Below are 144,179 nucleotides of genomic sequence, written 5' to 3'. Positions count from 1 at the left end.
GCTTATAAATGAAACTAGATAAATGAGGCAATTAGATAAGGGCCTCCAGAAGGGATTTTATGTATGTGCTCAAGTTGTCTCTGTCTCTGTGTCTCTCTCTCTCCTAATCTTTTATTCCATTCATTTCTTCCTTTATTCGGAGATACTGCCTCTCTGTTCCCAACACATTGTACATTTCAAGCATTCTTTGAGGCTTTCCATTGTTAACAGAGAACAAACATACCTGTTGCAAGAAACATAACTCTTTTTCTGGTGTCTGCTAGTTTTAAACCTCTGTTTTATTATTTTGGAACAGAAAACTTTCATTTTTCTCTTTTTAAATGCCACTGATCAGAAAGAAGGCATATTACTGGAATATAAGGAGACAGAAAGATGTTATGTAAAATCAGCTCCAAATTGTTTCACTCCATTTCAGAAAAACAGTAAATTCATTTTTCTAATGCATCCAATAAGAAATATTAACTCAAACCCTTCCCCTGGGAATAAATTCTTCCTGTTAACAGTCAGGGACACAGATGCAAACCTTTTGTACCTTTAAATCCTCAGAGGTTATTTATTATATTTCATGCAATATGTGTATGCTAGTTATAAATAAGAGGACAAATTCTGTATCACCAACATGACACCTCTGTTTATCTCCTTCTTTCATTCACTTCTCCACATTTGGCTTTGCAGCTCCTTCCTTTCTAGAACCACAGCAAACATCAATAATCCCTGGTTGCTGCAGGTGATGCTTATTATTTTTGAAACTGCCTGACAGACACGTGCAACAAAAAGGCTTCCCAGCAGGCTGAGGCTTTTAGCTTTTGATCATTCCACAGAACTTTGTTATTTTATAGTGACTTCTAATACTGTGTCTTAGCTGGATATTTACAGTTCAGGAGTACCAGTCTCACACAGCTCAGGCTCAGGCTGAGAAGTCCAGGCACAGATAGACTGAAATCACTTTGTCCCTTTACAGTCACTGTGCTTGTCAGAAAGTCACCAATTTCAATTCAATGATCAGATGCCTTAACTGAAAAGCATAATGATACTCCTGGGATTCTGAAATATTGCTTTTCAGTATACACTTCCTATAATTTGGGATCAGAAATTAGGACCTATTCATGTAAAATGATGCAAAATTGAGATTCTGAAAAAATGAACAAGTAATTTCACAGGTGTAAAGTCCCACTGTGATAAAAATGTAATGTAATTCTACTTGTATCCATGCAATAGGCATTTATAAGATTAGGTGTACATGGAAAACACAAGTTAGAGGACATCCTGTTCTGCTTATTTTTCCTTAATTAAGTAAATTCTTTAAAAGACATTAACGTGTTTTAATTTATTATCCTTTAATTTATCTGTGTATCAGTTTATTTAGGAATTATACCATTTTGATCTTCTTTCCAACTTAAAACGTGATCCTCGTCTCAGGAAAAAAAACCAAAAGGAAGCCAGGAAGTGAATGAAAACTCACTGATATTTTGCAATTAAAAAAAAAAATAATGTTCTCACTGAAAAGGCAACCAACACTTTAAATTTATTCCAATTCAAATTTGAAGAAAATTTATACCAATTAATCTAGGTTCTGGCTAAAAAAACCTGATAAATATTTCTGTAAATAGTTTCAGGACAAAATGTTTTAGAAACATTGAGAAAATACTGTTTTGCTGAAAAGTTTGTTGTTTTCAACAACAGAGTAATTCAGTGAAATAAGACACGTATTTTTTGGGCTATAGGTGTGAAACAGCAGAAACCACCTGAAAGCTTAGTACAGGATTACTTTAATCTTTGAGGGCCTGACTCCAAGTCCACTGATGTCAACTGAAAATCTCCTATTGACTTCATTAGTTATAGGATTAAGTCTTTAAAAGACACCCACTTAGCTGGCAGAAGATCTTAACTTCAGACATCAGTGCACACATGACCTCTCTGTATCTGCATCTCCAGTCATTAGACCAATGTTTTCCAGAATAAGCCTGCAGATTCAGCCCTGCACAAAGCCATATGAAGCACATCCAATCCTCTCGGGTTTCCTTATAGGTATTGCCAACATTTACACAAAATCTGCCAGGCTTCTTGATACTTCTTGAAAAATGTTGAACAGTTAGCTTACACGTGTTCTTTTTCACACGTGTGTATGCTTGTTTCAAACAGCACATGCCAGTAAGCAGGAAAGTAATTGAAATATCAAGTCATTGTCCCCATTTTATGAAATGGCCATAGTAAAATGGAGCCCAAGGCAGCCCCCATAGATGCTCATGAACATCCATGCAACAGTTCTCTCGGCTGTTTTGAGTCCAGTATTACAAGGGATGATTTTGGCAGTTATTAGGTGTGTTTTCAGACCTCTTTTTTTCCTGTATATGTAGCAGGGATGGTGTAACTTCAATCAAGACTATATCCTAATCCAAAAATGTTGTTGTCACCCTTACTAGTAAGACTAAGGAGACTGAAAATGGCGAGAGTCCTCAGTACTGACCTGCCAGGCTTAAGCAATAACAGGGTGGGACATGAGCAGACACTCCTCAGACGTGTCCTACACGTGGGTTTGCTGCTTGCCTTTGTTCTCATTGATTTCAGTTACAACTCTGCACACAGAATTTATTGTGCTCTAAAATGTTTTCGACATCCAAAAAATCTTAGCACAGCGATTAATTCTGCGTGGATTTACACTGGGTAGACTGACTAATCAGACAGTATTTCTAATGCCATTGCTGGGAAAAGAGAAATGTTACTGTTTTATAGCACAAGTGGGTCAACTGACACATCCGCCTTTTTCCTTCAGTTCACTCCTGAGTTATTAGTAATTGCTATTTGGTTTATATATTAGCAAAGGATTATCCTGTTGTTCCATAACCCAAAGAAAACTCCCATAGGCTTCTGTAGGAAATTTTTCTTCGCATTACACAGTACAGATTGGTTTGAAAGCCAAGTGACACACCTGCTTCCAGAGCTCTCAGTACTGAAAAGGTATCATCTGGCAATCATTTCATGCCACAGAAATTCACAAACACTTAATATTTTGTGTTATATACATATAATGTGTGTCTTTGCCTATTGTCTACACATACAGGCTTCCACAACCAAAAATGTCAGAAATTATTGCACAGACAGTAAGCTGCATTATTGGAGAAGAGTTCTACTTCTACTGATAAAAAACAACTTTCCATCTGCTACAAGTTATCAATAGGGTCCAATGTATCATATAGTAAAGTTCCTCTTATGGTCTATGAGATTTTACTATTTATTTTCATTTTGCAATGAAAAGAGAAGTAAAAAAGTAAAAAATATTTTACATGAAAAATGGCTTTAATTCCAAGGAAATTTCAGAAAGGAGGCACCAGCAAAAGATTGTGAATATATACAGTGGCTGTGTTCACAATATTCTTGGAAAGAAGGTAGAGAGAGGTGGCTGTTTTGGAGATTTTTTTTTTCTGTAGGATACATTTTACTGTAGGACAAAAGGGTGTTTCGCATCACAAGGCAGTAACAATCAATCCCATTATCTGAATGTTCCTAGGAGGAGCTGCTAAAAAGAAAATGTTCTAGGCAGTAAAAACTGGTGTGCAGAATTAGCTTAATTCATATCAAGATATAGCAAGACCAGAAACCATCTGGTATTAAGCCACCAGATGTATCTTGTAGTGATCTCCATTAGTACCAGAAGCAGTAACCCTACCCTGTGAATTACCCAGAAATACTATTAGCTGTCCCTCACAAAATATACTGCAGAATTAAAATTTCAAGTCCCAATTGAGAACAATTAGACTGTAATGGGAGCCAAGCAGAAAAGGAAATAACAAACTTCAGTCACTTGAGAACATTACTGTTGTGACATTCCCCTGTTCAATTAGTTTTATTTTATAGTAGCTGTCAGGTACTGTATGTACATTTGAAATGTGGGGAAATAGCTTAGAAAATATCATTCAAACTAGGTTTAAGTATCTTCTATAAACTGTATTATACTACTAAGCATATACAGGCACCAATCTAGCAGACCACCGGGAGCACACAAATAATTTTAAGCATATGAGTCTCACTGAAGTCATGTGCTTAACATTATTAATATAATTATTAAGTGCTTTCTTGGTTTGAGACCTTACAAGTCTTTGCAAGTCTACCTACATAGACTACATAAGCTATATGTGCATTTCTTCTTGGGGAGACAGGATGACTGAAGTTCACAACAAGAGAATTCAGTTACTGTCTGTCACAAATTCTATATATCCTGAAATAATTGCATCTTTGTGCCTCCACTTTCCATCTGAAAATTAGTCAAATCAATCCTTGTAAAGCGCTTTGAGCTCTTCAAATGAAAAGTGCTATAAAAACTACAAATTATTATTATATTATTGAACACCATGTATGTATACACACTATTATGTAATATATAATATATGTATAATGCATATAAATTCTAACAAATGTATTTGTGTAATATCTGAGAAATGGAACAGTTGTATCTGGAAGTGATAAATACATAGAGTTGGATTTATTGTTAATCTGTGGATTTAATGATTTTTTTAGACAAAAGGATGTTTAAGTGTATAATTGCTTTTCTTAATTTAATATATTTATGTAAATGCATGCCTGAAGTTCTGGATAGATAGTTATTCTGTGTCCTTTAAGCTAATAAAATATATTAAACTTTATCTTACTATATAAGGTACACCTGCTGCTTTAAATTTTTTTGTTTTAATATTTTTTTATGACTAAATGCATAATTTAAAGTTCATGAAATTTTAATTTTAATCAGCTCTTTGATCCCTGCAGTAAAAGCAAAACGCCAGCATTTTATATATTCTTTGAAATGTACACTAGTCTTGTTTATATAAATTCTAAGATGCTTTCATGAAATGTGACTGAACACTGCTATTATTTTTGGAATGGGAAGTTTGGAGTGGGGTTTCCTGGATAGAAAATTAAGACATCCATATTGAAAAGATACCTGTGTCATTGCAAGCAACACCTGAGTGGACATGCAGCTGGAACAAGGGGATTTCACGTACAGGTATCTTGGAGAATTAGTTCGGTAACGATGGGAGAAACATCGGGGTCCTTTCTTTGTTTTGTCTATTTAATATCTTCAGAGAAGCACGTCATCAAATCAACATACATTAAATTCAGAGGTACCATTTCCAGTGATTTAGACAAGGGCCATAAAAAATGGATGCAGTGTGGAATTCTTCCCTTTTCTCCCCACCTTAAGTAACAGGTTCTGTACCATTGAGCTCAACACCTGAGCCTACATGTGGGAGCAGGGCCAACTCAGTATATCAACCCACTGTATTTTTTTGATACAAAAGAACAATTAATCACAACACTTAAATGCCAACTGCACTTTGCAGCTTATAACTGGGAGAGCAAAAACCAGTTTGGACAGGGAGCACTAAACAGCCAAGGGCTTCTTCACACACTAAGTTTACTTTAGTGGTTTTGAAATGCTGTTGAATTAGTCTTACACGTTTAACTTACCTAAAGTCTTTAGCCTGTCCTGTGTTTATTTTTTAGGCTAAAGAATGAAGCATTACCAACTACGATATTGATGCTATCTTTACATTTCAGGACTAAGCCAAAATAATCTTGAAATTTTCATGAAATTGTTTTTCCATTTTTCAGCTAGTTATACCATTAGTGATATGGGCTGGTGGCCAGCCAGAAAACTAGGATCCAAGGAAAATTTGAACTTCACCCAAATTTGAGGATATTTGGAAACTGTATTTTACTTCAGCTTTTCAATGAATAAATATAGCAGTTGCAGCAATGTTCTTTCAAGCACATTTTCTTTAAAATTTTCTTCATTTCAAGAAGTGCTCAGAACAAGAAAACAGCTGGAATATGGCAAATAAATAAAAAAATTAAAAAATCCATGAGGATTGTTTTGATTTTTTAGTGGGACCTATTATATTCATGTAGAAAGTAAAAGAATTCTGTGAGGTATAGTACATAATTACAATAAATACAGTGCAGCATGTAGTTCTGGTGACATCATGAGTCACTGAGTTTGCTCTTGTAATTTATTAAGACATTATGAAAACCCACTGACATATTTATAAGCCTTGGAATTAACAGCTACCTTTCATTCCTTTTACAACACATCAGACATGAATTTTACTTAAAGAATTATATACACTCAGCTGTGTACAGCAAGACTGTAATTCTACCTAGAGCTTCTGATAGTATCCTGAAGCTGAAGGGCCAAATTCTGCTCTGCATTTGGATGAGCCAAAGGAGGTATCCTTGGCCTCTTGAAAGAGGCTTGTGTGGTCTGTCAAAAGTCATCAGAACTTTCAAAAGGAATTCAAAGCCTAAATGCACAATTCAGCAGCATTTCATATTAGTAATACAGTTACTACTGATATATTTGATTCAGTATTTAATCACTATTCCCAAAACATACACTTTGAATAAGCTTCTGCCCTTTTATTGCCTTCTCTTTATTTCCACATACAGCTCTGTTCTTTAAGTCCTTTGCTCTTTATTTGTTTTCTTATAGATGTGCTGCTTCTCCATTCCATTGCACTAAACTCACTACGTGTTTACAAGTTTTTAACAAGATCGATTATGGTACAAGTTCTTTTTTTCTATTTTATTTTAACAAAAACACTAAGTAAGGGATCAGCCCCTGGTTTAACTCTAAATTAAAAATGCACCACAAGTAAGTAGGGTAGAATCTTTAAAATGCCAAAGAATCATTTCGGTCTATGTGGTTGCATTTATTTATTTTGGGGGGAGGGTTGGTTTGAGTCATATTCGATGACATGTCTACGGATGACATACATCTCTGGGCAAAGTGGGACATAGCTTTGGTTTTGGAAAACCTCACTGAACAGTGGCTTTCTTGTTTGCTTGGTTTGGGGTGGTTTCTGGGGGTTTTTAAGTTCTTTTTTTTGTTTATTTTTTTGTCTTTCAAAGCTAGGACTACTCCTGGATTTTGTCCGATTTCCAGAATTTTGGGCTGAAACAGTTGAATGAAGGGCTCTTATACTGGTTCAACGTTCAATATTGAAAATTTCAGATATTGTCAATATTTCAGTCGTCTTCCAACTGTCGCTTACCTTACATTAGTACAAATCGCTGATGTTGGTGTTGTCAGGACGTGAATCAGGTTAAGTAGTCGCTTTGCCTTCTCACTCATTTTGTATCACTTTAAATACATCTCACTCAGAAGTGTCTGTCACATCGCTCCACAATGAAACCAGTGTCATCATACTAGCGGAGCTGTCTCCAGTTGGACACACTGGAGCAACTTCCACATGTTTCATCTTTCACTATGGACATTCCATTACTCAGAGAAGGACTGAATGAGGGATGGAATGTAGGAGTTGTATGCCCATCCTCCACTAGATCAAGTGGTACGTTCTCCTTTCAGTATTAGAAAATTGAAATTCTGCAATACATATGCAAGCTACTTCCACTTCAGGGAAGGAGGACATACATGTGAATCAAATGGCTGCATTTAGTTCAGGAGATTTATAAGAAGAGATCCAAACTCTACAAGCTCCCATGCAGTGGAATTTGTGCTTTCCTGGTCGGATGAATAGAACAGGTGCAGATACAGCTTTCAGGTCTTTAAACTACACCAGCCCAAATAAATTACAGCTACGGAGCACGTTTAGCAATTTCAAGCAAACATTAGAAATGCAATGCCCATGGTGCAGATAAAGTGCTTATGAAAAAGGTGGACGTAACATCTGTACTGGCACAGAACGCCTGTTCTACAGTAATAGCTGCAAAATGCCTCCTATAAAGCATAAGACTGTTAGTACAGCTGCAGCTTTTAATAGCTATTGAATTTCTTGATCAGGGAGGCAGTTCCAGAGCAAGGGAAATGGACAAGTGAAACTATAAACTGCTATTTTACACCTATGAATGTAATATCAAATAAATGTGGTCAAACCCACTTCTATTTTTTTAAGAAATTCATCCCTAGAGAGCCTCGTGCTAGATCTTACCTAGCAAGCCATCAGAAGGCACTTATGTCAGCCTAACCCTGAGGTTTCCAAGATGTATAACTGTGCTCTCTGCATATACCTCTTGCTTATTATATCTGTAACAGAAACCTGCAGCCACACACACATGCATAATACCTCATGCATCATTTCTGCACTTGCTCAAAGCTGTTTGTTCTAGATCCATGCAAACAAGCAGTGAAAAGGTAAGCAAGAGCTTAGGTAGTTTTAAAGATGGTTCTGCAAGAAAAAAATTATAGTGAAGTCACTGAGTTGCACAGACTTCAGTATAGGGAACAGGATGCAACTATTAAAGGACACAACAGGATGCAACATGGTAAATCACTGTGGCAGCTTATTAAAATTATTCCAAAGAATACAGTAGTCTGGCATTTTCTGGGTTTTCTTATTTAAATACCTTAGTAGTAAAATGAATTTGGGTCTAAGGGGCCCCTCTGAATTACTAGAATCGTATTTACTTTGCATTTATAATTACGGCTTTTTGTTTCTGGTGGAACGTCTACAGAATTATCAGATTTTCAGTATGCAGATAAACTGCATTTTAATATTTTCTAAGCTTACTGTCTCGAAAATTCTTCACATCTTCTATTAGCCTGGAGATGAAACCCATCACATAACACTTAGGCAGCAGTGACTGCTGAGACTGCACATTCACCCGAAATTACCCCAGGTGGAACACTCTTAATATCTTCAAGTCTGTCATACACAGATTAGACAGGATTGTTTTCTTTTGTTGTGTTTGTGTTTAGGACCACTTTTCCCCCCAGGATGATAGCAGGTTTTAAGCTACATGTTGTTGATATCTACTCAAAGTGTTTTCCAGGCCTGTAAATCCTTCCGAGTCTCAAACAACAATTCCGTCTACCCAGTTTCCAGTAGTACTTAAATTTCCTGGCACCTGAACTCACTGTGTTTCTTTTAATATGGCTAAAAGTTCTTCTGGCTGGCATACATCCTCAGACGTACCTGAACAATATGGAGATAGATAATTATCTCCTTCTAAAAGCAACGCAGGATAAGACATCCAACTGCCAAAGCTTGCTTGAGACCTTAGAGAATCCTGAAAAGTTAGTCATAGTCAGCACCTCAATTAACTTCATGGGTGGTGGTGCCAGTTTAGTGATAAGAACACCACTACAATTCAGAAAGAGGTGGATCTAACTTCTGGTTACTTCCCAAGAAATTGCTTTGACTGTCGTCTTTCTGGTTGAATCCAAGCTACAGTGAAGCCAGAAATGATAAAAAACAGTAGATCAAAAGAAGAGAGAGAAGAATGGAGTCAGAATCTTCTGGCCTAGAAAGTTCATTTGAAAGTGTAAATCAGCCCACTAAATTAGTCCTGCTTAACAATTTATATTGAGGAAGCAGGACCGAGTGCCCTCATTCTTCGTCCTTCCAGGTGAGTCAAACTCCCTTTTCTGCCTCTAAGTGGTCTGTCTGCAACAGGCAGCACTGGGAATGCTGCCTTTTCCACATTTCTTCACTTAAAATTCACTGTGACAGAGCCATATATATATATCTGAAATATCAAGATGTTTTGTAAGAATTTAAAGACAAAACCCAAAGTGTTTGTTCATAGGGAATAGTCAGGGATTTTTTTGATTATTACTGTTTCACAAATAGTTATACTGCATCCAGCTCTGGGGTCCCCAGCAGAGGAAAGACATGGATCTGTTTGAGCAAGTCTAGAGGAGAGTCACAAACACTATTAGAGGGCTGGAGCACTTCTACAGGGAAAGGCTGAGAGAGGTGGAGCTGCTGGAGAAAAGAAGGCTCCAGGGAGACCTTACTGCAGCCTTTGAGAACTTGAAGGGGACATATAAGAAAGATGGGAACAAACTGTTTAGCAGGGTCTGTTGCTATAGGACAAGGGGTAGTGGTAGGACAAGGGGTAATGGTTTTAAACTGAAGGAGAGTCAATTTAAAAGAGATGTAAGGAAGAAGTTTTTTTTACAAAGACGGTGGTGAAACACTGGCACAGGCTGCCTGGAGAAGTTGTGGATGCCCAACTCTGGAAACATTTAAGGTCAGACTGGACTGGGCAACCTGATCTAGTTGAAGATTTCTCTGCTCATTGCATGGGGGTTGGACTAGATGATCTTTACAGGTCTCTTCCAATCAAAGCTATTCTGTGATTTACAAAGAAGAGAAGACTGAACAGAAAAAGCAAAAGCTACCACATGAACCACTAAGAAAACAGTCGCAACATAAAAATTACCACCTGAGAGCTAAAAGTTTTTAGCTTTCAAAATCCACCTGTGAAAAGAAAGAAAAAAAAAAAATCACAGCGTAGAGCCAGATTTGTTGATGTCCATAGGAGCTATGGCTGTGCTTTCAGTGGTGCCAGAATACCAATCCACAGAGCAATTAAAATCTGATGCAGTTTAACAGAGTCTCCCAGGAAGGCAAGTTCAGACGGCAATGGGCTTCAGTGCAGTGTGTGTATATTATTGTGAGTTTTGAGCTTCAGATCCCTCAAAACAAAAGGTTTGTCAGATTATGGCACTGAGACACTAAAAACCCACAAGATTAAATGAATCCTTTCATGCTTCTTTTGAACAGGTAAAATAAAATGTTGAAGTGTTCTCTATCTTATAAAAGGAAACAAAAGCGAAGACCTCCTTGCTGAAGATTTTAGCGACCACTGAGTTGTACAGAGATCTGGGAGACAGCTTTGAGCCAGCTCGAGTATGAGCAATAGTCTAGTGGTGGCATCAGGAAGCAGAGAAACCTCTCAGGTAAGCCTGTGAAGCTCTGCATGACTATTTGAACTGCAACCAGTACCCTAAAGTGCTTACTGACACCTCATTCAGAAATTTATGCTGTGTGCTGCAGTCACTATCAACTGCAGCACAGACACAGCAGGAGACTCATCTTTAGTATCGTTACTCAGTTAAGTAGAACCTTCAACAGGGCAGAAAATGATCACTCAAATTAACAGGGAGTAATTAAAAATTAATCCCTAGCCCTTTTATAAGGAATAAAAACAAGAAAATCAGATTCCTTCCTCTGCCTATTTTGAAAGCTACCTGCTCAGAAAGAGCTTTCTATCAATTATCTGCAATGGAATTATTAGCACAATTTCCTCAGTAAGTTTCTCCTCAGATATAGGCAATGCTGGCAAACTTTCCACAATAACTGTAAGAGACAAAAGATTTTAAACAAACTAATATTCTCTGGGTTGCAAATGTTGAGATTAACATAATCAGGGTAGTGATTAGCACTCCTATAAAATGACAGTGCAATAGAGGATAATGTTTGGAGTAAATAAACTGGATTTTGCCTATGCAAAATATTTTCACCGATTTTAATTAAACATAAAACTCTCCTGCATTTTCTGCCTTAACAATTATCCTATATTTCCTGCTATTATAAAACAGCTGCTACCTTGCATTTCAACCACACAGATAGGTTAGCTAATATTACTTACCCCCTGCTTTTTATGTGGCCGTAAAAGCATGAAGTTTGGCCTTCTTTCTGCTGCTTCTCAGCGACCAAATTATTTCAAGCATTATTTTAGCCACAGCACAGTTTTGCACACACAGCATGTAAACTGCTTAGCACAAAAGAGAGAAGTGGTCTGCAGGCCCATTTCCTGCCACCAGGTGAAAAGAAACAAAGTTTAATCCAAAAAATCAAAGAATTGACTGAGCTGTATGAGACGTGCAGACTTACGTGCAGAAGTGTAATTAACTCTTAAAATTTTGCATGCCTAAAAATTGTACTGATCTGAAAACTAGAAAATCCTTAAGCATCAGCTATATATGTACAAAATATACATTTATTAAAATATACCATGGTGATGCCTCACTTGAATATAGATGGATCAACATAGTAAATCTAAGAATATATCTGCAGGGGTAGTCCCACCTATAAAAAATGCTTCAAATCAATAGGGATGAAAACATCTGGAAGCTGCTATTCAGACTAAAAAATGACATAACACATGGCAGAAGATGCTACCTACAATGTCCCATTCTTAAGATTAACTTGCCATCTGATTATGACAGACAGGAAATGAAAGAACACGTACCAGGGGGAGTTTGCATCCTAAAAAAACTAAGGCTTAAAGTAATTATTTCTGTTTGCTCCTATCAAGGAATGGCCATAAGAATTTCCAAGCAATATGCAGGGGAATATTTTAATAACAGGAATGGAATAAAACTCTGAGAGAAGGAATTAGAACCTGATTTTTAAAATTCTTTGCACAGAAAATTGGTGTCTGAACAACCTTGAAAGTCTGGCTTTTATTTCCTGATCCTGTAAAGTGCTCTACTTGCCAGCTTTAAAAGCATAAGCCATTGGAATGAACACAGAGCATCTGCCTATGGATTTTAAAGCTTCACATGTATAATATGTTCCTAATCATATCTTGAGAATAAAAAGCTTCTTTTTACTCATGATTTCCTATGATATGATATTATATGATAATCTCTCCAGTGTTTAAGACACAAGATAGAATTTAAAAGTTATACAGCACAAATGTGTTTACATTTTTTTTAGACATATCAGTCGCTTACAGTAATTTTTTCTTTCTCTCTCTTGATTAGTCCATATCTGAATGCCTCAGCAGCCCAAACATGAATGTGAATAGATAAGCTAAAACCTGAGAATTTCAAGAGCACTGAAGTGCATGCTTTCACCTCTCCCCCTTTTTAAAGTGTCAAATGCTTCCTGACACGCTTGGGTCCATGGAAATGGAACATATTTTCTCATTACGTTAATTAATGGGTCTGCTTGGGTGGCATAATTCAGTATAAATTTCCTTTAGTATTCTGTCATACCGAAAAAGGATCTTATTTTTGTGATGTCTTTAAATTTTTATGACTTCTACTCTGTTTAGTCTGTGTGTAATCCTTCTTTTGAAACCTAATGTCCTAGAAAATCTGCAGGTTTTTCTCAAAACTGGCACACTCTGTAGTTTACAGTCATTTCTTTTTCTTGCCTTCTTAGAACTCCATGCGAGTCCTTAAGGTGTAGTTCACAGCTCAGGGAATTTATGATTACATCGTCAATGTAAACTAAAGCACTGCGATATATTAAACCTGACAAGATGCTGCTCATTAATCTCTGAAATATGGCCAGGTGTGATGTAATGAAGAGAGGCTTCCAGCTCAGAGAAGCTTAATACAGCTCCCAGCTCAGCTTGATGGTGGCTTCCTTTACCTCATCTGGGAGCAGGACTGCCTGGGTGGGGACTCTCACTGGAAGCGTAATTCCAGAAAAATGTGGTTTGGGGAAAAGGGGACAGGGTAATCCCTCGCCGTGCCAATGTTTCTCGAACGGCTCAGCTTCTGCTTTCCTTTCATTTCCAGGTTAGAACACTAACTTGGTCATGCTGTCATGAACCACAACTTCCCAAGGAAATGGTTTGATGGGCTGGAGGTACATTTTTATGCATGAAAAAAAAGGAGCATTTGAAATACTCAACCAGTGAAGAAAGCCACGTCAGGCTCGGAACACAGGACAGCAAGTGCTACAATTTACACACACATTATATCTTAATCAAAACAAAGTTGGTTGTGACCATTTAGTCTTTTTTTTTTTTAATGAATAATTGTATCATTTCAACACAAAAAAGGGCAAAATCAGAAGAGAGTAAATATAAGGAAAAGCTCGACATTTGCACATCATTAAATCAAATCTCAAAGTAAATTGATAAATGTTATTTACCCAATTTTACTGCATTAACAGTGCACGTGGAATACGTATTGAGTAAAATTAAGACTTTGAAACTCATCCCCGCCACAGTAACAGAAGAGACTTTGAGAATGAAACTCATATTCCTAAGATGAAAACCAAACAGACATTTTTCAAATATGGAAATAAAATGTGAAAATAAGTTTTTATAAACTCCGGGATTTAGCATTTTTTATCCACAAAACACTGAAGTTCACATCCTAAAACAAGTTATGGCCATTAAGTAGCTTTGCTCTCTGGTTATGATTTTCACAGATTACTTGCTCTATCAATTTTATCCAGCTATAAAAGATAAATTTTGAGTACAAAGATAGCTCCTACTACATATACCCTGGGAAAAAAAGACAGATATTCTCAGAAAAAAAAGAACTTAGGCAACATTTGGGCTACTTTCTGAAATTTCTAGGAGAGAATGCAGAGCAAGACTAGCCCTTGGATTTTCTTCTGACCATGGAAAAGTTATAAGGAGAATGCTCCACTTTCTAAATTGTCATTCTATTTTTTGTGATTGTTGTTATTATTATTATTATATTACATTCTCTCCTGTTTATTTCAGAGGAGATTCCTGTTAGCTATTCCTGAGCTCCTCATCCATGGACAAAGTGAAAAAAAAAACCCCAGGATAAAATAGTAAAAAGATTGTGGTATTGGAAACAGACAGATCAGAAAAGATTGAGGGTCTGAAAAATGGCAAAGAAAAGTGAAATGGAATGAAAGATTACAAAGAAAGAAGAGCTGATAGGATAATGAACACTGAAGAAAAAGTTACAAATATGAACAATAACAGTTTTCCTTACATTTCATTGCTGTGAATTCTTTGAGAATATGATAAGTTTAATTACTTTTTAGTACCTATCTCTACCCAGACATTTTTGCTGATGTCACTACTGGATGTGGCACTGGATAGCCCCAGGAACAGAACAGCAGTCAGGGACACTGGCTGTGGCATTTCCACCTCTGTGTTGAACTACTTGATTCTCGAAGCCACTTTGTGCACAACTGTGTTGCAGTAGCAGTTGTGGGTCCAGTTTGCACAGAGCTGTCCAGGTCTCTGGATAAGAGTATTTATTCCTTCATATCTTAGTAAAAGATGACACTTCTATGTCAATTATTAGCATGTATGCCTTCCTGTCTCAACTGTTTCTATCCTACCATGCATGGCCCCAGTCACTGAATGCCGTCTTTAGAAGAGAAATTACATCAGTAAATAGATATGAATACACTGGAATTAATCTGCAGAAGAATGTTATACCTAAGAACTTAAATTTGTAATGGATTTACTGTATTTATGCTCAGGAATTTCAATTCTTTTTGCAGCCATTCTGGCATTTTACTTGCAGAAATGATAAAGCAGATCCTGATGAACATACCTAGAAAGGGAATCATGTATTTAACAAGAAACCAGAATTTTAGAATTGTATTCATGCATTAGATTAAAAATTTCTCTTTTGGCTATGTTATCTATCAAGTTAAATTTGAATAGGATATCAAATAAGTACTGGAGTTATTTGTTGGCTGATTATCACAGAATCATAGAATGATTATGGTTTGGGTTGGAAGAAAACAACCCCAAGCCAAACAAAACCCAGCTAAACCCACAAACCCCATATACTGTGGATTATGTTTCAGATATGGAATCATAGACTGTTAAGTGGTTGGAATGGACCTTAGAGATCTTCTAGCTACAATCCCCTGCTCATGGGCAGGGACCCCTTCCACTAGACCAGGTTGCTCAGATCTCCGTCCAACCTGGCCTTGAACGCTTTCAGGGATGGGGCGCCCACAGATTCCCTGGGTAGCCTGTTCCAGTGCCTCAGCCCCTTACAGCAAATTATTTCTTCCTGTTATCTAATCTAAAGCTGTCCTCTTTCAGTTTGAAGCCATTTCCCCCTCGTCCCATCACTACATGCCCTTGTGAAAAGTCCTTCTTCAGCACTCTCGTAGCCCCTTTAGGATACCACCCTTTAGAGAAGGTGCTCCAAGGTCTCCCTGGAGCCTTCTCTTCTCCAGATTGAATAGCCTCAACTCTTATATTTAATTTAACTACATATCTCTTATTTAACTACATTAGCTGAATTAAACACATAAAAAAATTAAATTACTCACTCCAACCACTAAGTTTGAGCATATCTTAAATCTTCAGAATTATTTTGAACTCATTCACAAATAGACAAAAAGGTGATGTACATCAAATTAAATATCCCACAAGAAGAATTAATTTAGCAATGGTCAAGGTATGTTGCAATTTCCTCAGTTAACATTCCATTCTTGCCCTAAGTTAACATTACATCAATTCTGGATCAATTCCTGCCTTGTAAGAAAATTTAAGAACAAAGGTTCTTGCTGTTGCTAGAGGTGTACCACTCAGATGCCAACACTTTATACAGAGCTATCTCAGCCTTTCACCAGAGTGTTTTCTATTACAGAAAAGGCATTTGGCCAAGAAAGAAATATTTCTTGTTAGATAAATATTTAAGAAAGCAATAATTGTGAAACAAAAGTACTCCAACACTGACACAATATCCACCATACTTAGACCTTTTTTCTTTTTTTTTTTTTTTTAGCAATAGCCAGATTTATCATATTTTAAGACTAAGAATGAAATTTAAATTCTCTTGATGCCTAGCCAACAATCTTCATTAAACTATTGAACCCTGTAGGCCTCTTTCTGTACTAATGCTACATTTATTAAAGACCAAAACATGATGTGATCAATCATTTCAAGTTAAAGGTGGACCCAAAACCGTTTGAAAACTAGTTACTTAATCCCAGGTTCTGTAAAAACTTACTTCCAGCATGAAAATAATGAATAAATCTTTAGATTCAAGGATACATACTCATATTTTCCATCAGAAAAATATTAAACTGAAATTTTTTTTCACAAGAATGAAACTTGCTGTAGCCTTAGTTGCAATGATCAGGAACCAGTTATGGTTTCAAACTGAAAGAAAGTAGGTTTAGGTTAGATAATAGGAAAAAATTCTTAACTGTGAGGGTGGTGAGGCAATAGAACAGGTTGCCCAGAGAAGTTGTGGATGTCTCATCCCTGGAAGAGTTCCAGGCCAGGTTGGGTGGGGTTCTGAGCAACCTGGTCTAGTGAAAGGTGATGATACTTTAAGTTTCCTTCCAACTTAAGACATTTTATGATTGATTCTAAGATTCCATTCCATTCCATTTCTATTTTATTTGATAGACTGTGGATTTTCTAAGCTGATATAGGTCGGTTACACTTCAAATATTAACTTGATTTCCAATACAATGATAACAGAAGCCCATAAAGTTCATGTTAATTGCACACAAGGTTTTTTTAATTGATCATAGACCTTCTTATCTATTAGAAGGGATTTAGTATAACCTCATTTACCAATAACCACTATCAAATAATACTGCAGGAATTTGAAAGCTTAGAATCTTTTAAATATTTTTCAAACTGTAAGATTTATGGGTTTTGAGACACTTATCAAATTATGCACATAAAAGTAATGCAAGAGCTATTCTGAGCCAGGTTTTACTCTCATAAGTTCACTGACATATGGAGAACAAAATCTACCACCTGTATTATGTATTTCCCCATCCTTATGCCTCCCCTGCAGTAAAGTGATGTCCTAATGATTGTGTATTTAACATCAATTATCTAAAAATAAATAATTAGGCAATAACTCAGAATACAGCAGATTATTGTAACAATTTAGGCTAGTAGTAGGGAAAAGGATTCACTCTTAATGGTCTTGGAGACTGCCAGAAAAACCCTTCATCACTTAAAAAAGTGACTGCTGTCCCAGATTCCAGAAGCAAAAAGACAAAATCCCTATGAATTCCATGTCTCTTGCAAGAGCATGTGACAAGTTCTGTTAAAATCTTTTCAATGCTAGGGTGTTTTCAGTATCATTGACCAAGAAACCTAAAGCTCAGCTACAGATAGAAATTAAGATTTAACTAATTACCTCTCAATAGCTACTAGAACTATTGTACAGATGCTTTATTCAGATAAACTAATAGCAAGTAAATACTGCCTCCTGCACATAAAATCTGCTGTTAATACCAGAAATTAATATTCCCTAAGAGCATTGCCTTTAAAACTAGCCTGTCTCTCTTCTCTTTCTTCTTGGTTCTTGGCTAAAAGTTCACGGCCAAATTTTGTGTTCTAAAATTAAATATTGACACTCAAAATTTGTACCTTTATAACACCTTCTACCCAAAGTTTCAGAAAACTTTGAAAGGGCCAGTTAATTCTCTAAATATATATTAAATATTAGTTACATCTTACAGAAAAGGAACCAAAAAGAAAGCTGGTACAACAAATCTGAACCTAATTTTCAACGCTGACTAGTCTGAGCCCTGAAACCACACCATTTCTGTTACTGGAAGACTATGAATATAGATATGGAAAAGCAACCTCTAAGTTTGAAAAACATACATTAAAATGGTGCTCAACAGATCTGGACAAAAACATGATTGGCATTATCCAATAGCTACTTCCTTCTCTGCATTATTGTAATCATACTCAGTGTATGAACATCCACCACTGACAGGCGTATTTTGTGGCACAACTCCCCTTTAACCCGAAAATAAACCTTCTCCTTTGCAGAAGCCTCTCTGCAGGTTCCCCAGAGCACAGCTGCACGACTTACAGAAAAAAGTCGGAGATATTTATTCAGTTGTGCTGGCACACCTCACTACACTTCTCAGTAAATTTAATACAAAACCTCAGGTGAACCAGAAGGCTTTTCTAAACATCTGTGGAAGTCTGTCATACCTATCTATGCCCACAAACTATTTGCCTGTTGAGATATCCAAAGGCTGTCACGGTCTTTTAAAAAGTCAGCGTCTAGTGAAACAGAATCCTTCTCTAAACAGAGTGGGAGGTTAACTGATTTCATTCTATCTGCTTCTATTCTTTGATTTTATCTTTTAATATTAATATTCTTAAGACCACCCATCAGCTAACCTGCTTAACAAAACTTACTGCCCAGTTATCTGATCAACAATTGCAGTGAGGTATAACTTCCTAAAAAGAGGCAGAAGGTAATTATTTAATTACATTCTTGTATCATGGATCATTCTGTTTGATTTTTTTTTAATATAAATACTTAAAACAATACAGAGGATATAAGTTCATGTTTAAGGTAGTGGGACACTTTGAGATTTGGTTCAATAAGATATTTAATACCAAGTGGTTCTACTCCAATTAGTTTGAAAATACTAATCCTCAAATTTTTTACCTTTAGAACTTATTGAAAAAAATTATCCTCTCTAAAATTTGAAAACTTAACTCGATGTGATTTAAAAAATTATTTGTATGCAATATACAAGATTTACTGAATTACCTAAAGCTAAAGGAGTGTGTCAGGACTATTTGTGGTGGATTTGGGAGTGTTAGTTTAATGCTCGATGATCTTAAGGGTCTTTTCCAATCTAAATGGTTCTATGATTTTATTTGTAAAAGTTCTGAGGGAAAAAAACCCCAAGAACAAGTGTTGTATCTCTTTATCCTACATTGCATATGCTATTTGCCTCAAACAAATTCGAAGTGAAGGAAAGCTAAAACGGAGCATTGCTAAAGTTCTATGGAGCCTCAGAAGATTGTTCAGGAAAAGGAGGTTTGCAGGAAAGATCAGATGTTAAAATAGCTGCCATTTCAATCTGGATAACGTTCTACAGTCCAAAGCATACGAGCACATTCTGAATGCATGACTGCTCTGAAAGTGCAGCCTCCACTGCAGGGAAGGAAATATGGGATTAATAACGTTCGCTCCCAGAGCAAAATTTACAACTTGTAAAAGCATGCAACACGTGCTGTATATTGATCAAAGAAAAAAATTTCCATCCAGTTTTATTGATGTATTGTCAACACCATGTCACCAAGTCTCCTAAAACGTGCCACCTAGTGGAGCCTGTGCCCAAGTTCTACAACCTAGAAGCAGCCAGCTCTGTTCTGCAGCCCTTGGCTACCTTCCAGTTCTTGCCTGCGACAACGGTTTGGCATTTACCATTTCTCACACTGCACATCACCCATTCTCCTTAACCCGCCCTGAAAACTTCGCTCTGCTAAAAATTGAGCCAAAAGATTTCTAGAATATCTAGTACTCATGACCAAAAACACCTAAACCCTAAACCAGTACCAAAATTAGTTGATTACAGAAAAACGTGCCAATAGACAAAACCAAATGCAGCAATTTCTTGGTTGTCTGCCTAAGAAAGGATTTGCATGAGACATTATGGCAATATAAGATATTTATGACTATTTTTCCCTAACCACTAGAAGTATACGATTGAGACAATGAGAAAAGAGCTGCCTGCTGCTGAACAGCAAAAAAGGCACATGCATAACTCACATGCCTTTGGAAAAGCTTGGGAAATTAATCTGGACAGCAAAGAAGAGAGATGAGACCATACAACATCCAACTTCAGACATTTAGAAAATAGTAACTTCTGAGTCTAAAGACTACTTTAATATGCAATTTTCCACAGGATAACTTTCTTTTCCAAAGACCCCCAGCATTTCTGATAGCAATACTACCTAATTGCTCCAATAAATTTATATCACCTTCACCTTTCATCAAAAACTAATTGATTTTTTCTTGAATTTGAACACCAAAATACAGAGATTATTTCAATCTTACATTATAATTACACAGAATGGAATTACATTTTTTTTAATAAATCTAATTGTATTAGATATAGGAATATACTTCCAGTACAGAAGGCACTAGAGGAACAAACAAAAATTACATGAGTTCAAAAAAATTTAAGTTACAAGTTGTATACAATATTCAGCTAAAACTAAGAAGTTCTCATTGGTGAATTTCTCTTAGAAGAATACATATAAGTCATGTTCACAGGTCCTAAAATACTCTGCGCCTTATCTATTTTCTAATTGCAAGAAAACTTGAGGATGCCAGAAATAACTGATGGTGAGGTGAAATTTCACTGTACACCTTCATTTAGCATAAAATTTTCTGAGTTTAAGTATCCTTTTTTCATGTACACTATACAATAAACATGATAAAACACAGATCCAAGACAGGCTCCATCAGTGCTCTGTAAAGTTCTTGTTTGTGCTTTGAGGAGCAGTCAGAAAACAGACTTGGTTTGCTGGTAACAGGGAAATACAGGCATTTGAGAAAGCATCCATGTGTTAGGATCACAGGGATGGATGTTAAATATCTGCTGAGGACAGTGAACACGAGCTAGATTTTTATCATGTTGCCCTCTGTACTGCGGTAGAGCCCAAACACTCCATTTGCAGCTACTTTATTCGAACAAACAAAAAAAAGATAAAATCTTGCCATGCAGTCAGACAAAACACTCAGCTGGGTGAAAAGCTGGGGAATGCTTTCACACTGTGAAGTGAAAAAAAAAACAAAAACAAAACAAAACAAAAACAACTACAAAAGAAGGTTGGTTTTATTAGAGACATATAGACACACTTTCCCACCCCAAGATACAGCTTGGGAACAAAATTAGGCTATATTTGTCATTTCTGGTAAAACTAAATTCAGATGGTTAATTTTTTTTCCTCATATCTCCAAAAGCCTATACACTGCTGGGACCCTAATTTGTAGATTGAAAAGCTGAAATGTTTTCACCCTAGGCAGGTGCAAAGATGAATAAGGTATTCTGGAGTATCATGACAGCCGTAAAATTACCTAACTAGTCTCATAAAGATTGATTTCCTTTGCTTTCAGATTGTCATATGGTTATTTCCCCTTCTTGTAAGAATATTCAATATTTTGATAAGTATAAGCAGATCCACAGTATTTCAGAACTTTGTGCACTGCAGTAAGTGTGGACCAGAGCATCCATTAGTAATTAAAGAGGGATGAGAAAAGCAACTGGTAACAGTTAAAGCAAGTGTTCACGGGCTGCTTTCAATGGCTCTGCATTCTTTTGCAATGAACAGGGAAAACTGTGATTGGCTCCATATGACTGGCAAAGGTGATGATAACATGACTTATGAGCAACCTGCCACAAAAAGTATTTATCTTGCGATATACGAGGTGTACACAAGCAAAGATGCTCCTCTAGAGGCACATCACACGGTAGTTAAACACACCATTTAGGAAGGTGATTATAAAATCACCTCAATACTCACGGATGGAAAGAACTTTAGCAGCCACAAGGCAATGGCAGATAGCAGAACTGTGAAGAAAAGAGAGGAGTTTACTCTCTTCCCACTTTTGAAAACAGTTCTCTATTAATCTCAGACCTTGCAACCAGCACAACATGCCAAACTAATTAGGCAGGTATCAGACTTAGAGAAAGTGAACAAACTTTCCAAGTGAAAAGGAACAATTGTGTTTGTGTCCTGCTGCGTGACACGTTACCACAAAGCTCTCCTCTTGGCTACCTCTGCTCTTTTCCAATCTATTGTAGTCTGGATTCTCTCTTACTAGTTGCAATTTGGGTTGTTTCCCCTTTCAAGTTAGTTTCCAGATGTTGCTTACCCATTTTTTCCCTGCCACACCGCATCCTTTGCCTGAACTTCTACACCATCCCCTTCTGCGTTTCCCCCCACTATTCAACTCACAATCTAAGTCAAGATTTTGAAACCTGTTGTAAATTACATTAATTGGCAGTTCTTTCCTGCAGCTGTGTGCATTTCTTAAGACCACATACTTACAGGGCTTGGGGGGGTGTGTGTCTTTTTTACCTTCTTTGGACAAATTTTATACTAAACCAAATTGCACCTGGTTCCAACACCAGCTGAATAGTCATGCTGGTACCTTTCAGGGGTCCTGGCAGGGACATGTTTATAATTATTTTGTACAGTATTCAAATGGAAGAGAGTTCTACTGGAAACTTATACCGAAAACTGGTTTATGCATAACATGTTTGAATGCTTCGTGCTATCATGGGTAGCTCATCAATTATTTCCTGCTTGCTAAATGCAAAAATACATTAATGAAAAAAGAGCTTTAAAAAATGTGAGTCATGAGGTTGTCTGGTAAAAAAGTAAGGCTGCATGGGCATGGGCAAAGAGGTCTTTTTAGCCCTGCTAATAAGGAAAGTTTCTATTTTTATTTAGAATCGATTCAACCTACACAGTTTAGAAAATAATTATTTAAAAAATAATTTAAGTTCCCTTAAAATTACAGTAATAATTTCCACAGTTCACTTTATAATATGGTCTTAAATTAAAAAAAAAATCTTGAAATTATTCAAAGAAAATATGAGTAAGGCCTAGAAGTAGCATATAGTATGCCAAAATAAAACCTTGAAACTGTTTAATATCTTTGAGTCCTAATAAAATCAATCAAGAAAAGACACTCTGTTTCTTTGTATTTGCCCTGCAAAATCAGTAAGAAGAATGTAACAGGGAAGAGAAAATTAGAAGGTAACACTTTTTAGTTTAGATATTCTAGTGACTTTTCCACTTAAAACTAGGAAAAAACCCCTAGCTTTCTTGAAAAATGATAAAATGCCATCAGCATATTTTCATTTATACATATAGCTGAACCAGAAAGCTCAAAACCACTGTGGCACAATGTCTGTAAGTAGTAAGGCTGTCTTTGGAAGGCACATTTACTCTGACCTCTAATTCCTTCTCCCCAGTAAAACTGACCAGCCTAAAATCTTGATTGCAAATCCAAGAGACATCTATGGTCATGCATGGAAACTAAAATTGCCTCCATCAGAAATATCTGAGGTCCCAGTCACTGTGCAGCCACTCTATTCAGTGATCAGTGAAGCAAAGGAAGCCTTGCTCATTGCAAGGTCTGTGTCCTCTGTCCCCGCTGCCCTTTCCCTCTGCTCCGTAGCACTCTGGGTCTCCCACGGAATCACAGAATCAATCAGGTTGGAGAAGACCTCTGAGATCATCGAGTCCAACCTTTGACCAAACACCACCCTGTTAACTAGACCATGGCACTAAGTGCCACATCCAGTCTTTCCTTAAATAGCTCTGGGGACAGTGACTCCACCAGCTCCATGGGCAGCCCATTCCAATGTCCAATTACCCTTTCTGTGAAGCACTAATGTTGGTCTACATCCAGTTACCAATTATCCACAAAGATTGTAGGAACAAGTTATCCCTCAAGTCTCTATCTTTCTGCCAAAGAGAATTTAAATTAGTTAGTGTTTTTTAAAAAATGTCACACCTGTTAGATTGTGAAAATAGTGAAAAATGTGGTATGTACAAAGGACTGTCTCCATGCCTAGAAAAATTAATTTCCTATACATTCTGGCTACATTTCACATTCTGATGGCTTTACTAGACATTGGAAAGTAACAGGCTGACAAGTAGCTTTCTTTACATGTCTAGTAGAAGAGTAATGCCACTTACTCCAAATCTTACACTCTTTGAGCTGTGAGACTCTACTGGCAGCCTTTTCACAACTTTTAAATGACAGCATACTAACCAATTTATAGTTGAATACTAAAACTCATGCAAAATAAAAATAGGTTAATCTCACTTGTTTTAACAACAGATTTTATTTACATTTCCTCCAAGAATATATATTATGAAATTAGGCCAACAAATGCACTATCAAAACAAGTACACATGTCACTGATTTAAATTTTCCTACACACTTTTTCTTTCTCCTGCTGTGTTGCCAGGTTTCTAATACAAAGTTCCTGAAAACAAGGAACTTGGACAGGGTTTAAATTGATGAATGTTTGAAGGCAGGGAAGGTCCACCAACAGACCTGGTGAGGCTGTGCACACAATATCGTGCTTTAAAAAGTAAAGCTGTTACAATTAAATTAACATGTAGTAAAACAGAAATTATATGCATTTTTTAGAATTACATACAAAACCATGAGAAGCATCACTTATCTGAAGTTTGTAAGTGCCCCAAATGGCTTTACAGTGATTCACCAGCCTGCTGGCCAATCTATAATGAATTAGAGACCTTCGGTTGCATCCAGTGTTCAAAAACACTTGGGTTCAATTATCATCAAATCAACTAATAAAAAATATAATCTTTTATTAAAAAAAAAAAAAACAACTCATACTATCAATCAGACTGCGTGGTTTAAATCAGCTATGGAATTTGGACAAACAAATAAGAACCATTTTACATAGCCAGCTGCACATCAAAAGTAATTTTGCAACACAAAAATTTTTGGCCAGACCTACCTTTTAGACAGTTATAGATCCCAGTGGAGGCATGGGAAGACCAGAGTTCAAATTCAGTTTACTATGGCAGTTCTCCCAGCTCTGAATCTTAGCCATGTGACTGGCAATGCTTACTGTCACCACAGGGGAGTCTTAAAAGGGAAAAGTGGTAGCTCTGACATTCAAAGAAAAAGCAAATACTACCATACATAACTCATATAAGAGTAGCATGTTTCTCAGCAGAATTTCAAGCTGTTTCTTAGCATTGTGCTGGTATCTCATTGTTGCTTGAGAATGATAGCAGTCATAGAATAAATACTATTACCCAGCAAAGTGCATTTGTCAGCATATCTGCCTCACTGAGCATACTCAGAATAAACTGGATACACCACGATGACAAGGTAAGAGAGACAACAACTACACCTACGTTAGCAAGCAGTGTAGTGCAACAGAAGGGGTCTACTAAAATAACTAACATTGAAGTATCTACTGACACTGACAGCATTGAGAACCTGACCTTCCTGCATATATATGTGCCTTTTGAGACTTTCTGTTTCAGAATTGCTCTGGTTTGGGGCTGTGGATAGAACACCAGTAGAGTCTGGAGTGTGCACTCTTGGAGTACAAGTTTCTCTTGAAAGGAATCCAGTTTTTGTCCTCTGGGACTTTACTGTGATACAAACCAAAAATGCAGCAAGTGGAGACTACGGTGAGGTTTGTTTCAAAAGCATACGCATGACCTGAGCTGTAATATAGATGTAGCTGAGGTTTAAAAGCATGAAAAAGTGTTCCAGGGCAAACAAACAAGCACCTATTATGATCATCCTCAAGTCATGAATATTTATCTTCACAGTAGATGATAAACTGGACACGGTATTCTAGATGTGGCCTCATTAGGGCCAAATAGAAGGGCAGTATCACCTCCCTCAACCTGCTGGCCAACCCTTCCCAGTGCACCCCAGGACACCTCCTGGCTGCAAGGGCACACTGCCAGCTCCTAGTCAGCTTGTCATCCACCCAAACTCCCAGGTCCTTCTCTGAAGAACTGCCCTCTTCTTCTTCTGTTAGCTTCTTTCAGTGAATTACTTATACTGCATTCAGCATCATGAACTTAAACATACAGACTAAATGTTTATATGAATATAACTTGGGTATTGTAATAAATCTGGAGTCAAATAAGAAAAGGGAGCCCAGGCATTGCAATGTACTATTGGTCAGATTTACCCCTACAAAACATTTCTAACATACCTATATACTAAGAAGCTGTAACAGAGGGGTCAGCTATAAAGAATTTCAATGGACCAGGTAAAGACAGAGCACTTCTTCATAACTGGGAAGTATCATAGATGAGGAGTGAAAGGCAATCTAAATTCAGGATACAGACACTATACATACAGTGCTGGCTTTTTGTGGCCTCAGTTAGTTTATACTAAATGAAGCAAGAGCATCTAAATCTGGCCAGTGCACAATAATAGCCAAGATGAGTATAAATGCTATTATCATAGAAGCTTGTTGAGAAATCAAAATACAGCATATTGGTGCAAACAGGTAATGTGATTTGTGAGGAAAACCTGTGCAAATCCCTAGTTGATTTCTATTTAAATTCTTGAGGGAGCTAAGTATACGTCTTTCTATGCCAAAACCACATCAAATACGAGCAGATTGACAAGATACTTGTTCTGGGGAGCAGTCGCCAGTACTGACCCAGTACTGACACAAACAACCTCGGTTTAGATTCCTCAGTTTTATTCGTTCGTACAACTGGAAGTAATGATCTCTTCTCAGCTTTTGCTTAATGGTTATTAAGCATTTAATCCAAGCCTCTGGCAAGCTAGTAAGGATAGCTAATCACAGACTGGAGGAACTGATGTATTCACAGGCTGACCCTGCAATAAGAAACTTCATACACTACTTTTTCTGTCAATTTTGAAAATCTATAAACTCATAAAAGCAAAGTCATAAACTATAATAGATTACTGTTAATGAACAAGACAGGTCCTTTCCATCTCAGAAATTACTGAAATTTTGTACAAGTGTTTTCATAGTTGAATTTATCTAGATACTTTAAAAACAAATGGAATTAATGTTGTCAGATGGCAGCCAATTTGTAAAGCATACACACAGATTTGGAAAACTCTCCCTGCAACAGTCTTTAGCTTTGCAAATTTTTAATAACTCAACATCATTCTCAACAATACAAATGCCATCGAGATGTCTTCTTGTAAAAAAGTGTCTCCAGCTCTGTATTATAGAGTCAGTGACAGATATGACAATATGGCTTTGGCATTTAAAGGTGTTTTCACTATCAAAGTGTTCAGCTGAGCAAAATGTTTCAGGAGTTCCAGACAATACAAGAAGTTTTCATCTTTAGGTCACTCTTCACCTCCAGTCAGGTCACACCTCCAGCCAGGCCACCCCTAGTTGGTGTGACAGTGACTCTCATAGAACACATTGGTGTTCTAACAGTAACTCTCAGATAATCAACCACATCAATAAAATCGTTGCTGTACTTATCAGCATTTGTGAAAAAGACAGTCAAGAGTTCAAAAACTATATGGGTATAAAAAAACCCACCACACATTGTATTTCTTCAGATGACTTTTATAATATATTTTAAATCTTCACTGCTGACGGCACTCCAGCTTTAGTATAAGAACATTTAAACTTGTTTCAACAAGCTAACTCCAGGATGAGAAACAATTCTGTTGAGCTATCTGCAAGCATGGTATTTGGTTAATTATCCTGCCAAAAAGCAGAGTGATTAAATTAGCTAAGTGCCAAACCTAGGGAACATTGTACAAACACTGCTACATGTATTGAACCTGTTCTGTATAATCACCAGATTACAGGGCTGTCAGTCTGCTACAGGCAGAGCTGTGTCGCGTTTGTGTGGCAAGGTTTTGGTAACAGTGGGGCTACAGGAGTGGCTTCTGTCAGAAGCTGCCAGAAGCTTCCCTCGTGTCTGATGGACCCAGTGCCAGCCAGCTCCAGATGCTGGCCAAGCCCAAGCCCAAGCCCATCAGTGACAGTGGTAATGCCTGTGGGATAAAGTATCTAAGAAGGGGAAAGAGTTACTGCGCAGAAGCAAATCGTGGCCAGAGAAGAGAGAAGTGAGAATACGTGAGAGAAAGAGCTCTGCAGACACCCAGGCCAGTGGAGGAGAGGGTGCTCCAGGCACCAGAGCTGAGATTGCCCTGCAGCCTATGATGAAGACCACAGTGAAGCAGCTGTGCCTCTGCAGCCCACAAAGGTCCATAGTGGAGCAGAGATCCACCTGCAGCCTGTATAGGACCCCACACTGGAGCAGGTGGGTGCCCAAAGGAGACTGTGATCCCATAGGAAGCCTGCACTGGATCAGGCTCCTGGCAGGACCCATGGAGAGAGGAGCCCACACTGAAGCAGGTTTGCTGGCAGGGCTTGTGACCCCTGGAGTGGACCCATGCTGGTGTAGCCTGTGCCTAAAGGACTGCACCCCATGGAAAGGGACCCATGCTGGAGCAGTTTGTGAAGAACTGCAGTCTGTGAGAAGGACACACATGGGAGAAGTTTGTGGAGAACTGTCCCCTGTGGGAGGAACCCCACCCTGGGGCAGAGGAAGTGTGTGAGGAGTCCTCCCCCTGAATAGGAGGTTGCTGCAGACGCAACATGTGATGAACTGACCACAAGTCCCTGCTCCCTGTCCCCCTGCACTGCTGGGTGGGGAGGAAGTAGGGAATTGGGAATAATGCTGAGCCTGGGAAGGAGGGAAGGTTGGGTGGAAGGTGTTTCTAAGATTTGATTTTACTTATTCTACTCTGATTTCATTGGCAATAAAGTGAATTAATTACCCCAAGTCTGGTTTGCCTATGATGGTAACGGATGAGTTCTCTCCCCCTGTCCTGATCTCAACCCGTGAGCCTTTTGTTATATTTTCTGTCCCCTGTCCTGCTGAGGAGGGGTGTGATGGAGTGGCTTGGGTGGGCTCCTGGCATCCAGTCAGGGTCAACGCACCACAAGAGTCTAAATTCCTGCGCAAAATGATGGAAAAGCTGGTCTACATAAGACATGTGCACAGAACAAAATAATGAATTTTGGCAGGACATAATTATAATTGCTGAGTTAAACCTGTAGTCATACTTCTTAAAGCCATTTAAGAGACATATTTCTGACATACAATTTATATAAAAAAATCATAATTATGCTCTTGCTTTCTCTACCTTACTGTCACTTATTTTTAAAACAGCTGCAAAATTTCAAAGAGAAAAGCAGTGTGCCATTTTTACCCCTCAGACTGAGAAAGTTCTGAAAAATATTACAAACATTTCAAATGGTTTCTTTGGATGTTTTTCATCTAAATGAAATTTTCAGCATTCCCAAACTGTAAAAGTTAGAAGGCAGTAAGTTCACTTGAAGGCTTCTTCAAGTGCTTCATAGCTCTAGTTCCATGCAGTGCAAATTTTTATCTGTGATGAGATTATATTTCAATGATACAGCTTGGCTACTACACTAGAAAGAAGTTATAAAGATAAGAAGGTATGTCACAGGATTGCAGTCCTCAGAAAGAACAGGACTATTACTCTACCACAACTAATCACCTACCAATTTGATGGCAAAATAAATTATTGCTATTATTTTGAACAAATCAAAAATGCCCTGTTAAGGAAAAATCAACGGATCTTTGTTTAAATTTTATTTTCTTGTTAAGGTATTTTCTATAAAGAAAATGTTATGGATAGAGAAAATCAATTTTTCCTTCAGAAGATATAAAAATAGTATGTCATTCTCCATATTATTTTAAATTCTGTTTTTAGTGGGGCAAAATACAGCTTACATAGAGTGTATTTAATATTCTTTTAGATTAGGAAAATCCCTTCTTGGAATCAGGTCTTCCTAGTTCAATGGCAACAGTCAAACTGAGACCCCATGTGAAGTAAACAGGCTCACGGAGTTATTCATAAAGGCAGGAAAGACAAACTTGTTAAAAAGTTAACAAAATTAAAAGGAAGAGAGCATATTTTGATTCATTCCCCTGGTTGCACCACAGCCAAAGGGACTGCTGTCCTCATGGGGAGAGTGAAAAGACACTAGCCTTTTAAAAGCCCAGAGGGCTAAAAGTGGATAACAACCAAAAGTAATGGCTTGAAGCCATCAGTACATTTCCTTCATTTACAAAAAGAACTTCAATATGTGCTTGAAATGCTTTGTTTTAATTTGTTAGCTGTTCTGGAAAGATCTCTTGATAATACAGAATGTTTCCACAATAAATGTTGGCCAGAACAAGTTTACTCTAGAGTTTTACTCTATCATTGAGCATTTACAAAATAAAATAAATTTAAATAAGTCAGGTTGGCCAAATTCAAAACCACAAATCAAAAAACCACCAAGTAGGACCATCCTCCCTGCCAAAGCTTAATGTGACCTAATGGGAGAGCTGTAAGAGGTTAGAGTTGGTTTTTTATGTAGCTTCATGTAATACTTGGCAAACCGAAGGGGCTGGGTCAGGACTCCTGATCCTTAAACAAACATTTGATGTAATTTTTTTCACTTTTTCACTATAATAATACTCTGCATTCTGCCCTCCTATGACCTCAGCCCCTTTTCCCCAGGGTGGGTCAGATTTAGAACCTCCTTCTTCACTTACGAGTGCCATTTGAATCAGCCCCTTCCAGATGTGTTTCACCTCCACCCACAACAGGCCCTGCAGGTCCAGCAAAGTGCAGAGAGGGAAAGGACCACAGGGAGAAGGAGCCGTGCCCTGGCAGCACATCAGTTGGCTTGCAACTTCTCCCTGAGTTTATTATTCATAGCACTGGTGGGAGGGCAGGGGGCAGGGTGACTCACACAACATCTTGTCTAAATTGAAAACCAACACCAATCCACACCCCTGCAACTGAGAAGCAGAGCTGTGGTGGGTCACTGTGGTCAGGTTTGCTTCCAGTGGATATCTGGGCTCCAGGGAATTGCTGCTCCAAGCTAAGCAGGTCACTCACTATCATCTCAACGAGACAGAACATCGAGTTTATCTTTCCCTCCAGCCTCTTCAAAGAAGTGATCTCCACTGCCTGTTCTCTCTGAGAGAAGTTACATTAATGCTTGTGACAAAAGTGAGAGTCAATGTGAAGTCTCTCAAAATATTTTCTAATTCGTAGCAAATGTATGGAGAACTGTATAAAACCCCCCAGCACCCCAATTTAGTGCTACTCTAGTAATACAGAAAATTAAATAACCACCCTACCAGCATCCATCCAGGTAGAAAAAGGAATGTTATTTAGCATGAACTCCACATTGTTTCAAATGCACATGAACAAGAACACTGTGGTCCTAACCTCAGATTGAAAGAGTAATGTAGTAAGGCAGAAATAAAGTGCCATTTTATTTCAGGTACTGCTATAGAAAAAACCAATGGTTTATTGGATTTAATAGCAAAGCATTTGCCTAACAAATTAACTGTTCAACCATGTTTTAAACTAAAAATTCCAGTGGTGTTGCCATCATCAGAGAACTTACTACCTCAGGATATGTGTGTATCTTCAACAGTGATGATATGACTTTTTTCACTTGTACCACTGTTCTGGCTTTCACTGCTTAACAATTCTGTAGAATCCTGCCTTCTGCTTGCCCCCAGTGTTATTTTTGATGACCAAATACCTAACCTTGTTGTCAATACCCTGAAGAGGGTAAGAACAAAGTAAAGAACTCTAAAACCCTGGCACCTGCAACAAGTGCTCTAAGATGGACAGGGAACTGGGATGAGCATCCACCAATGCTAATCCAGGGCTGCCAGAGAACCTCCACAGTTGAGTGATAGGAAGCTCCCAGGATGCTCGAGGTTGTTTCAGTCACCTGGAGTCAAGCAAAGGCAATGAGGACAACAGGAAATTGTCCTGCCTATGCACTGCTGCAACTTCTACCTCCTAAGAGTTCCTTCCTACCTGGGATCCAACAGGGAGGAGATGCTCCACGTTTCCTGCTCAAGAGTGCCACAGTGGCCCCAAGTGGTAAATAAGGAAAACTTCAAGCAGAAACCTGCAAGTCTTCCCGCGGCAGAGCCAAATCCAAAATTAAAGGAATGTGTGACAAAGCTGCCAAAAGTGTGACACTTGGCAGCTCTCCCAGCTGCCTTCTACTACTTCCTTTCTAGCCCCCAAAGTATCTGTGATGTGAGTAAGGGGCACTCTTAAGTAGCTGTTGGCCCTTTCCCACTGCAACTGCTTGGAAGGACTCTTGGCTTCTTCAGGCGTCACTGGGTTAAGGTAGAGAATGTGGCTCCTGGGCCCTCTGCCCGATTCCTATTCAGATGGTGGAAGGCAGCATAGGAGATGGCTGGCTCCTTCTGAATTGAAGAAAGCTTCTAACAAAATTCGGCTCCTTCCTTCACAAAGCTACACTGAAGAAAATAAAGCAACAGCCAAAAATCTCTGCCCTTGCTTTCTCCGAACCCTGATGTCAACTGGAGTTAACTCCCACCAAACTATATAGCAGCTAAGGGCAGGAATATCTCACTCTCTTCACATCTGTTCCACAAACCAGCATCTGCCCCAAGGTACTTGACTGTGCCTTCACAACCATCTTTCAGTACCTTCAGTCCTGACACCTTGGAAGTGAGGTATGTTGGCTTCAGCTCTTTTCCTTGTTGGTAGCACATGCACTCTTCACCCAAGTCACAAAAGCCATAATTAGAGAAAAATCTCTCCCACCTCGCCCTTGCTGATAAACTCTTTCCATCTGGCTAAAATTAAGTTAAAATTCTTTCTTCTCAGCTTAGATTGATATTTCTAATATTTCATCTCCAGAGGGGAGGAAAAAACAGCAAAATACCAAAGTGTTTCATATTAAGTTACGCTCTGCATTGAACTGAACATCTCACTCCCTTCTATCCATGTAAGGATAACTGTGTTTTATCTGCTAGCATCAAAAAAGTGTAATTATATGTCATCTTTTAACCCCAAAAGTAGAACACTGAACAAATATGCAGGTATTCAACCAACACGGCTAGCTACAAACCCATGGAAAATTACTATTTGCACACACAAAATAATACCTCACAGAGGAGCAGAACAAAAATGAATATATTATGCCTAAGTTATCACAAGGATAATTTAATTATTCAAATTATTATAATTTCAGTTGGCACAGATATACACACACAATATTTATAAAATGTTTGGAACGTATGAGCAATTCCTTCATATCTTACTGATACCATGAGGGGCATGGGCATGAGGTTATTGATCCAGAGGAAAAAGCAGCACTGCATTATTTCAAGTAAACTCTTGCAGTTCTTTGAAATTCCACCCTGCTACTGCTCTGACACTACTCTCTTGAATTTGAGATACCTGACATACAAAGTAGCACACCATAACAAATGATAGCTCGCTATTTTGTCATTTTTTACAGTCCAGAAGATACAGCTTGGTCTAGGGATTTAGGTTCTTAGCCCTGCTGAGTCATTGGCTAATTGTGTTAAATCAGCAAAGTCTATTAATCCCTGTAGTAATCCCTGTTAGTAAAAAACCACCTTTCATGATCTCTGAATGAAATGTAAGATATTGTCATTGCTGAGGCGACCTAAGGATTTAAAAACACATTTAAAATTGACAGAGCCATGTCAGGGAAACGACTTTTATATTTCCAAACAACAGATAGATATTTATAGAGAAGATACAGATTAGACATACTGAGGTCCAAATCCCTCCTATCATTACAAAGACCCTTCAGAAAGCTGTAGGAAAAAGTAAGACCATTTGTTTTACATGACAAATGTCTTCAACAATTGAACAATTCACAGACAGAATTTAAATGTGTTTCAATATGGAACTTTTAATGGCAGTATATTTTTAATAGAAGTTGTCTTAACAAGGAACCATACAGAATCTACTTTAGTATGAAAGACAGTCATTTCTGCTGTAAAGTCCATTGAAGAGTAATGACAAAAAACCACAGGTCTTTCCTTTTCTACAATTTTGGGGTTCCATTTGGGCCTGAATGCCAGAAACCAAAAGTTTCTATTCCTACTGTCATCCCTAAAGAAGCAGTCATACAAAAAAAAAAATAAAATTGTACAGAATTTTTGCATTCTTTGTATTTCTGTAAATGCAGTCACTTCCCATCTTCCTAAATTGAGAGACTTCACCCAAAAGTTAAGGCTGCTCTTTTCCACAGTCGATCTCCCTCTCAGCAGCACAGGTTCCTTAGGAGCACAACTCTGCTCAAACACTCAAGCTCTATTCGCTCATTTGCCTCTGCATCTCAGAAGCCATTCCTTTTTGAGAGGGATTTCAAAATGGAAAACTGGCTTTCTCAGTCAAGATCTGGGCCCTCCATACAGTGTTCAGAGCCTGGCAGGAAGTTGCCTCATTTGAACTAGAAATGGGAAACTTTCCTTATGCATATCCTTCTTCCCTTAGTACTATTTGAATTACTTAGTTTAAAATTGCCATCTGTTTATACATTAAGAATATTTTTAAGCATGGGGCTGAGTTTTTTCTTTCAGAAATTTAATTTCCTCCCTTTAAAAGAAGAAGATATAAATTTTTTTGAGGGAGTGGGCTACTGAGGAGCAGTGCTCTAATCTAAAGTGAAGACTCCGCTGGCCTGTGCTCAGGGTCTCTCATGAATTGGTGTTTAATGTTCAATGGTCTCCAATGTAAACTGTATTGTATAAGTGAAAAGTAGCCTATCAGCACACAGTAGAGATGCTTCCCATGAATACAGTTTGTTTCAGAACCTGGAAAAACACCATAGCTGTAGTTGCTACTTACACCACAAATCACCCAGGCCTGGTAACCCCAAAAAGAGTATGAAGGCCCTGGTTATCATTACACAGCCTGCTGTTGTATCACAGCACGGGACAGATAGGGGCAGAGAACAGTAATATTTAACAAGAGGACAGAACATTCAAATCTGCTTAAACACAGGGATTTTGTACGACAGGATTAGAGAAGTAAATCTACTATTCTACACATCCCAAACAAAAGTAGTTCAGCGACACAGTGGTACCAGAAGTGCGTCAGGGGGCCTGTCAGAAAATTATTGAATAGCTAAAGCATTAGGTATTTTAAAATTTATTATATTTTGTGACCAAACTGGCAACTGCAGAGGGGTTGGGACTATATTACAGTGTAATAAAAACCTCATAAAACATTTAAACAAACTCACACATCTGCAGAGAGATGGGAGGTATTATGTAATGCAAGTCACTGCTAAAGTCACCTCTCACCCTACTAGCTGCTGCAGGAGCAACGGGCAGCATAAAGTACCTCTGTGGTTTCTCACTCCCTGTCTCACTCACTCCCACCCCCAATACACACACACTCTCTCATGCATGGATGTTTTTCACAAATGGGACACCCTGGGTTTGAGCGTAGGTTGGTGGGTTTTTTCAAAAATAAAACCAAAAAAAAGGTCGAAAAGAAAAAATTAACAAATCTGGAATTATTTTAGTTTCAAACAAACAAGTGTAGAGGCAAAGGAGATCCAAATCTCATTTCATCTTACTCCCCATAGTAAGGAAGTCTTGGGTACAGGTCTTTCCTTTAACTCATATCTAACAACCTCCAGAGGATTTCACTGGATTTAACAAAGAATATTCTGCGGACAAATTCTTGACCTACATCCTAGGCTGGCATTCCTATTGTGTTTGTTCTTAGAAAATGTAACAACAGCTCTACAGCATTCCTTTCGCGGATTGCCAGAAAGCTTATGTCTCAATTATATGCAAATGCAGATGATAATGTGTGAGGTAGGATCCACAATTTCACTCAAGGGACTACCTCAAAACCAGTCCAACAATCAACAATATTCCTTCCAAACCACAAAAGACAATGAGAGATGAGTGCTTGGAATGTTTTAAAAAATTATGTCCGCCAAATTGTTTGAAGGCAGTCAGGAATGTATACTGAGGACTCATTAGAGTTCCTCCCTGGCTGCTCTCTTCACTGCAACATATTCAGATCAGCTCCCAGAAGGCCCTTGATGAAATATTAAGTTACTGAGCTGGAAAAAACAAATATCTTCAAAGTTTCATTTCTTTCATTCTTGATTTTGTACTGACCTACTCTGAGACATGACACAACATGGGATATGGAACACTCTGCAATGCAAAACAGCTTAACCACCACCTTTCCTACTGTTGAAAATATTGTTATTTTTGCCAGCTGGAAGCTGAGCAGAAGCTTTGTAAAACTCTGAAATCCTTTGTAGGCTGGTGGTTTATGTGAACAGATATTATCTTAGAATACTGAAAACTTCCATGTACTTCGTTTTTAATTCATTTCTTTTCCCTTCAGCTCTTATTTTTCTAACTTAAAAACCACATTTTCACTTATAAAGGTGCAGACCAACAGCATGCACAGCCCAAACTCTGCTAGCAGGAAAGCCACTTGAAGCAGCATTACGTGTTTAATCTTCCCCTCCCTGCAACGTGCCAGGAGAGTAATCTAGCACAGCATAAAAGGGATGAAAGCCTGAAAAAAAAATCTACCTGTAATGGTGATTTCTAGGCTGCTAACTTGTTCCTGAAGAACAATTCAAACACACTGATTCCTTCCTCACTTGGAAAACATTTTTCAAAGCCATCATGAGATAAAACAAGCCATGTATTAAAAGAGCTACTGAAGACATCTAAACTCTAAATAACTCACCTATGTCTCTCCCAGCTACCAGATCAATTTGAATAATATATGAAAGGATAGAATTACACAATATCTCTTGTTTACCAATCTACCATAAAATAATTTTGTGATCATGGATTGAAGGAGTTCTGCCCTTTTTAATGATATTTTGAAAGAGACCTTGAAAGAAGTTGCAGCTTTATCAGCTTATCTAATGAAACCAGCTTAGCTCTTTGAGACTCTTAAATCCCCTATAGTGTAATCCCATATACTGTAATGTAGAGCTGTTCAGCAAAGCACAGAGCCCACCTGACTTTGGGAAGAACAATCTGTTTGGGATACTGGGAATATAATGTCTCCATGACACCACATACTGGTAGGTGCAATAGTTTAGAAGTATGAAGGGCAGTCCCCAAATCTACTTTTAGAGTACTTACTGAAGACTTTTCAATGTCTGTGATTGGTAAAGCTCAATTTCTCCTTCACTGGTTTTGAAAGATCAACGTGCACTTCAAAATTACGGTGTAAGACCTCATAAAATAAGCTTCTGGTGTTACAGTTTTGGGAGCTAGCCTAGCTGGGCTCTGTAGGGAATGTGTTATCTCTGCTTAATTCTTTAGGTAAATCACTGCCAGCGTGGTTCCCACAAGAGTTTAAAAGTTCAGGACTAGTCATAGCTTCACTTGCTTATAAGGGCATTCAAGGAACCCGTATGCTGGCTTGGGAGTACAAAAGCTTAGCAGCACTGTTGCCATCTTTCCTAATCACCTCTTGATATGGCTGCTACAAGAGTGCTTTATGTCAGTATTTTATGACCATCTCTCAGCAGTCCAGCAGTTCTAAATTAAGCTTCTGTCCAAAATTAAGGCTATATATATAAAACAATAGCTTTAAATTATCTTTGTTGACATTAAAAGATCTGAAATTATAGTGATGAATTAGAAACTTTCTAGGGTCCATGTAATTTTTCTGCACTGAAATTTTTAAATATATCACTTTTATTCTTCTAATGTACAGAATAAACCAAGTCATATACACATAGATACATGCACATACATGTACCTCAGTACTCTATCTGAAAGCAGCCACGGTGAATGTTTATGGGAAAAAATTAAAGAAACAGGCAAGCATAAGTGATACTTCTCAGACATATTCTCCCACATCTGAAGTCACATCATATGTGACTTAAGAGAGCTTCTGGGTTATTCATGTTGCCCTCCATCCTCTGAATTCAGTGGAGATCATGAATGTATGATGGCCCCGTAAAGGAAAGAGGTTTGAATTAAATAAAAAAATATATCAGAAGTATACTTCAAAACTTTTAACTCATAGAACTTAATTTAAAACCTGATGTCAGCTGAGAAGTGTTGTGTTGGCTTCAGTGTAAGACAGATCACAGAATCACAGAATATGCTGAGCTGGAAGGGACAAACGAGGATCACTGAGTCCAACTCCTGGCCCTGCACAGGACCATCCCCAAGAGTCACCCCGTGTGCCTGAGAGTATAATCCAAACACTTCTTGAACTCTGTCAGCCTTGGAGCTGTGACCACTTCCCCGGGGGAGCCTGTTTCAGTGCCCAACCACCCTCTGGGGGAAGAACCTTTTCCTGATATCCAACTAAACCTCCCCTGACACAACTTCAGTCCATTCCTTCAGGTCCTGTCCCTGGTCACCACAGAGCAGAGATCAGTGCCTGCCCCTCCTCTTCCCCTCATGAGGAAGTTGTAGCTGCAGTGAGGTCTCCCCTCAGTTTCCTCTTCTCCAGGCTGAACAGATTAAGTGGTCTCAGCAGCTCCTCACACGGCTCCCCCTCAAGGCCCTTCACCATCCTCACAGCCCTTTCATTTAATCTCCCTTAAGTGAGAGATTTTCCACCTTATTAAGACTGCAGAACTCCCAATGTCAGAGCACAGACTACCCATACATTCCTTTCAAACTAACTTGAAACTAAACTTAAACTACATATAGAAATTGGTCAGTCATGGTTTTTATTGTCCATTCAAGACCAAACAGATATTATGCAAAATTACTGGTGTCTCAGTATTAAAGTAAATGCAGTTTACAAGACTGTATTTTACTAATTGTAGAAATCACAGAATGTAGTTTAAAGGATGTTTTACAGTATTCTTGGAGGAAACAAATCACTGTTCTCAGTAAATAGTTTTATTCCACTGATGTGCAACAGCACATAAATGAATGGACGCTGTAACTGATCCCCTTGGCTGCTGCAAATGACAGTAATTCTGCTGCAGTCAGTGAAGCCTCTTTGATTGATACATTACACCAGTGTGGAAGGAAAGTAAGTATCCCATAGAATAATACACTAGTCTATTAAATTTTACAGCTTGAAAAAAGGCTGTAAAATATTAGATGTTTCTATTAAAGCTGTTTGTTGGTTTGGTTTTTTTAACCTCTTTCTGCCTTCTTATTTCTAAACAGTAGAAACACTAGAAATTCTAGACTTAATGACAGTGTGACAGTTTATATTTGTTGAGGACTTGCCCTCCTGGGAGAAGATGAGCTCTGGAAGCATCACCAGCTAAATCTTACAGTTTCAACAACTGTTCATTACTCCAGTTAATCCAGATCCCGAATTCTGAACTGCTAGGGAACAGCACTTCACGCAACTGAAGGAAAGAAGAAAATTCAGTTTTAAATAAAAAGTATTCAATCTCACTCCAGCTATCAGCAGTAATTGGAGCTGTTTCGGCAGCTGGTGACTGCTGTGCCTGTGTGCCACACCATCTCAGTTTTCACCAATCTTACCGGAATTCGAGAAGAGGTGAGGCAGGGGCCACTCTGGTACACACACAGGAGGATATCTATCTAGCTTTTATGCCTGCATAAAGTATGCCACAGGAGTATCTGGCAGGCCTAATGTCTGCTGAGTGTGTAAGGAAATGAACATTTGAAAATTCTCCAGCTATTAGGAATATTATTCCTCTATAAGATGAGGCCTGACTAGAGGTGCAGAATAATTGTTTTGAAAGTGGGATTGAAAAAAGACTACAACTACAGAAGCATGTCCAAATACCAATTATGCTTAAAACTTCATTGCTATTAGATAAACCTGTGAATGAAGAAGTCCATATTCTGACTTCTTCATCCATACCAATTAGATTAAGTAGTATTGGTGCACTAAATTCTGTATGAGTGTTGCAGCTAAATCCCCACTCAAGCCTATAATCTGTCAGCTCGGTCTTCATCAGCAAAAAAGTGAGATTTTTTTAATTATCAAGAGACTCATTCTACCTGTACTTAAAAGAGACAGGATTGATGATAAGGTGGTAAGTACAGACATATTTAGCTTTTATAGTCCAAGAAAAACCTATCTGCATAAAAAACTCATCTAGCAACAGACTTAGAAACCTCTTGGTGATTTAATGATTAACTGCATTCCCACTGCCTTTTAGAAGCATGAGAAATCCAGGAAAAGAGGGTGGAGTAAGCTGAAAAGAAGTCATTAGTTGCTCAAGAACAGCTTACGCCAATTCAAAAGAAAAATTAGAATTATTTCCAAAACCAGGGAGTTTAAGTGAAAGTCACAATGTGTTTAGTCCATTTGTGTGGGATTTCATGTTAAGGAATGTATTTGTTTACCTTTCAGGAGAAGCAGCCATAGTTACCGTAATCTCAGAAATATATGAACTCCACTGAAACACATTTCAGTAGCAAAGCCCACAGATTACTATTCCACAGCACAATTTGATACAGAAATACATTGTGGTGGGGCTTTCCTTCTTCCCTTTTAACATATTTTTCTCCTACAAATAGGCTGTGGGGACTATCCCCAAGACTCATCCTTGAAAATGATCTTCTATGCTTAGCCTTCTGCTCATTTATAGATGAGGTCTCACCTGTCACTGTAGTAACATGACCTTTCCTCAGGGCTCTAAACCAAAAAAGGGTCAAAAAATTCAAATTGTCCTCCCTTTCTCAGCTTATCAGAACTTGCAAGGCAACAACACTGAGCCCGAGTTACAATAAACATAAACACACTGTTGCAGAGAAATATCACAGAAGGTACTCACTGAAACAGCTCCCAAAACTTTGCTGCTTTGCCAGCCAGTGGAAACTGCAGTCCCAAGCTGGCTGTCTCAGTTCCCTTGGCAATGTTCAGGGAGAGACAGGCACTTCAGGAAAGAGTCCTCAAAGAGAGCAAGGTCAGCTTGGAGCTGTGTAAGACTTGTCTACAGCAAACGCCTTGGAGATGGATTTGCTTTTCTCCTGAAACTAGAGTATGTTTACACAACGCTCATAGAATTCCAGACAGTAAACCTACAACGCCAGTATGTGTGCTGTGGTTTCCAGCACTGATAGCTCCAAGACTGGTGTGCAGACACAGCCAGCCCAGAGACCCAGACCGTGGTGCAGATGTGCTCTTAAACACCTGACTCTGGGCTACAGGAAGGAGCACTCCTTGAGAAGGATCCTGCCCTGGGGTTTGACTGGACAGTGGAATTCCCTCTTCCTCACCCACCACCAGTGTGCAGGGCCAGAGTTCAGCAACCTTTCTGATCCAGAGCTATTTCAATTCACATCTATCACTTGTGTGGCAGGTCAGAAAGGTTGCAAGAATGAGGAAAGCAAAGGGAGGAAAACAGTTTAATGATTTTTAATGTTGAACCGACCCACTTGAAGGAAACATTCATCAGGCCAGCAGAGGAAAAAGAAGACAATTTTTCCCAATTCCTACAGATGTGTCCAAACAACCAGACTAGAGTATTTTCCTCTGCTCTTTCATAAACACACACACCAGTGACTCATCATTGCTAATTAAAATCAGATGTGGGTGATTCCAGAGATATCCAGAGGAAACGAACCAGTGAAAATACAGGTCCTATGGTTTTCTGACATAGTCAGATAACACAGTGGGTATTCAGGTGATTAAAAGAGTGTATTAGGAAACAGAGGTTTGCTCTTATATGGTATTTAAGCCTTTAAATTGACTTTGTGATGTAGGCCAGAGCTTTCACACAGACATGGGAATAAATGAAGTTCCTGGGGCTTCTCAGGGCTCAGATGAGCCCAGCAAAAAAGTATTGCAGGTTTTCTGGTACAGGTATCTCTTGGAATTTTGCTCACCAAAACCACATTCCAAAAGATGGAGAAATTATCCACTGCTGTTACACCTACTCTACATAGCATTTCTGCCAAGTTCTAAATTGCCACAGAGGAAGAGAGAGCCTTAACTAAAGTACCTGAAGGGCCATCAAAAATCTAGCAAAACAGAGCATTTTTCTGGCATTCTTAGTTCACCTGCTTTGCATAAGTACACCTAGAAAAGATCCTCCAATCAACTGAACAAAATTGATATGACATTAATAGAAACTCTGGTTTTTTCCTATCTTCTGAAGACAAAAGAGCATTGTCTCCTCTCCTCAAGAAAGACTGTCATAAACTAGACTGGTAACAACCTGACCTTATCAGAGCATCTTACATTAAATATGTTAATATTGCTTTTTCTGTTACTTAAACAATCATTTATATTTTTATATTGCAGAAATTTTATTTTTCTCTTGGCCTCTTACCTCCCATAAGCAACTTTCTATCAGTGATCTATGGCTTCCTATTGCCATGAGCATTCAACTGATGGAACAGCAGGTGACTAACATTTTCTGCCATTAGATTAAAACCAATTCTGCTTTTCATGTCAGGAAAGGAGTTGATAGGGTGCAATTTACCAACACCAGTCTCTTGTTTTCCTTTTAGTTTGCCATCATCATCCCTTCCTTGCCTTGTATCAGGATCAGGGAGATAGCAGGTATAAGACAAGGCATTGCAAACTTTCTGCCAGGCAGGGAGTATTTTTCCCATGAAAACTCCTGTTCCTAAATGTTCTTGGTACTGAAAGCCTCCTCAGCAGAATGGAAAATATAGTCTTTGGTTTTGATAGAGATTTGTTTCTGCAAGTTTTGACAAGATTGTCCATAAATGTCAAAGCTGAGCACCTGTAACAATCTGCACATTTTATACTCTCTGAATGTTTTGACTTCAGAAAATCTGACACCATTCTATGCAATGTAATACTTATTCCCAGAGCAATAAAAATAATTTTCTACTCAATAGCCATCTCTGACACATGGAGTAAGTCTTGAGCAAAGGCTAGAAATTAGGTCTCTGATATGTCAATATTAAATACAGATTAACGAGCTTGATCTTAGCCTTTAAGTTAAATAATTGACGCACTTGCAACAGTCCTTTAAGACAGTTCTGACAAATATTGTGTGCATTATTTAATATAAATTTTAGTTGCCCTAATGACTTTTGTGAGATTGATTCTGCTAAACATGCATGAGTAATAAAAAATGCAAACTGTCATTATTTAGATTAGTATGCCAAGATTTAGCAGTTTTAAGCATAAGCTGAAGCCTTCAGTAACACAATGCTTTCTGCATGGTCCTACAAAGTTCTTTGGAAGAATTAGACACAAAATAATCACACAAATCCTGAGGCTGTAATTTATAAGCAGAAGTGAAATTCTACAAAAAAAAGGAGCCTGTTTGATTTTGCCTCCCTATAATAACAAGAGGAAATGGCAAGTGTATGTTTAGGGAAGATTAAAAAACCAAAAGTCTGCTGTGTTTCTCTAACAGTCACAAAGATATTTCAATAACTATTTCACTTTCTATTATTTTATATTACATTATAAATTACAAAAAAAAAATGCCATGTTTGGAGATTTAATGAATAAACCATTGTAGAAAGCACAGTTCAGCATCAAACATAATTTCTGCTACAAACATCTCTTGTATCTTCTTGTATCAGCCAGCAAATCCCTTTACTATTACTTACATAGAATCCTTTGAGGAGGATACAGCACCATGCTATCTAGTTGTCTCATCCACTCATAGAGTTAATAATAACATCTGCATGACAGCACTTTTAAAAAACACAAAGTTTTGTTCCTAAGCCTTTGAGTGGAAGTGTCCTCAAGCACACTGTCATTGACAAAACCCCCAGATTCTGAAAGCCATTTTTTTCTCATTAGCAAAGTGTAGCCCAACAGTGCCTTTACTGTAGTCCTGCATGAAAGTCATAATTTTTCTGTACTTTTCCTATGACAAATTTATTTTTCCTATATGCTTTTACTGGCTGGTGCAGTTGGCATGGCTTGACTGACAATGAGCCAGAAAGATGTTGAGAGCAGGGAAAACTCACAGCTCTCTCAGCTGCTGGCACAGCGGAGGGTAAGAGCATAGCAGAAGTGATGCATTCAAGCCCAGCCCTGTGAGTTAGTATTACCTGCCTGCCAGCTTGTGAACACTACTGGCAGTGCACCTAAATGCAGATTATTCACACCCTCATATACTAAGGGAAGGTGTTGGTAATTAACTGCATAGAAAAACGTAACAAAATATTGTAAGTATTCATCAATTGTATGAGCGAGTGAGTGCTGTTATTTGATCGCATGATTTTAGGAGGTGAAGTCGATTTGCAAACTCAAATGCACCTTGTATCATGCTTAAAACAAAAACTGTTAAGGATGTTAACAGCACCTGTAATGTTTTACTGGGTATTGTTACCAGAACAGAATTAAAGTCCGATCAGGACACCAAACTGATGTATTTTTATTGTTTGGGAGACCATCTTTGAATCACAATGTTGTAGTTCTGTCCTAGGGAGAGCATCTTAAAAATTCTATCTGGTGATATAAATCTGTTAGGTGATATAATGCCAAAGGAAATACTAAGGTCAGAGGAATAATAAATTTGTATGACAGCAACTCACTTTAAATCTCCAGAGTTCCAGTTCAGTACTTGCTGAGTATTAGTGATTTGAAGGTATCACTACCTACAATTGGATTTTTAAGGTGACATTCAAAGAAATTTTGCGTATTTTCATTTGAACATGCAAAGCAGAAATAGTAAAATATCTATTTGGTAAACTGGATTCTCTGCTTTCTATACACAATTTATTTCTATAAACAAATACTGGTAATGCACTTGCCTTTGGAAAAGTAATTTTGAAAAACTTCAGCAGTGAAAATATATATTAAAGAATTATCCTCATGCTTTGTGAAATATGGGAATATCCCATTTTCAGATGAAATAAAAAATAGTTTTGAACCAAGGAAGTTGAATAAGAATAAACACACGGGTTCTATGATTTAAGAAAGCCCAGCAGACCTGATAATGACACAGGATGACATTATAGGCAACAGCACAAACATACAAGCAAGATAAGCTAATTATCCAGTCCAACAAATCCCTATAAAGTCTTTCTATTTCAGTGGAGCTCAGCAAGCTATAAAATCCAGGAGAAAAAGAAAAAGCATACTGTAACCAGAAGCAGATACAATGCAAGAATTTATCTCAATAAATGCTAAAGTTGATGAGGACAGAAGAATACATACATTAGGATCTAAAGCACTTTCTATTTGGAATCTGTGATGACAGAAATCAAGATGAATATGACACTATCTGACTAGCCTAGGTTTAGCTGTAAGCAGTACTAGCCAAAAAGTGCATTTAATAGAGTATTTTAAAGATCCAGTATTGTATGGGGTGGAAAAGGAATGGCAGGAAGGAATATAAAGGGATCTGCTGCAAATACAGTCAAGTAGATACCAAAGCTAGAAGTGGAAAAGCTTTAGAAACTACACTATTTGTGATATTTTTGAGAAGCGGGAAATGACAAGTAAGTTCTGTGGCAAGGAGTTTATTTTAATGGAACAGCCGTAAAAGGAATGACACAGTGGAAGCATTTTGTGTGGTCCTGTTCATATTTTCACTGGATGGACAGAGTGCTGATTCCACCATAAGCTTTTATTAACAGCCAAATCCGACAAAATGTGATTTTAAAGCTAAAATATATACATACATAAATTGTTTATTATTTAAATTTCAAAACAAGCATAGCATTCAGACTAAGAACTAAGCTCTTGCCAATTTTATAGAACATAACACTATGAAGGTTATATATCAGTCTAAATATTTTCTCAGTGTACTGTGATGAGAAAACAGACAGTGTCTTTTCCCCTCCTTCTTTCTTTAACATAGTCCTCCCTGCTTTTCGGGGTTAGAGAAATGCAGTGCTTAATTATCAAATCACAATGTTGGCTTCACATTCTACACAAATTTTGCCAACAGCTAAATGTTCAAGAACTTAACCACTGATGAATGTACAAATGGCAGCAACAAGTAAAACCACGAGGTCCATTTAGTTCAACAACCTGTTCCTGACAGGAGCCCAGGGAAGTATCCACCAGGTCCTTCCATATTTCAAACTCTTTCTAGTGCTTTGGAGAGTGCTCTGAACAGCAGAGGAAAAACCTGGTTTTTCATCTTTGACACTTTGAATTTAACAGACCTTCCTTTTACCACATTTGTTGTCCCCTGTAGTCACTTTGTTGCTCCAAACTTTTGTTTCCCTTATCCCTTTCCAAGCAAAAGTTGTTTGGTCTTGTTAGGGCTTGACACGATCCTGTTCCTGAAAAGGAACTGGTATAGACCAACACCAGCAAGCAACTACCTAGGGAAGAATGTAGTTGTATTTCACCCAGTACTACAGAAATCTCCAACAATTTATGGCCTGTCTTTTGGATTTCATAACCTTCAAATGATTTTTCTTCCATTAATTTGTTCAGTCCTGTTCATAAACTATGCAAAAGTTTTAAATGCCTATGACCTGTCTCAGCAGCTACACAGCTTAAATACAGCTTTGAGAACAATATTCTTTTAGTTATTTTGTACTTCTCATCAGCTGACATAACTTGATATCCTCTCTTTCTTGTTATGAAAAGACATGAGGAGGGGGAATAAAATTAATCCCTACTCACTCCATGGTATTCTTGATTTTAATCAGTTAATTTGACAGTGCTCAGTTTTTAGTGCTTCTTAGTAGGTGTGTGAAACAAGAAATTACACTCAATGAAGAGATTTGTCTTGAGGTAGCACTCCTCTCTATCCCAACTCACCCATCCACATGGTAATAGGAGCTAATGTGAATTAGGTGGTGGAGGAAAAACTTTCTATGCCTTAATTATCTTCCAGGATGAACAGACTGGGGTTTTTTTTCCTTTTTTTTTTTTTTGGCTGCTTTCATTTTGGTTTGAGTGCCTCAAGACCACCAGAGCACAAAAAGGCTCCTTATGATCAGAATTGTCTCTGTCAAGTACTTTTTTGCCTTCAGCAGAGCTTTTGGATTTAGGAGATTGAGTTTAGGAACTCCTGATAGCCCTGATATGCAGTATTAAGTCTTGTATTTGAAGGCCAGGCAGATATATGAGCTTTGAGACAGTAAAGATGGTTGGAACATCTATCTAGCACAGAGAATCTTGCATGACAGAAGAAACTGGCTTTTTAAGAGTTTTGAATAGATTGAGCAGGTCTCAGCCATACACCAGGAATCAAGAACCATCAATTAGCCCAAAAAAGGCCTCCAGTAATGAAGGTAAGCCTGGGTTGAAACCCAGTGCAAAGCTGGGGGAGGGGGGAAAAAAAGAAGAAAGAAAAGTTTAATAATGACAGAGCTTGAAAAACAAGAGTGTGAATAAGTCTGGCTCACACAAGCAGTTAAGGAGAACTAGGCAGGAGGAGTGTACTTTGCTTTTTTTATTACCACACAGACTGCACGCTAGGGAAGCAGATTCACAGCGTGGTGCTACAGACAGTGGTAGGTTAAAACCCTCTAAGAGAGCTAACTCTGGGACAGTGCTACTCTAGCACAAATCTCTGGTGGAACTTATAAACAAGTATAAAAGAACAGATACTCTCAGTACAAATGCCCCTGGCAGGCTGTACCTATATAGAAAGCTACTTCAACTAGTCTGAGGATGCAAATAAATTATTTTTAAAAGTCTTTGACTCTATAAACTCCAAATAAAAATAGCTCTTCTAAAGTGCTGAAGCTTAGCTACTTTCTGTTGAGAGTCAATTTTAAAGCAAATGGGAAGGTCCACATGAAGTGACAAAGCATATTGCCCAGAGGATGCTATTTGGTGAAATGTGAAACATTACCCAGGGTTAACTCCCTCACAAATCTCTTCCGAGTTTCTCAAAACTTAGCCAAATTGCAACTCTGTTAGCTGAAATTTCCCATACCAGCTGCCTGCCTCAGGCTGAATTTATTTTTGAAAACTCCAGCCAAAACTATTCAGCCATTTCAGAGAAACACTCTCACAATCTTTTATTTGGAAACTTTTAGCACTCGAATGCTTTACAGTAGAGTTTCTGAAATGAGATGGGAAGAGAGAGAGAATAGGAGATATACACAGAACCATTTAGGAAAGTCTGCCCAATTTTGGCCAACCCTAAAAATGCTCACCCCACGGAACAACCCCAAACATGATCTGGTGTGAAGCTATGGGGCAAAGTCATTTTGTTGTAATTGCTGCTTCCAGGTATTGTATCCTTGGGCTGGGTTGACTGTTATAACCAAAAGCAGAAAAATCTCTCCCCTGTGCTCTCAATAATCTCATCATGTTGCTACTTCAGCAGGATGGTAGGAGAGGTGACAGGTAGAACATGTATTATGCAATGTGAGGAAGAAGCATGTGGTATTAGTTGGGACTAGCTGGGAAAGAAAGGAAAATCATCAGGATTTGGGGGAGGAGGAAATGGAAAGATTAGGGGAATTGGGAGGGAAACTGAGGAAACAGGCATTGGGTGAGAAAATTTATTACTAAGCAGGACACAAAATGCTGCTACAGTGACTATAGCAAAGGGTCAGAGACAGATGAGAGCTCTGGGGAAGGAGAACGGGAGTGAGGGGAAAACTAAAGGCTGGGGTGGGAAAGCACTCAGACATGGAGATGACACTGGGACCAGTTTGAAAACTGGGCAGGAAACAAGCATTTCAAACAAGTAAAGCTGGGTACAGAGATAACGACTTGTACAGCAAAAAATTTAGGGCTGCCATCAGAACCCAGAGAAACCAACTAATAGAATGCAAGCTTTTGTCCTCAATTAGTGAATTATGTTGTTTTTAATTCAAAGGTTTAGGGTTTTTTTTCAACAGGCCACCTTGTCAATGGAATAGAATGAACGATGCAAGCAAAGCTCTGCCGCCAGCAACATCTGAGAATGCTAAGTACTTTCACTAATACTTTAGAAAATCTGAAGCAGGGCTTTCAGAATAAAACCTCCAAGAAACAGACAATTAGTGATCACCTCAGAAAATATTCAAGTGACTTTGCTAGAGTCATTGTGTGAGAAAATAAAGATGGGAGTCCAACTTTCCAGAACAGCAATTTGACTTAATCAAAAAGCCATGTCCTCCCTTTCTGCAAGACTTCACCCTGTTCACTCTATATTTTTCAAATTTCCAGATGAGCCAGAAGTAACAGACTCCTTTCACCATGCTATTTTGACCCATTCCTAAAATAAGGCGGGGAAAAAAGAATACATAACTATACAAAAAAGGCATTATCATTTATGGGAACAGGAGGATTGCGCAAACATTTTAGATAATCCTGATTTTTTTACAACACAGATAAACCTAATTGTCATTGCAAACTTTGCAAGATACATATATCAATCTTTTTTTTCATTTAATATGCAAGACCTGATTCTCTCCTCACTTCCACTGTTCCACTGGTTTAATGAGGTTGCCCCTGCTTTAAGCTAAAATGAAAACACAATTAATTCTTCCATCTGGGAGATATGAAAACTACAATATCTGGAGGAAAGCAGTCTAAACAGACATTTGAAGGAAAGTGTATACTCAGAAAATAATGCTTCTGAGAGATCTAGGGACGACTGTTGATAAATACCACAGCCAAATCATGTACTGTTTTTTCAGGTGTAGCCCCATAAACTCCTTCTAGAAGTACAACTACTTGATAACAAGCCTGAAAATAAAGGAAACAAACAAACAAAAAAAATCACAAACGGGGAAGAATTAAAAGCAAATTGCTACTGGAGGTAAAAACCTGAGGTTAAGAAAGAAAACAAAAATTAAAAGAAAAATTATTTTTGGATTACCTACATCACTGCTTTATTGTGTGGCTTCAAAAAAATGAATAAAAGTATGAAAATACACTACGATTGGGTATGTAGGATATGGCAACATCTGAATACATGTGGTACATGTGCTTACACTGAGATTTGCATATCTACACACTAGGAAGATTTAGAATAACTTGAGACTTAGTTGAGAAGCAACAGAATATAAAGACTCTTTCCTGGTTTTTCAATAAATTAAAGGATAGAAATTCAAACATAATGAAGATATACATAACTTGTAATGAAAGATTAGCTAGCTCTGCTAGAAAATTAACAATAGCCTGTAAGCTTTTCCACACACTAAGGGTTTGGTTTAAATCTTTGTCCCTTTAAACTAACAATCACATTGGTGGTTTTCCAATGGAAAAATGTACCTTTAAAAAGTGCTGTAAATTCTACACTGTCAGCTGCCAAATTACAGGAAGTAGTATCTGCAACAGATAAAGTCTAACATTTGAAATATTAAAGATTAGTCTTAACCAAAAGCAGAATAAGCTTTAATACTGAATACAAGCTGTCACAAGATCCTGGCCTAGCAGTAGGTCTCAGATAAAAAATTACATTGGGTTTAAAGATAAAACATTTTCAAAAAAAATCAAAAACCACACCAAACAAAACATAAGCATGAATTTAAAGACAATGGAAGAATTAGATTGTGAGGGCTTATTTGTTCCCAAGAGTGGAAATCTCTTCAGAGACGTGTGTCCCAGACCAAAGATTCTACTCTGAAGCACCAGAATGAACACCTATCTAGTTCACACAGATTTTCAATGGCAGTAGGAGAGCAACCTGAAGCAGCTGTGTAGAAAAACAGATAAATAAAACCTTTGTGAAGGAGTGGTAAGAGTTTATAGCTCACCTTTTACTTGAAACTTCTAAGCAGTTTAAACGAAGTGATAAATGCATTTTTAAAGGAAGTGCACAAATGCAGAAAACAAGACAATTCCTTTCATGAGGTGTTTTCTAATTACAATGCCTAGACATTACTTTCTCATAAATTCATTGCTTGTCATGATAGTGTTTTTTCTAGGGTGAGTGAGAGTCAAATTTATAGACTCTTTCTCCTCTGCTGCTTCAGATTACAGATTGTATGAAACTCCAGTACAAAAATAAGGTAAATCTTGAAATGAAATAGCCATTAGGTATTTTGTTTGGTCCATTCTGTAAGCTAGATATTTTCACCCTGGCAATATCAGCCTCATACTCAAGAATAATATTCAACATTCAAGAATGTTAAATAATCCTTTTAATTCAGTAGCACCTTCAGATAGAAGAGTGTTTTTTTAACAAATCTCATTTTGTTTGAATTTATTAATCAACTAAATTTATATTAGGTTTAAATGTTTTTACTCGTAGCATAAACACAATTTCTTTTGAGGTTATTTCCCTGAATTATGAAAGAATAAATTGATGAAAACTAGCAAATCAAATTGTTTTTACTAGCTTGGTTTCAGTAACCAAAATCAATTCAAGGAATTGCATGAAATTCCATATAGATTTCTCAGTGAGCTTTTTGCTGATATGTAATATAAAGCTCTCTGTAGAGCCCAAACCCAGTGCTTTTCCTTATCAAGTTGCATTAGTTGAGCTGCCAAACTTTAAATAAGTAGCAGTGAAAAGTTTAAGCACTGCTGATGTGAAAAACACCCCTCTGAGCTCTATACACAGCGAGAGCAAGACAACTGCACCGAAGCCCACCCTCACCTGGAAGCCAAGTCACTCAGCACAACCCAGCCCACCAGCAGGTACTACCCTGCAGATATGCCATTTACACATGAATCATCCCACACATTGGAGATCCAGCCCCAACTCAACCAAAAGCAAGGGATAGCTTATACAAACTGTGTTTGCAAATCAGCCTGTCGTGCTGGGGGGGGGGGTGTAGAAATCACAGTGTTGGCTCAGCTGCCAAATCTAAGTCATCACTGGGCCTTCCTCAAGATGGGCAAGATAACCAGTCAACAGTGTGATGATTGATGGTAGGCCTCTTCACTCAACACTAGAACTGATTCTCCAGCCATAAACTGTCCCAAAACCTAAGTGTTGCAGAGCTCTGATGCTTTCATCTTATACAAGGGATTTTTACCTTCCAATTTTAAAATGACATGTTCAAGGCTACATTGCATGAGTCTGGAATTTACTCCTACAGGAGTTTTGTATATTGAAAGAAGCATTTGAGAGAGAAATTTTCAAAACTGCTCCAGGTTGGTCTTTTTTTTATCTCTATAACTGGGAAGTCACTGATCCCATTTAATTTACTTGAATTAAAGTATTAAATATTGGCTAAACTGTTCCCTACTATAATTAATAGTGGTAATTCACTTCAGTGGGATCAGAGTTCAGGTATTTAATGTTTTCAGTGATCCCAAACTTACTTTCTCATTTCATATGTAATTATGTCTGGATTATATCCTCTAGCAGCATCAAGTATTAGCATAATTTTCATTACTTGGGTTTTGGTTTTTCTTTTTAACTCTTCCATTAAACTAAACCAACCTAATACTGTTGACTGGCTGCAAGAGATGTTTATTCTTTGGTGCAAATGGAGAAACTGTCACAGGTAATTGTTAGGCTGACGTAAAACAGCTCGTTGAAATGTCAGCCTGAACTACAGCGAGTATGTCACGTGAAGGATTACTTAAAATTTACTTCCATGAACAATGTTTAATGATGGTTTGTGCAGCTTTATAAAAGCACCTTAACACCTTTCCGATCTAAAACAGAACACTTAAGTATTCCAAACCAACAGCAGACCACCCAATACCTTTGCCTGGAAGCCTCAGCAATCCCATCTTTGGAGGGACATACTCTTAATACTGTGAACATTTTAATTGCATTTAGATTATTATCTCATGCTCCAGCAAAAACCCATTGCCTTTAATTAAAGGAGTAAAATATTGTGGTAGTTAAATATTAAACAAACAGCTATTTTGTGTATACATGCAAAGGAATGCAAAGCATTCTTGTAATCAATGCATCAGTGTTAATTAACCATTAACACATAATGACAAAATTCAGGAATAAGTGCTGAAAGGTTACCACTAATTAAACAAGCCAGGCTCTTGAAGCACAGCACTCCACTGCACGTTATAACAACCAGGTACTCTTCAGAGCCTCAAAACTGCATTTCCCTCGTGTAGGCAAGCGCATGCTGATGTCAGTCTGGGTCCCTCCAACGATCCCAAAGAATTCAGATGCATTCTACTAAGGCTGCAGAGCTAGTTGGTAAATTCAAGAAAAATATCCACTAAAAATTACCTCCATAATTCATTCTCATACCACAACACAGTAACAGTACGATGCCCATTTATTCTTTCATTTAGATCTGCCAGAGCAATGAACTCTTGCTTTGTATATTACTAATCCAGATCCATCCTGAAAATATGGGTTCTAGAAAAACCCACTGGTCATTTTGAAACAAAGAATCACAGAATGTGCTGAGTTGGAAGGGACCCATCAGGATCACTGAGTCCAACTCCTGGCCCTGCATAGGACCATCCCCAAGAGTCACAACATGTACCTGAGAGCCTTGTACAAATGCTTCTTGAACTGTCAGGCTTGGAGCTGTGACCACTTCCCTGGGGAGCCTGTTCCAGTGCCCAACCACCCCGAGGGTGAAAAACCTTTTCCTGATACCCAAGCTGAACCTCCCCCAACTCAGCTTCAGCCCATTCCCTCAGGTCCTGCTACTGGTCACCACAGAGAAGAGATCAGTGCCTGCCCCTACTCTTCCCTTCATGAGGAAGTTGTAACTGCAACGAGGTCTCCCCTCAGTCTCCTCTTCTCCAGGCTGAACAGACCAAGAGACCTCAGCTGCTCCTCCTACGGCTTCCCCTCAAGGCCCTTCACCATCCTCACAGCCCTCCTTTGGACACTCTCTATGAGCTTAATGTCTTCTCTATATTGTGGTGCCCAAACCAGCAGACAGTACTCAACATGGGGCTGCACCGGCGCAGAGCAAAGTGGGACAAAGACATATTTATGGTTGACAAATGTCCAAAGTCTTTGTGATTTCCTGAGAAGTTTACTACATTAGCTTCTGACACTCCTTCCTTCTTTATAGGATGTAATGCAATTCAGCTCTGATTACTAGATCCAGTCTTGTCACTCTGACTTTCTTCAAGTGGTACTTGTAGTTGTAGCATCCAACTTACTTCACCAAGTGGAGGCATAAATTGCCTGAGCACCTATTTCACTTGCAGTTCTTGAGTCCAAACATCTACAATTATGGCTGGCTACTGCTTTGAGAAAGGTGGGGGTTGTTCTAGCAATGGCCTGCTGCCTAGAGATGTGGATTGCTCTATTATGTGAAGTGATGGCTTGCCTTCCCACTAACTGGTAGCTCTCCATGGTCCTTCAGTCTCTTCCGTCACTTCATTTATTACACACAAGTTCATGTGTTTTTGCTAATCAGAGCTGGTGATCTGAACAGCTGGCTCTCTCTCTAGTATATAAACAGATTTCAAGCCTAAATAATGTTTCGATTACTTCCCTTAAACTGTTTTAACACAGATGAAGAAAAACAAGTACCAACAGTAAGACTCACTTCAGTTCATCTCTCGTACTGTGTTCATGGCAGACTAAGCCTTTGATTCTCAGAAAGGTACCTACACGCCAACTGTTCAGTAAACATCTAGTCTGATAGTCTTCATGTTGGGTTATCACTAACTTAAGCTTGAATTACAGCTCCAAGCACCCCCCAGCCTAGCAGCACACCTATTTGTGAAGACCAGAGTAACTACAGAATTGGGCAACAAGTGATGATTTACTCAGATCACTCATGTCCAAGTAACTGAATATCTGCATGAGAGACATATGAAGTCTAATATACAGGGCAGCTACTAAAAAAAGAAACACAACAACAACAGAAGTCCAGTATTCTACATTTACACCAAACAAAGCATGGAAAAATGGCATGCATGCAGCTCTTCAAACCAGACTGCAAGCTACTATGAATCTCGTGTCCAGTGTCCCATATAAAATCCAAGGCAGCTTATCCCTCTTTCACTAAAAAGTATGCTGTGCCTTTTTGGTAAGGCAAGAGCAAGCACAAAGGCAGCAACTGAAGAGCTGTGCATCTATAGTCAGTGTGTTGGCAAAGGTATCTCCCCTACGGACTAAGCTAGAGCAGCAAAAGCCAAAGCATAGTTTAAATTTCAAAACAGAATTACATACAGAAATTGCATTACTGAAAAATTTGTCTTTAAAACAGTATCATTATCTGAACATCAGCTTCACAGTGAAAGAGAAGATGGACAACGGCGATATGGCTTCAACTTCCAGCTCTGCGAGAGATTCCTCATGTGAGCTTAAACAAAACATAAATGTTTTGCTGTTCTCCATTTTAGAAACCAGAAGCAGTAAATATCTCTTTGCTTCCTCTCCTGCCATCTGCCTTTTTTGTTTACACTGTGGTGCTAAGAAGACACACAGACATGACTTAGTCAAAACACAGTTACTCCTGTTCATTTCAACAGTTCCTCACCATCCTGGGCACTCAGTTATCTCTCTCTTCTTAGTGTCTACAAAAGAATTAAGGTAAGTTTAATTAAAACAAAGGGTTTTTTTCACTCATAGTAGGAATCAAATTTCTGTTCTGCGAGGCAGAAAGGCCTAGTATGGTATCTTCAAAAAAAAAAAAGTTTTAAAATCCCTAAATTACTCCTATTTGAAGTGATGATTCAGATCACTGCCGAGTCATGATTTCTTAGAACAAATACATTTTCCATTTTGTCTGTCATTTATTTCAACATTACTTACAGTAATCAATATTTATCAGATGTTTCTTATACAAGAGAGAGTGGTAAGATACCAGACACCTGTGTGTCTGAAAATAATGAGCAAGGAAAAAAAGTAGCAGCTAAACACAACAAGTGCGTAGGAACTTCCTGCAATGATCTGGCAGACCAGTTTGTTTAAATACTAAGTACTGTATTAATACACAAAGGCAGTAATTTGCTTTATTTTCAAACACAGTCATCCAGGATCTCATTGCTGAAAAATCAGCAGCCCTATGTGACCAAGCACCAAAAATGTTAAAATCGAACGTAATTGCACAGGTGTTAAATACCAACGCAGTGTTTACACAACTGTTACAAAACAACACAGACAATACTTAATATGGGTCTAGAATGGCCACTGCACTCATTTTCGAGTGACACTGAATATCAAAGAGCAAGACCCAAACTGTAGTAATGAGTCTGCATTTTTATACTGTCTTTCAGCCACGGTCATATGTAATTTTGCCAGCAGCAGTTGAAGGAGTCAGTAGTTGCACTCTCCCTTTTAATCTGCTCCCACTCTCTTCATCATGACTCTGTTCACTCCCAGGGTCTTACCACAGATTATTCGCTTTCACCCAGTACTAAGAATATACTTATTTTAAAGGGCCAAGGAAAGACCTGTTTACTGAACAACAATGGAAGCATCCAAAGAGGTTCAACCACGGAAATGGTAATTTCTGGCAATAAAGCAGAAACAAAATATGGGAATGTGTAGCTTCAGACTGGATCTGCTGCTGATAGAAGAAAAAAGTGTAACTGTAGGCTTAACCTTTACAGAGCCTTGTACACTTTAACATCTACTAAAAACCCCTATAATAATTTAATTTTTAGGTACAGATTCTCTCCTCAACAGTAAAGTTTAACATGGGTATCCACAGGTTCTTAAAACCACTAGAACAGCATCTGTGATTGCAGAATAGCAGGATAAGTACTCAAGCTAGGTTTCAGCTTATTCAACTAGACTGTGAGATGTAACAATTTAGAAACCATCTAAATGTATGAACATCAGAACCCTGAAAAAAAATCAGTAAAAGCAAGAATAGCTCTCTAAAGATCCAAAAATGATGCCTACAAAAATGAAAGCGGGGCAGAAATAAGCAGAACAAGACTGTGGTGACGTGCTTGTTCCTAGTTTACTGGATGATGTTTGTCACAGAGCAATGTTAATTTAGATATTACTTGTAGGGTGAATTGTAAGAGAAAAGAATACTTTAAAGTTTCTTTCAATTAAAAGATAAATGCTACTGATCAAAGATCAGAATCACCACAGAATTGCCTGAGGTAGAATCACTGAGTAGGAAACAGTGGCTTGACGATAGAAAGGTAGGATAGGTAACTGCCATCTTAACTTTGGGGGAAAAACCAGAAAATTCCACACCTAATAATTTCCTTTCTTACAAGTCTATCCATAACTTATCAAAAACAACTCGATAAATCCAGAGGGGGGTTGTTGTTATTTTTTTAACAGAAAAATATGCAATGGTACATATTTTGCTTCAATTGCTTAAGTGAATAGCAATGTACCAGTCCTTTATACAAAAATAAAATACAATGGACTGACAGACTTGGTGAAAGGTACGAGTTCAAGCAGATTCTGATGACCAGGAATTCTGCAGCTGATACATGGAAAGGTAAGGTACCATTAAGGTCCTTGTGAAATGACTGAATCCACATTTAAACAGAAAACTCAAACTAGTCATGCACTTCTCTACAAGGTTCATCATCATGAAATGCCCTGTTCAATGACCCTCTTAAAGACTCTGGAATTCAGCCAGACAAAACTTTTCAGTAAACAACAGCTTCATGAAGCATATAAAGGATTTCAAAGCTAAATCTTTATCCTTCTTTGACAACCTTATCACTGTTTGAGGAGCCTTCTATATTGGTAGCCTTTCCTTGCTCACAATTAAGAAGTGTCAAAAGTTTTCCTTGGCTGAGATTAGTCTGGATTGACCACCAGCTTTTACGGTGCTAGGAGGAACAGGTTTGATCAGTGTTGAACATTTTAGAAGAAACCCTTGTACTTCAACAACCCTTCTAAAATCTCCTTACTTTTTTAAAAGATTAAGTAACTAGTAACTAGATTATGAGATGTTAGCAGAGGTGTTAAATATTCCTACTCACAGCAAGTAGACAAAGCCTACATTTTCCTTGTAATGCTCTTTAGTTTAAAACACATTAAAAAAATTCTGTGCTACGAGTCTGAGACTACCTGGTGTTATACACTTGAGTTCTCAGTATTTTAGAGGTTCATTGGGCCTTCAAATTCATTCCTACATTATTGGAGAATGTCAGAACATTCTTAACTCTCCTCCTCTTTTGAACAGGTATCATGTTTAGATGACCTATTCTCATATCTATATTAATGTATAGTGAATAATTTGGAAAGGTTTGGTTTTCTTCATGTCATTGTCATCTTCACTGTGTTATCAGTCACTGGAACAGGTTCCCCAGGGAAGTGGTCATGGCACTGAGCCTGTCACAGTTCAAGGAGCATCTGGACAATGCTCTTTAGTCATACAGTTTAGTTTTAGAAGGGAAGAAGGAAGGAGTTGGACTCGATGATCCTTATAAGTCCCTTCCAACTTGAGATATTCCATGATTCTATGATCTATTTTGCACTTACAAAGAAAGTTAAGTCCATCCAGACAGTCATTAAGCAGAAGCAATCCTATACAGAAAAAGGTGCAACACATTAGCATAAACAATGATGGGAAAACACTACTGGCAATGTCTTTAAACCATGTCTGTTCAAGAAGAATGCTCTTTAAAATGAGCAGTTTTTAGGTAAAGGAACAAACAGGAACACTAGAGAGCAAACTATTTCCAGGCATGATCATTAGGGGAAAAAATCACCCTCCAAAAATACCTGTATTAAATCAGTTACTGATTCCCAGTCAAATATGTTCTTTTTAAAGTGTCTGGGATTTTTTTCCTCTCAGACAGTACAAGAGCACTCAGACTGCAGGGACAAGTTATGCAAAATCAGAGACTACAATATATTGCAACACAGTATTATCTTTATTTCAAAACTGTACAAAGTATAAACATAAAAGATATAATTACACTGAAGTAAACCCTGCTCTTTAAGTATCTGAATACTTTAGCAACGATACCGTCGTCAAAAAAATGCCTTTATTATTTCTCAGTAGGAAAAACTTTATCTTATGGAGCGATACATCATGAAATCAATCGTTGTACATCGAGGGAATTTACCAATGGAGCTCTCTTCCACCGGGGTGTACACTTTGATTTGTCTCATGTGAGTGTCCCTCCCATTCTGGTGATTAGCTAGAACAGCAATCTGGATCATGAACGTGCGAATTGGCTTCTTGTGAGTGTCTGTCAGAGGAACGTGAATCCAGCCGCTCGGTTCCACAAGTTCAAGTTGCTGCCAAAAACAAGACAGAAAAGCAAAACATTCAGAACCAGTTAACATACTTACTATAAACGATCACATCTTAAACCCGTTTCATAAAGCAGAGTCTTGCAAATCAGATTTTAGTTGCTTTTTCAAGTTAATTTGAAATAGTACAGTCAAAAACTCATAGCTAATTTACTGCTCGTGTAATTGGATACAAATTAATCTGGTTGCCTGCAGTTGTGGTTGCTTTGGCCTTTCAGAATCTACTCCTCATTTTGTGCCCTAATCTTAAAACAAAATCAATATAAAAAAATACAGACTTCAGAATAAATTCAAGAAAGTCAAAGCAAGGATCCTGTTACTGAAGCACATTGCCCAACGATGACAGAAAACATGCATCCTAATTTGTTTTATCTAGGCACTCTGGACTAAAATATGCTAGAATGACTTATGTAGGAAACTAAATGCACACAAAGGCTGGGTTTTCAGAAATTCCTTAGATTATTAGGAGGACTGGGGAGGAGGAAAAGGAAGGTGACAGAGGAAAAAATACAAGATACCTCATAAACTTCATGTCACCCATGTGTCGAGACAGATGCCTGGTCAATTAATACTTGCTGCACAGCCAAATGGACAAATCACATTCTAATCACATTTTGACTTGGCTTTTATACAACATACCCAGTCTGATATGATTATTTTTTCTTTTTTTAATTTTAATCCTACACAAACCAATGAAAAAGCAAGCAAAGAACAGCATTTTGTTAACTCTAAACCACATCACTGACACGTCAGATTGCCGAAATCAAGCTGGATGCTATGCAGAAGTGTGGTAAAAGCTTTTATTTAAAACTAGTTGCCCAACTTCAAAGCACAGCTCAAAACACATATGGGAAGAGCACACAAGGAAGCGGAAGTCTTGGGGGGGAAGAAAAACAAGACACAAAACAATTGTCCACAAGCAAGTGGATTTCACACAGCTAAGCAAATAAGGCTGCTGTTCTTAGCAGCAGAGTTCCTCTAAGGAAGATGTATGTGCCTTGAGCAGCTCAAAATTCCCATCCTTCTCCTGCAAATACTGCATGACACACATCCTGTTAAATGCCTTGTTTATGCTGAAGCTTTCAAAAGAGCTACTGGTTCAGAGGCAGTAAACACCTTGAAAATGACCCAAGAAACAAGTAAAAAAAAATCTGATGACTACTTTAAGCTTAAAGAAACAAACAAAAAAAAATCTCTCACACCTCCACTTTAAAAAAAGAAAGAAAAAAAAATCCACCAGAAAACAAAAAACCGCAACCCGAAACTCTCCATTGCTGCAGACTCTCCAACAAATAATTTCCAAAGGATTAAATTCACTAAACCTTAGCAGCAAATCATTTCCCTCCGGGAGCCAGACACTTCCACAAACACACAGTCACTTATTTGTTGTAACCTGTCTCTTTCAAAAAACCTACAAACCCTTTTTTTTTTTTTTTGCATAGGAAACTTCAGGTAATGGCTGACTCTACAAAGTGATAAAAAAAATGATGTACTGTTGAAGCAGCTTTACAAAGGGCAGATTTATCATGGTGAGGTAGCAGTAAACAGCCTGAGCAAGTATGCTTTCCATCTCCACAGCAAACAGGAAGGATGAGGATCCTCCTAATATTTTATTCAACTAGTACTAAGGTAAAGTGTCTGATTTAGAAGAGAATGGAAAGGTTATTGCTAATTAAACTTGCATTTTTATATTATTCCCAGAGTTTAAAAATTTTGAATGCTAATTCAAAGTGGAAAAGTTGAGTTCCAGAGCTATGATCTTGGGATTTTTATGCTTGGATCAGTATGAAACAGATTTCTAATACAGTATAAAAAAGTGAAACTTTCTATAGGTTGACAACATTGGTTTCAGACAGATCCAATATAATCTGGGTTTTCATGGTCTATTGGGAAAGAAATTGCAAAAGTGAAATAATGATTCCCCCACTCCAGAACCAAGACAGCTACCAAGGGATTAGCAAAATTAGGCTATTTATACAAAATTAAATTGAATCCTTAATAAATTCACAGAGAAAAACCACATCTTTTATTTTAAAACAATTATTAGGCTCAGAAAGGGAAGCATTGGAAAGTTAAAAGTTGCAAAGGTAACTTCACTCATGTAAAAATGTACTTGTATCTTATTACATAAATCTTTTATTACATGTTTATCAATGCTTTGTTTCATCCCTAATCAAGGGAGGGGGTTATATGGTCTGTTTATAGTGTGTTATTTTCCAGTTTTGCTACAAAGGCAACCAATTTCTGTTTGAGCCTGTCTACAGAGATGGGTCAAGTAATTTCTTCACCTGCAAAACTGGCAACTGAGGCATTAGGTTAATTAGATTAAAAGGTTCTCTGGCTCCAGACTGAGCTGGTTTTTACTGTCCTCAGTAAAAGACAGGATTTTACAGGAGGTTTAGCTCCCACTGAGTTCACTCGCAGTTCTAAGTGTCTGCATTTCCACAAACTGACATGAGTTCTCAAACCAGCCACTAGATCATACAGTATGAGCAGTAACCTAGGAACAGTTATTTGAGTGCATCATGTAGAAATACCACAACTAAGCACAGATGGCACACAATTCATCAAGCAGCATTTAATTGTCTTAGCCACAAAGCCTTTTTTTTTCCCAAAAAAAATCTTGACTTCGCTTACTCCACATTTTTCAACTTCTATAACAGATGAATATATACACTTTACTGTACAAATCCTGGACTCATCCTCAGAATAAACCCCTTTACCCATTCCAGTCAAACAGCTGCCTGTTGGACAAAGCATGTGACACTTGTGAGGAAGTTGGAGGTTGCACTACAATGTAGTAAATGCAAGAGGTCAGAGTTAGACTTAAATGTTTGAAAAAATGAGCTCTTGATTTCTGCCCTCTAAACAACATTCCTGCCCTGTGACATTTGAGTATTTTTTTTTTTAAGTTGATGCCTATATAGTTTGTTAAAACCTTGATACCCACTCAACATTTAAACTGAAGCTTAAATGCAACAAAACCTAACTACTGTTATCTGAACATCCAGTAGAAAAGGAAGTAATAATATTTTGCCAGTATGATGCACACATTTTCTGTGACGAAAAGAATGGTATAAACCACACATACACACACACAGAGGGTCCTAAATTCTTCTCCTCTGCATCTGTCATGCTCTTCTAGATGAATGAGACAGTTTCTTTTCCAGAGGGCCCAGGTCCACCACCAGGGAAAAGGAACAAACAGGACATGGGAATAGGCAGTGGTGATACAAGACACAATGCTGCCCACTCTCAGTTCAGTGCCAGCACCCAGATCCAGCTGGTACAATTCCTAGTAGAAGTGGGATGAAATACGCAGCTCTACCCTGCCTGGAGCATTCCCAGTGTGAACAAAATCTAGAGGAAGCTTACTGTGAAGTTTTAAGAAATTCCTATTAAGCCCATGCAAATGGCAATCTTTCAAAGCCTTGTAAACCGGTCTGGAAATTTGGGTGGATTTTTACAGGGAGGCAAAAGACACATCCTCAACACAAAGGCTGAACTATTGCCAAATTTCAAATCCTTGCTTCAGAGCTTGGGGGCACTGGAGCATCAAAGAAGGACACCAGAATATTCTCACACAAGCAAAACAGCATACTTTTCACTGGCCTTATTCTTGGAACAGAACTGCTTTGGCTGAAACTTCCAAGAAGTTCAGCCCAAAGCAGATATCTGGCACAGAAAAATCAGTTTTAACTACACTTTGGCAAAAGTTAGAAAGTAACTAAGAGTTAAGCCTTGAAATGTAAAGGGTCACACAACCTTAAGTACAGGTGGCACTAGCAGCTCTTCCTACAGTAAATACTATTCCTGAAATCCATTTCAGTGGACTTCACTGTCAAGTTTGTTCTTTTGAAGTATAACATTTATATAAATGTACACACACACAGCACCAGTCCACTATGAACAAATATCAGATTAAGTTTCCTCCAGTATTTTTTCCTCCTTGGTAGGTCATTTAAGTAATTAAAAATCAATCACAATTAACTCTCTTCCAGGAAAAGTTGTGGAAATCAGCTATATTACTAATTACCTGAGTGAAATTAAAAATTGGAAGTTTCTTTCTGTTATGTGTTTTACCAGAAAAGTTTTTCTTTAAAAAGGGGAAACAAAGGAATGCATCAATGTAAGTTCAGTATTAGTAACTCAGAACAGTTCCTGCAGGCTCTAGACTAATTTTACATACAATGTACTAAAAGCCCAGGGTTTGTGGGTTTCTTTAATTTGCTTCTAATACTATAAATTTTGTGACAATTGGTAAACAAGAAGAGCATGAAAGTCAAAATAAAAGAACAAAGGGATAAAAATTGAAATGGAAAAATCACTCACTTGTCCTCTGCTGCTGTTATACTCTAGCTCTTCTCCTGCCTTCTCTCCGTTGGTTTCTTATTTTTCCTGTCCTCTGCATGCTACAGTTTTACCTATGGACATAAACTCCCAACTCCAGCAATCCTTGTTATTTTGAAAGCTGAAGAAAAATTGATGTTCTTAATGCAAATCTCCTCCCCAGCCTGAACACAAGAGATTTTAAGAGGAAGTTTCTTCTGCAATTGCTGGCCTCTTTATAGGGTAGCAAGTTATTTATCCAAAGAAGGGGTTTTTTTATTGTACTTAATCCTACTTAAATTGAATACTGACCTCTTCTTGATATACAGTGATATTGTGCTTAAATTCTGTTGTGTCTTTAAAGTGGTACATAACTCTAAATGCTACTTCTACTAGGCTTATAAACACAACCCCAAGTTTTTTGCTATATTTACAGTAGGCTAACATCCTTGAAATAATGCATGATTTTTTGCTGCCCTATGAAGACATCTTTTGTGAAGATACAGAAAGGAAAAAAAAAAACACTGTAAGTAGTTTCATTTCCACAGTAATTACAAACACATCCCAGATGTATGCTAGACGGGGCCCCCAGATTTCAGGAGAATAAATATATATATGTATATGAAGAGAAAGCTGCCTGCTTGCTTCCTCTGGGAAAAAAAATCCTTTTCTGCACACACATACTGACAGAAAGCTGAGAATTATTGCTGCCATCACAGCTTCAGCATGATACAACATGACTCTGAGATGTTGGTACCTTATCAAATTTCCATTTTATCATCTGTTCTTCTAGAGTCAAATGGCTATGAAACCAAACAGCATTTGATTTTACTCCTTCTATTTTTCTCATAAAACTGTTCAAGCTGCTTTTTGTTTTAGTGATTTAGCAAACTATGAAATTAAAAGTAGTGGCTAGACTCTTCTTCACACATATAATTTTGCCTTTCTACGAGCTTAACTAGTTCTTACTATACAGTTATATAAAAAAACTAAGCTCCTCAAAGCAGGTGTTCTCAATAAATAATGTATTCTTCCAAGGAGATTATAAAACTAAGTTCCAGGCAAAATAAATTCTAGGTTCAGAAATGAAGTATTTATCAATACACAAACTTTCCCATGTCGGGAAAGGCTTTTCCCTGTTTAGCCATTGTTTTTTTACAGCTATCCAAATATGTTCTCACAACAACTGGCAAGGAGAAAGTAGGCTGGCTCGACTTCCAAAATTCTCTTTCCATAACTGCCATGCCCTACCGGGCAGTTACCAGGATTCAGAATCAGTAGGGCCCTGCGTAATTCCAAGTATTGGAACTGTCAACACACGAAGTAGCGGAGCTTGGGCTTCAGCCATCACTTCACTTAGGAAGGAAGAGAACCAGTTAATAGCAGTGATGCACCAGTTCCAGCAATAAAAATGAAGCACGTCCAAAAGCAACTTCACAAGTTCCAAGTGAGCCAAAGGAGGGACACCACATTAGCAGCTTAACAAGGAACACAGAAACACGCTCAAAGGACCCACTGTGAAAAGCACACTCCTCTGCTCTAACGAAGCAACGACCACCTAAGGAGGTGGCTCTGTGGGCTTAATCAGCCACCTCCTTAAACGGGCAAGAAATCCAACTTCAGTCCATTAGGCGAGAGAAGTTTTCCATTCTTTCAAACAGCAGTTCCTGAAGAGTCTAGAGGAGCACAGTCCATCCCTCAGGAAGATTCAACTATGGATTCAGGCAGACAAGAGACTAGTAGCCGAATAAGCGCTACCAGAGAGCGAAACCTGCAAACACTACAAATTCCTATCATATATAAGCTCTTTGTTCAAATAAGCTGCAAGAAATAACTTTTGGTAAGACAGAAAAGGTTGAAAAGCAGAAAGGTCAAAAAGATCCTTGCAAAAAGTTTTACAGAACCTCCTTCTTCAGACTGTTCTGCTCCAGATTAAACCAGTAAAAATTAATCAATGCCCGAGTGTTAGAAAGTTGTATCCAATTAAAATAAAGACACCTAAACGCCCAAGCCAAGCTAGAAAGAAAATCTAGAAAAGGAAGAACAGTAAAGCTAGAAAAACAAATCCTCAGTGGGTCAAGGATTAGCATCTACAATGCTCAAATACAGATTCTTATACTGCCTTTCCAAATTTCATGTTTGGATTACATAAGCAGCACACCACATGTTGGACGATGTCAGTGGGTTCATAGAGTACAGAAACAGGCATGTTTCTGAAGTAAGCAGATGATGCCAATTGAGCTATGTATGATACAACCTAAACTTCATTTGGCAGAAGTGATTCACCAGCCAGCTCATGAAATGGTTTCATTGACTAGTCTATTTTAATATTCTTCAGAATTTGATATTCCTTAGGTGCCTTGATTAGAATTTCTCCATACAGTAAAAAAGCAAGGAACAATTTTATTTGATTCCACTGACAAAACATTGCAATCTCTTCCCAGACATACATATCTGATTCAGACAGAATTCCAATACTATAACAGGAGTAAAGTTAGGAAGAACACAGTATTGAAATTTAATCCACAAGATGTAAACAGGGAAAGTCAGCTTTTGCATTATTATTGCTCTCATAGTTTGTCTTTGAAATCTCCTGAAGATGAGGAACACATAGGAGGACAACAACTGAGTCTTAGACATGAGTACCTGATGAGCAAGTATGCACATAAGCCCATTGTCAAACAGAGAAAATAGGGTCCAATGGCACATGCTGTAGACTATCAGGAATTTTATGACATGGATGCACAGGTAAAACAGCTGTTTCAAAAGTATCAAGTGACGAAGACTCCTAAGTACTGCTGACTGCAAAAGGGTCAAGGCTGTGCTGAACTGCCCACATAAAAAACTCCCAACAGATGAAGTCCCATTGGTGGAAGTCCCACACGTTGATACAGGGTTGGTCTGGGCACGTGTGGAGGGGCCCCTGTCCGTGGTACTTAAGCACCACCACCCTGCCCATCACACTCCCACCTCTGCAGCTGCTCACAGCACTTGCACAATCAGGTACCTGTGGCCTCAGAGACAAAGAAACAGCCTGCCAAATGCTCAGCTACTCTGAACTTGTCAGCCACAACTGTCTTGCTCAATTTTAACTTCAGAAAATATTGTCTGCTTAGTTCTGGGTGGCAGAAAAAAACAAACAAGCAAAGGGAAAAAAAAAATAGACAACAGTCTTTGAATACTTCATGCTTTAGAATGTGGCTGAAAACAACTCCATTCTAGAAAATTTACCTGCAGAAACCATCGTGAATTTAGCACAGGTTGCTTGCTAGGGAAGTCTCTCCGGAAAGAAAGGAACTCTGTTTTCAGTGGTTCTCAGTTTTTGTTGTGCCATATACACTTCTTTTTTAAAGTATGTTCTGTGAGGGACAATGCATAGGCAGCTCAACATTCATTCCAAAAACATATGTCTCAAGATGTATATATTGTTTCAGAGATGGACAAAAATGTTAAACAGTCTTGGACAGTTTGCATTCCAGTCCCACATCTTTAAAATTCTATTGTTAAGTGAGGTCACTTGAACTTTCACATAATAGTTTATGCTGAACACATCCATAAATTAAAACTCATTAGAGAAGAACTGCCATCCTGTGTATGTCTTAAGTGGCAACCATCCTATCCACTCGAACTTAAGAAAAAAATATAAAACCCTTCATCCTTCCCTTTGAAAAGCAGAGTGATCAAATACAGAATGACAATGCAGAAACTCTAGAATGGAGTTTCATGTGTGCAAGTATGGCAATAAGACCTAAAATTCCAAAGCAAACCTTCTACCCACAGCAGGAAGTCATCTAAGTTCAGTCTGGTTTCAGCTAAAGCAGATTCCATCTTAACATCTGAACCTGTTGCTCCAGAAGGAATACTGTCTCCAACTCTTATGAAATCAGTCATAACAGCTGTGAAATTTTGGACCTCTGATTTAATGAAAGATGGGTTTCATAATTCATTTAGGGATCAGTCAAGAGTGGAGGAAGGGAAGGCAAATCTACCCTAAGTGCATTAGCATTCTCCTGTGGGGCCCCACGTCTCCTTACCCAGCTGTCACAACCCATGGGAATGCCATACCTTTGCAAGTGCACTGCTTGGCAAACCTTGAGAAGCCTCCTGGTATCAGGGGAAATCCTTCAGACCTACAGGGATTTGGCTCCAATGTGAATCTCTGTTACTTCCCTTGGGCTTGGCAGACAGCATGCTGAAGATGAAAAAGCTACAAAAAAAATTCTTGAGCTCATGCTCTGGAGTGGTGGCCTGGCTGACAGTATCAAAAAGTAGGTAACACAGCCCAAAACAAACTTTCTGCTTCAGTTTGCCTATTTCTGGTACCTAAGTTGTTTAAGTTGCAGACATACTGGAACAGACTGCATCTGGGCAGTCTGGCCTTAAAAATGAATGGTAGAAAATCTATGGTTTGCTGCAAGTCTTTTAAACTTTTCAAAATTGCAGCATTCTGAAAGGAGAATGAGGGATTTTATTTTTTTTTTAAACCAGGGTACTACAGAACTCAAATTATCAGTAGCTTGGGGTATTATAAATGCAGATATGAAAAAGAAACAGTACATTTAAAAAAAAAAAACAAACAAAAACCCCCAAAACATCCCCCCCCCCAATTACTATAAAATATGTAGCCTATACTGCACATTGTGCATTTAGAAAGAAGTGCATGTCTCATTCAGTGAAAATAAATGTTTTATACCTTTTGGGAAGCACTTCAAATCATAAAAGTTTATCTCACTGCAATGTTTTTTCATTTTATGGACAAGTAACACAGGAGGGGGCCCCATGTACATAAGGTATCTGTGTAAGCATAATACTAACAGATTTACTAACTGGGAAGTAGGAATCTGGCAGATGATGATCAACTGATACAAGTCATTTTTGGAATGCTGTGTGATGATACAGAATAGAACCAGAAGATTCTCTAACAATTATATGTTTAAAGGGTCAACTGCTGTTAAAATGAAGCAAATGATGGCATAAACATGGCAATAGTGATTCATGGAACTTGTTCTTTGGAAAACCCTCAGTAACTTTTACCTCATCTCAGAAGGCAGGAAAAAAAAAACACCTGTCAAACACAGCAAAACAAAAGCACTACACCTTCCCACATTCATTCCAACAAATGGCACCCTCTGCATTCAAATCTTTTAGTCACAACTAAACATATATAAAAATATAAAATAGTGACAGATCTATCAAAAAAACCCACTTGGTTAAGTATGTGGACTAAGGTATTCGTAAAAGGAAAGAGGACACAAAAGTTTTAAAATTACTCAAGATGACACGTTACTGGTCCTTTTATTTAAATTTTCATCTTAGTCATAAATTTGAGTTCTCCCCCTCCAAGTACTGAAAAGCCCTAAGATTTCCCTGTATTAAGATGTTAAAATCTTAGTCCCTTTTCAAAGCAGCACCCATCCAAAATAAAGACATAATCTCCTACAATTTCCAGGTGAGTCAGGCTGCTCTCAGGGAAGAGAGCAGCACTTCAACCATCTACTGAAGAGAGGTAGGGGAAACCAATAGTGAAAGAGCACAGAACAGAAACCAGATTGAACAAGCTACAGCTTGTTGTAGCTACAGCTACAAGATACAGTTCAACCATTGAACATGCCACAGTGAAGAAGTGTGAAAATAAATTTAAAAAGAACCCAAAACATTCTGAAGTTCAGATGAATTTGCAGTACAAATGGAACTGCTGACTGGAGAATGGGGACAAGGTGTCAACATTGGCAGCTGCCTTTTATGGAAGATAACAGAGGAGATTGGACTCAATGATCTCAGAGGTCTTTTCCAATCTAAATGATTCAATGAGTCTTAGCATCACAGAATTCCCCAAGGAAGGACAGAATAAACAGAACTTCCTGTAAGCAGAGAGATATGTGCTTTAAAAGAAAATCCTACAATAGTTACTTGTTAGGCAATGGCCTTACACAAGAGGACCTTAAGGTAAATGGAATGAAGACATTAGAAACCAGAACAGAGCAAAACATAAAGGAAAAGGTACTATCTTTTTTTTTTTTTTTCAAACTAGAACTGCTGTGTCCAAACTGAAACAATACAAACAATACAAATGGATCATGCACTGCACAAATTGATTGCAAATGGAAGTTAAATGACTGAAAACATTTCTGGGAAATAACTAATCTTACAAAGAAGTTTGCAAATTGGATGAAAACTGTCTGCCAGTGTCTCCAGTTCCCATTTCTTCTAATCTATGTAACAAAATTATATTGTGTTTGTGTGAAAATGAAAAAAAGAAAAGGGTCATAATTTACCTTCAAAATTGTTTAGCCATATCCAGGAAATATGTCTAGACATAGCTACAGTTAAATTATACAAAGAAAGTATTTGGAAAAAAAAAATGCAATGAATATTAAAGATTTAAGTGTCAGAAAACTAGCCACATCGAGTAAATCCACTGTCACATCATCTCAACATAGTGGCAATAACCCAGTGACTACATTTCACGCCATGCACTTTGCATCCCAGAGAATGCAGAAAGTTAATAGGGGAAATGAATGCATATAAGAAAACAGGAATATCATGATATTTTAAAAAATAGTCAATAGCTGTGGTAGCAGCCAGCTGCTAGCTCTCAAGCCCTCTTTATAGGTTGAGGGGAAGAAAGTACATCTAAACCAAAAGAAAAACATTCCCCTCACTGAAAGGGGCTATTATTACACATTGAAGAGAACTAGATTTCTGATCTTCTACCAGAGAACAGGCCCACAAAGCTGCATGGCTCTAACATTTTATCTGTTACACAAAATTCTATTTCCCAAGTGACTTCAATTTTTAGAAAAAGACTGTAACAAATCATACCTGAGTGCTACCAAATAATAAAAAAATCCTACTCATTCTTTACCAGCAAGAGGACAAGCTGTTGATAACTTGGGTTAAGTGAAAGCATTTCTCCTGCTTTCACAGGAGTGACCTGTTTCTGAGAATTAAAGGGGGTTGCCCCTCCTAAAATCAAGGAATTTAAAGACACTAAACCTCTGTAAATAATCCTCAAATCCTGCAGAAGTACAGTATGCAAACCAGTAAAACATTTGTGCCTGGACAAGGACTCTGGACGCTCAGTAAAGGCGAGTGGGGCAAAACCTGATAAACTGTAAAATTACTCCAGTGCATTGTAGCATGCCAGGCTTCAATAAGTAAACATAGAGTAACATTTCACAGGATCCAGACCTAATGCTCAACTCAAGGAATATTTACTCATTGGAAACAAACGTAAAAGACTGTTGTGAAAACTATTTGTGCAAATTTAAAATGCAATGTAATGTCTCATCTAAGAAAGATCCCAAATTCATAAACATGTCTCACTGCAGATATATTTCCATACGAAAGAACTTTAGAAGAGAAGAAATATGAGTATATCTGTCAGAGGTTCAGCTGGGTAGTTTTATAAGAGCCAGAATACACTTCCATAAATTTCCATAGCTGGAAACAGGACTGTTGCCCAATGGAAGCATTTAATTTTACATCTAAACACAATTTTTTTTAATGTAGTGGAAAAAACGCAGCAGAGTTTTTACCTTTTGTTTGTGTTTTCCTACAAATTGATATGTAAGTATGCCCAAAAAAATGCAAGGCTTTGTTTCACTGTTTAATGTGGAGGTCAGACTCTGGACTCTGCTTCTTTCAATCTAGATGAATTCTATTTCTTGACTTCTTTCTAGGAGCCAAAGGTTCCTTGAGTCACCATTCACTCACAGAATGTACAGTTCAAAAAGGTATTCAGATAGTGCTATACAGTTTTGAGCTACTGGCTACCTCACTGCAACAGCAATTCTGCTATAAACAGCACTGTGGAATAGCTTTACTGCTACATTCTACAGACTAAGAACATGAGCTCTTCAGTATAAACTGTGTGAGAATCAAAATTAAATTACACTGTAAGTTTGCTCCTGAAGCATGAGGGAGCAGAGGGAAAAAACCAGAGCGTAAGAACAACCTAATTGCAAACTTTCTTACCAACAGGTCTACTAAGTCCTAAATCTAGAGCTACTGTTGGATATCATCTGCTTAGAAAAGTGAAGTCAATAACAAGGTGATGGAATTGGATTACAAATATATATGACTTTTTGTATAACTACAAGTCCTGTAGATATATACAGATATGCTCCTCTGCTTAATTTATTTCTGCTATGCAAGTAAATCTTTATCTCCTCATGACACATAAATGAAGTTATAATGAAAAAGAAGAAACTCTAATGATTCCACAATAGAAGTTCTTACCCCAGCAGTGCTGGATTTACTCACAGCTGATTCATGAAAACCTCTCAGTTAAACATGGTGACCAACATAATGACAACAGAGACCTATTCAGAGGGAAGCCTACTTCAAAATTTTCCTAAATCACTTCTGACATGGAATTGAAACTGTTTTTGAAACATATGATTTGATTAACCTTATCTTAGTAATGTTACTCAATAACATCATCTTCTTAAGAAGTAAGAAATTAATCTCAACATAAGAGAAACAAATTAGAATTTTCTGCATTTGCTAGTAAAAATAATCAAAAAATCCCTCATACTCACAGTTGAATTTGACCTCTGACAGATACAGAGGAGGGGAAAAATAATAATTATAAAAGGAGTAATAAGTATTAGGGGCTAGACTCTCATGGTTCACTTCAAGACTGTGACTGAGAACAGTGTTCATAAAAAGCCTCAATAAAAACTGTATTTGTTAACATTCCTTTAACATGAGACATAAAACACTCCAGAATTCATTCTGAAATAAAATAGGACTGTTAGATAAACCTAGTTTAGGAATTGGATGAAGGCAGCTAGAGAGCACAGGCCTTCAAGCCAGACACACATGCTACGTTATTATTCTCATTCCACTCTCTCCTGTGTGTTCGTGCAGAAAATGGAAAAATCCTGGGAAAGGTTTTTCCGACTCAAACACATGATCTCAGTTATCTTCTGACAGATTTAAGACAGAGAACAGCCCTCAGAAAGAAATAAATTATACTTCATATCTATAGAAACATTTCCACATACTACTTGAGATAAGGAACAGCACAACATCACATTCAATCCCTTCCCACCCCCTCAAAAAAAAAACTTTGCAAAGAGTTGAATTTATGCTCTGTCTGGCAGTGTTCTTATCAAAGCTACACACAGACATATGATCCCTGAATAAAATAACATTGCAGCAATCAAGGGACCAAGACCTAACTCTAGAAAGGACTGTCATGACAGCTCTGAAGCCAACTGAATCTCATGCTCAAGAACCCCGTGTCTGTTCTAGATATCCACCACTTGCCAGGTGGCATTTTCTTCTGATCAAGGAATTGCTTTAACTTACCACGTGAACAGAACTCCTTTCTGTAACTGCTTTCCTAATGACACCATAAATAATCTCAGCTTTCCACTACAATGCTGGGCTTCAGGAATAAAAAAAAATTTAAAAAAAAAAGGGGCTGATTGTAATGATAAAAGCCCCTTGTATACCTACATAAAATACATTGGTTCCTTTATTTTATCTCCACGAATTTATGGAAATTTTTGGTTGTTTCTTTTGGTGCTAACCTGACAAAGCATGGCACATCCAATGCGTTTTATGGAATTGTTTTGTGGGGTTTTTTTAAATCTTAATAAGTAGCATCACCTGATAACTTTGCCACAAGGGAATACATACTATGAATAGTCAAATCTAAATGAATTTGTACTGATGCAAATAAAGATATTGGAAACATGGAAGCCACACATATAAAAAAATAAGTGGTGGACTGATTGGGTCCTAATTTCTTTTAAATTGGGACTACTTCCTCCCTCCACCCCACTGCTAGATGTTAAAGAGTGGTTAACATAGTCACAGGATGTTTCTAGCTGCTGGTGCCTACAAGCTTAAGTGAAATAAAATAAGGTGTGGTGTGCCAGCTGACCAGCACCAGTTGAGATGACAGCACAAAACTTCATTCTTAGATACCCTAGAAAATTCCCATTCTTTTTATATCTTTTATGCTTAACCCAAATTAAATATCACCTGCTGTCTTTTCTCTCTGAAGAATTTTAATACTGTGCTAGTAGAAGCACCCAGAGCAATCAGAATCAATCTTTGATTTGACCTTTCTGCATGTCCTTAGCACTTCTCAACGTCTGCAATTATCTAGTGCTTCCTCTAGGGATTACTCTCCGTAATTAAGTCTATGAAGGCTATCAGGTAAATCAAAGATGATTGTTTATAATTCACTGACTTTATCCTCCCAATCCTACTTCAGTGTGTGGAAAAAAATAGCTCAAAGGCCACTGCAAAGTGTCTCCCACTGGCTAGCAACCTCTCCAGAAACAGAAAAGCACGACTGAGTGAGCAACATCTTACTGTCAGCTTCGACAACAACTCTGGTTTAAATCTTTCAGTGCAAATGCTGGTGTTCAGTATTGGACTTCCATGGTGTTTTCACATATGGGATCCAAAAATCAGAGGAGATAACTTCAGATTTCTCAGGTCTGGGGAATTTCTAGACTGGGAAAAGAGAATGGTTGCAGAATGTGGTAGGGGAGAAGAAGAAGAGGAGGAGATAGGTTAACAATTTCCATGCAGTGTGCAGGGCCCTTTAATACAGAAAAACATAATTTCAAGACCTCCTTCCTAACATGCCACTCCCTAGAGATTAAAGAAGAGTCCCTTGTTCCAGACAGTTTCTTCAGTGGTACCCACCTTTTTGCTCTGCTAAGTAACTGTAAAGTCAGGTGTCTAGAGTCCTCCTAGAATACTCATCGTTCCTTCTCCACATACTTCCCCAAAAGCCAATAAATAATACAGCAGGCAAACAAAGACAACAAAAATTTTCTGTTTTTCCTAGCTCCAACCTTCGAGCTTTATGTGACCAGGAACCTCTTCAAACATCCAAGATAAAAACTTAACTGACAATCCACACATCAATTTCTCCTTGAAATGTGCACAATTAAAATTGTTACCGGAAGTTTTCCTTCAAATGTTTACAAGCAGGAAAAATTAAGAGGTGCACGATGTTGTTACAGTAATTAATACTGTAAGGAAATTCAGAGTGCAGGTTTTCCCCTTGTCAGTTATCAGAAAAACCTAATTCTGTGCCCAAACAACCTGTTGGTTTAATTTCTTCAATGGATTGTGGCACATTTGTTCACAAGCAGTTATAAAGAAGTAATATAAACTCTCAAGTAATTCGCTGTCTACCAGAGAAGACCACACTTGGGTGGGAAAGCGTTATGCTTTGATCTGAAAAGGAAATTAAGATAATCTATACCTAAGAACCAGACCATTACCATATTGGTAACACTAAAAAGGAAAGACATGCACTCTTGCAATTACTTCTCTGAAGGAAAAGACACACATGTTTATAGTTCTGTGGTCATATGACATGATCTTAACCACAGTCAAGGGGGGCAGGAACCAAAAAGCCCCACAGGTGAAGTCAGTCTGTAGTATTTTTTTACACAGATAACCAAAAGCAGACTTTCCATACTGGCAAGCATACACTGACATCATTTATCACTGTGAATTATAATAGTAAAAGGACTTTAGCAGTGTTTATTCAGTTGGATAAATAGATAATCATCTTGTGTATCAAGGCAAACCATGACACTTTACCTAGCTTGAACTTTACAATCTGGTTTAGAATCATTTCCTTTTCTCTTAACTTTTATGAATTCAGCAAAAGACTTGAAACTGCAATCACCTGCCCCTGCATTAAACAGTTTGTCTGCCAGGGTCTCCAACAACATGCCCAAATGCTGAGAGATTAAACACAAATGATAAAATAGATGTTGTTACGTGCTACAGTTTGCAAGTGAATAGCATTACACATTTTGGGAACTACAGTTAAAATGAATTCTGATGAACTGAGGGGGGTCATCTGACTGAGCTCCAGGAAGACATTCCAGGTGAGCATGAACATGGAAAGCCAGCAGAAGCTGGAACTCTGGATGCACTTGTACTGTTTTGAAATGCCAACTAGACACCACATGTGCATTAAAAAGGGAGGGGGCAAGGGGAAAGGAAGGGAAGGGGTTAAATACTGAAGTAGGGAAGTGTATGAGTATATGAGTGTTCTGTCATGCTGTCCTGTCCTCCTCCACCCATCCACCTTATTCCTCACTCTCATGTTCAGTCTTCAAGAAAATGATTAAATGAAGAGCATGAAGCTCGTTCTTGATACAGTTTTTATGTTGCCAAACCCCTGCTTGCTTCTGCTACCTCCGAAGCATTAATGATTATCTGCAAGAAGTATCTAGTGAGCCTACATTGGTAAACTGTAATTAGAAATCCCTACGAACTATGAAAAACCATTGACCAACAAATATCCCACTGCACTCTCCAAACACAGAACCTTTATTCCAACAGGAACTTCCAGTAAAAAATGATGTGTGAACAGCAGACACTGATGTTCACACAAGCATACTGCATACAACCCAGCAGGCGATTTTTCTGGGTTTTTTTGGATTATGCCCCAGAGGTGCTGGTACAATGGAATTTCAATACCATAATTGCTTATTTCTCTGCGTGCCAGCCTCTAAAATAACAGGTAAAAAGAAAAAAAAAATACACATAAACCAAACATTCTCTTTTTTAAATTACAGGAATCACAAAATAAAATGTTTTTAATTCTCTAGTTCAAACGATGTAATTTATAACCATGACACAAATAGAGAAGAAGCACAAAAGAAGGGAAAATACAGAAATAACATAACGTTCCCAAGGTTCAGTTTACAAGGACCTCACACAAAGTTTTTTTTTTTGCAACTCTTACTAGAAACAGTATTATTTGCTAAAAATGCAGTAGCTGCCAAAAGCTATGATCCATCTAAAGCAAACATGTTTAAGATGGAAATAGAGTGTTAATGCTGAAGAAAGACAGAATTGAGCATACAAGTTTTCTTTTTAAAGTGTTGAAGCAACTGCAGTGCAGAGTTAAGTTTGTTTTTCATCTTTGTGAGCAGAAATTGATTGCATTTGCAGATAAGCACCTAAATTAGAGAGAAGTACATTAAGACAATAACAGAAGTAATCAAATTTCAAACCTTCTAATTAAACCTCTTTTTCCTGCAGAAGGTTATTGGGAATTCAACACTAGCCTTGGTTCACATGATAGAACAATGGGAAAATTTTCCGAATGGTTGAACACTAACCCTGACAAGTGTGGAGAGCCAACTACAATACATTATATGGTAGCATAACCTGCCACCCACGTTGCTGAGAGAACAGCTTTCAAACACATGCACCGAGCTGTAAAACCACAAAATCCCTTATTACACATTGTCCCTTACTTAAGGTGAAATACACTATTCCCCCCCCCCTCCCTTTTACAAATCTTGGTGTTTTTTTTAAACCTTCATCTCTGAAGTTTATTTAGCAGCTAACGAGACTGTTTTTCAGACTTTATTTTCCAAATGCCATTTTTCCTGTTTTGTTTTCTAACCAAAATAAAATCATGTTTTTATAGTACACAGTGAAGCCTGTTGTGTCTTTCACTGTTGCTTTTTTTTTTTAATACTACTTCCACCTGTGTGACATTACCCAAACTTTTAAAAGGAAATGTCTGATATATGACTAATTCATTTGTAAAGACTTATTTCTGGAGTGAAATATTTTCCTTTTTTTAATGAGAAGATACATGACTCATCACTGGTAAAGTAAAAAATGGTTCCATCGTGCTTGTGATTGGAAGACCAGATATTCTGATATTTACTGTAATTCTTTTCCACTGTTATGCAATTCAAATATATTCAAAAAGATAAACTGCCACAGCATGTGTGGTTATAGACACTGGCATTCATGTAAGTCAACCATTGCTGTAGAATGACAAACATACTCCACCCTCATTACAACATGCTGTGGTTACTCGCCAAACATTTTTGCCTTTTCTGAAAAGGCTACATTATAATAAAAGCAGACCAGCAAAACAAATAATACAAGGGGAACCGAGGTACAGGAGAAGTAATAACAATTGGTAGAAAACATAGCTCTGAAAATGGAAAGTGAACTACTTAAGGATTTTAGGAATGCTCACAGCCTCACGCTGCAAAAAGAGCCCACTGAAAAATGCTGGTACGTACAACTTTCTTAGTTAATGATTCCCCCCTCCTGCCCCCTCCCACCACACATGTCTGCTGCTTGAATCATTGCATTCCAAGATAGTTAGAGGATATACACAGTTTCTTCAGGGGTTTTCAGTTGCAACTTTGCTGGCAATGGGAATTTTATTTGCAAGTGTTTCTATTCTACTGACAAGGTCAATTAGTCCAGCGAACTATTGGTTGTTCTGTCTGATAGCTCCGTGTATTTATTCAAGCAAGCACTTTTATAACCCACAATTGAATGCAGACAGTTACCCTTGTAAACACAACTGTCCACAGGGATTTTCACTGCATTTGAGCATGTAAAAGAAAAACATGCTTTTCCTCCCTCAGCCTGATAGCACACAAGTTTGATTACAACTCGAATTTCCAGGAGCGAAGGGCGCGGGGGCTACTGTTTTAAATATATATCATCTATTGTACATAAATACACATATTTGGATCAATTCCTAGGAGCTGAAGAACACAGACATTTGACTGATCTCTCTAGGAGCTCCAAAAATTTGGTAATGCTATCAAAGAGAGACAGATCAGCATCTCTGCTCTATATAGGCATTAAACAGAAAAGGCCATGGTTTAAAAGAAACAAAGAGATGCTATATGTAGCACCAGAGGTTAAAGGCTACATAAAATGTTTTCACAAAAGCCAGAAGCACCATGTGTGTACATGTGTGTAAATCAGCTGCAGAAGATGGTAGAGTTAAAAATAAAATTAGGAAAAAAGGAGGACTATTCCAAAACTGACAGCATGTGCAAAGAGGAAAAATGACATGCCCCAGTCTTTACAGAACTTTTATTAACACATTGACCATCCATCACAAAATCTTCTTGTGAAGAAGAGATTCTTCTTTTTTACTAATTAGGAATGGTAAAGGGGTTAGTCTATTAGTACACTGATCTCCACTACTCAAATCTTTCCTGAACAAATCCTTCAGGGCTATAAAAAAGGCAAGAAACTATCACGGAAAACCAGCAATCTTTCATGGCTCTATTCTATCACTTTGTATATTATAGAGATCCTACAAAGATTGAAAAGCCTACTGCAACCATCTGTGAAGTCTGTAGCACAGGGGACAATCACAGAGATAATCAATAAGGAAATATGGATTCCAGAAAGCCACAAATTTGGTGAACAACACAGAAGTATAGACAGTATATTAAATCTCTAACAGCTGTTTAATCAATAACCAAGCACTACTGAAAACCAATAGCTTTTCTGAAAAATGTTACCAAGAAAAGCTGAGTCAGTATAGCAAACTGATGAACAAACGGGAACAACAGGTTTTAAGGACTGTTCTTAACTGGAAGGAACTTAATTGTATATGGTGCTTTTCCTGGGGAGCTTTTAGGTAAATTATACCAGGGGGAACTAGGCAATTCTAGACAGAACTAGTTCATTTGAACAAAAATGTCAAATGATTAAAAATTGGTACCAAAATGAAGAACACAATTACAAGTTTCAGTCAGGTATAAACTGGACACAACCCAGTGTGGACTTTGACTCGGGATACTGGTTCAATAGCAGAGATAATCTGCACAGACTACAAACAAATCACCTTCCTAACAGATGACTAATAAGATTATCATTCTACAACAGTAGTATTATCCTACATACTTCAAAAGAGTGCTGGAGAATATGCTCACCTAAATCTGCAGCTGGTTTCCTATACTATCCTATATCTGCTGTAAGGCCACAATTCTCTCCCTGCTTTTTTTAAAAAATACTAATATAAAAAGTTCCAGTATCTGGCTCTTTCCCTCTCACAGAGAAACATACATAGGGAACTATTTGCAACCTGCTCATGTCCAAAGGACTGGAACTTGTTTAGAGCATTGTAATTAGAATACACTAGTGAAAACCTGCATCAAAGCCAATGAGAAAGTCCCCCATCATTTTGGAGGGAAAATGCAGTTTACCTGCATTGATAACATATGTTTTTAAAGATTTTTAAGCCACTGGGACCAGAAAGATTTTTAGAGAAGTAAAATATTTAACAAACAAGCTTTTTAGGAAATCTCTTCAGATCCCCCTACTAGAACTTGGTTCACAGAAAAGAGATGAAGCCATGTAATCAAACACTTGCTACAGGAAGAGAAGGCTTAGGCGTGACCTAATTGTGGCCTTCCAGTACCTGAGGGGAGCCTATAAGGAAGAGGGAGAGAAACATTTTACAAGGGCCTGTGGTGACAGGACAAGGGGGAATTGGCTTTAAACTAAGGTTTAGATTAGATATTAGGAATAAATTCTTTACTGTGAGGGTGGTGAGGCCCTGGCACAAGTTGCCCAGGGAAGCTGTGAATGCCACATCCCTGAAGTGTTCAAGGACAAGTTGGATGGGGCTCTGAGCAATCTGATCCCGTGGAAGGTGTCCCTGCCCATGGCAGGAGGGTCGGAACTAGAGGTCCCTTCCAACCCAAACCATTCTATGGTTCCATGATTCCAGAGCCTAACATAAATAATTGATTAATAAGTTCTATTGCCTTTAGTCATTGGCAGTGGAAAGAGAAGCTCTTTCACTTTTACACGAAAAAAATCATACACTTTTTCCAATTTCTTTCCCATGGTAAAACTTAGATCAAATAATCATGAAAAAAGGTTACAATTCAAGGCAAGGCTTTCACACATATGTAACATTTACTGCTTCGATCAGTTCCTAGTCTCTATATACTTGAGTTCCCTGGAGGAAAGCTCTGTACTTCATCAAGTTCCTGCCTTCCATAGAGCTGTTGCCACTTTGTTTCACATTGCTTTTCCTCTGCTTCAGAAAGTAAAGTCAGACTGACAGTATTAAAAATACTGGGCCTCTTTAAGGTACCCTTGCCTAATTGAGCCCTTCTGTGGCAAGAAAAGGTTCCTTCATAGATTTGGTTTTGAATGCTGGGATACAAAACATGAGAAAAAGTATCTTTCTCCATGCAACACATACCACAGCATAAAACCAATTTATAGTTTTCCTCTAAGATCCAACAGGAGAGAGATTTATTTCTCTTAAAATACCATTTCAGAACAAGATAAAAATGCTTCGACAATTTTATGATGTGTGGACCATACTTCAGAATTCTTCTAGATCTAATGTGGATCTCCCTGTTTGTACACACACAGACACCTCCATATGCATAAAAGGCTATTTCAGTAAGTGCATTTCTCATGATTGCACAGCTCTGTTCTAATGTATTACCATTCAAAAGCATAAAAGGGCAGGAAAACTGTAATCTTGTTCATACTTTCCACAGTTTGAAGCATATATTAGCTGATTTTCATAAGCATAGGAATGATGAAAAGGTCATATTATGTAGAATGTGATGATATTGGCAGGGAGCAGTGATGTTAACGTCATTAAATTTGTCTTCCTTTTGTAAAGATGATTTCATGTGAACATCCCAGTTGGTGACTCACAAAATATCCTCTGCTGGAAGGTGGAAACATGAATGAAGTGCCAACTTAATATGGAAATAACCCTGCTTCCTAAACTTGATTCCTATCTTTAACACCAATCACAAGGCTTAATAACTAACCAATACCAGTGGATCACTCTACTGCCCTGCTGTGCAGATTTCCAGCACCAGTAAATTTTAGATGCAAGAACAAGTACTGTCTGCATCCTGATGAACTAAATCTATACTCAACCACCATAACAGCAAGATAATAACCAAAATGAACAAGAGGATGTATGACCTCATCTAGAGAGTATCCTAGAGACAGACAAGAAAGACTACAGTTTGAAATTCTATAAAACTAAAAGTTTACTTGGTCTTTTCTTAGCATCAAGTATAGCTTGCAGAAAGCAGACTGACTATTTTTAATTGACATTCTGAACTCAAGGAATAATGAGGGGTCAGAAATGCCTCTTTTCTTACATGGAAGAAAGAACATAGAGGAATGGTCTCTAACCGAAGTACTTGAAGCCTAGTCAAGAATCTAAAGGATTAACAACTCAGTACTCCATCTTCAATGGAAAGCAATTTAAAATGCACCTTAGAGATGTTTGATTAGAGACTCAAAAGAATACATTTTCGTGATGCATTACCTTACAACAGTCCTATGACAATTTGCATACAGAAAATAGGTTGAGATTGCTAGTGCTGAATTTCAGAAAATGCCTAGACAAGTCCAGCCTCCTCACTACAATCACTGGACGCTGTAGGGTAAAGAGATTATAGTAGGGTCACACTTCCTTAACTACCCCTTGGAAAAGCCCCCCAGTTTGGGCATTCCTCCAGTAGATAATTCCCCACTGTAGTGCAGAATCTCTTACAACAGTGAAGAAGGAGCCCTGTCCGTGGTGCTCAGCTACAACACCGGGCCACCAGGGAGGCTGCTGGGCCTGCACCTGGTCACAAAACACCAAGCAAGACCAAAAGGATAGAAAACAAACTGAAAACAAACCAGACAGCAATCCAACAAAAAAATCCCAACAAACCAAAAAAATCCAAACCAAACCAAACCAGGAAAAAAACCAAAGAAAAAACCAACCAAAAAAAAGCTTTTGAAACAAAGGGCTCGCACCGTTGCCAGCAAAAGTGTACTATGATAACAGGGCTTTCACCTGAGTCTTCAAAGTCATCTTCAGAACAGACTCTTGTTGAAAAGGTTAAGTAGGCTTTTGTTCCAGGAGGAAAGCACACAGAGACCAAATTCAAGCAGGCCTCTTGCAAAGCAGTGTTTAATACCTGGCATCATTCTTCAATGCAGAGTCTGCTCCATGGGACCTCAAGTGAAAATGTTTCTTTTCCCTGCATAAGGGCTGTCCATCCCTGCCCGGTGATGGAGCACTGCACACCTCTAAAGGTTGTCAGCCAGGGGAGTTACCCTGTTCCAGCAGCATTGTTTCAGACTGAATGGCTTCCGAAAAACGAAAGAGCAGAGACCTTGCTTACCTTGGTAACACAAAGCCACATTATCTGGTTGCAAATTTGCCCTACTGCATAAACACAGCAGGTCCATGGCCAGGCGCTTCCTGGCTCCCTCCTCTTCAGTGGGGTATTTCTGATCATTTCCCATTAGGCCTGAGCACTGATACATCTCATCTCCCAAGTGGATGATTAGTGCCTTGAAACAGTTTGAAAAGCAAAGTAAGCACAGCAATGTCAGGCACCAGCAATGGTTTGTTCCTATCACAAAGCTTGCCAGTTTCTCTCAACTACGAGCAACCAAACAAAAAACACGTCCCACTTCAAATCAAAAACCAGGTGAAAGCCCAAAAACCAAGAACTAACTCCTCCTGGAATGGGAAAGAAATTATCCCTGTCTAGCTGCACCTTACCTAGTTACAGGCAACATATGGCACATTCTGCTGCTGAGTCCTCTACAGGGCACAGCAGAATAGAAAACTGGCTCTTTCAGGAGGGGTCCTACCTCTTGAGGCAACTTTAATTTTGGGATTAAACCCCAGTGCTTCTCAGATGTGGACCAATATGAGAAGAAGCTAATTTCAGAAAGTCTGATCCACACCTTCCCAGAGTGTATTTTTTATCCAAAGCTGTAGAAGTGACCAATGCAAGAGTTTACAGGTGTCTTGCTTTGCAGTGCAAAGACCCTACATTATAGGATGGCAGCAGAAGCCACTGAAACTACAAGGTGAATGTATATATGAATACAGACTACAACCTGAAACCCTACCTGCACTGAGCATCACAACACTTAATCTTTTTATGGCAAAGTGAACTGCTGAAGACCTAAATGTCTTGGAGAGGGTGCAAAAGCAACAGGCAGGTGAGCATCACTTGAAGAGACCAGAGATCCCTTGCAGCCAGTATTTCACTCACATCCTTTGCAGTGGGTTACTTTCATATCATGAGAAAGTGTAATAACTTAAATCACATAGTGAAGAGTCTGGATTCTGTTCTAAAAATGTGTCTATAGACTGTCTTGTCCATCCAAACTTGTTTGAACCATTATGTGGGAAAACTCCACGATTGGAAATAAGAAAATCCTTGCTCTCCAAGCTTGACAGTTGTGATAAAAAGGCACTTAAGTCAGAGGAGAAGGCTGACTGCACACAACTTCAGTTCCAGCTGAGTAAGGGAATAACACTGCCAGATTATGATGGCTGTTCTCACCCATACAATGGGATACATACAACTTGTTTCTCAGAGGGGAAAAAGACATTTTATTCAGAAAATAATTTTGTCTTAGGTTCCAAAAAAAGGCATGTCTACATACCAGAACATAAACTAAAGCTAATCTTACATTCATCTCAAAATTTAGCCTAACAGCATATTGCACTGTGTTGAAAATCAGACCATTAGGAAAGAAAACACATTCATTAGACACTATGAGCTGGGCAAACATCCACGGAAAAACAGAAAATAATTTAGCCTGATTTTCCATCCAGTTAATCAGTCCTGAAGCCAATGGAATCATTGTATAATTAAGCAGATTTCTCTAAAGAGCTCATAATAGTTCACACTGCTTTAATAACCTGCCTACGTGTCAGAGAAGCTGAAGAAAAGAGAAATTTTCAGGACTGAAGGAAAATTTAAAAAACACATTCTGAACATCAAGCAGTTTAGGAAATATGAAAATTCATAGGATCAAGTAACATCACAGTGGTGACAAAGAAGCATGACCATATTTTCTTCTCAGTTTTGAAGTAACAAAAGTACCTGAGGATGTGCTACACATAAGAATTACTCTCTCATGAAACATATTATGGTCACATTCATATACTATAAAAAATCTTAGTATTTTGTTTCATTTAGAAGTGCCATTTTTAACTAAATACATTATATACAGAATCCCATTCTTAGTAAGAAAAAAGAAATATTGCCTGAGAAACTGCAGAAGACTAATACACCTGCTCTGCATTTTATTGTTTCTGTAGATATTTAATATATGAATAACAGATATACCCTCACGAGTGGAAGTTTACCACTGTATAAGAAACTTAAGCTAGGCAGTTATATGCATAATACTGTGTAAGCATTATTACAAAAAGGATAATCATTCAGTTATTGAAAGAGTAGATAAAAGTGCAAAATCAAACTGATAATTAAGGACAACAATGACATCTAGTGGACACTCGGAAAACTGACCCGCAGATAACAGGGAAAAGATCCAACTGCTGTTACTGTTCCACATACAGTGATCAGCTCCCAAATTGCTACAGTACAATTAGGAAGATGAAAAGACAGAATTTGCTGTTGATGAAAGTCAAAGTAATGTGATGATTCATTTCTTTTGAAAGAATATTTAATTAAATACTTTTTTTAAAAAAATAAAACACATCAAGACCTTTCCATTTAAGATTTAGGATAAAAGTAAAGGTCAAAGCTTGAGAGAACATCACAAATCATTGAAAGGACATAGTGTTAACATAAGAGGCACACATCTTTGCTACCCTTTTTTACTCCCACTGCATTTATAACCTTCTACTTATGAGTCACTCCTGGGACTTCAAACTGTTGGGAATGAAAAGCAAAACGAAAATAATAAAAATCCCAGAAATAAAAATTCAAACCACTATTTAGCATCTCCCTTTTCTTGTCATTCCAATCCTTCTGTTATTGTAAAACCTGCCATGTAAGGCTGGTAAGTTAAACCTTCCCAAAGTATCTGCCAGTAGCTGCTGAGCTCCAGAGAAGAGGAATTTGAAACATGAGACCCCGGTGACTCAAAATTAGCAAAGATACCTGCTTATACCTGTAAACCTGATTAGTTTAGAAGGTGGACATCTAATAAGATCATAGACTAATTTAAATCTGCTTTTATTATTTCCCAGAAGGTAAGCAAAACTAAGCAGTTAAAGCAACTCAAATCTGATCTCATTTGTTCTGGCTAGAAGCATCACTATGAAAAAATACTGGGTTTGACTATTACACTTTTGTAAATAAAAACATTAATAAAACACTACGACTCTATGTGTCATTCAAAGTCTTAAGCACATCTTCAGAACTGGAAATTGGATTTTGCATCATATTGTTAAAAAACTGCATCCCTTTCACAATTTTTACATCTCAGTGACTGTCCAATATATAAAAAAAAGCTTTACAAAAAATTAGAAACTGTAGTCAAAAGTTAAATATCATTAATGAACATATATGACTGTAATTTACATTACTTTCAATTTAAGTTGGTATCTTGTTTGCTCTGTGTATGATTACAGAAAAGTTAGCTTCAATTCTACTAGCTCTCATCACCAGCAGCTGCTGGAGTCAGCTATTAGAAGATATGGAGTAGATTCTCCCTTACATAAAGATTCTCTCTTACATAAAGATTCTCTAACCAGCAGAATACAAAGAAACCTTTGCAGAACTGGTTATCTGCCTTTGTGTCCTAATTTCTCTTTCCAGAGTCTCAAAGTTAGCTTTGAATCAGATGCTGCCAGTTACTAAGAGAATATGCAGCCTCCCAACAATGAAATCCAGACTCTAAAATATTTATGCACCATACATAGCTATAATTAAAATCTGTAGTTTTAAATTCTGAGCCCTAGTGATGCGACTCAACAGCTGAGCAAGTCATTAATGAAAAAATAACTCAAATTCATGCCTTTTTTTAAGTCTAAAAATGCGAGTATTTAAAAGCTAAGTTTCCCTTTTGATGCATGCAATGCATACACCTGCAGGTATTTTACATGAGTAAAATCAAAGTTTAACCAACTCTAAACAGCCCAGTTCTGGAAACCCCTGCTCTCTATCCCATTATAGGATCCATATATCAAGTCCATTATAACGATGTTGGCAATGGAGCCTAATAAAAAACCAGAAACCAGACGAGTAAATTTACAAGGCAAAAACTAAAAGCAAACATCAAAATAAACCCAGCCATTTTCCCACTTCAAGCATAATGCCATATTTTACCTCCCAACCGATTTTTCTACATCAGATGTCCTAAGGAGAGAGAACAATCTTAAGACAAAAAGCAAAGCATCAGAGACCTACCCGGATTTCCTGGAGATTATGAAAATTATTTCCTACTCTGACAGAGATTTTGCTTGGAGTGTAACTTTCATCAGATTTGTAGTCTGCATAAATGCATAATGTCTTCACTGTTGTTTTTCTTCTGCAAGAAGCAACACAAGCTATGTAAGCATCATAAAGAAAAATATTCAGGATCAGGTTATTGCTAGTTTGCAACAACTAAGGATTTAAATGTTCTAAAAATGAATATGTGTGTCTACTGACTTATAAGAAACTTGCTGTTAAAGAACAAGGTGGTTTTTTCACCTTAGGTTATGTACACAGAGTTGATTTTCATTGTTCTCCTTTGTCTGCCTTCAGAAATGTCAGAATACCAAGAAATGGGCCAAGATGCCAAATAAGCACCTGTATGTAATGAAGCTTATGTTTAGCTTATCAAATAGTGGTTCTCTTGTTATACCAAGGGGGTCTCAAAAAAGCAAATAAAAAAAGGTGAGGAACATCTAACATCATCTTAAGTTTGGTTAAAGAAAAAGTACTGAAAGCATCCTACACAGAATAGAATAAAAAAGGTTTCTCAAACTCAGCTGTCAGGTTACACAGGACTACTTTAACGACAACCATCTATCCTTCAAATTACTCTCAAAGGCAGAAAGTCTGGATAAAAGTCACCTTAGGCAGGTAAATGTGACACTGTCACAAATGACATACTATTAAACCTTTCTTTTGCTTGCTTATTTAGGCATTTAGTAAACCATTACATTTGAAAATCTCACTTTTATAAATGCCATCTAACTGGCTTCTTACCAGTTGGGTAACAGGATTAATGCAGGAGTCCTTTCACTTCCAAAATTCCTATTTTGGTGAACAGTCATCAACACAAAGTTATATAAAACACCCTAACTCATAGGGAGTATTTTTTAATACCTAAATTGGATGTTCACCAAATGAGGCTGTGATCCATCTGACTGCCAGTAAGTTTCTAGATTATCATCTCGTAACTGATCCACTCCAAACCCTAAGAAAAAGAAAATGTTATAGTCTTGAATTTCCCATTTCCCTGATGCAAATATAGCTTCTCTTCAGCTGTTACAAACTAATGTAGCCCAAGGTACAACATATAAGAAAATATTTCTAGATACCCAAGTTGTGCCTATGCTTTTCTGACACGAAACTAAAACAGAGGAATTTGTGAAAACTCAACGCTGTTGAAGTCTGTGGGGTGTGAAACCATGTCAACATGTCCTGGAATTTCAAATGGTTAAGTAGTAACTCATATTGATTGTAAGAACACTAATTAACAGTTAGATTTTCCCACTTATCATGTAATTTAACTGCTGAACTAAGGGAAAATCGTTAGCAGAGACCATTCATTTATTATAAAATTTTAGCCAAATGTAATATTTTCAAGTAGTCTTCTGAAATATTTTTGCTTTTTCAAGTTACTAGCTAGAAAAAGCAACAGATGGCAAAAACAGTATTCCTGAAAGTTAATGCCATCACATTTAAAGAAGCAATTCCAAATCCATATTTTTTCTTCCCTTCATTATCTGTCCTTTTACTAATCACATCCTTTTATTGATTGCCCACACTAATTGCAGTTCTAATGTAGCAGTTGAAGTTTAATCTGCAATAAAAAATTACTTTCCCCATGTTTAAGCAACAAAACCATATGACATTTTTCTTCAAGTAAGCTTCCAGGATATCAGACCAGACACATTCAGCCTGAGCACAATATTGTGACATAAAGGGATCATTCCCTTTAGGCTGCAGCAAATACAAGATAAATTCCCAATACCTATTTCTGAAACAGCAAATCAAACACCCCGGAGGAAAAGAACGCAGATCTTAAGATATTTTGAGCAGGTATCATTAACTGCACTTCAGGACCATTTACAATAGTTTTATTTTATTTGCAGGGTTTTAGAAAGAACATTTAGGCCACCCAACTGCATGGCTGCTCTTTGGCAAAAATCGAAGACACCCAGGCAAGATGCCAAAGCACAGAAGCAACTCCACAGTGCTGGGTGGGTTCCTGCTCACGGTTTGTTCACTGAGCAAGTAAAACAAAAACCTCAATTTAGTATAAAATAGGTAAAACTTCTGTCAACATGAGATAGTAGGATTTTACCTGGCTTACAGGATGAAAGGGACCAAACTGCTTGTGAGCCTATTTCTCTAACAGTACCAGTCCTCTCTAACTGCTTTGGATCAGCACCAGGTGGTGTCTTGTTTGGGGTAGTCATTTCTAGTAAGAGAAAACAAGTGAGTTAGTTGACATACTTTTGGCTTAATGGGAAAATTAAAGGCTTGTGTTTGTTCACAGACACTTTAATTCTTTGGCCTCACACTTAGATAATAGCCTACAGAATATGTGGTTTAGACATATATGCATACATTTTTGCACATCTGTAGAATCTTTCATTTATACATACATAAGGTAACATGTATAAGTATATATAATACATTAAGTAGTCTAAGAGGTTCCACATACACATAAATTTTGTGTCCTTAAAATTTCAATACATATTTGGAACATTCATAAGACCTACTTTATTTGTATCATTCTAACTTACACATATAGAGTTAGTCAGGGGTTCAGGATTTGGTTTTTATGGTTCTGTTTGTTTTTAAGACATTAAAACAGACCTTGTTGATTTAAAGTCTAGCAATACAACTTCACCCCCCTCCCACATACACTTAAAAGTTTTACTTAATCTGTAAGTTCAGAAACCTATTCAGAAACTACAGCAAGTCTGTCCTGGAGATACAGCTCCTTAAAAATAGGAAATGAGAGTTTAAACAAATTGTGTGGTCTCCAATTTGTAACAACTGGTTATAGCCACATTTACCCATGGTTCATTTCCTTAACTTCACAACTTCATCAGGAATCATCACCTGTGACTTGCACTGCTCAAGTAACCACGCACAGTCTCAACACCCAGACTACCACCACATACACTACAACATAATCATGCTGGGTTCCATTTGGTACAGAGCACCTTATTACTTCCTAGAAAGCAGCTTAAAAATAACTGGAAAAAAATAAAGCAAAAGCATTCCAGAGAAGCAGAAGTTCCATGAAAAGAACTACATTAAAGCTTAAAATTAGACACACAGTGCTCAAGAGTCAGGGAATTAGAGGTGACTTCTCATCTTATGCATCACATCATGTTGTGCTCTGCTATTCTCAGAAAAAGTCTTCCAGTACCTCACCCAGAGAGCAAATAAGGTACAGAACCAGGCTGGTAACCACAGGATCCAGACCTTACCCACTACAGAAGTGATTTTCTACGTACTAATAACTCTGCAGCTCAAAACTCTTTGGGGGACACAGGAAATCTGAATTCTGTAGTGCACATCCCTCACTGCACCAAACACTTTCTACTGGCCCTTGGCTATTTTATTTTTTTTTAATTTTCATACATATGACTCGAGATGGTATTCCAGGGGTTTATGCTGCTTTCTCATACACAAAACTGCAGCCCTAACTACCATAAAAACATCTGAATAAACAACTGCATGTGTAGTAAAATCTAAATACTGACAACAGCAAGTGTCCCAAAAGGCTGCAAACAAAAACCTTATTCAAACACCATTCTCTCAGAAACACTACACAGCTAATCCTACAGATATCATATATATATATATTCACAGATACAGTAATCCTAATGCCATCCAAATAAAAAAAAACAAACTCATGCAATAAGATGTTTTAAAGTCCTTGCCAATGCAGAAAAATTTTGTTAAAAAAAAAAAAATCAAAACTATTAAAAAAACTAAGTTGACAATCCATTTAGCCATTTCTCCAAGAATACACTAGCACATACATTTTCCCTAGTCACTGTATTTAAATTGTGCATTATCTGATTTAAAGCTTCTATCAGGTATTAACAATAGGCTCCTTAAAACATAGCTTTAATAATAATTCTTTACTGAATCAGCTACATTATAAACTTGTATATATCAAGAATAGAGTAGAATAGAAAATAAATAACTTCCTCTGTTTGCTACTTAATACAACTTTAAATTTATTAATGGCAATTTCAATAGACCAACATGTCACAAGTAGTCTAATTTTCTAAGAATTCAAAAGTCTTGGAAAAGAATTACAAAATACTTAGTTCACAGCTACCTCAAAACCAAACATTTTTCAAGAATCACAGGATGGTTTAGATTGGTGGAAGGGACCTTCAAAAATCACCTAGTCCAACCCTCATCCTACACCAAAATTCAAATTTTGTTTATTAACCATTGGGGAAAGTATTTTTCTGGACTTATGAATTTTAAAGCTCAAGTGACCTACTAGTCCAAACTCTGCTATTTTTCATTTTTCTGACAATACACTAAGAGAGGTTGAGTTGCATTCATTTTAATTCTCAGATTTATATAGAAACCAATAATGCTGTTCTTCCCACCTTTGAAAATAGAGAAGTGAATTCAACCTCACAAAGTAAAGTTGTTATTCATTTTAGTTCAAGTGATCACATCTCAAAAACATCATACAAAACAGCTTTTGAAAATCATCACCAGCAAGCCTTGAATCTCTTTTGACTTCAAGAGAAAATTAATGAAAAACTCCAAATCTGATACTCACAGGTTCATTCCTAGACATAGATATTGTTAGATACCCACCCTCAAGACAAAAGAAGTATGCAAACATTCTATCAAAACTCACCAAAATAAGGTAAGTCACAGAAATCACACTGTTCACTCAGATTATATCAAAAAGTTGATTACACTTGCTTTTACAAAACAATTACTAGAACTTTTGAGTCTGCAGAATCCCTTAAGGCAATGATGCTGAGATTTCTTAAAAGCTTCAGTGCACAGAGAAAAGCTCTAATTAATTTAACACTGCCAAAATTTGTATTGTAAAGGTACTCAAAAGTTCAAGCCAATCATTTTGGGGGGCTGAACCATAAAACAAGAAACATCATCCAAGTTTCCCAATGTTTTAAACTGAGTTTGTTTCCTTCTATCGAACAGGAAAAGCTACTCAAAATCCAAATCCCAACTCCAAACCACCGCTGGCAAATAAATCAACCACGTACTGTGTACTAGTGATGCAAAAGACTGAAAATCTTTAATGGTTGAACTAATTGAGTCAGATTTTCATGACAGAACTCCTGTTTAACTAGCTCAGGAACAAGGCATTCTGGATAGCTAAGGAAAAATAATGCAGCAGCAGCTCATTCAAGCAACGCTTCTGGTCGTCTTCCTAGCAGAAGTAAAAGCACCTCATATTGAGCAAGACACAAATACTTAGCTTTAAAAGTAATTTAAGTCACCTAATAAAACTTTTCTCGGCTTTTGCAGGCTGTGTAAAAACAACTAATCTTTCTAGAGGCCCTTCTCCTTGACACGTGCTGAAAAATGGAAAGACACACCACATCTATAGAAGCACTGGCTGGAAACATCACCGATTTTCCAATTCAGTTATTCCAAAAGATCATTAATAGGCCGCTGTTTCCTTATTAGCAACGTTAATATATGAATGTCTTAATGACACGATCAAGGCCACGCTTCCACTTTGTCCCTTTCCACTATAGGGTATGCACATCCTTTGATCAAGACAAAGCAGTGGATCAGCTTTTTTTCCCCCCTCTCCTTTAACACTTTATCCCTCACCACCTTCCTCAGAGAAGTTCGCTCTTTTCCAGAGAACATCCCATCCCTGTGGAGTAACAGCCACTAAAGACGTTTTAGCAAGCACACAGTTTATAAACAGAGTGAAAGGGATTTAAATGGTTGGACAGTCTGCCTTTCACAGCCAAACCAAATGGGGCACCCTCAGTGTACCAGCACAAGACACCTTTAAAAGGTGCTTATCTGAAAGCAAAGGACACACACACTCCTCCACAACACACTAAACAGGAGACACAGAAGGATACAACGTGGGACTTTCCTACTAAAGCTCCATAAAGATCGAGGCTCGAGGGAACTTGCAGATTGCAAAGCAGTTTTCCTCAGTTAAAAGTTTCTAATTCCACCAAGTTATTACAAACAAAACTGTTTTAAACTCACACCTGAAAGGGCCCTTGAGAGACCAGACTGCCCTTAACAGTATCATTTTCTAGAAAAAAGTAGGATTTCTGCTCCTGCTCTCCAGAGAACTCCAAGACTAGGTAATCACTGGCCTTTACGTAGCAACCCTTTAGAGATGTGAGGGCCCTCATCAAATCTGCTCTTAGTTTCTTCTTTTCTGGTGTGCCTGTGTCTCTCAAGCTTCCCTCACAAATCAAGTTTTATAAACCTAACACTGTAGCAGAGTCTAGGTATCTACATACTATTGTTCAAGAAAATAACCATACCATTTTAGCTAAGGCCCTTATTCAACAGAGCAATCACTTTCCTTGTCTTTAATCACACTTTTTAACCTGTCTAGTTGAAAGAACATATTATCAAACTTATATTTCATTTACTATGCGCTACAGTGCTCAAATGTTTTTTTGGGATACTGTTTACTGTTCACTTTAGCCTTTCCACTAATCAGGCCTTTGATTTTTTTCTTCCTGTGTTCTCTTCCTCCCTCAGTTCTTGTTAACTGAGCTTATTTACACTGATTTCCAATCTGCTACCAATCTTCTCAAGATCATTTTGAATTCTGACCCGGAGCTGTACAGTGCTTCCAACTTGGCAACATATTTATTTTGTGTTCATCACTACAGAATATAATGAAAATACATTCAAGGCTGAACTCACCAGGAGCACACTTTGTGACACCCTTGTTTAAAAGTGAGATTTTACAAGTCAGCTTCAAACGCGATTTTTCAACCAGCTGTACAAGATCTTTAAAAAAAATTATTTTTAGACCACGTTTCAGTAGCTTGAACAATGGCAGAAAATGTACAAAACTCAAGACAAACTCCTTATATGCCTGTCTCATTAAATGCACTGGCTACTGCAAAAAGGTTTGATCCAGACTGCTCTTAAACCTCAGAATCTTTCAGGGAATCAAAGTTCAGCCTTTCTATTTGAAAAAAAAAAAAATTACTCTGATCGCATTCCCATCGTATAATTTTATTCAGTTTTAGCAAGTATCTGACTACAGGTTTTCCAACGGAATTGAACAAAGGCTGCACTGACTACACCAGCACTTTTCCAACATCCATAAGACTGTTTTTCCTGTTCTTCTTATCAGAAGAAAATTTCATACCTTAGATTCCCTGGTTTTCTTAATGGCACTACTGATTTCACCTTATAAGCTCTTTTCCCTGCTCTCATTTTCTTTGGCTAGACCCCTGCTGGTTTAAGGCCTTCAAAGGTCTCCAGATATATCCAAAAAACAGACTCTCACTGTGCTTACTATTTGTTATTCAAATGGAGGACTAAACAACAACATTAAACATTCAAATTACTAAGGTTTACTTAATATTTAACAATGACAGTAAGCGTTCAGTAGCACCCTATTGCAACAGCCGCTTATCTGAATGTTCAACCTCTCAGATTATTCTCTCGATACAATTCTAAACACTTATTATTTTTACTCTGCCTTCAGAGCATCACTTTAAGCCTACTAGTGAAAATTACTGCAGTCCTTCATTGTCACAAATATATTTCACTAAAAATAAGGGTAATTAGAGAAACTGCACAATTGAATTACATTAGCGATTTTATACGTGTATCCTTAATCAATTTAAATAAATGTTGCAGGGTTTTTAATATATTTTTGTGAAAGCCAAGACTTCCAAACTTACCTGGTAAGGATGGAAACTATTCATTAAGGAATTCGAGCACCTCTTTACAAGTCGTGTGAAGCGCAAACATTAGGTGGAAGCCGCCTTTAAAAATCACAGCACCCAGGGGATGAAGTGGCTTTGACAAACGAAGAGCTCCTTTCGCTCAGGTTCCTGGGTAGCCCTCCCCCCCCACACTTCTTGATTAATTAACCAATTTTACAACACTGTAGCCCGCAGGCCTGCAAAACGCTTAAATATCGATAATAAAGCAGCAACACCTACTCGCGGAACACCCCGGCCGCGCTGGAATCCCAGCCCCGGGCTCCGCTCTCCCGCTCCCGAGACACCCGCACGCACCGCGGGAGGGACGCGCTCGGGCAGCCCCCGACCCGGGCGAGCGCACCGCCTCAGGCCGCCGAGCTCCCGCCCGGGCCGGGTGTCCCTCTTCCTCCTCCTCCTCCTCCTCCCCTCAGCCTCCCTCCGGAGCCGCAGCTCCCACCTTTCCCACCTGATCCTGCCGGGAGCCGCCGCAGCAGCGATGGGCGGAGGCGGCGGCCAAAGGGCCGCAGGGCGCACGCGCCGCTCCACCTTCCCTCCCTCAGGCGCCGGGGCCGCCCCTCACAGGATCCGCGTCCAGGGGCGGGGAAAGGGACCCGCCGGAGCTTCCTGTGCTGGCTCTGGGGCGTGCTCAGTGTTGGATTCGGAGTGCGAATTTCGGTGGCGGGCTCTTGCTAGTGCTTGGAAGTGCTCCCCCGCGGGGGAGCAAGCGAGTGTGCCAGGTGCAGGTGACGGGCTGCCCGGGGCAGGTAAAGGCCAGCGGGACCGTTCCGTCCCGGTGCCTTCCGTGTTGTAGCAGTCCCCGGGCGTGTCCGATACTGGAGCTCGTCTCCTAATGCCGAAACTGCGGCCGTGGAAGGGAACGGCAGGGCCTTTCCTTGAGGGAGGAAACACCCGCCCTGACTGTTATTGCCGCCTGCGATCATTACGCGGCGCGGGGTAAAAGGCCAGCAAGACCTTTCTGTTCTGGAAGCCGGCATGGACACGGGCCAGCACGGCCCCGCTCGGGGAGCCCCGCACGGGGAGGGGCCGCTCCCTCCGCACGGCCCAGAGTCTCGACGGCGAGAGCCGAGCTGCCCTTCCCTCTCTCCTCCCCTCCTCTCCATGGTGATGCCGCTCTTCCATCCCTCCCTCCCCTGCTCTCCCCGCCCCTCGGGCCCGACGGCCATCTTGGCCGGGTGGCGGCGGCGCGAGCACGTTGCGCGCGCGGCACCGCGCGCGGGATCACCGGGCGCCGCTTCCTCCCTCCCTCCCACCCACCCCTCCCGCCGCGGCGCGAGGGCGCCGCGCGCGCTCCCACCCCCCGTCACCGCTTCCGCTCCCCCCGCCCGGCTCCCGGTGAGTAACTCCGGCAGGGAATTCCCACCTGCCCGCACCCTAGGGAAGGGGTCCCCCCTCCCCCCTGCCGTGCCGCCGGCTCGGCCGCCGCCGCCCGGCTCGGCCTGGGCGGCGGCCTCGCCCCCATCCACCGCGGGAGAGAGGGGTCGGCTCGCCCGCGCCCCGCCCGGGCGTCGGCGCCGGAGGCTCCCGGGAATCGCGGCTCGCTGGCGGCGTGGGCACGGCCCGGGCCGGCACCGCTCGCACACGCGGCGCGTCATCCCCGCTGCCTCCTCGGGTTTTGTGCCAGCCGGGGGCAGGGAGCGCCGTCCCCGCTGCTGCTCCCAGCCGCGGGAATGGCCTCCCTGGGGATGCCGTGAGGGCTCCGGAAAAGGGAACGCCGGCATTTTCCTCCCGGGAAAGCGGGGGACTTCCTTCTCTGGCGGGGAGTGGGGAGTGGAAAGCCGTGTTTTTCCAGATTTTGGGAGAGGCCGGTACCCACGTGGGGCGGTGAGGAGATCGAGGCCTCTCGTGGGTGCCACAAGGTGGAAAGGGTAGGGCTGGTTTTTACAAGGTATGTGTAAAAACTAAAGAAAAGCATGGCAGGGCTTTTCTCAAGGACCACGATGGTGTTTCCTCTGTGGAATGCACTTGGCCATTTCACCTGCAAGTTCCTGTGACAGTTTTCACATCCTAATTTAAGTTTCCCTGCTGTGGTTTCCTAAACTCCAGTGCTAAGCAAGTGGTCGAGAAATACTCCTTGTGGTAGATTGCTAATTTATGGGTTTTATTCTCATGCATTTCACTTAATGTTAAAAGGGAATGTTAAACATTGAGTGATAATTAATAGTGTTCAGCACAAGCTAAACACACCCACTCGTTGTGCAGCGTCAGTATATTTGACCATATGCTTTCATGTTAACGTTGAATTTTCATATTCATGTCGTATCCTATGAGTAACAATGATTTAATAGAGTAGGTAGATTTGGGACGTGTCTAAACTTCTTTTTTTACATTGTCTCAGATTCAAAAACAAGCGTCAAAACCTTAAGCGTAGACTAGTTCTTAATTCTTAATAAACTTTGTTTGTTCTTGTACCATTTACTGTTGTTTCTGCTTTGACACTTAGCAGAGAAGCGATCTCCCATATGCAATTGGGAAAATCTGGTTTGTCTTTCATTTAAATGTTCTTTGGGCATTCTGGTTCTTAACTTTCTTGTTCTTGTTACGGAGTGACTGTATGTAATCCAGCAGCAGTGGACTTGAGAGGTGATTCTTGAGGTTAGTTGTTTTCAAAGGAAACTGGAAATGCTGCTTATCCTCACTCCTTTTCACAGCATTTATCTTTGAGGTCCTGATGGAATGTAATTTTTTAAAATGTTCACTGTTCTTGTGCAGAGTAACTAAAGTATGGCACAATTCTGAGCTCAGACCTTGCCTCTACATCTTTTCGTTGAACAGTCTTTGCTCCCGTTTCAGTCTTAATTTACTTTTTTTTTTAATGTTTATTTGTTTAAGTTTAATAATTCAGTGCAGTTACAAATCCTTCTTGGTCATAATTACCTTGCCTTAGTAAATTTTAATTTAGCTGCCTGTGAAAGAAATGAATATTATTAATATAAGTGCATTACACTTGTTCTACAGACTGTACGTTTCTGTTGCCTTTTGTGACAGATAGCAAGGCCTGCATATGTGCTGCTTTTTTTTTTTTTTTAATCTGGTGTGTCAGAGTGTGCAGCAGCTGTGCCAGACAGTCTAAGAATGCTGACTTAGAGTACTTGTGATAGCATGTTTTATGTCTTATTTTTAGACATGTTTTACTTTTTGTATTAAATTACTTAATGGGCAGCTTTTGGCTTCAATAAATGATACTGTCAAGGTTTATAGAATGTTTTCTTTTGCCAGCAGTTTTTATTCATTCTCTCACTCTTTCACCTGTGTGGTCAGTCCATCATCCTGGGAAGCTTTTCTGCTGTCACTCCATCATCATTCACTAATTCAAAACAGTGCTTTACTCTTGTAGTTAGTAACAAATTAATATTTTCACGCTGGTTTTTATTCTGTTCTTGATTTGAAAAGGAGAAATGCAGTCATGAACTTAAATGCTTCTGAGTACCAGTTTCTCCTGTCCCATAAGTGCTGAGTGCCCTGAACAGTTCCTGGTGTGCTGAGCTGTAGCACTGCTGACCTGTGTAGTGCCTTGAGAGTTCTGCTGTCTGCACCTTGGAATCAGCCCATCCTATTCATTATGTCAACTTAAATGCCACCCAACTGACTGCACATAAGTATGTAACTTGAGTTCAATCTGGGTTTGGACAGTTTATTTTGCTTCTAAGTAGAAATTACTGGGTTTCTCTTGTGGACAGTTGTCATTGTAGACATCAGCACAGTCCTGGAAATATTGCAGGAGTGACAGAAGTCACAAATATTATTTTTTTGAAAAAAGTTGAAGAGCACTATAGAGTTTTGGATAAACTGACCCTTCCGTTGTTTAGATGGGAGCAGGGAGGCAGGAGTGTGTGTCTCCATGCTGCTTCATTAGTTCTTTTCACCTCCACTGAGTACTTAATAAATGTGGATAAATAAAGGTGTACATACTTACTTCTAAACTATTCACCACAGATGGCCGTTTTCCCATGTAAGTGAGTTAGAATTAAAAACCCCCCAAACTTAAGCTGTTTTGTTACTTACCAACCAGGGGTTGATTCATTGCTGAGTGTAAGCTTTAGTGGGATTATCCCACCTAAACTGGGTGGGAAAGCTTGCTGAGAAAGGTGGCAAGAACTGATTGTTTCACACCGTGTTTCCCTTGGTGTTTTAGAGCAGCCCCCATCCCACTCTTCTGCTTTGGAGCTTTAGGTTAAACACCATCTGGAGCAGTGGGTGACTGAGGGGAGGGGTTGTCTGGGCTGCTATCGGCACCGCTCAGGCAGGAGCCTCGAGCAGAGTTTGGGGGGCTGGGGCAGGTTTGTCCTGTGGATGTTGCTTTGGTAACTCACAGAACTAGTTTCCTGCTCCTTAGAGCCCAGGGGAGCCCTGCCTGGAAGATACAGTGGGGTCTGTCTGCTCAGGCCTTGTTGGAGAAAAGGCTGATCCAGATCAGGCACTTCCTTTGGGAAACCAGTGAGTGATTCACCCCCAAATACTCTGTGCACTGTAAACTACAGGATTTCAATGAAAAGCACTGGGATCTCTTCCCAAAGAATGTATCTTTATTTGAAGTACTGACAAAATCCGGTATCTGTCCCCAAGAAAATTACCCTGACTCAAACATCTTTGTAGTCTTTAAAATAAGGCTTTCAGTTTTTTGTTTTCTTGTCTATTAAAGTGAGAACTGCAAACCCATTAGTCCATGCCTGTTGGCCTGGTCTAGGGATGTAATTTCAATGTTCAGCCCTACTTTGTCAGTCTGGCCTGACAGTGCAGAACTGTTGAATCACTTTTTAATTTTTATTGATAGTCATTTTAAATCATCAACTATGTTGATAGGACTTTCTGGCTTAGGAAATTTAAAGTATTAAAGAAAAAAAATGAAATATTGAAAGTAGAAGCTGCCACAGTAAGGTTGGCAGCATAACTAATAGTTATGTTCATTTGTATCTGATGAAGAATTACCTTTTGGCATTAGTTTAAAAATAATTTGGAAATTAAAAAGAGGAATAAGACTACCCCTTTTAAAAGGAACCGATTAAAATATTTGTAACTATGGTAGTAGTGGATTTAAAGACACAATAACATCTGCTTTTCTGACCTTTGCTCCTTGTTAGATGTCAGTCTCTTCCTTTCTTTTATACTGCATTAGTATCTATAATTCCACAACTGAAATTTAGGAAAGGATGAAGTTTACCATGGTAAACTTCAGGTGCCATACACCTGTTTTTTTCTTGCTTCCTTCAGGAGTTTGAAAGTCACAACCTTTCTTCATATAATTGTATGTAGTAAATATAAACTACTGCAGGATGCTTTAGTTTGGTGAAGCAAAGAACTGGGCATCCAACAGAAAATACTTCCTTTAATAAAAACTATTGGAATCCTTTTCTTGGATGAAACTGCACCTTTGCACTGTGTGGAAACCTGAAGTATTTCAGGACTCCTTTCCAGTTATGTCATTGAACTACTGATACATATTGCACTGAGATGATTTTGAATTGGCATCATCTGTAGGGCTGTCATCCCTTTATTTAGTGGTGGTGAAATGGAAGTGCTTTGTACTTTATTTGTGGCCTTTCTTTTGACCTAAAAAAATGTGTTTGTCATTTGTAATATCTCATAATCTTCCAAGAGCCTCATAATTCAGTTGTCTTTTATTTCAGAGCAGGGGTGAATGGAGGGAGTTGTCCTTAGGTGTGTGTTGCTCAAAGGAAGATAAAATTATTGTTGTTATTTTCAATATTATGAGTGAATATAGTCAAGGAAATATAAATCTACTTTAAAACACATTCCACCTTTTTTTATCTATCAAGATTTAAAATTCTCTGTCCTTCCCTTCCTGTGCTGCAGCTGTTTAGTACAAAGTGCTCTACACTCCCAGTACAATCCAGTGCTTGTCAGTGTACATTACAAACAGCTAAGCAAGGAAAGAGACTGTCACAGAGAGGAATACGAGTCTTAATTTCACTTGTCTGCATGCATTTATTTGTGATTTCAGGAACATTTAATTGTCTAGTACTCCACAGAATTATAGAATTTTTTAGGTTAGAAAAGTCCGACTGTTAACCCAGCACTGCCCCTTAGCCTGTGTCCTCGAGTGCCACATCTATACTTTTAAATACCTCCAAGGATGGTGGCTCCATCACTTCCCTCAGCTGCCCCTTCCAATGCTTGATAACCCCTTTCTTGAAGGAATTTCTCCTAATATCCAATCTAAACTTCTTCTGGTGCGACCTGAGGCCGTTTCCTCTGGTCCTGTCATTTGTTACCCGGAAGAAGAGGCCGACCCCCATCTTGCCACAACCTCCTTTCAGGTGGCTGTGAAGAACAATAAGGTCTGCCCTGAGCCTCCTTTTCTCCAGGCTAAAGAACTCCTTCAGCTTTTTCTCGTAGGACTTGTGCTCCAGACCCTTCCCCAGCTCTGTTGCCCTTCTCTGGACTTGCTCCAGCACCTCAATGTCTTTCTTGAACTGAGGGGCCCAGAACTGGACGCGTCACCTGAGGTGTGGCCTCACCAGTACAATCCCTACCCTGCTGGCCACACTATTGCTGATCCAGGCCAGCATGCCATTGGCCTTTTTGGCCACCTGGGCACACACTGGCTCATGTTCAGCCACTATCAACCAGCACCCCCAGGTCTTTTTGTGCTGGGCCACTTCCCAGCTACTCTTCCCCAGCTTGTAGTGCTGCAGGGGGTTGTTGTGGCCCAAGGGAGGACCTGGCACTTTGCCTTAGTGCTCATCATACCATTGGCCTTGGCCCATTGATCCAGCCTGTGGAGCCTTCCTGCCTTCTTCATAAAGAATCTGGCTTATTTTTATTGAAATCTATTGTTAGGCATTGATGCCATATTAGGAAATGCATAAAGTAACCATAGTTATTCAAATAGTAATGAAGCTCAAGATCAGTCAAACATCATCATGTATGTCTGTTCACATTGCCTGGTTTACTTTTTTATATGAAACTACAAGTCTTCCCTTTTTAAAAATGGTTTAAATTTTAGAGTGTTTTAATCCTTTAATACAGACTATTGAGATAGAGTTGGTAAATGTATGTATAACCATATGCTTGGAGTAATAGTTGCAGTCACAATTTGACTTTAACAGATACTGTAGTGTGAACGAGGGTGCTTTACACAAGGCAGGTTGTGAAGCTGAAGTTTGCAGTAGTATAGGTTCTGTTCTTACATGCTTTCCTTGAAAACAAATCCATTTTGAGATATAATCACATTTTTATTTTTACACTGGAGAAATAGTAGTGGGATGGACAGCTGATGTTAAAGACTTGTTGCAATTATTTGCACGTCAGTACTCTTACTGCTTGTGTCTGAGACTTTGCCGTGTTAGCCATGTTGCTTAAAAGAGAAATCAAATGATTTTGCCTTTTTCATCTCTGAATTCTGCTAGTAATAACTTCAGATGTGTATGTTCTCTGTGCTGTCAGTAACATGGTCTCTTCTGGGTTTTTTCTTTTTTTTTTCCCTTAGGATCTGGAAGACTCCCTCTACTCCTTCTCATAATTGGTGTATGTGTTTAACCCTAAATTGTGCATTATGGCAGACAAATTAACAAGAATTGCTATAGTCAACCATGACAAGTGTAAGCCAAAGAAATGTCGTCAGGAATGCAAGAAGAGTTGTCCTGTGGTTCGAATGGGTAAGAGGAACAATTCAACAAAGTATTTAAGCAATTGGAGAAGTTTTAAATCCAGTTCTAATAAAATGAATGATTTTTTTATAGTTGCCAGTTTTTTGTGTATCGTTCAAGGTTTTGTTTCATAAAGCCTTTAGAAACTTCACTGAAAGCATGAACAATCCTAGTAATAATGGCATTTTTCAAGCCTTTGAAAGATCTGAAGCTTCAGTGAATGTTCATCAGTTATGTGCTCCTCTGTGAAATTTAATAGTACTGGCAAGAATTGTGATTCACCAGAAACTTGAATGACCTTATCTTATTTCTTTTTCACCAGGAAAACTTTGCATAGAAGTCACATCACAGAGCAAAATAGCATGGATCTCAGAAACACTTTGTATTGGTTGTGGTATTTGCATCAAGGTAAAAGGGCTGCATTTTCCTTATTTTGCTATTATATTTAGTAATGCATACTGTAACTTGAAAAAAAGCAGTTTTCTGGACTAATCAGACTTAGTTAACTGTCACTCTTTGTAGAAAGCGAAGAACTGTGTCAGTTTGGTGAACTGGTTGGGTTGCAGGGTGTGGGTTGTAACATTGTTTTTTGTGGCTTTGTTTTTGATTGACTTTGTTTGGGTTGGTTTGTTTGTGTCTGTAGCAGGAGAAAGATGGGGTTTGTGAAAGATATGGAGAATATATGCAGCGTGCCTTACTTGTAGACTGACGGTCTAAATTGCTAACTACTTAATTTGAAAAATGTGATACAGAATTTTTTTGGCAATTTGACCCTGTTAATGAAATTTGATAGAAGTTCATTTAAAAATATAAGTGCACAGCTGGGTGCAGTAGAGGACATGGTCTTTTGTTAATAAATTGTTTGTGGACTAGTAATCTATAATTTATTTCAATTACAGAAATGTCCTTTTGGAGCCTTGTCAATTGTTAACTTACCTAGCAACCTGGAGAAAGAAACAACACATAGATATTGTGCCAATGCCTTCAAACTTCACAGGTATTTTGTTTTTCAAATCATTATAAAAGAGACAAAAAACTTCATGTTTTTGACAGTCTAAACATAGTGCATATCAAAGTGTTCTTGGTTCTTACCTTGGTAGCTTCCTTTTGGAATGTTAATTTTATGTTTTTCTTATTAAAAAGTATTATACTGAAATAAATGTCAGTGTTCATTTGACAGGGCCCTTGTTTAAAAAGCAGACTGTCCTTAAATATTTCTTATGAACTTCTGTTATTAAGGAACGTTGATTTAGTTTGAATTATACGTTGGCATTAAACGAAGTAGGCTGAAATAATCAGAAGGTCTGAAAATGTGTTATAACATTTACTTGACCAGCAACTGTTGGTGTCTGATGGCCTTAATATAATCCAGAGTTATCTGTGCTGTGTGCAGGTTGCCTATCCCTCGTCCAGGTGAAGTACTGGGATTGGTTGGAACCAATGGTATTGGAAAATCAACTGCCTTGAAAATTTTAGCTGGAAAACAGAAGCCAAATCTTGGAAAATATGATGTATGTATCAGCAGTAAAATAGAGTTGGCAATGTAGATAGCTGTGTTTATATTTTTTTGACTGAATTTTTGTATCTGTGGACACAACAGAATTTGTGAGGACGTCAGCACTTTCCTTATTATCAGGCAGTGACTTACTCCAGAGAAAATTGCCAAATTTTATTGCATTTATCAGTCTAATCCTTTTCCTTTGGATTAGCTATATCAAGATAGCTAATAAGTGTAGTTACACTAATCCATGTTGTCATTTCCCCCATGCAGTAGGTTCAGTTCAGTAGCTTCTTAACTTTTTAAAATTTTGAAAAGGCTGGTCACACCTGGAAAATAATATCTAAACTTTGTTTTTGCAATTTTATGAGATTTTTTTTTTCCTTAATGGAAACTTTGCAGAAGCAATTTAACAGCTTTTATCCAGGTTTGTTTTTGGGGTTTTGTGGGGTTTTTGGTTTGTTTGTTTTTTAATGGTATAAGTAAACACAGGCTTTAATTTTGTCACAGGATCCTCCTGACTGGCAAGAAATTTTGACTTATTTCCGAGGATCTGAATTACAAAATTATTTTACCAAGATCCTGGAAGATGACCTGAAAGCTATCATTAAACCTCAATATGTGGACCAGATTCCTAAAGCTGCAAAGGTGAGAAGTTTCACGAGGTAATAGAAGGCTGGGAGCCTCTTCTGTGGTACTTCTCGGGTGTTTAAAGGTTTCATTTAGCAGCATAATTCAGTATAAAAATCCAGTATTCTCAGAAATTTTATTTTTTTATTATGCAGGGAACAGTGGGATCAATTCTGGATAGGAAGGATGAAACTAAAACACAAACCGTTGTATGTCAGCAGCTTGGTAAGTAATTTTGTGAAGTCACATTTCAAAGCCTTGGAGAAATTCGTATTTACTGGTAAAATAAAGTTACTATAATGTCATGGAAGATGTAAATTATACCAATTTCAAAAAAGAGAAAAAAGTAAAGGTACTTTAAAGCCTAGGGCATGCTGTAAGCTATCTGAACCCACACAAATAATACTTTCTAGTGGAAAGGCAATCTAATTGATATATGCTAGTTAACAGGATCTAATGCAGTTTCTTTTTCGTGGTAGAAAGTGCTTGTTTTTAAACCTGGAAAAATGCCCCTTACCATCTGCTGCTCTTATTTGCTTACAACTGTGGCAAAATGTTAGCTAGCATCCCCTCTGGGGAGAACCACAGCATATAGAAAATGTTACCCTAATACACCCCCTTGCCCCTAAAGCCCACACATATCTGATTTCAATGGGAGTAACACTGACTTCTGAGCTCAATACAATTAATAAGAATATCTGTGTAGTCCTACCCTGGTAATTTTTTGTAGGTGTTTTGAATTTAATTGTTACTAAATTAGGTGTTGCTAAATTAACAACAGGATTCTCTTTGGTGGATCTGGGTAGTAGAGGTGGGGCTGCATTGTGCCACCAAGAGCGTGGGCTTTGAGTCCCACTTTATTATATATACATAATATACTTATATATATTTACAATATATTCTTGAATTTTTTTGATCATTAAGCTGACTAGAAAATACTGGCTTCACCCATTTGCTGTAATGTTTGAGGGACTTGATTTTCCTGAAAATCAGAACTCTTCAGCCAAGTCTGACCAAAAAAACCTTTTAAAACTGGTATAGTTTCTTTTTAGGGCTAGAAATCTTTACCAAATACAGGGTGAAAAAAGCAATACAAATGGAATCCTTCTGCAGGATAAGAAGCAGCCATACAGATAATTCTGCAGAGAAGCCACAACTTGCTTGAACTCACTAAGAGCATTATGATACTGTATAAACTGAATGTTTATTCTACCTCTTGGTTTTTTTTCCTCTGTGTAGGATGTCTGCTGTGTTTATACACGTTTCTGTAGCTAATAAAAATATGGTTTGTTGTGTTGGTTATAACTTCTAAACCACTTATTTGCAGACTTAACCCATCTGAAAGAAAGAAATGTTGAGGACCTTTCAGGAGGAGAACTTCAGAGATTTGCTTGTGCAGTTGTTTGCATTCAGAAGGCTGATATGTATGTTTAATTTACTTCTGTTACACATTGCTTCTAATAATCTGTCTCAGAGTCTGGTCCTCTAATTTACTTTTATTGTTAAAAATAATACTTTTTTAAAAAATATTGAAAAATACTTAATTATTAATATTTTTAAGTTGTTTTTTTTTTAAATACTTTTGCCAACTCATCAGCCGAGATCCATATTTAGTCCAGATATATATTCTCTGAGTTTTGTGTGCTTAAATTCATCTGACTGGAAATAGCTGATTTCAGAAGTCAGTGTTAAATTTCAGCATCACAACTTCATAACCTCTCCCTCATCCCCCATAAATGTTTCCTGTTTGATGGCATACCTCACTTAGCCTCTCTGGATAAGGAAGGTACGGATGCTTCTCCACCTCTGGGAACTTGTGTCCCTCTTCTGCTGTCTTGCAACCAGGAAATTACTGTCTAGTCTGTGCTGTTTCCTGACTCATTGGGACCAGGAAAGCAAGATCAGAAGAGTTACAGGGGGTTTTTTTCTTTGAATTTTTTGGTTTTGTTTTATTTGGGCTGCTCTTTTTTTGTTTGGCTGGGGTTTTTTTTGGTTGCTGTGGGTTTCAAGTGGGTTTTATTGTTTATTTTGGTTTACTCTTCTGGAAGATGTCCTTCTTCCAGTCTTCTAAAGTATTTTTCCACTTTTCAGTTCATGTTAAATTTAAGATGACTCAGAATGAGTACATGGGATTCCTGACTGCTGATTTTTTTGTAACTTTTGATAACTTTGTCAGAGCTTGTGGCAAAGTAATACTTAAACTGTTTTAACACTTCCCTGTGACAGTCTACAGAGATTCAAGGCAGGTGTACATAATTCTCATGTTTTGTCTCCCTTTCTCAGTACAGATAATTTTTAATTTCCATTTACTTAATGGTTGAAATGTTGTGTTTGAATATGCAGAAAACTTGCATTCACTAAGACTTGATTCTTTCTTTTGGGACTAGCTTCATGTTTGATGAACCTTCCAGCTACCTGGATGTCAAGCAGCGCTTGAAGGCTGCCATTACTATTCGATCTCTAATTAACCCTGACAGGTAAATACAAGCTTTAAATGTTTTGCTAGACTGTAATAATATGTGGCTGCTTACAGAGGGAAGAAATATCCAGTCCCATCACCCCAGAAGTGCTGACTTCTCAGAATGGTACACTAACAGATCTATTTAGTTTAAAGAAAAGAAACCTATTAAATAAAAATCACGTTGATAGCTTTTGTTTATGCAAGGCTAGAGTAAGAAAGAAAGAAAAAATGTTTTGCACTGAAGTAAAAAAGCATCTCTCTGGCTCTGTTTTTCAGGTACATTATTGTCGTGGAGCATGATCTGAGTGTGTTAGATTATCTCTCTGACTTCATCTGCTGCCTGTATGGTGTGCCAAGTGCTTATGGTGTTGTTACTATGCCTTTCAGCGTAAGAGAAGGTAATTTTTGCCATATTTCTCTTTTTAAACATACCCCAAAAAGATACCAAAATGCCAGTTGTCTCTTATGCAACCATATCTTTTTCCTGTTACAGTTCAGCAACAAACAAACTACTGCAGAATTTGTGTTACATGATCCTAAATTTATAACTCAACCCAGAAATCTTAATTATGAAATGCCCTTTTTCTCTTGCTACGGACATAATTTTAATACTTGCAGGTGTTTTGTAAACAGTGGAGTTACACAAAAGACCTTTTAAATAGTAGAGAAAGGCAGGAGAGAGTTTGCACAGTACAGAAGTACGTGGTGTTCAACTGAATTGTCCACACTTGTAGCACTGAGACTCAGTAGTAACTGGTTTTATGAGAATAGGTCCAACAGCACTGGTTTGTTTAAACCCCCCACACATCACAAACAGTGGGTTTTCAGGAAGAGCTTCTACAGCCCATTCTGTAATTCAGTAAGATTTTTCTTCATTCAATTTGCATAACGTACACACTTTAAAAGAGGAAGTCTTGTTGCTTCTTTTAGCATGCCATTTAAAATCCAGCATTCTCCTTACCTGATAAGAATTTACAGTCAGGAATTGCAATTCATCTTGTCTTACTTTTTGTAGGCCTTTGTTAATGATCTTTTTCCCTCCTGTCATAGGCATAAACATTTTCCTAGATGGCTATGTTCCAACAGAAAACCTAAGGTTTCGAGATGCATCTCTGGTATTTAAAGTGGCTGAGACAGCTAATGAAGAAGAGGTTAAAAAGATGTGTATGTACAAATACCCAGGAATGAAAAAAAAGATGGGAGAATTTGAACTATCCATAGTAGCTGGAGAATTCACAGATTCTGAAATTATGGTGATGTTAGGGGAAAATGGTAAGTGCAGTTATGCTGGAAGCTACTTTTCCAGCCCTAAATATGCTCCTAAAGTCCTTTTTCACTTTGGGAGCCAGGCTTCAAAATTATTGGGTTTGAGTCAGGTTGAACTGCTTGTTTCCTAGTGAAGATTTCACATCACGAGTTTGCTCTCTAACAGCAAGAATGTGAAGTTACTGAGTGGTAAGGATGCCACTGTGTTTGTCTGTTAGCCCATTGTAAGAACTGAGATTGCAGGACAATGCCTGACCTGGTGAGCTCAGCTACAAGTCTAGACTATGGTAGTTCTAAGATGTCTCTTCCATTTGAAAAAGCAAGTAGTAGCAGGTGCTGCTTGCTGCATGTAGGAATATAGGAATTCTCAAAGCAGCCTAATTTTAAAATATACTCATTAAGCCTTTTTTTTTATCAGTGACTTAATTGTTGGAGGTCTAAGTTACTAAAAAGTGATTAATCTGTAACTTGCATTTTATTTTAGGAACTGGCAAAACGACCTTTATCCGAATGCTTGCAGGAAGACTTACACCTGATGAAGGAGGTAATAATGTGTCTTACCTTAGCTGAAACCTATTTGAAGATACTGGAAAAGCTCTTGTTTACACTATAAATTTTGTGGTTTTACAGGTGAGGTCCCAGTTCTAAATGTCAGCTACAAACCACAGAAAATCAGCCCTAAATCTACAGTACGTTTCAACCTTATTTATTAAGTATTGTGTTTGCTACAAAAAGCATGTTTGTAGTACATATGTAGCATTTTTTTATACCTGGAACAAAATATTAATTCTGTTTCTCCTTGTTTTCTTGTGGTGCATAAAACTGAGTGGCAGCATTTTTGTTTTGATAGGGAAGTGTCCGTCAGCTACTGCACGAGAAGATCAGAGATGCCTATACACACCCCCAGTTTGTAACTGATGTAATGAAACCTCTCCAGATAGAAAACATCATTGACCAGGAGGTATCAATTGCCTGAAACAACATCCTAACTTGTCTTTAACTCTTGACCTGTACCTGAAGTAAATATGGCCTTGTTCCCCTCGCACCGATAGGTTCAAACACTGTCTGGGGGTGAGTTGCAGCGTGTGGCATTAGCTCTTTGTCTGGGTAAACCTGCAGATGTGTACCTAATTGATGAGCCCTCGGCATATTTGGACTCTGAACAACGTCTGATGGCTGCCAGAGTCATTAAACGGTAAAGTACACGTGGTGGGGAAGGGAACTGAGATTGGCAGGAGTTTTGCAATAAGCTTACATTAACCTCTCTTCTTTTTTTTTTTTTTTTTTCCTATTTCAGTTTCATTCTCCATGCTAAAAAAACAGCTTTTGTGGTAGAACATGATTTTATCATGGCTACATATCTTGCTGATCGTGTAATTGTGTTTGATGGCATTCCTTCCAAGAACACGCTGGCAAACAGGTAAGTTTGGATTAGTAAGCAAGATCATCATCAAAAATACAGAGAAACATCCTTGCCTATGGAAACTTAAGCTGCATTTAAAGTGATCCAAGAGGGTTGTAGGAGGGTTGTAGCTTTTGTTTTGAATCATGGAAAAGAAAATCGGATTGACCCTCACTTATAGGCTGCCTGGACCCAGAGTTGAGGGTTTGGTTGGGTTCTCAAACTAGGCCCCGAGACCTAGACCAGCTCCTGGCTTGAACTAGCCTTAAGCAACTGCACAACGGCTAAATTATGACCAGAGGAGAACAAATAAGTGGCATTGATTGCAAGGAATGAAAAAAAGTAGCAGTTGTAAACTTTGCTTAGGAAAATAACTTTGAGATGGATTAACAGAAAGCAGTGTGCTAAGGTTAACTGTATGCAAATCTTGTGCAAGTCTCGACAGCAACATGCAAGGTACACTTACCCGAGTTTTACTCTTTATCAGAGTAAAAGAGTACTTTTGATATGTCTGCTTTTGTTCTTGTAAAGAATTACAGGCTTTTTGAAGAGCATCCTTATTAGAAACCAGGCTTTTAGAACAGTATAATTTGGAAGTACTTAGCACAAGACTGGTGAAGTAAACATGTTAGCCTACAATGTATTTACAACCCACTGCTACCCTGGCTTTGATGGTATTCCTTGGAAAAAAGCGTGTTTGAATATAAAAATCACAAGCATGTAACTGTTCCTCAGCATCAGTGTATGTTATGATCTTTGTCATATTTTGCTTCTGGTGCAGCTTGGGGTTTTTTCCTTTGAATGTTAATTAGTGTGCAAGCACACACACGTGGGTACAAAATAAAAAGGGTGCAAAAGGTCACCAGCCAAAGACCTGTAGTGCCATTGTGAGATACTGCTGAAAGATGAGAGTAGTATCTGAGACAGCATTTGACTAAAACTGTAGCACCTCCTGGTATGTCAGATAGACCTCACAATTGACATTTCCAGTCCTCAGTGAGCTCAGAGTGGAGATAAAGCTTCCTGTAACTGTATAGTATAAAACTCTGAAAATGTAGCTGAAACGTTCTTCTTTTTTAACAGTCCACAGACTCTTTTGGCTGGAATGAATAAATTTTTATCTCAGCTTGAAATCACTTTTAGAAGAGACCCCAACAATTACAGACCAAGAATAAACAAACTCAATTCCATCAAGGTAAGAGAGAAGCACCTTTACAGTAAAGGAGCCATGACTGTTTAATATGAAACCAGATTTTAAAATAAGGAGCAAAATAAAGACTGACCTGGTAGTTTTACTGTGCTGGAAAGCAACACATGAAACTACTAAGAGTAATAAGGAAAGTAGAAAGGAGTTTAGTAAGTGTCTTTTATTTTAGCTATGCTCAAGTCTGCCAAAGACTACTTCAAGTAATAGTGATCTTTTTTTCTCTTCCTAAGGATGTGGAACAAAAGAAGAGTGGAAACTACTTCTTCCTGGATGACTAAATATTGAATCTGAGCATCTTTGTAACTGGCATATAGACATGCATATTGGAATCTAAACAGTTGTGGATGAGATGGCTCAAATCAGGTTTTAGAACACTTAATCTTTTGGAGCTTAAAATCTCTTGCTGCGTTTAACATCCGAGACCAGTAGCAGTATATACATCCTAGTCCAAGTAAAACTGCCACTTTCTATACTTTGGTGACACAACCCTGTATTTTCAGTGTAATAATTTCAAAATAGACCACCTTGAAATTGTGCAAATGGGTCTCCTGATTTTTCAGAATTTAAGGGAGGTTTTCAATTCAATATATCCTACTCATGTACCAAGTACTGACTGAACTTCCTCATTTTAAAAAAATCTGTTTTATGTATAAGAGGGAAGCTTACCAAGAATGTCAAGCTACAAGAGCAACTCCTCTTTTAAAAAGATTGAATCTCTCTGGATGAGGGTTTCATAAATAAATATCCACCTAACTTACTCTTCTGTGACACTGCAGCATTTCTTGAATTACTATTTCAGACCTGTGTATATTTATATGACATCACACACTCCCCTTTTCTCATACTGTAGCACACACAAAAGATGCAGTAAAAAAAAAATGTAACAGCAGGTAGCTACATCTTTTTTTAATCCACTGTCCCTGTGCATCTACTCTCAGACCTAGTTACAGGAAAATAATCAGTTAAATAATCTTAAAGAAACATTGACATCCTTTCAATCTTTCCAACTCATTCTTCAGTGACATCTTTCCATGGAGAGATGAAGTTTGTATAAGGCTAAGATGCAGGAATTACTTTTTCCTGAAGTACAAGCTTTGATCCTTACTATAGACAAAAGTGAAGGTAAATAAAAAATAGCTTGTCAAAAACTTTTTTCCATATAAATCAAGGTCCTTCAGGGAGCCAGAAGGGAAATTTAAAGGTTCCTACTTAAGTTTTGCAGACTTGTAAAAATAACTTTCAGCTGTACATCTTGAAGGATGTTTTCCATTCAGCAGTTCTCTGGTCTGCCTTCATTGATTAGGATGTGAAAAACATTATGGGAGAAAACATGGCTTTGTTCCTTATTTACATTTTTGCCTCACAAGTTACAGAAAGGAGTGGTTTGTCCTTTATTTTTATTTAGAGTAGCAAGGCAGGACACAGGCCCAGCTGAAATACTCTGTCACTTTTTAGAAGTGAATTCTAAAAGCACATCCCTACCAGTTACTGCCATTCCTCTCTTCACCATTGTTTCCTCCTGAACAAGTTTCTGTAGCAAGTGTTACTGCCTTCAGTCTTGCAAACAAGGCTTGTTGTGATTAACTGCTTGTTGTAGTACAGCATGATTATTTCAGTGACTGCTGGACAAATCTGGGATACTCTGGAGTTAAAAATTTACCAGTAAACACGACAAGCAGCCCCCTTTAAGTTTCTGAAAGTAGCTGAGGTAAACAGAGAACCACAACTGTTAAATCCCTCAGTGCTTGCTTAGTTCTCAACCTGAAAAACTGAAGATTGCCTCTTTTGAAATCCTGAATACATTTCTGAATGAAAAGGTATTTAGATTAAAAAAAGAAAAACCAAATGCCTTCAGCAGGACCCCTACCACCACAAATAAAAAGTAGAAATCTAGCGTACACCCTCTTTTTGTTTGCAGCTTGCGAGGTGCTGCTGTCTAAAGTGGCTCTATCAAAACAACACTGTTCATTTAACATCGTTGCAACAGGTTAAAGAATGTAAATATAATTTAGAAAGAAAGTGAAAAGACAAACATTTATTTTTATTAGGGGTTTATACACAGCATGCATCTGAAAACAAACTCTTCACCATGTAACTATCACTCTGGTTTCCTCACCAAGGGTGCACAATCTCAGACACGAAGGAAGGGGTACCATCACTTACACTACTGTATACAGAGATATAAAAATATACACAACAGTTAAATTTTACAGAGCAACGGAGCTGAGTGAATACTGTGCACACTGCACTCTCCAGGTTTGGACAGCTGAACATCCAAACGGCAAAGGCAACAGGAACACTGCGGAGATCGTAACCGGGGTCAGAAGAAACAGCATCAGAACTCTGACACAGTGTAAAAATATAAGGCAGAAGCCACTTTCTTCTGAATTGTAGGGAAGAGCAGAGCACACAGAGACTCCCCCTCTTGCTTTTAAAAGTAGTTCCAGCAAGGAGCTGTACATGCAAAACATCAACAGTGCAACAACAAAGGAATACTGAACAGTAGCTCAATCGTACAAACTTAAAAAAACGTAACACGTACTTTATGCATCTCCTCACAAAATATCTAGGATTTGTCAGTGCATTAGTGTTAAAGTGGCATTAAAAAAACTTCTGCTATTATAACAGATGCAGAATTATTTTGGAAATGCATAGCATCTACATTTTTATTGTCTTTGTAATTATTCAGTTGGCATAGGCACCGTTCTAGTCACACCAGCATTAAGAAGAACTCGTGGTGGAAACAGCCATTCTTATCAGTTCATACACAGGTATTTCTTGACTGCTCGTCTTGATTTTGATTTCACCAAATAAATGCTTTTTAAAATTCAAAAATATACCCTATGATTATGAAAAGAACTATATACAACATACCTAAGACACAGGGTTAGCTGGCTGCCATACGTGTAACACACAAGAGAAACATTCAAGTTTGACAGATATTTTTTCTTTTTGAGATGAAAGGCCTTTGGGTTGGAAGCATATCAGAGACAACAGTGCAGTAGGCTGAGAATTCCTTTAGCTCAGTTCAGAACTAAGGCATTGTATGATAAAATATACATTTATATTTGGTGCAATGTTATTGTCAATTTTAGAATCTAGATCATGTCAAATGCTATAATTTGTCACTCTAGTAAACGTACATATCCATCTTCTATCACAAACGCAAACCTTTGTGGGGAAAAAAATTACCAAAACACTAAACCTATATTGGTTTTTTTCTAATTTGACATTGAGGAAAAACTGCTAAGCCAAACAAACTCTAAAATCCCCCCAAAAACCCTATGCTAGGACTTCACATCCTCCTAGTCTTTATTTGCCAAAAGTTAAACGTATCCTTGAACTTCACTAAGAAGAAATTAAGATTTTAAACTGCTACTTCAAATTACATTTTGCATTTCAGATTTTTCAATTATCCACTCACTCTATGCTTGCTGCCCCCTCTGATTATCTCCCAGTGCTGCCCTTCTCCTGTCGTTCCGGTACGGCTGCCCTCTGAAGTTTCGCTGATACTGGTAGCCATCGTCTCTGCTTCTGCCAGGTGGTCCTTTCCAGGCCTCCTCATTTCTTTGGAACTGGTATCCTCCCCTGCTGGAATAACCCCTGTCCAGTCTAGGCCTTCTGCCTCCTCCGTAAGTCTGGTTATAGAACTGCTTGGATCTACCACTCCTCAGCATGTCGGAAACTTCGCTCTCATCCTCGGAACTCTCTTCCCTCGTTCTCTGGGCCCTGCTTTCCATCTGTAGACTACCAGCACCCTTGGAATCCCTACCTTTACCAGTCTTCTCCTTGCGGCTGGCAATGCTGGTTTTCAGTTCGTTTTTCGGAGGCTCTGCCAGTGGTGACTGAGAGCTGGGCGCTGCCGGCTGCCTCTCCGTGCCCGGAGCCTGCGGAGCCTGCGGAGCACGGTGCTGCTGCCCAGCTGGTTTCTGCTTGGGAGCAGCCGCAGGACAAGTCTGCTCCAGCTGAGGTGCCCTGGCTGAAGTGTCTTTTGGGGCACTGCACTGGCTGCCTGCACCAGCCACAGGGAACGGGACGGTGTTGGAGCCGCTGCTCCTGTTGTTCTTCAGGAGCTGCTCTGCACAGTTCACCCCCGGCACCGGAGCGCTGCTTTCTTTGCCCACGTACATGCTGGCAGAGGTGCCAGCTGCTGCCTCTTTGTCCTCAGGTGACATGACAACACTGGGTCTCCCTACCGAATTTTCAATGAAACCCTGAACTGGGTACCCATACCAAAAGTGAGGAAAGAAAGGAGGTGCTATTGGAACAGCTCCTAGAAAGTGATTGTGTCCAAAGGGTGGCTGCGGGAACATATTTTTCCCTCTCAGGGACTCCTCGTAGTTTGCATGAAGAGCTTGCGCTGGATTCTCCGCTTCTACGCAGACCTGTCCTTGGCTTTCTGACACCTGAGCTGTGGGTATAATCAGAGGCAGTGATGGAGATCTGCTGTCAACCTGTGGAATTTGGCCGTTGGATCTGGCCTCGCTCTGAACACCAAAGTGCCGGTTGGGTCGCGCAGCTTCGCTGTCGTTCTGAGCCGGCGGAGCCTCCTGGAACCAGGGGTTGTGCGGATACACAGGGAGGGACACGTTGGGGTACATTCTAACAGCAGCTAAATAGGCCTGGTGCAGGGGGTACAAGTAAGAGTGGGGTGCCCACATGGGACAACTGTATGCCTGCAAGACAGTAGGGGGAAAAAAATTTAAAAAAAAAAAAAAAAATCAATTATTCGGTCTTTTAAATGTTCAGACAGACATAAAAGCACATTTACCATTTTGAACCGGTTAATTATAGGAAATAAAAGATAATTTTATTTACAGTGCCCTCAGTTCTAAATCCTAGGACTCTAGGATGGTGTTCTTATTTTTTGATTCCTTCCAAATGCAGTTGAAATGGACAACAGTTATGACCAGTAAGAAAACTTAAGTAACAATTTTTATATAATTAAACACAGTGCTATGAAGTCAAGCTTTAGCTATGGGTTTGAAGACAAACATTTTAAATTCATTTTCCAGAATCACCTCTATTAATTGGCAATTCATTCTACCAGTCTGCTTTGGAAATTTTAAAGGGATAATAATCAAAACAAGAAGAAGCTATACCATACACATCTTTTCACTGAAAAAAAAAAAAACCTACACTGAGACCCAAAGTTAGATTATTTCCCTGAGGACTATTTTTAGATTGAAATCCATATATATCCACAGGTCACCTTTCTTCGAAGCCCTCCCAAAAATTTGGGATATAGGTTTCATTAGAATATCCAGTGCACTTTTCCAGCTAGTGGTGTGAGTCACCAGTGGGCACAAAGCCCTTTCAGCAGCAACCTCTCCTGTGCTGGTAGGGAACACGAGCCATGCTGACAACACTGATGTGTCTGTCCCCTTCCCTTTTCTCTAATTCCATGTTAATGAACCAGCATCTGTAGAAACAATCCCTGGAGCAAACTACCCTGAAAAGCCTACCCAGACCTGCCCTCCATGGGAATAGTCCATTCCCTCTGAATATGCAGCTGGAAGGGTGTGGATAACAGCAGGGCAGGAACTGGGACCACACCAGCAGACAGAGAAATGCAGAAACCCAGTTCCTGGGTCTGCTGTACCGTGTGACACCAGCAGAGGAGCACAGCCACTAGATCGTGGTCCTGGGGCCAGCAGATGGTGCTGGAGCACCAGAACGACAGACTAGATCCCAGATAATCCAAAGTACCAGTAAGGAGAGTCCCAAACATATGTCAGCTTATGAAACACATGCTGTTTAAATACTTTGCAGTGACACTTGCTAATCAATGACTTATGGATTTCCAGTTTAGCAAAGAGACTTGTATTAGGCACAGTTACCAAATTTACATGGTAAACTGTGCTGAACCTTTCCTCTTTCCATGCTCACACACCAAGGAATTACTGCTATGGGTAAAGTCATGTGGAATAAACCCAAGAGCTCTCAGCACCTTGCTCAAAATTGTTTGCCTGACAGAAGGAGTAAGAAGGCAAAAAAGGAACATTTTTATGTGTAGAAAGGAGAAACTAAACAAACAACTAGTCCTTGCCAAGTAATGGAAAATGCTGATTGTTTGGATGAGCCTCTTCCCCAGCCACACACAGATTTGCATCACATTTACACATCAACTGCTGTTATAATTACTGAAAGGGTTAAAAGTAAAATACTGTTATCATCAACCTGAGCAGAAAGGACAGACATGCAGGTTATTTAAGGGAGTGTCCCCAGGGAAAGATCTTGGGATCTGTACTGCAGTGGCTTTGCCAGTACACAGCCATGGTTGAAGGGCATTTTCTCTTTCTCTATACCCTGCATCCGAAAGAGTGGATCTTCACACTCAATTTATCTGTGATTTTGTAAAGCACATTCTGCTGACTGTACAGCCACAGCTGGGAGCCAATAGCTCTCACTATTGTTCAGATAAAGTTGATTTCTATTGACTTGAACTGCACTGTGGACCACTGGAATCCCAGTTAACAGAAGAGAAAATAAAGTATTTCAAATTTAAAGATGGATTTGAAATGTAGAGCCTGCAGCAACCAAATCTCTGCACTCAAAGTCCTACCAAGCATTTACAAACAATTTTTATGGTATTACAAACAAAAAAACATAATGAAGTTTGAAGAGTTACCTTCACGCCAAGATTGAAGAAAAATCTAAGAATATTCTTATCTAGAAAGAAAAAAAAAGCCAGAAAAAAAATTTATTAAGACCTAAAATATTTCATCTGATACAAAAATTAGTCCCTCCCTGAAGCTCCATTTCAGTAGCAAACACTGGTATTAAGTTGCTGCTTGTATGTCTTTCATTGATTCATTGGGGGTTTTTTTTGCCACAGTTCAGATATTTAGAACGCAACAGCAATTTAAATTTCAGTTTTAAGAGTCTGTGGAACTGAACCTCTATTTTACAAAGAAAAAGTTCAGTAAACAAACCACCATGCAGTCAGACATGAGATGTTCTTTATGGGCATCTTGCATTTGTAGTATGCCAAAACCTGTGTTTTAGAAACACTCAACAGCTTCCAAGCTTTTTAATTAAATGAGCAAACCTGTCACTGTATCAGGAAGCAGTTCTCCAAAGCTAATTCTTTACACTCAGAAAACCTCAAGTTACAGTGGGTCAAGCTAAGAACCACAAAATGATCATATCAGATTTCCAGATGTGACCACTTCAAACAGTCAGGATGCTGGCAGTGTGAACTGAAGAGCTACAGCTCTATTCAATATCCCCTCCCACATCTCAAACCACAGAGTGACAACAGTTAGATCTGCTGACAAGGACTGACAACGGGACCAAAACAAGCTGTCTCTATCTACATTTTAAGAAAAGAAAACCTATTAGGAAAAATGGTATAAACCCCAGACCTTCTCACCTTTAGGTAAGTCTTCCCCAGTATTGCACAGGGAGTAAGAGGGTGCAACGGCTCTTTCTCCCTTCTCACTTAAAGGGAATCCGGGATAGAGCGGATCCTGGTAAGGATTCAGAGTCTGAGGCAAAGGCATTAAAGGCTGGTTAACTGCTTGTAGCCACACAGGAACTCCAGCAACTGAAGCAGATGTTACCTGAGCCTGTGATACAATAGAGTCAGGTCCCGCTGCTGGTCCTGGCATCAACGAAGAAGCAGGTATTTGGGATGGAATACCTACAGAGGGGAAAAAAACCCAACATATATACATATAGATACACTTAGATATAAAAAATATATAAATGCATCAATACATATATAATCACAAGCCAAAATGACAGCAGAAAAGGAAGCTTCCAAACGCAGAGAATAGTTCTCCGAAAGAATGAAACACGTAAGCCAAGCTTTCCAGAAATGGCTAAACTGTTCCCATATTTATTTTTAAAATTACAAATGCCAGAAGGGAGTAGGAAGGGGGAAAATGGGGGAACTGAAATTCTGATGTGAATTCTTGAAGTTCTCATTCTGACTAGTCATTTACAGTCTGAAATTCAGTTAACTCTAAATCTGAGCTCAGTTTACTGGGCTGTGCATCTTCTGTCACAGACACAGTTATGTATGACAGGATTACTACTGTATCATGTGAACAAAGTATGCTGATCTGAAAGGTAGTCCTGGTACAGAAACACAGCAGTGTGAGAGAAAACACAGCTCCTGATCTAATGGGCAATACTGAATCTAAGCCAATTCCAGACACCAAAAGATATGCAGAGCACAAAAAAAAAAAAAAACAACATTATACTGGCTTTGCAGCTCAGGTCCAACTGGATCTCATTAGTTCCAGACATACAAGCCCCAAGCTGAGTCCTTAGTCTTATTACATATGACACAGAGTACAAAAACATGTATCAAGTTTCAACATGCTGACAATGTGCTCTACCTTAAGCAGATCCTCAAAACTCAATGCTATCCCACTTAGAGGAAAAACAGAGAATTGAGTACACATCCCTCTTCCACCTTCAGGCTGGGAGTGAAGCAAACTGTACATGCAGGCTATCAAAGACTTAACAGAACTCTCACTAGCTTTCAGCAGTGAGAAGCTATATTCCTGTGAATGACTGCCTTTGGAATGTGAATTTATATGAGGCAGTGTCTCCTGGAGATATCTTCAATTTAGTAAGGCAGTTAAAGTATTCTTCAGGGTTAGTAGTTTCTGATTTATGTTAATATTCCTTCAAACCTGCTGGTCCATAGGTCGTTGGCTCACTTGGCCAAGCTGGCACGATGGCTGGTACAGAAGGCACTGCTGGAGGTAAATGCACCTCAGAGAAGACTGGTGAGGGTGTTGGAGTTACGCTCGGTACGCATTCCGTCAGGTTCTATAAAAACAAAGAAATCACATTAAATTATTCTGAAAGCACACCACTGTTGGTGACCCCCGGTGTGCCTGACCTCTACCAAAACTGATGACTCAGTATTATCCAGACTACCACCATCACCACAGCAAAGTATTAACTTGTGATGTGTCAAAAGAGACCTGAGATCCCGAGCTCTACCCAGAACATGCCCATCCCACAGGCAGCCATGGGTGCTTTAACCACCCCCACAAGCATTACATTCAAGTATCTCCCACCCAAAAGAAAAGCCACCCTCACAAACCATTACCAATAACCTTGGAGAAACCTGAAAAGGCAAAAGCAAAGAATTTAAAGCAAAAAGCACAGTTTACTTGGTAGAAAGACCTGAAATAACCCCTCTCTCAGAAGAGAATAGATATACTTTTACTTTTCTAGCACGGGTTGTCCTTTTACATTCTTTATGTTGGACATAACAGATTCCTAACTGTAAATACGAAATTTTAGCATTATCACCATAGAAATGACTAGGTAATTAAAAGCCAGTATTGCTATACATACGTGGCTGTGATGAAGCTCCCCTTTGTCTGAAGTCTCCTGACTGGAAAACTTTGAAATCAAACAAACATTTCTTACTTGCTCAGCAAGCATCGAAGAATCTGTTTTTACTTGTTCCAAAGGAGACGAAGCTTTTGGATAGCTCTCATCTTGACTATTCTTCTAAAGCAAAGTTAGAAACAACAGACACAGCTAGTCTAACAGTAAGATTAACTTTACAAAGAGTTATGCAAAAATAGTAAACCACACTCCATACAAAAGTGGGCTAAGCACCCAATCACTATTATACTAGTGTAACATTTTGCTCATTGAAAGGACAGCAAAGGTTAAAAGCCAACAAGGGGCCATAAATCTTCACTGAACTTCAGAGCTCATGGTCTGTTAGCACAGTAGCTATTAGCAAACATCAAATCTTCTATGGTCCCATTATACTGAAAGTACAGACTGTACTAAGCAATTACAAATTCAGATTCTTAAGTTCTCTCGATAGCCCAGATTTGAGAACTCAGATTGCAGAGAAAGACTATAATTATGGGTTACAGGGGCTGAGGAAAGCTGACAGAAATACAAGCCTCCAAACTTAGGAGTATTTCTTTAAAAGCTGTAAAGCAGCAGCAGCAGCAATCACGGCTCTAAAGGCAGCTATTGCTCTGCTAATCATGTATCAGAGAAGCAATAACATTAAAAAAAAATTTGGTCTTTTCTTTAAGATTACCTCAGATGAATTTGGCTCAAGCTTCTGACTTAAGTGGATCTGCCTGGAATTTGACTCTGCAACACCAAGACATAACCTAGTAAATGAACCATTACACCACTTATGGCTATCACAACTTAAGCCAGTTAAAGTTTGTCTTTCCAAAATTAAACTTTCAAAACCAAACCTGCACCTGAGTACATATTACTTCAGAAAACTTCTATTTTTATCAAAGATCAAAGCATCCTAAAACAAACAGTTCTTAGGACAGTGACAGAGCAGCTATTTCAACCCGGGTTTTCCAAGCTCTACAGTTCTTTACTAATATTTGTTAACCATTTCAGTGATGCTTGAGGGAAGCAGGAATGAAACATAGCTGTCCCTTCAAACATATTCATCCTGAATTGCTCCTAATGAAACAGAAGTATGTTTGTACTTTGCTTAAAGTGAAAATGTTCTGATCTGCATTTTCATATTCAGGTATTAAGATAACAGAAGATCAAACTCTTGTCTACTTTTGACTGAGTAAAAGAGCAGTTTAGAAGGTTTCAGTGGTTCAAAATATCTAAGAAGTTTTCAGACTGCTGCAGAAAGTTTAATTTCTCAAGCACCAGCACACGCCTTGGTGGGGGAAACGGTGTTAAAAAATAATTGCAACATAATCTTCACATAAGATTTGTACAAGTTCTTCACATTCTGGTTTATGTTTAAATCTGGTTACCACTGCTTGTCAAACTCATACGTATTTTTTTAAAGCTTAGTACTTGCACCATCCCAACTAGACAACACTGTAAATTAAAACAATATTGATTATGAGAATTACTGCCAATTCCCCAAGCACCAACAGGAATCTCTAAATACTCAGAAGGATGTACAGTTTATTCCCCTAGCATTGTTAACCAAATTTCACAAGGGGCAATGCAATCCTGAGTGTCACAAAAACAGAGAAAGCTGGACATGCCAAGCACTTCAGCCAAATCCATCATGACACTGTAGTAAAGAGCTTTCTCTACCATGAACGTTCTTTTTGGCATTGCTGATGAAACAACTTTTCAAAGGAAACAAGTTTTCAGACATTTAGAGAACGAAAAATAAGCAAGATTGGTCCTTGTGAGACCACTCAATAAAGCATTACATGTTGTAAGAGGGACTAGCACATGGTATTGCCAGAGATAAAGAAACACAACAAAAAATTTTAAAAAAATGGAGGGAAGGAGCAACTTCTGTAAGAAAGCTAAGGAGCCTGAATTTTATTTAGACAGGGGGAAAAAAAAAAAAAAAGTGGAAGAAGCCAAGCTCAAATTTGGTTTTTAGTCATGGCAAAGCTGACAGGACAAAAAATTAAAACCTAAATAAAATTAAAAAATCCCATCAAACACTGTCCGTTACAATTAGCAAAGATTTACTAACTACCTCCTGACAGCTACAGCTTTCATCTATTACTGCCACGTTCTGCTTCCTCACAGAAGAGGAAGAGCTTTGAGTCCATGAAGAGAAAAGCTAAAAAGTGTCGTAACTGACTGGGGGAGGGAGAAAACCCAAACAAAATTTTGAGCATGTCGCAGATCTTTCTACTGAAAAGAGGGGGTTTTTTCCAACTCTTCCGTACACCAGCTTCTCCCCTTTCTGTGCCATTGTATGCTAATTCTTAACCATGCCACACTGAATGCTTTTACCTGCTTCTCTCTTATCTGACTCCAGTAAGCACTCCTAATGCTCCTCCCACTGGCACTTTCTGCCACACACTCTAGAATTTCAAAAGGATCTAATTTAGGGTAGTTCTGTTAAGTCTTTTAGTTTCTCTTATTCCTCTTCCCATTTACTACAAAAATCCCAGTGAGGGGTCTGCTCTCTCAGCCTCATTGACAAAGCAGGAAAACACGTACTTTCTTCACAAAACACACCTTTGCTACCTTGAGCCTAGCTTAGTTTGGCACTGTTATTTATGATAATTTTCTCCTCACTGCCTAAAGAGATGCCTTATCTTGAATAAGCTCTGAGGCTGGTAACAAAACCAAGCAAACAAAACAAAACAAAAAAGCGCCTTAATCTAAAACCATTTATTTTTACCTTTTTCCTTCTGCTCTTCCACCTCTGCTGTCCACTTGCTGTTTCTTCTTTCATTATTTGAGAACTTTTTCTGGTTTAAATTATCCATAGTCTGTGTAGCAGCCTGACAGACAGACTGATTCTAAGGAGGTTTACAAAAGCAGAAATGTGGATTTATGTAAATCAGTCCAACGAGACTTTGCCATCATCTGATACATTGCTATTATGTCTTCATGACACATATTTATGTCTGTGCAGGCAGAAAGGGGAGGGGGGACCAGTCTTGATCAGTATCATTCAGATTCATCCACTCTCTCATTAGCTGCTAAATTGTGCAAAGTGTCCTTTAAAAGCATTCATGTCATTACCTTACATGACAAAAACTGTTTCGCTCAGACAATAATTCACTTAAAAAAAAAAAAATCACATTCTTCTCTTGCAGGTGAGCAAATACAGCAAACTGTTACAGCTCAGAGGGAGAGAACAACCTCTGTCCCTTAGTTTCAGTCTTTCACCTGCTCATTCTTCCCAGCCTCGTTTTTGTTCCTGTTTGTCCTAGGATTTAAATCCAAAAAGCCCCACACAGCTCTAGAACAAGTCTATGTAGAGAGCAGCTCTTCACCCACAGGACCTGCTCACTTCCCCGGATGTACTGAGACTCCAATCCGCTCTCATTAAAAATTGCATCAATACAATAATCTCTCAAAAATCTAAAGGCTACATCCTTGACTCAGGGAAGTCCACTGAAGCCTGCTCAGCTCCACGACAGAAAGAGAGCAGGTCTGACAAAGCATTTGCATTACACAAGACACCAGGTAAGTTCTCACACCAATAAGTTCTCAGGCTAGAAAAAAAAGTCACTTAGAATTAAAACAGGTTTTATGTGAAACAAATAGGAAACAATCCCCTAGTCACTGATACTGTGGTGCTTGGTGCCATCTTACTCAGCTCATTCTCAGCTAAATTAAACTGTATTTCAGAGCAGGTTCTGTCCTCACCTTGAACTTTGATCCCACCATACATGAAAGAGACAACATCCAAGTAACTATAAGGGAGTGCAGAGCCTCCCAAGAACACGAAGAAAAAAGCCTACAGCTGCAGCAGCTCACGTGTCTACCATATTTACATGCTTAAAAAGGAACTGCATGTGGGGGATGTTAGTTATTCCCAGGGTAAACTACTAAGTATATTTATCTTTAATATACAAAGCATTGCAGATACCCATATCCCTCCGTAGAAAGTGAGTGCAAAGAAAATAACCCTAATTTTTGAATCGCAGTGTAATTCAAGCACGGCAAACCAACTGCTAATTAAAGGTTCATGGACAAGTATGGGAAATGCACTATTAATTACAATGAAAAGAAGCATACATTGCAAAGAGCAGGAAAAGCTTGTTCATCCCGCTGCTGGATCTCATAAAGGGAACGAGATTCCTCTATAGCCTGCTTCTCCCTGCGCTCCTCTGGAGACAGGCCAAAGTAGTTACAATCTCTGCTGCCATGGTTCAGATCCTCAGCTCTCTCCCGCTCCACCTTCCTGTACAGGAAAAAAAATGAAGCAGCATCACTTGGACAAAGAAATCCCCCAATATCAAACACAATTCAGGCTCAGGGTAATTATATAAGCATTGCTTATGTGATTCCACATATAGCAGACCTCTTTCTGCCAACTGTAGGTTACCCACATGCATAAAATTTAAGGAAGGGAAAGAAATTATTTTGTCCACAATTCAGTTTAACACAATTCTGAAAGGCTTTATAACAAATGGTAATTATTAGACCATAGTTAAAAACCAAATGCCTACATCAAGCCATCTAACCCATTTCTGTTCCAGCTGAGAACTGACCATCCCCCATCTGCTACCTATGAACATACAAGAGAAAGCTGGAGAAGAAGGCTGCTGTAAATATAACAACAAAAAGAAAAATGCATTGTGAATTTTCAATTTCTGAAGCATCACCACACAAAATTAACATCACCGTTTCAGCTTTCTGAATTACTTAACTAAACTTTTTAGGATACTCATATATTTAGGTTACAGGTGAAAGAAAAATGCCCTTAAAATGCTGCATGTGGCAGACTCCAAAGACCTCTGGCTCTGTTTTTTTTACAAGGAGTTAATGATACAGAAGAGTGACAGACAAGACCGTGAAGTGTTTGTAGACAAGTATAGAAGAACCTTTTGGATAGAAAAATGTTTCTCATCAGAAACTCTGCTACAGCAGCCCAGTGAATTAAAAAAAATCAGTCCCAACAAATGCAGGCAAAATGCTGTTCTCATGCTCCTTCAAGTGATCAGTCATAACATGAAGCACTCCCCTATGACAGGTTCAGCACCAGCTGAGGGAAGACCTTTGCCATGCCCAAGAAGCACCGCATGCAACATTACTTCAGCCCCAACCAAAAAGAAAAAAACCAAAACCATCCACTTTCCAAGAAAAAAAAAAAAATGCAACTTTGTAGACAGTGCTTCCAGGGGGAATGCATGCAAGAAAAAAAAAAATTATTTTTCTTACGCTTGTGTGTATTCTTAAGGACTTGGAAAAGTTCTTAAGAATTCAATGCCACCATACTTCAAAAGAGCATGCTGGAACCACCTGAAGCAGGCACCTGGGCTTCCAGGAGCTCAGTTAGAGTTCAAGCTAAGGAAGATGTTATCTGCAGTTTTACCTTACAGACTGGGAAGGATTCCTGCCTGGAGCTTTTTGCTCAGTTGAGGTCTGATGAGGTTGGGGTCCAGAACACAAGAACTGATGCTGCCTAGTTCCCACAGTATGCTGAAGTCGAGGAGGTAGTGCTGACTGGGGTTTTATTGACTTGCTCTGATTCTTTGCCCCTCTGCACTCTGCATCTGTGATAATGGCATCAAAACAGATAAGACTTCTTTTAATCATTTTTTTTTAAGCTCTTTGGGACAAACCATCAGACAAAGAAGATCTTGCCGCACGAAGACAGGTACAATCCTACCGGGCTGAGCGTTCTGCCCCCATGTTGGGAAAAACTTCTTTATCTTCTTCCCTGGCACAGTGTTCCAGCCCTCCATAGGAGAGGTCTGTGGAAGAGGTTTAAGGCTCTTCAGTGAGACAGCATGCCTACAAAACAGGGAATTATGGAGAGAAAAACATGTTCAAGAAAAGACCTGGGCTTGCATAAGTAATACCACATTTCCTAAGACTCATAGATCATTCCATTTTTGAGAACATTGCATTCAAAGTCCTTTGCCTTTATGATTACACTCAAGCAATGTATAGAAGAGCAAATTGTCTTTTTCTTTTTTTTTTTTTACATAAAACTAGTAAGTTGGCACAAGCTTATCTAGTAAAGAGTTATCAGCCGTTTGTAAGGTGCATATTATAATGTCTTCAGGGCAGCCAGAAAAGGGGAATGATCAGAAAAAGCAATATACCAGATAAATTTATTATAAACACTGCAACAGATGCCAAGATTGAAAAACATTGTATGGGTGGTGTATATCCCAGAGCAAATACTGCATTTTCAACTGAGGATGCTGTAGGATGCCCAAGAAACTCTTCACATTATTTCTATTTTTTATCTATCTATATATAATTAAAATACATATTATTTATTTACATTACTTATATACCATTTATATATTCATATTATTTAGATATTATTTATATATATATTTATATATTCAAATCAGGTTAAATTTCAATTTAAAAAGGGTTCAAACCATAAGACAATCTTCAGATCTCACTACACTTATTTTCTTTTTATTTATGAAGAAGTTCAGATGAGATTAATTAGCACCTCGACTGAAAAACTTTCCTCTTCCCAAACTACACTCCATTGTCGGTTTTTTCCCCCCTAGAAGTCATAGAACTTGCAGCAGAGCTCCAGATACCTCAAACTGCCCTCCACCCAGCCCAAAAAATACCCCAAGAAACAAAAACCCCCCACCCCAAACAACCAAAACCATCAAATCTGCAACTCCAACAGCAACTTTAAACACTTAATTTGTTCCAAGGCAAGGCAAAGATCACACTGATCTAAAGAGCAACTTGGTACTCTGTATGAAATCAGGCAGAGCTACTCAACCACCAGAGAAGCTCAGTGCTTTGATGAGCCTTCTAACATGAAAATTATCAGATGCCAGATTTGTGACAAGTTAAAGTACAACACCATCTTATTAGTCTAGTGTCAATCTGCCTAGGATGGAATCTCGTGCAAAAAACCTAAAATTAAAATACTACTAACATAGTTACTGATCTACTCTGTAAGCAATACTCAGACTACTTAGCGCTACGGAAAGAATTTTAAAGTGATAATCAATTTTTCCCTTTCTTCATTTAATATGCTGTTTTCTTAACCATTTTGTGACAGCACTACTTTAAGAAAAGAAGCAAGACACAAAGGCTGAAATTAACTCTGAACTGAAGTAATGCTTTGTTTAGTTTGGCGGTCTTTCTCAAAAGAGACTAAACACTTACTTTGCTCCAAGCTCTTCTACAAATACAACAACTGGCCCACTCTCTGAATGAACTTCTTGAATGTGGGCATTATAAAATTTCCCATTATGCTCTAAGCGCACCTATAAGGACAAAGAGTAAAAAAAACAAAGGTGCTTTAGCTCCAAAGATGACAATGAGAGGAGGCAACTCTTTAAAATATCAACAATGTTAGAAATAGAACTTTTCCTCCTGGCAACAGAAGACCTGAGAAAAAACAGAATTCGGTAAATGTATCAAAAGCAAATCTTCAATCCCTATCACTTTTTCAAAAAGAAATAAAAATACTATTAAAACTAACACACACACACACACACAAATAAGCAAACAACCCACAAACAAACAGAAAGCTTGCTTGGGAACACTACTTAATGAAATATGCTTTCCAAAACCATATGAGAAAGTTAAAAGTAATCAGTGCATCAAGGCTTTTCAGCTTTACTGAAAACACTTTCTCTTAGAATAAAACTCAAAGCTTTCCCCTGTTGAAATCTACTCCACTTCAGTGAAATTTAGTTTAATTATGGACAAAATGAACATCAATTACTTCTGAAGTTATTCTTCAGAAGGTTTTTTAAAAACAATCAAAAAAAGTTTATTAGATATGATCATGGTGTTACTTGACTGTCATTGTGTTCTTAAAAATCTTCTGTTAAATATAAAATAAATTTCTTAATATTCTGCTACAGTATTTGGCTTTCCAGTTGTATTAATTTGGTCAATTCTACTTTTCACTATTTACTTCATCTTTTTTTCCCATGGTTTTATCCCATATATTTTCTGTCTTGCCACACAGATTTAAGATTTGACAGAGAGAGTATGTTAATTACCAGTGTTTTTTTCTATCTGTACCCTTCAGTAAATACTACACAAGACAACTGCCTTAGGGAGTTAAATCCAAATTTTAAGCCTGTACTATTAAGCAATAAATAATCAACTCAGTATTAGATTATTTCTTTTCTTTGGAGGGGGGGAAGGGGGAAGTTGGGAGCTTGTGGTTTTGTGGGTTATGTTGTGGTTGAGGGTTTTTTTAAGTTTAGAGATGTCTTTTCCCTGCAATTTAGTCACTATGGTTAATTCCATTACACAAATAAGAAAGTACAAACTGGAAGAGCCCCCATACTGCATGATTAGCCAAACTGAACATCTTCTCATCAATATTAATAATTTTAATAGATGGTCAAATGTCCTAGAAAGAACCATGCCTTAGCCAAGTACCAGTTTAATTAACCCACCTAAGGAGATTAATCTTAAATGTGAGTACTGTAGAATTTAATGGCAAACCTTACCTTTTCTTAAGCAGGAACACATACTACAAACTTTAACAGAATTTTAAGAACAATTGTGTAACACACTGGGAACACTTTAAGAGGAAGGCTTGCTCAAAACTTCAGGATCTGCAGGAACTAAAGTGTGCTGTACTCCACTACTTGAAAGTAAGGAGATTTTATCAAAGCCAATTTGCAAACAGTAATCATTATCTCCAGTTCAAACCTTAACATATGGAACTACAATTCCATGCTTAACATTGAGGTCCACAATCATCTCAATAAATACACTCTTCAAGTTCCCCTTGTGACTTTTTAATGGAGTAAAATGGCACTGATCAGTTGTTCTGTTTAATGCCTTTTCTGTATGTGTGCTGGAAGTCATGAACACCACCAACAACTAAACGACAAGTATATCCTTGCTTGAAGACATAAGCAAAGAATACTCAGAAAGCAGCAATTACATATATCAAAACAGTTAACAAAGAGGGTAAGTGGCCATCTTGAGCAAAATGGCAATGTCTCTGTAAACTATAATTCAGTGTTACTTACTTTACATTTATCTCCCACGGAGTATTGCATGCCAGCAGCAATAGAGAAATCTTGTTTTTGCTGATCTGTAAAGACATAAGCAGTAATATACTGTTAGTTTAAATACACCTAAAGAGTTACCTTCTTGATGCAGTTAAAATGCAAACCAGTTGTTCAGGCCCTAAATCTGCCCACTGACCAGCGTGAGGAAGACCACTGCCTAAACCCAAACTGCTATTTGCATCACAGCTCTTCAAGAGGGCTTCATTTCACACATCAGCCTGCCAAAGCTGCATATTTTAAGCATTCAGTTACTTACCCAATTTGGATTGGAGCCAAACATCATATTCAATGTTTCTGTAAACCAATGGATCGAGTGATTTAAGAACCTTTTTAGGTACGACCAACAAGGCAGGATTCCCATTGCTCTCCAGGTGCTGTATGAAACAGAACAAAGTGCTAAGTGGTCAACTGCATAAAGATGTCCAGTTTTCCATTTTTCAATCACAGTGCTCAAGCTTTAAAGTGAAATATTAAGAAGCTGAGAATACATAAAGCATGAAGAGCTTTGAAAAAAATTAAATAGTGTTTTCTTAACTGTACCAGAATAAAACTAAGAACTAAGCAGCTTTAAAAAGGACACTTTGAGCACATCAAAAATAAACATTACTTTTCAAAGAAATATGTAGTTTTTAAGATATTACATGTTAGGAGAACTAGAAACCCAAGATTCTCTCATGAACTAAGTTGAATACTAAGAAACATAGCAGAGTACAATTTATTAGAAAGAAAATAAATCTCGACAGATAAATACCTTGTTGCCAGAAAGAGATTTCATTCCATTCATATCAGTAACTGTTGTAGCCTTACTTCTGCAATAGGACAGTAGCAAGTTACGTTTTTATAATGAGTTATAGTACTAATAAGGCCTGGAAATCAGGTAAGACACATCTAAGGAAGTGGACAAATACTGAAACTGCCATCCTCTACTTGTTTTCCCCACAATAAGCATACCACAGAACATCTTCATCTCTAAAAGTGAAAAAGCTGTCTAAGGTAAGAACTACATTTTTAAACTTTATATGATATAGAAATAAGGTTTTTGGTTTTAAGTACAAGTTTTAGGAAGTCTATCTTACATGCAGTGACTTCGTTGTCACCTTGAAAAAAAAAGGGGGCAGAGGAAGCGAAGGGAGACAAAAAAATCCTCTTAAAATCTTTGGAAAATATAGCAAAAGCAGACACAAAAAAAACCCCTCAAACCACTCTGTTAGTTAATTTGCATCAGGCACTCTAATTTAGTCTTATTTTCTACACCTGACATCACTGGAAAAATACTTTCCACAAAGAGAAAGTCCAAGTATTTTCCCCTACAACAGTTGTAGGCAACTCTCAACATTAACTTCTCCCAAAACTATTACGTTTAATAACAACATAACTGAAAAGTTTATATTAATAAAATAATAATAAAAAAAAATCTTCTGGAAAACTAGTTAATGAAACAAGCTGAAGTCAACTTTAGGACAAGCAAAAAATTTAGGACTTCATAAACACAGAGAAGTGTTTGTAATTTGTTAACTAGGTCAAGAGTCACACACACACCCCCCACACACACCTCTTGCATTGTAAAACATAAGGTTTAAATCAAGAATATTGAGTTCCATAGCCTCAAGTGAGTATATGACCTTATTTCCAAAGGTGCTATGGAGGTTAGCAGTGTATTTTCTTAGGAATCCCAAAGATACAGGGTAAGGCCACTGCATTTGAAACCCAGGAAAGCCTCAAGAACAGAAAGGAATAAAGGTTTCCGCTCTCTGACATTTAACTATAATAATTGTTCCCTGAGGCAGAAATACTTTGTATTTTAATTGGCAACGTTCCCTAGCTGGTTTTTTTTTTCCAAACATGAAGAGAAGCTAATCCCTTTCCCACAACCTGGTTTTCTTTCTGTGATGATTTCCATCATCTTCCTTTCTGTTGTTTTCAACCTGAGGAAGAAACCAACAGCTTCCAACAGCTCAAAGAACTTCTTCTGCCACATGCCAAACACAGCAGAGCCCCCAAAAAGGACTGTAATGACATTCAGCAGGAAGATGGGACATGATCCACTAATACAGCCTAATCTCCACAGCTTCAGTGGAATTTCATACAAGCCAGGGTTAAGAATCATATTAAACAAAAGAAAAACTGCCAATATGTAAGTGCAAAAATGGCAGAACACCCAGGTCCAGCAAAAAGAATTACAAACCCACTTCATAAAGATCAAGGACAGAATGGAGCAGGCTACATCTGTATTCCTCCATTAGCTTCCTCTCAAGCAGGCATTTCAGCCCCCAGATGTGGAAGCAACTCAAGCTGGATTAGATTCCTGTAACTCTACTCAGTTGCAAGAGCGAGCCAAGTAATTTTTGTGGAGTTTACCATGCCAGACTGGCACACTGACAGTTCTCCCAGGGGATCCTGCTACTTTAAACAGGATGAGGGACATGTTGCAATGACTATATTCCATTATGTAAAAGGACTCAAAGCTAGACTGCGGGAAAAACATAGAAGCCAGAAGCCTGTCCTTTGGTACAGTGAAGATTACACACTGCATTCTTTCACACTTCTAACTCTACCTCTTTGTGCTTCTTTTTTTGGTCATTTGTAAATGACTAGATTCTACTACCCACCAGAAATTCAGAAGACTCATTTAACATGTATTGTTCACAGGCATCTTATGTTAACTTTTAAATCTCATTTACCTGTAGGTGTCATCTTCTGAATCCGAAGCAGATACTTCACTGCTACCATTACTTTCCCCTGTCCCTCCAACAGCACTAAGTTCTGCTATGTTTTTCTTTATATCCACATCAAATACTTTCTCATAAAGCAACTCATACAGCAGAGCTGGGGAAGAGGAGGAAAAAGTGGGAGAGCAAAATCAGTTACCAGGGAAATCACACTTTATACCACCATTACAGATGCATTTCAAATTCCTTCAATCAAAACAATCAAGCATTTCTGCAGTCTAGTAAAGCAAACAATAATCCACAAAGACAGTTATTTTTTGCACATGCAAACCCCATAATTCCTGTGACGAGTTACATGTCCAAGGATAATTTTAACACAAACAATTGGTTTGTTAACATGAATGAAATCACAATCACAACCAGAATGCTGACCAAAGACAATTCAACGCACTATTAATCAGCACACCAACATTTTCTGTTGACATTAGACCACCCAGATTCCAAGAGGCAGATAAATCATCTCCTCTTGGTATATAATCTGCCTTGTCAAGAATCAGGACACAGCAAGAATTCAACATCTCACAGAATCATAGAGTCATTGACAATTCAAACTGAAAACTAAGCTTCTAAGGAATGACTATAATAAACTTTCATACTTTTCCCCAAATCTAACAGTGATAACTTAATATTTTTGGTAAAAATATGCTTTTAACTAACCAACATAATACTTACACTGGCACAGTGCAGCTTTTTCTGAATACTCTATGGGATAAACAATATCATAGTGGTTTCCATTTGAGAAGCACAGCAATACCTATTAAAAAACCCACAGAGACATTTTAGGCTTTGCATCTCACTTGATTTTTCATAAGCACTACCTTTTAAATTCAATTTAAGGTACCCATGTGCTTTGTTATCTCTCAGGATCTCAATGTATCAATAAAACAATCAAAATGTTTCACGGATGTCCTTTAAACCAAACAGAATTTAAACAGAAATCAAAAAGAATTTAAGACAGTGGTAGGTAGTGGTTGTGAGTTAGTACCTGAAAATTGATTTTTACAGAATTTTAGATTAGTAGGAAGATACGCCCGAAATATATACCATCTATTTAAAAAGAAGTACTACATGTATTAACAGAATAGTTGCCTTAAATATTGTACAAAATAAGTTGCTGAAATTAAATTCTCAGAACATTTCATTGTGTTGAATAATAAATCTCATGTGCAACTCCTTTTTGTTTATAAAGTAGTCTTAATTCAGCCTTTCACAATTGCCTTTTTTTTTTTTTACCTTATCAGAAAAGCCATTTTCTGTTACACGTGAAGGAGAAGCATTTGGTTCCTGATATATTATGAAATCTTTTCTGGGAAAAAAAAAAAAAAAGTAGCAGTTAAAAATTCATTTTAAGAGTAGTATCAATAAAAATTTGAGTATTCAAGTCACATTCAATAACCACAGAAAACACCTAGTGATTTCTCTGCTATAATCAATCTCTGTCATGCTCTTACACTTAATTATTTTCTCTCTCTCCCTTTTTTCCATAATCGTCCCTCTGAATTCTTTGCTTAGCAACCTATCGCTTCCTTCAACTTCTTCCTTACTCACACAGCCAAAAGTGTCATCAGTCTTGCAAAATGATTGAATATATTCACTGTTGTTGGATTAAAAAAAAGAGACTTCTTACAACAACTCAGAAAAAGCAATTTTGAGAGGAAAAGAATTTCATAGCTCAGGGAGGTAAGAAAAATCTACTGGATAACCAAATCATACTTGTGACAGGTTAGAAGAGTGAAAGTGAAATCAAACCTATTCATACTGAATTTCTATCCTATGCCTGAGAAGTCTGAAATTCTCTTACTTATCCACTTGGAACAGAACAGGAAATTCTTCCTTCCACTTCCCTTCAGTCTGCCAGTATGGAAGAAGGGAAGCAACTCTTTCCCCCTACCTCCACCATCATTCCTACTTTCACTGAGACTCCAAATTGCCTTTTTAATAAAAGCCTGTCTTCCCAAAACAATCATGGCACTAACTACTCTTGTGTGTTCACCTCTGCAGTGAACATACACTTCCATCTACACCACAAAACCCTCCTGGATGCTTCCAATGGAAATTAAAAAAAAAAAACAAACCCAAAACCACACACTATTATCAACCAGGCTTTGCCTCTGTATTCATTTATCAGCTGTGGCCTGGATACCAACGTGGCATGACTTCAAAATAAACTGCTTCTATTTATGAGAACATATTTCTCGTGGCCAGAAATTCAACAGAACACGACCATCGACTCTGATATAATTAAGCATGCAATTTTGTTGACTTAAATTGAGATACATCCCTCTACACCGTGGCTCAGTCTAACCATCAGACCTCCTCACCAAGCCTCTTGAGCCAAACTTTGTTCTGATTTTCAGTCCAGTCCTCCCCCACCCCTGCAGCACATGCAGCTCTGTCCCATTCCCCTCATAAAATGCAATGAATTGCATGCAACTTCCCACACTTAGCAGTCATACAAGTACCCAAAAGCAATACTTAACTAATTTGATTGACTCTTTCCTCTTATCAGCTGTCTCATCAAAAGACAAAGCCATTAATTTACAGTAAACATTTTGAAATACTGAATTTTTAACAGATCTACAAGCAGCAGAAGGCAAAGATGCTGTACGTTCCTCAGTCCCTTGCACAGAAATTAGAGACCAGTTATAAAAATTCAGCATATTGTTTTTCACTACTTTGTGAAGAAAGATTTAAGATTACATTCAATAAAAACAAAACAACAAAACTCTTTAGCACCAAGAGGAGTGTTTATCCATGCAAAAATAGTAAAACTTTTCTTAACCACTGCTCAAACTATGGCCCCTGACCAATCCTTACTTAATCAACAAAATACAAACTGCACGACTCTACCCACAACTGGTTGTGCAGGTGAGATGTATGACATTGCTACAAGCCTGTACTCACATCCCTGATCAAATGTCATTTTCAAAGCTCACTTTTCTATTTTTCCTTAATCCCTTGACAGCTTCAGTTTTCAAAGCATATTTGTTATTTTCTGCAGAACCATAGTATAACACAATTCTATCTTTGCTATTCCAACTGATTCACTAACAAAACAACTGATCTCAGTAAAACATATTTAAAGGTTTCCTTACTTGTACATAAGAGAAAGGGCACTTATTTCTACTTGTCCAACCCATTCCTGTATTGAAAACAAAAGAAAACAAAGTTCAAACGAGCACACAATTATTATACCTCCTCATACATAGATCAAGAGATGTAAGAAATCATTGTTCAAAATAAATATATGAACACTGAGTTCAGCCAGGATACTTCGATTGTAAGTGGTTTTTTGCAATAACAATAACTATTCCAGTAAGGTGGTTAAGGGGCACAAGCTAGAGGGACTGTTCCCCAAACTAGCAATTGAACTGCATACCAGAGAGAACTAAAAACAATCACACAAATGCAGATTTACCATTAAACGGTGCAGTTCTGAAAGGTGATAATAGTATTGGGGTTTTTTTTCTTTTGTTAAACAATTAACAGTCTAGCTTTGCAAGAATTATTTGTCAAGTGCTTTTAAAAAAAAATGTTATTCTCTACCTCCAAAACTGTCAGGTTTTGCTGACCTTTAGCTACAGATGAACTGGAAAAATGAACTTTGAAGCCAAATTCTCAGGCCTTACTCAAATTGTCAAGTCCCTAATAAAAATACTGAAATCAAACTGGGGGGAAATAAGAATAATAATTATTATAATAATTTATCTTCAGTATCTTCTTAAGAAGCCACTGTTCATAATCTCCCTTACGCGAGTAACTGTCTTTGTATCACCTAAACTATCGGACCTTTATTCCAGAGATCTTGAAAAAAAAGTTAGTCATGCTGTTTCTTGGCATTTGCAGAGGCTAAAAACATTTGGATACGATTTTGAGTGAGAGATTTAAAACAAGACATGAAAAAAATATTCCATAAATCATTTTACAGTAGAGTGCACACATAAAAGTATAAATTCAGGTAATTCAAAGACCTCTAGAGCTCAATCAAAAATACTTTTGAGGGAAAAAAAACCTCCAATTACCTGTAAACATCAATAAAAGTACTGCTTTCTATTATAAATCGAGTTTAACGTACCTGTGGATTTTCCAAATTTTTTAAATACTCTTCAAATGGCCCCTCTATGAACTGTATTAAAAAAAAAAAAAAAGCAGCAGTAATTAGTTATTTTGATTAGCACAGCATACAGAATCCCCAGTCTATGCCCACTTTACCAATGGGAATGTACCATTGGAAATGAAAGGCTACTCTGCCCTCAAAAAGCTTACAATCTACGTATCAAATGATGTAGAGATGAAGGAATAAAAGGTCAAACATAGGTCTGCATTGCAGAAAATAACCATATAAGCAGCTTTTGAAGTCATCACACAAGCCAAAAAAAAAAAAATCCAAACAAAAAGCCCCAAAAAGAAATTCAGCAGCCAAATGGGAAATCTGAAAGAAAGCAAAGATGCTGTCAAGTAAATGTTTAGGGGCAATTCATCCCAGGCATGCAGAGCATCACTAGAGAGAACATGTGTGGGCTTATTCAAGTATCTTGTTAAAAGAAACAGGCAGCAATGGACAATCAGGAATGAGAGTCACATTCCTGTAGTATGAAAGCAGTGATAAAATCCAGTATAGCAAACTCAAAGTTTTTTCAAGAACAGAGAAAGATGCTGCAGTAATTAAGACATGTCAACTTCAAACTGTTTCAGTCATCCTGGCCACAGAGAGGCTGGATTTAAAATTTTCTATTTAGTCACAATCTGCTTGATTTAGTTAAAATAAAGATCCACAGAGGTCCAAAGAAAGACACATATCTCTTCACAAACTTAAGCTACAAGATAATAACGAGAACTGAGTGGAGTAGTGAGATTAAAAGTTCTGCTTTAGCCATTTTGAACCTCATTTTGGACCGTGTTGCTCATGAGAAGAATCAAAAAGTCTGGTCCAAACTTTTAATTTAGATGGAAGCAATCAGGCGTGAAGCTAAAAAGGTGGATCAGTAAAACATGATCATAGTCAGCACTTGCTTTTTGTGTCAAAATTAAATGACGTAAAGATGAAGCATCGAGGAAGAAAGGAAGGGCACCAGAAAGTTCTCACGAGAAACTTAGGAGTTAGATAATAAATGTAAGTCAGCAGCAATTAAAGGACACACTTCAAGAAAGGATGAGAAAGGAAATGAAGAGGGTGGTTACACACCTGAAACTGTGGTTATAGCAGTATCAGTGGAAGAAAAGAGACACAAATTCAAGCTGAAATGGTTACAACAGACAGAGAGAAGAGCAAATAGTCGAACTAAGAGATTAGGGAAAGAGGTATTTGTTGGTTTTAGGCTGTTTGGGCGCTTGGGTTTTTTTTTAAGAGAGATAAGATAACAATGCTGTATTCCAGATGGAAAACACAAAGTATAGTAAGAAACATTGCCAGCAAAAGAGACCAGCAGAGCTGAAGCAAGGTACCCGAGGGAGGAAGGACACTGGGAAAGGAGAACAGATATGGAACACCTCAACCTTCCACATGAAACATCTATTCTAAAAAATTACAAGAAACATTGAAAAAGGAGACTTTTCAGAAGGACTGCAGAGGTGGACAGAGAAGAGGTCGTACCACTTGGATCAAGTCTGAGGAAAGAAAGAACAGTGAGAGTAGAAGTTTGAGGAGAGAGGCCAAGATAGTAAAACCAGCTAAGGCTGACAAAGCAGTCATTTGGATGAGAGGATGCCAGAACTGGGGATGGGAAACAACATACACTTAAGCATCAAGAAGGGCATGGGATTTCAAAACACTACACAACGCAACAAGAGAAAAGTAGCAGAGAAGCAGATATTGGAGTGAGCAGGGTAATTCTGGAAAGAAAGGGATTCAAAAGTCAGTAGTGAAAAAAAATAAAATAAACAAAATAGCAAGAGAGTTGGTTAAGTCCTGAGATGGACCAGAAACAAGCCAACAGCCCTGGCAAATGGAAAGAGTCAAGTCAGAGCTGCATTGACCCAGAGAGATTCACTCTATTTAATGTCACTAATTCCTGAAAGTTTCCACTTTTATGTGATCAGTTATATTTGACTATAGGGCACTTTGTCAGAAATTATAGCACAGACACACACTCTTATTCCAGCTTTCCATCTCTTCTCTATGCCAACGTGCATCTGAAACAATCTTTTTATTTTGGGTCTGGGTAAATTTGGAACAGAAACAGAGAGCTGAGTAATAATCCTCTTGTAACAAATGCTTACACATACTCTTGTTTTGGCTATCCTGGAAATTAGATAAATGGCATATATACCAGAACCCACACAAACACAAAAAGGAGTACAGTTATTTATTATTGCTCTTTCAAAAGAAAGAAAAAAAAAATCTTAATGTTAACACTGATGACATTCACCAAATATAGATCAATATCAAAATATTTTACATCCACGATTGATGAAAAACTTCCTTACAGATGTTTAGGAAAAAGAAAAACCTATAGTACCAATGCATAACAAACTGCAGACCCTGAAACAAATTACACTAATCCCATCAGTTAAATTCCTTTTATATTGTAAAAGCAATTAATTACCACAATAAGAACATTTTATGACATTTATTAAAATAAGCATTATACTTTAATAATCTACAGTGAAGCCACCAAAATCTGGATTTTATTTAAGTAAATTTGCTCTTCTTTTTTAATGAGCATTAAAAACATCTCCCACCCCACATCAGTCCAGTCCAAGGAGCACACGGGTCTTTCCCCAGGCTTATGAAAATGAGTTACTGCCACACATGTGCCAATTAATTTAAAGAGCACTCACTTTAAAAAGCACCAGCTGGTATTTAGCTATGACAAATACCGTCACAAACAGCAGAATAAAAAAGTGCAAGGAATAAAGTAACTTATTTTTTTTTTTAGAATGCTCACAAAGAAAACAAGAACACTTACCGCCTCAAATTTCTCCCTATTTTTCCGAAGATAGTCTACACAAGCCATCCTAACATCAATATGCCGAGACTGAGAGTGTAACACCTACAAAGGGAGAAAGAGAAGAAAGTGACACTGGATCTTAGGAGTTTTGATGACAGGTCACAAATAATTAATGACTGTTGTCTAAATACAGGCTTGGAAATACTCTAGTTTTATTTTTAAGAATATTTAACGTGCATACTCGTCAGTAACATCATCTTGATGTGAGTGAAACCTCAATTAATCGAAAATTCAGTAACTGCAGAATTCACAGATTTTCTAAATTCAGATGTTCAATTTTATGAGGATTTACTAAGTAAAGTGACTAGCATTTATTGTTAATCTTTAACTGACTGCTTAGTAAAGGACTTCAGTTAATCAAAGAAGTAAATTACAGCAGGAGTGGATGAGGAAACCAACTACCAACATGCACTCATTCAAATGAAATCCCACCAAATCTCAGAGAGTGCAGGTTTACTTTCTCCTGACTTTTAAGAGGCCTGTTGCCCAAACACTCTTTTGAAAGCCAGGAATTCAGATCCCTATATAACACCTGCATTTTACCTCCTGTTCAAATCTGTACTAAAAGACTATTACTTTCGTTCCAGGTTCCAAGTTATCTCTAATATGACTTTGTCTGCATCTTCACTACAACGTAGGGAACTTCCAGACAATTTAGGTTGCAGCATCTCTTGCAATCTTTACACGCTACCCTCTGTATAAAACACTTCCAAATTCAGTTCAGGTTTTCTGAATGAATAGTAATGACATTAGACCAAATTCATGCATAAACACTTATTAACCCCAAATTAAAGACCTTCCCTTCTTACAGGTCATTTCCAACCTAAATGATTCTATAATAAAATAAGAATGGGATGTTAAAAATTTAAAAGTTGGAAAAAAAGTTCTATCAACACTGGAGTGTGAGAGAAACCTTCTGTGTATTAAAAACATCAAAATATCAATATATATTCACTGATTATTCTCTTGAAATAAAAAAAAACCCCTCAATTCTAAGTGCTTGCTTGCCTAAACTTACCAATTTAATGGGGAAAGTAATTTAGAAAAAAAAAGTGAACTGTGTATAATTAGCACGGGAATCGGGGCTCCCACAATCAGAAGCACCAGAGCTCCCACTGCTGTCTGCTTGTACTTAAGACAAGATGACGCTGTCACTTTTTTCCTTTAACACCAACACTGAAATGGGGGAGGGGAATTCAACAGGAAGAACAGAAAACAAATTACTCGCTTTCTCTAATTTTATAGTAAACCAATTAACAGAACTATGAACGGGGCTTTTCAGCTCTTTCCCACTAAATTCCGTTTCCTAGACAGCCTCATCCAAAGCAGCTGTACTCCAGTGTTGAATTCTTACACTGAAAAAAGCTCCGAGGAGGCGGTGGAAGGTCAAAACAGGTAAGGATTTCTCAGTGAGAGGAGGCGGCCGTACATGCAGAACTTTTCTCACCTCGCAGGACGGAAATTACTTTAACAGTCCTGTTTTTCACTGGCACATGACCGCGCAACCTTAACCTACACCTGTCTGCGTTTTAACACTAATTACCACCCACTAATGAGATCCACTTCCCATGCTTTCACGCCGAGAAGGAGCTTTGTTTACGTAAGGAGTTACCTGCTCGGCCACAGCCCTGAAGAGGCAGGATCCATCCTTGGCCACCTTCTTCCTGTACAAGCCCTGAGATCGCAGGTAGCGGTCCATGGAGGCGTCCCCGGGGGCGTCCCCCCCGCCGCTGCCGGGATGGCTCTGCTCCCCGCCCGCATCCATGTTTCGCCCCAGAGAATGGCCGCTCCTCTCCTAGTCCCACATGGCCAGGCGGACCCGCGGGGCAGCTCCAGGGCCGGGCACAGGTGCGGCGGCGGCGGCGGCGGGTGTGGGGGGCAGCGCCGGCCCCCCGGCACCCGAGGGAGCAGCGGGAGCAGGGGCGGGAGCAGCAGGAAGAGCAGCAGCCGGTCTCACGCTGTCCACTCGCATGTGGGAACGGCGGGGAGAAGCGGCAAACTTTCGCTGCGCAGCCTGACGGACTCCCGGCTCCGTCACTCCCGCGGCTTCCCGGCGGCTCTGGAGAAGCGGGCGGCGGCTCCCGGGAGCGGCTCCGAAGGGTCCCGAGCCCCGAGCGCGCAGCCGGCCTGCGGGCGGAAAACAAAAGGGAAAGGAAGGACACGTGCGGCCCGCCGGGAGGGGAGGGGAGGAGAGGGGAGGGCACAAACAGGAGCGTAACCTGGCGCTTATTTTCACTTTCAGCCCGGGCGCTTCTGGGAGCGGTAGTCCCGGAGGAGGAGGAGGGAGCGGCGGGAGCGGGACACAGCGCCGGGGCCGAGCTGTCAGCCCTGCTCCCGGCCAGGCCCGTCCCATTGCTTTTTAGTTTTATAGCCAACACCGGGCTGATGGCTGAAACACCCAACGCTGAGCTGGCAATGTGAACGCGCAGCCCAGAAAGCCAAAAGAATCCTGGGCTGCATCCAAAGCAGTCTGGGCAGCAGGGAGAGGGAGGTTAATTCTCCCCATCTATTCCACTCTGGCGAGACCCCACCTGGAGTGCTGCATCCAGCTCTGGGGCCCCCAGCATAAGAAGGACATGGCACTGTTGGAGCAAGTCCAGAGGAGGCCACAAAGTTGATAAGAGGACTAGGGCACCTCCCCTCTGAAAACAAGCTGAGAAAGCTGGGGCTGTTCAGGCTAGAGAAGGGAAGGTTGAGTGCAGACCTTGTAACAAACTTCCAGTATCTGAAGGGGGCCTATAGGGAAGCCAGAGAGGGACTCTACATCAGGAACTGTAGTGATAGGACGAGGGGAATGGGTTCAAGCTCAAAGAGGGGAAATTTAGGTTAGATATGAGGAAGAAATGCTTTATTTTGAGGATGGTGAGACACTGGAACAGGTTGCCCAAAGAATTTGTGAATGCTCCATCCCTGAAAGTGTTCAAGGCCAGGTTAGATAAGGCCTTGAGCAAGCTGGTCTAGTGGGAGGTGTCCCTGCCCATAGCAAGGGTGTTGGGACTACATGATCTTTAAGGTCCATTCCAACCACTCAACATTCTACAATTCCATGTCTGAAACATAATCCAAAGTATGTGGGGTTTGTGGGTTTACCTGGGTTTTGTTTGGTTTGGGGTTGGTTTCCCCCCCCCAACAGATGGCATTGTAAGAATATTTTTTAACTCCATCCACTTGCAAGAAAGAAGATGGAAATAAAACAGAGATGGTAAAAGAAGGCTTAATTAAAAATGGATTTAAAGAAGCCACAGTCATTTAATACTCCTAACGTACTACTTTTCTTGTATGCCACTCTTAGTTGTAAGAAGCCACAAATATTTTTATTGCAATTGCATGATTAAATTTTGCTTGGCATTGTAAACAGGTTTTAGAAGGTTTTGATGTACAAAATGTGACATGAAAGGATGCTCTCCAAACTTGTAAGGCTTTTTTTTACTGTGGCTGTGCAACATACCTGGGAGGGAGAGCTACAGAGCTCTCAGAAGCACTAGCAATAAATAAGATGCTATGAATTACTTCTCAGCTTAAATGAGCAAAGTTAGATGCAGGAAAGAGTGGCAAAGACAGGAAGAACTGATTTTTACTTTCAGCTGACAATAATAAGACCAGGGAGGGCGGTGATTTGAGCCAAGATCTGCTTATTCAATCAGTTACTATTATACACAGAAGTTACAAGCCAGGCTGAGTCTAGTGATCTACCAGCTCTTTCTAACAGAAGCTCAGGTTTGGCAGAAAGGAATTGAAAATGAATGCAAATTCCAGGACCTCTGCAGACAAGAGGAATAGAAACTGAAAGAAGTGAAAGTAAAGCCTTAAGAGCATCGGAGAGAAGACACAGAAAGCTAGTTAGGCAGCATGGGGATGTTTGAGACAAGGAAAGCGAGATAAAAATACCAGCAAGGGGCTGGAGGGGAAGCTCAAACTTCTCACCAGAGGATGGGAAAGGTCATCTAACAAGACTGAACTATAAACAGTTGCTGCCACTGACTCAGCTACCATATTCACTCTAGGAACTCAGGCTAGCAGAGTCCTGCATGTGAGACATGCTTCTTCTGTGGAGAAAAGTAATTTGGCAAGATGCTTTTGAGACCTATCAAACTAGTGTCCAGTTACAGAGTTTCTCAGGAATATTCTATTTTTCCTCAGCCTATTTGCCAGTGTTAGGGACAGAACTATCCTCTAACATGTTCAGATAGACAGAACTATCTGTCTTCCCACATATTGCAGCCTTTTGTCAATGTGATTCTAAGGGCTGGTGAGGGGGAGGGCAAATGCCTTTTATCATGTCTGTTAGACTCAAGATTACCTATATACACGAGGACATCCAGTATGTGACAGGATGTAAATGTGTTTCTGATAAGTGCACAGAAAATTACAGTATTAAAGTCATCTAGCCTGCTCTTTTTGCAACCAGCTCCAGAAGCTGATGGAGCGATGGTGACCCATAGAGCTTTTTTTTCAAGTACTGCTGTACAAGAACGAATCCATTTCCGAACAGGTTTACTTCTTGCTGAAGAAATCTACCCCGCACACAACACAGTTTCTAAGGCTCAAGGAGAAATGCATCCACCCAAAGGCACCTGAAACACCTCAGCGTTAAAATAAATGCTCCATCAAGATAAGAATGACCAAATTATAACTCGCGAGTTATTACAGATGTTCTAATTAGAGCTTTTACAGATGTTCTAATTAGAGCTTTTACAGATGTTCTAATTAGCAAGCAGCTTTATTAACGCTTCCAGCCACCACTTCCACCACGTGCAGCAGCTCCAGCCACGAGTTTCTCCCCTCGCTGCCCATACACTGAATCAGCCCAGGAAGCTGACTCAACCTAAAAAATTTTGATGATAAAAAAAAAAAAAACCAACCTAATTTTATCTTTAAACCGAGGTCGGTTTCGTGATCCAGTTCACAGCCTGCTTTAGTGCCAACACCTGGGCCAGCAACCCTGGGCAGAGGAGGGAGAGGAGACCGGTTTTCCCCAGCCCGGCGCGCGCCCTTTCCCGGTTCGCCACGCGCCTCCCTCTCCCATCCCGCAGCTCCGGCACGGGCAGCCCGGCGGGGCAGGCCGGGGACAGGGGCACCCGGGCAGGGGCGGCCCCTCGGCCTCCCCGAGCAGCAGCAGCCGCAGCCCCGCGATGCCCTGCCCGCCCCGCGGCCCCCCCCGGCACGGGTACCCGCGGAGCCGCCGCCGGGGCCGCGCTCCCGCCCCCGCCCGCCCATGGCACTTACCGGCCCCCTCCTCCTGGTCTCCTCCCCCGCGGGCGACACTGGCAGCAGCGCCTCCCGCTCCTCGGCCCTGGCACTTCAATCTCCCGCGGCGGCCGCTCCTCCCGCGTCGCTCCCGGTGATGCGCCCGGTGCCAGTCCCGTCCCGCCCTCCCGCCGCGCCGCTCCCCCCCCGGCCCGCTGTTGGTTTGTCCCGCCGGCCACACCTGCGGCTCGCACCATTCGCCGCGCGGGGGGGTGGGTGTGGGGGGGTGTGTGGAGGGGAGAAGGGGCGGGAGGGAAGCGCTCCGGGGCGCTGGGGCAGCGGGTGGGATGTGGTGCCGGGATCGGGCTCTGCTCGGCTCAGAGCAGCCGGGTGGTGTCGAGGCGAGCGGCGGTGGCCTCATGTCCTCCTCACCCGCCGGCCCCGCAGTGGTACAGCCGGGGAACCTCTCCTTCCCCGCACCCAGCAGGTCCCAGCGAGGGGCGGGAGGTGCGTGTGCCGCCGCTTCCCCTCAGAGGTTCAGCCCGGATCTGACACCCCATCCCCGCGGTGCGATCCAGCGGGAAACGTTTTTAAGATTTTTTTTTTGTTTGTTTGTTTGTTTGTTTTTCTCACAGGTTTGTTTCTGGTTTTTTTAATGAGGTAACAGCCGTGGGGCGGGAGAGTGGACGTTCCACGGTCGCACCAGCCGGCTGCGCTGCCACAAGGAGAAACTGCTGAACTGTGCCCTCAGTACGAGCGTGCTGACACAGTAATGGTGTATATTCTGAAATACAGTGATACAAAAAGAGTTTATCCTCATGCCCTATTGCTCCTCCTCGGAAATGCTCCAACAGACATGAAGAAATATATAAAATGCTTGTAAATCAGTTCGGGGAGCTTGTCAGAAGAGTAAGCAAATTCAATTTTATTTTTTTTTCCCGACTAAAATACCTACTTCAGGCTAGGAACTCAAAAGCAGCGTGGCCAGTAGGTCAAGGGAGGTGATTCTGCTCCTCTGCTCTACCCCACCTGGAACACTGCATCCAGCTCCAGGGCCCCCAGTATGAGAAGGATATGAACCTGTTGGAGCGAGTCCAGAGGAGACCACAAAGACAATCAATGGGCTGGAGCACTTCTCCCATGGGACAGGCTGAGAGAGCTGGGATTGTTCAACATGGAGCAGAGAAGGTTCTGGGGAGGCGTTAGAGCTCCTTCCAGTACCTAAAGGGGCTACAAGAAAGATGGGGAGAAACTTCTGACAAGGACCTGTAGTGACAGGACAAGGGGATATGGCTTTAAATGAAAAAAGAGTACGTCTATATTAGATATTAGGAAGAAATTCTTTACTGTGAGAGTCGTGAGGCACTGGCACAGGTTTTCCAGAGAAG

At 38.8% G+C, this 144,179-nt stretch overlaps 4 protein-coding genes across 11 annotated transcripts in view; 2 read left to right on the top strand and 2 right to left on the bottom strand.

Moving 5' to 3' along the window:
• Positions 1–15, top strand: part of HHIP (hedgehog interacting protein) — a 73,489-nt gene extending 73,474 nt beyond the window's left edge. Inside the window, exon 13 of the mRNA XM_032686344.1 lies at positions 1–15. This exon is cut by the window's left edge and continues 3,378 nt beyond it. The gene's annotated coding sequence lies outside the window, so the exon portion shown is untranslated.
• A 58,031-nt stretch (positions 16–58,046) lies between these two features.
• Positions 58,047–94,024, bottom strand: ANAPC10 (anaphase promoting complex subunit 10). Of its 3 annotated transcripts, none has more exons than XM_032687060.1 (6): positions 93,896–94,024; positions 87,846–87,962; positions 86,642–86,732; positions 85,736–85,856; positions 58,204–58,436; positions 58,047–58,171 (listed from the first exon to the last, which is right to left on the bottom strand). In XM_032687060.1, exons 2-5 carry the CDS (start codon positions 87,958–87,960, stop codon positions 58,206–58,208), a joined length of 558 nt encoding a protein of 185 aa, XP_032542951.1. In that variant the 5' UTR covers positions 87,961–87,962; positions 93,896–94,024; the 3' UTR covers positions 58,047–58,171; positions 58,204–58,205. The 3 variants fall into 3 exon arrangements, with proteins under 3 accessions (XP_032542951.1, XP_032542950.1, XP_032542952.1); XM_032687059.1 differs by having other exon boundaries at positions 93,905–94,004; XM_032687061.1 differs by lacking the exon at positions 93,896–94,024 and adding an exon at positions 93,415–93,508.
• Positions 94,025–94,066: 42 nt separating this feature from the next.
• On the top strand, positions 94,067–110,288 carry ABCE1 (ATP binding cassette subfamily E member 1). 3 transcript variants are annotated; one of them, XM_032687057.1, is made up of 18 exons: positions 94,067–94,202; positions 100,907–101,075; positions 101,389–101,474; positions 101,966–102,063; positions 102,460–102,577; positions 103,075–103,212; positions 103,350–103,419; positions 104,522–104,618; positions 105,582–105,671; positions 105,932–106,053; positions 106,706–106,927; positions 107,406–107,465; positions 107,552–107,610; positions 107,772–107,882; positions 107,974–108,116; positions 108,219–108,341; positions 109,407–109,518; positions 109,761–110,288. In XM_032687057.1, exons 2-18 carry the CDS (start codon positions 100,973–100,975, stop codon positions 109,806–109,808), a joined length of 1,800 nt encoding a protein of 599 aa, XP_032542948.1. In that variant the 5' UTR covers positions 94,067–94,202; positions 100,907–100,972; the 3' UTR covers positions 109,809–110,288. The 3 variants fall into 3 exon arrangements, with proteins under 3 accessions (XP_032542948.1, XP_032542946.1, XP_032542949.1); XM_032687055.1 differs by lacking the exon at positions 94,067–94,202 and adding an exon at positions 94,623–94,791; XM_032687058.1 differs by lacking the exon at positions 94,067–94,202 and having other exon boundaries at positions 100,901–101,075.
• A 1,262-nt stretch (positions 110,289–111,550) lies between these two features.
• OTUD4 (OTU deubiquitinase 4) lies at positions 111,551–139,704 on the bottom strand. Of its 4 annotated transcripts, XM_032687053.1 has the most exons (22): positions 139,217–139,704; positions 137,563–137,646; positions 134,730–134,780; positions 133,750–133,796; positions 131,888–131,960; positions 131,327–131,408; positions 130,607–130,751; positions 128,677–128,734; positions 128,182–128,299; positions 127,884–127,948; positions 126,046–126,146; positions 124,562–124,686; positions 124,265–124,445; positions 122,965–123,130; positions 121,616–121,736; positions 119,567–119,622; positions 118,855–119,013; positions 118,179–118,317; positions 117,096–117,175; positions 116,906–117,020; positions 116,162–116,202; positions 111,551–114,206 (listed from the first exon to the last, which is right to left on the bottom strand). In XM_032687053.1, exons 1-22 carry the CDS (start codon positions 139,367–139,369, stop codon positions 112,956–112,958), a joined length of 3,411 nt encoding a protein of 1,136 aa, XP_032542944.1. In that variant the 5' UTR covers positions 139,370–139,704; the 3' UTR covers positions 111,551–112,955. The 4 variants fall into 4 exon arrangements, with proteins under 4 accessions (XP_032542944.1, XP_032542942.1, XP_032542945.1 ...); XM_032687051.1 differs by having other exon boundaries at positions 116,906–117,175; XM_032687054.1 differs by having other exon boundaries at positions 116,906–117,175; positions 118,930–119,013.
• Positions 139,705–144,179: the final 4,475 nt, after the last annotated feature.

The sequence above is a fragment of the Chiroxiphia lanceolata genome, chromosome 4 (assembly GCF_009829145.1).
Source record: "Chiroxiphia lanceolata isolate bChiLan1 chromosome 4, bChiLan1.pri, whole genome shotgun sequence".
In the NCBI taxonomy this organism is placed as follows: domain Eukaryota; kingdom Metazoa; phylum Chordata; class Aves; order Passeriformes; family Pipridae; genus Chiroxiphia; species Chiroxiphia lanceolata.
The sequence above is the reverse complement of the archived record's forward strand: the minus strand, read 5'-3'. Positions and strand labels throughout refer to the sequence as shown.

Coding starts and splice junctions, on each gene's coding strand:
- ANAPC10 (XM_032687060.1), bottom strand. CDS start 87,960: ATGACTACCCCAAACAAGACACCACCTGGTGCTGATCCAAAGCAGTTA. Junction 86,733..87,845: donor CCTTTCATCCTGTAAGCCAG/GTAAAATCCTAC, acceptor TCTTTTTCTTAG/GGTTTGGAGTGGATCAGTTA. Junction 58,437..85,735: donor ATAATCTCCAGGAAATCCGG/GTAGGTCTCTGA, acceptor TGTTTTTGGCAG/CAACTTGAACTTGTGGAACC.
- ABCE1 (XM_032687057.1), top strand. CDS start 100,973: ATGGCAGACAAATTAACAAGAATTGCTATAGTCAACCATGACAAGTGT. Junction 104,619..105,581: donor TGCATTCAGAAGGCTGATAT/GTATGTTTAATT, acceptor TTTTGGGACTAG/CTTCATGTTTGATGAACCTT. Junction 107,883..107,973: donor AAAACATCATTGACCAGGAG/GTATCAATTGCC, acceptor TCGCACCGATAG/GTTCAAACACTGTCTGGGGG.
- OTUD4 (XM_032687051.1), bottom strand. CDS start 139,369: ATGGATGCGGGCGGGGAGCAGAGCCATCCCGGCAGCGGCGGGGGGGAC. Junction 134,781..137,562: donor ATAGGGAGAAATTTGAGGCG/GTAAGTGTTCTT, acceptor TTTTTAATACAG/TTCATAGAGGGGCCATTTGA. Junction 133,797..134,729: donor AAAATTTGGAAAATCCACAG/GTACGTTAAACT, acceptor TTTTCAATACAG/GAATGGGTTGGACAAGTAGA.